A 130,139-nucleotide genomic window follows, 5' to 3' on the forward strand; every position below is an offset into this window, starting at 1 on the left:
ACAGAGAGAGAGGAGAGTGCTGTAGTCACCTGCTCCTGGAGGGCCGGCAACGACCAGGAGCCCACCTAGGACAGGTGGAGGAGGAAGCCTGTGGCCTTAGCCTAGAAGCAGGTCACTTACCGCCTTACGGTCCCAATGGGCTGGAGGGGTCAACACCGGGCTGCTAGTGGTGGACGGGGCTGGGCTGGGAGAGGCGAGCAGAGGAGATCTCTGTCTCCAGGGTGTCGAGCAGGAAAGGACGGCTGGTGCTGAGAGGATAGGGAAGCAAGGAGGGGCCACCCTTACGTCCAGTAACCCAGTGTCTGCAGTCCTCCCATGGCGGGCGGGAGACCCATTTGGCCTGGTCTGGAGCAGGGACTGGACTCCCACGGGAGCGCCCAAGACACGGGGATAGTGGAGACAAGGGGGAAGGGGACACAACCTCCCCTGGCTGGCTCTGTGTGTGTTAGGCATGCTCAGAGCACGCCTACTGGATTGGGCCCCGCAGGCAAGACAGGTGGGGGAACACCGCCTTTGCGAATCTGCTGGGGCTCAGGCATGAGCTTGGTGATGTCAAGCAATGTAACTGCCTGGGGGGCTTGACTGAGGGAAACGAGGGCACCTGCCGGGCTGAGCAGCAGCTCAGCACCGATTCTGTGAATGTCACTGGTGCCTAAATGTTGGAGTTAGGCGCCTAAGTCCCGCTTGCGACTCTAGCCCTGGGTGCCTTTGATTTCAGCCGGCGAGAGGCGCCGGCAGCCATCTGGGGTGCTCTGAAGTGAGCCAGGAAGGGGAGAGGGGAGCAGACCGGTGGCCAGGGCAAGGAGACAACTGGAGCTGATGCCGGGATGGCAAATCTCCATACTCCTCAGTAGCTGCAGAGCCCGGCTGGGTCTGTTCTGGGTGGGGTGACCAGATGTCCCGATTTTATCCGGACAGTCCTGATTTTGGGGTCTTTTTCTTACATAGGCTCCTATTACCCCCACCCCCGTCCCGATTTTTTCACATTGCTGTCTGGTCACCCTAGTTCAGGGGGCGAGGGATGAGCAAGGAGGCACTTCCTGCATCCACCGGACCTTCCGGTGCACATGGCAGGATATTCTCAAGAGCAGCGGGGCTGGGGGTCAGGATTGAGAGGCGTGGAGAGAGCTGTATGCGTGGGGAGTCCAGGACTGGACTAGCAGGGGGCCGAGGGTCTGGATTGAGGACCACGGGCAGGGAAGAGTGTGGGAAGCTGGCACTGAATCTCCCTGCATGGTGCCCTGCTCTAGCCAGCACTTGTAACCGTTCGCTTTCATGAACACTAAATTCAGGCAAGAGCAAAAAGGGCCTGGGGGTTCCCAGCTGCGCAGTTGGGGAGGGTTCTCGCAGCGTCTAGACTTTGTCACTTTCACCCCAGCGGCAGCGCCCGTCCCACTCCTCTCTGTGTGGCACAGACAATGCAGCGGGCTGGGGCAGTAATGCAGCGTGAAGCCCCCGGGAGGGGCGCTCAGAAAGAGCCCAGCCCCGGGAAAACAAAGAGCCCCTGAAAGGGAACGAGAGAGCCTGTCCTGCGAAGCCGGAGCACTTTCCTCCAGGGGCCGGCTGGCCCGGCGCAGACACGACGGGGGAAAAACCTGCCTGGCCAGGTGCCCGTGATGAGGTTACTGCTCCCTGGGCAGCAGAGATCTCAGAGGAGCCCAGGCGACCAGCCGGGCTGAACGTCAATGAAACCAGCACGAGCCAGACGCAGGCCCTGCCGGGTGCTCGCAGTCACACAGGGGGTGCTCTGCTCGCCCGGCCCCGGCCCCTCGAGAGGCTGCCTGGCAGGCTCAGCAGAACGCTCCAGGCCACCCTGTTCTCGGGCAAGGGCCTGGCTTTGTGTGCGGGAGGCTGCCCTCTAGTGGCGAGCCCGTTGGGATGGCGCGGGACCCACGGCCGCTCCTCTGAGCCCCAGTGGCAGAGGCCTGTCCGTGTGGAGCTGACGGATGAGGGTCCCCCCCTCCCTGCCTCGTGACGTGCTTGTGTCTGTGACGGTGACACACCCGGGCCCCGCTCCTGCTCCCACCCCCACCCTGATCGGCCCAGGGTTGTTGGGCGGTGGATGAATCAGGTAGCTCCACACACGGACCTGTCACCCCTCCCCTGCGCGCGGTCCCTGGGCCCTGTGGATGAGGTCTGTCCTCAGTTGCTCTGCTGCGGCCACAATCTGGGTAGCACCTGGAAGAAGATCCAGGCTTCGGAGCGTGTTTCAGCTGCCTCTGCTCTTTCCAGGCCTTCCCCCACCTGAGACTGTCCGCAGCCCCCAGCATCTCTGCAGGATGGGGACGCTGTTCAGTGCATCAGAGAGGATGGGGCCGGGCTGCTGGGGAGGAGATGCAGGGGAGCAGATGGGGCCAGGGAGGAGGTGTGGGGTGGGAAGAGGCAATGGAGCACAGGTCTGACCCCAGCTTGTGCCACGCATCATTAATCTCCCGTAGAATCTGTTCCCATGTGTGCCGGGGAAGATAGCAGCTGACGGGGAAAATCCTCCGCTCAGCAGTTATTGTGTAAGTTGCAACACAGAGTCAGGGAAATACTGAGTTATAGCAAGGCCCGAGAGAGGCAGAAGCAGACAGGCCAGGAGGACGGAGCTACATGGCAGTGAGGCTCACAGGTCCACCCCTTGATGTCCATCTCCTTCACACAGGGCCTGATGTACAGGAGCAGATCATTAGTCAGTGAAGCTGCAGCTCCACGGACTGTATCTGGCCCAGCAGCGTGTGATGCTGCAAGTGAAGAAAAATCCCTTCCTGACCCCTGCAGTGAGCAGCCAGCACCTTGGAGCATGAGGGTGGAGCTCACTATTGCTAGCAGTGCACAGCAACTACAGACACTGCATCCCACAGTGATGGGTCTGGGATGACAGACAGCAGTGGGGGTGGGAGGTACAGCCCCATGCTTTGAACACAGGGAGCCAGGAACACCAGAGTTCTGACGCCAACGCACTGGGAGACCTTGCACAAGTTGCTCCCCCGCTGTGTGCCTCAGTTCCCCTCCCCCCCATCCCCATGGAGTAGAGTTAATGATCCTGAGCCCAGTGTGTTGTGGGGATCAGTCACTCAGTGTTTGCAACGTGTAATTAATTCACGAAATATTATAGCCAATCCTCGTCCTCTTCCTCCTGCCTCATTGTGGCTTCTTCTCTGAGCCTTGCTGGGTTGGGCAAGGAAAGGTCCAAGCAGTACAGGCCAAAGCAGCCTCCCTAGCATGCACCACGCTGGGCCGTTTTACTGCCTTTTACTGCCAGTCGCTTTAGAGGATCCAATGTGTACAACTGTCAAGTGCTGTCCTGCCGCGGGGCTGCTAACCCAGCTGTCTGGGGCCACCTGAAACCGGACATCTCCACCCAGCAGGGATCCCACCAACACACACATAAACACACCCCACCACAATCCACACATACACCCCCACCATACACACACACGCCACAATGCACCATGCTCCTCATATACACACACCCCCCCCATGATACATATGATCCACCCACACACCACAGTACACCATGATCCTCCTCATACACAGCCAGACATACATACACTCCAGGATGCATCTGATCCATGCACACACCCCCTTGCTACACACTGTTTGTACACCGTGGGAGAAGGATGTGCACTTCGGGGTGTTACAGAATTTTACAGCTCTGAGCCCAGAACCACCACATTACTCATCGGTCTGTTTTTAGTGTGCGTGTGTGTTTTTCCCCCCTCCATCTCAAGTACATTAGCTACTATGGAAACAGTGATGTCATCCCTATGGGCGGAGCTTAGCAACATCCACAAATGCAGTATATAAAGTCCTGTGGCCACATTCAGATCTCAGTTCGCCCGGCTTCAATCTGCAGCGACTACTTTGGAGGCAACGGAGTGACTCTGGATTGACTCTGGAGCAGAGTTTGGCGCCTGGTTTGCAGTGCTGGCCAGGGCTTGTGGTTGGCTGGAGGGCCAGGGGTGATCCGATTATCCCATATGTGGTATAAATAGAGAGTATGGTGTGGATCTACTGAACACATGAAATAGATCTCATATGTCTGTCCAGGGTGGCTGGGTTATTTGTCACCAGCAGGAGATGAGGGCTCCCCAGTTGGTGAGCCGATAAATGGCCGGTCCACAGTGCACTTGATCACTCCTGGCTATTTAGACTGTGTTTGAAAGTGTCCTGGGAGCCGAAACCCAGAGGCTGCTGCTGCCTGCTCAGTGATTTATCTGTAAAAGTCAGAGGAGGGTGGAAGTCGCACAAAGGGCTCGAAGCTGTAGCCGCAGCCAAGGGCATCTGCTGAAAGGCTGAGCGAATATTGGGCCAGATCCACGGTGCGTGTAGCAATACCCATCTGCTACTCCAAGGGTGAATTTTGGCCAGGAAATCAAACCCCGGAGAAAGAGGCAATGTTCATTCCCAGGAGTTATTAAACCTGTGAGGCCAGAGTATCCAATGCTAAGTACCCACAATCGGGGCTGGATTCCCCAGGGCTCAGCACCCACAATCGGGGCTGGATTCCCCTGGGCTCAGCACCCGCAATCGGGGCTGGATTCCCCAGGGCTCAGCTCCCGCAATCAGGGCTGGATTCCCCTGGGCTCAGCTCCCGCAGTCGGGGCTGGATTCCCCAGGGCTCAGCATGCGCAATCAGGGCTGGGTTCTCCAGGGCTCAGCTCCCACAATCAGGGCTAGATTCCCCTGGGCTCAGCACCCACAATCGGGGCTGGGTTCTCCAGGGCTCAGCACCCGCACTTGGCACCAGGTTCCCCGGGGCTCAGCACCCACAATCAGGGCTGGATTCCCCAGGGCTCAGCTTCCGCAATGAGGGGCCAGATTTTCAGACGATACCAGCACCCAGGGGAGGCCCCTTAATAAGTTCTGACTTTTCGAAGTGCTCAGCCCCTAGAAGCTCGCACCGTGACCCCTCTAGCCAGCTTTTCGGATGGGCGCAGCACCCAAAATGTTGAGATCTCTGGAAAATCTGGCCCCCGATAGTGAGTGCTGAGCCCCTTGGAAGAGCTGGCTCTGAGAAGCAGTGAACAGGGAAGGCGCATTGGGAGGAGGGAGAGAGGAAAGTTCACAGCCTACAGAGGAGGCTGGTCTGGACTAGGAATTAAAGGTGTGTCGCTAGCATGTGTTAGCTGACACATTTTAATGCTAGTGTAGACGAGGCAGTGTGTTCACATGTGTTAGTTAGCTTGTGTGGGCCAATGTGGGCTAAGAGCACAATTTAAATCCCAGCCTAGGCAAGGCCTCAGTCAGTGATTGCAGCCTCCAGGCCTTTGTGGAGTGGGCTTGAGTGGGAGAAAAGAGAAAAAAAGATCTGGAAAGAAGAGAAGTGATACGTGCAGGTGAACAGGGGTCATGGGAAAGTTGCTAGCTGCACTGCGCTTCTATAGTTCTAGGGGCACAGACAACCAAAACCAATGTCACTGTAGATAGAGCGATTCACACAGGAGCTGCCTCACTGTAAAGTCAACCTTTGGAACTCACTGCTGCAAGAGGTCTCAAAAACAGATTTTCTGGAGCGATTTTGAAATGGGGGTGGATGGTCTGACTTCTAATAACATTTTCAGCCACATGTGTTAAAAGGATGGTCTCTCTTGTTTATATAGTGTCTTGCATTTCTCTAGTGCTTGTCCTCTTGAAAGATCCTAGTTATTACTATGCTGCACGATGGGGCCAGTGAGAAGCTTATAGAGGCAGCTGGATTAGAATTCGGATATTCCTCTTCAAAACCACAGGTCCCATCCACTTGAGCTAAAGGAGAATCTCCATTAATAGTTAGCAGTATGGGACCCATGACACACAGTTGAACAGTTCTGATTCTCTCCGATAGAGGGCCATGGTGCACATACATAGTAGCCAGTTCATTACACTCTATATAGAGGTCACTTCATCAGTGAGATGCAGCCACCTCTGAAATGTGAAATGTGGCAGCTGTCAAACAGTACAGAGCAAGCTACAAAACAGCTTAGCACATGGGTATAAAAAAACAACCCCTCACCACTTCAGGCGTTTATACTGATCACCTGTGGGGCTGAGGAAGGAATCCTGCTTTCTCCCCTAACCCTACCCTACCACATATAGTATGGGGCAATGGGCTTGGTGCATTATGGGTTCCCCACCACCACCTTCGTCTGTATCATCGGGTGCTAGCTACTTCCAGAGGCAGGATGCAGGACTAGGTGAATAAGTGGTTTGTTCTATTGCGGTGAAGCCTTTTAAGAACTGATCGGTTGATGCTTTTTTACAGGGAGAAGAGGGGTTCTGCTCACTGATCTTACAGCCAGAAGGGACTGTTACGACAATCTGTTCTGGCTTCCTGCTTAACACAGGCCAGGGGACCTCAGCCAGTGATCCCTGCCTCCAGCCCAACTCCTTGTGGTTGAGCACGAGTGTGTCTTTTAGAAAGAGGCGTCCAATCTGGATCTAAAGTCACCAAGCGATGGAAGAAACCACCATGTCCCTCACTAGGTTTTCCCAATGCTTAGTTTCCCTCCAAGCACCGGAGAAGCTCCCACGCCCCATGGTAACTTGTCCCAATGGTTAGTTCCCCTTGCTGTTAAAAATGTGCATCTTACTTGCTGCCAGCCACTGGATCTTAGTCGGCTTTTGTCTGCTAGGTTAGAGAGCAGAGCGGGGATGCCAGTGTGCACAGCTGATTGTCTGGGGAAATGATCAGTACCACGGTTTCTTACAGAGATACTAAAAACTGGGCTGGCAGTTAACTGATGGGGTTACCTGCCTAGGGCTCCTCAGCACTGGAGGGCTGCAAAAGTGAACCTGGCTCCACCGCAGATCATAGCCATACGAAGCGAATGATTACTTGAGTGTCTCGTTTCACAGAGGGATTCGAAGTGACTGCACCACTGTTCACCAAAGCTGGATACCAGATAAACTCCCTACCCACTCAGCTTTCAGTTGGATCCTTCCCTTTGCAAGGTGGGATTAAGGATTATTAATGAATTACTTGTTGTTATTTTTGTATCTGTATTACACCAGTCCCTGGAATTTTAGACCCAGATCCAAAGCCTACCACAGTCAATACAAGTCTTTCCAGTGACTCTTGGGCTTTGGATCAGGCTTGGTTGTACAGTTCTTTGTATTTCATTATTATTGTGCGTTAGCTGGAGGGTTCCCACCATGTTTCTCTTCCTGTTCTTGGGTGGGTGAGAATCAAACCATTTTTATTTCCAATAAAGCCCGAACTTGCTCTCCATTCCCACCCCCCGGTGCATTAACCCAAGAGGGCCCTGTCGAGATGGCGGCTGGCCGAGAAGCGAGCAGAGGTGGCAGCGGTGCTTTAGGGCACCGTCTGCAGCCTCAGTGAGACTTGCTGCAGGGTGGTGAAACTGTCCCCTGTGCAAAGGCCCGTGCACCGGTTATGTCCCACCAGGGCCATGCCTGTAAGTCTACACTGGGGTGTAATGGAGCATAAGCCTTGAGTCAGACCTTTGCACTAGAGTCAGTTTCATCCTGGAGGATTCATGACCCTGAGAGTTCAGGGTGGTTTGACTGAGCTCAATTTCACTGCAAATTGTGTCAGTGACGAGGTGTTAAGCTCTGTATTCAGGGTCCCCGTCACTCCCTCGTGCTCTCTGTTGTTACCGTTCCATCTCTGCTCATTGCATGCACATGCCTACATGCCCCCTGCCCTTTTGGCTGCTTCTGGAATTCTTCCCTGCTGTGTGTGGGTGCTGGGTTCTGGTAAACAGCCACTGTGCTCCACCCCAGAGGTAGCTGCAATTTCAGTGATTCCCTATGCACCCCTAACCTGCTTCCTGGGGATGTCACAGGGGTTACTTAGATAATGAGAGTGGAATGCACTATAGCAGCACACAGTGCAGAGATTGTGACCCTATGAGGGAGCCCCCCTAGATACTACCAGAGTGGGAGGTACCTCTCGGCTTTGGCCTCCTGCAGGGCTGAGGAATGAAGGACCAGTCATGCACTCAGACTAGCAATTGTTGCACTAGCTCCTGTATGGGATGGGGGGGAAAGAGCTGGAACCAGCCCCCCCCCTCGGCCCCCAACAACAGGGAGCAGCCCAGCAGCCAATAAACTTGCCTCCCAGCAGCTGTGCAAGTCCCATCTCTGTCATGCATTCAGACATTGTGCTGCTTTCCCTGAGCCCTGGACTGTGCCATCCAGATGCCTGGGGAAACTGGCAGCCCCAGCTAAGATGTACCAGCATCACAGTAGAGTGTGAAATGGAGACAGGGAATATTTCTTCTGGGAATGCTTGTTTCAGGCACGTATTATTAGGGAGTAGATGTTTATTGAACTCTTTAACATACCGGGATTAATCTCCTGAAGCTGATCTAGGCTATGATGATCCCTTCAACAGCATCTCTTACAACCCTAATTAATAGAGCTTTTGGGAAAGAACTTATTGGAAAACCGAAGAGCTACAAATCCACTAGCCTGGGCGCTTTGCACTCTGCAGGGCTGGGGCCCCGATCCAGTAAGGCATGTCAACATGTGCTTAACGTCAGCCATGAGAACAGTCCCATTGACTTCCGTGGAGCTACTCACATTAAAGTCGAGCACATGACATGCTGAAGAGCTTTGTCGGGGCAGGGACTAGGGGAGTTAACGCATGAAAGTGACAGTCATTTCTGAAAAATCATGCTTGATTGCATGGCGGGAAGAGATCAAAGGGAAGCAAATGTGGTACCAGCTTTCAAGCAAGCCAAGCAAAGTGATCCTGGTAATTACTGTCTTATAAATCTGAATTCTGATCCTGATAAATAATGGAGGAAATACCACGAGAGAAAAATTGCCAGACATCTAGAGAATAATAGAAACATGCAATGAATGGCCAGGGTTTTATAAATCTGGCGAGATGGTTATTTTTTGGTTTGCTTTTTTTGTATAGAATTTTTAAAATATGAGAGGGTAGTATATTTGGAGCCTCGTAAAGAATTTGATACAGTGTTTCATACAACCTTACTCTGACAATTAATTCAGACCAGCTTAGGTGTAAATATTGGGGCATGGACGGAACACTGGCTCAAAGGATGTAAATTCAAGGTAGTAAGAAACAGCAAAGCACTGAGTTGTGGAGGGAAGGGCTTGGTGTCACAGGGACTGGTGTTAAGTCAGGACAGCTTGTTTATTACCTTCTTAAATGAAAAAATGACAAAGTGAACTAGCTTGGAAAAGCACAGCTAATACATTCAGCACTCTTACAACCTTGCTATTTACCGATATAACTGCTTAAATGTTGTTTGTGATGGTTCTCTATTCTGTGTACCAAACTGCACCATAGGGTCTCTATGGATAGAAATTCCAGGCTTGAATAATAGGAATATAGTGGTAGGAATATGCTACTGACCACCTGGCCAAGACGGTGACAGTGACTGTGAAATATTCAAGCTGATTAGAGAGGCTACGAAACCGAAACACTACCTCTTTATTGACTGGGTACATGTCACCTCAGGATGGGACGCAGAGATAAAATTTCTAGACACCATTAATGACTGCTTCTTGGAGCAGCTAGTCCTGGAACCCACAAGGGGAGAGGCAATTCTTGATTTAGTCCTAGGTGACGCACAGGATCTGGTCCAAGAATGAACCGCTTGGTAATAGCAACCATAATGTAACTAAATTTAACATCGTTGTAGGGGGAAAATACCAAAGAAACCCACCACTGTAGCATTTAACTTCAAAAAAGGAAACTACACAAAAATGAGGAGGCAAGTTAAACAGAAATTAAAAGAAACAGTCACAAGAGTGAAATGCCTGCAAGCTGCATGAAAATTCTTTTTAAAACATCATAAGAGAGGCTCAATTTAAATGTATACCCCAAATAAAAATAAGCAGCAAGAGGACCAAAAATATGCCACCATGGCTAAACAACGAAATAAGAGAGGCAGTTAGAGACAAAGAGACATCCTTTACAAATTGGAAGTCAAATCCTACTGAGGAAAATAGAAAGGAGCATAAACTCTGGCAAATCAAGCGTAAAAGTATAATTAGGATGCCCAAAAAAGAATCTGAAGAGGAACTAGCAAAAGATACAAAAACTAACAGCAAAAAGTTTTTTATGTACATCAGAAGCAGGAAGCCGGCCAAACAAACAGTGGGGTTACTGGACGATTGAGGTACTAAATCAAGTCAAGGAAGACAAGGCCTTTATGGAGAAACTAAATGAATTCTTTGCATCAGTTATCACTGCAGAGGATGTGAGGGAGATTCCCACACCTGAGCCATTCTTTTTAGGTGATACATCTGAGAAACTGCCCCAGACTGAGATGTCACTAGAGGAGATTTTGGAACAAACTGATAAACAATAATAAGTCCCCAAGCCCAGATGGGATTCACCCAAGAGTTCTGAAGGAAATCAACTATGAAATTGCAAAACTACTAACTGCAGTATGCAACCTACTGCTTAAATGAACTTCAGTACCAGGTGACTGGAGGGTAGATAATGTAACGCTGATTTTTTTAAAAACGGCTCCAGAGGTGATCCTGGCAATTACAGGCCAATAAGCAAAACTTCAGTACCAGGCAAACTGATTAGAACTACAGTAAAGAACAGAATTATCAGACACAGAGATGAACATGATATATTGGGGAAGAGTCAACACGGCTTTTGTAAAGGTAAATCAGGCCTCACTACTCTATTAGAATTCTTTGAGGGGGTCAACAAATGTGGACAAGGGGGATCCAGTGGATATAGTGTATTTAGATTTTCAGAAAGCCTTTGACAAGGTCCCTCATCAAAGGCTCTTAAGAAAAGTAGGCAGTCATGGGATAAAAGGGAAGGTCCTCTCATGGATTAAAGTTAAAAGATAGGAAACAAAGGGTAAGACTACATAGTTTTCACAATGGAGAGAGGTAAATAGTAGGGTTCCCCAGGGATCTGTACTGGGACCAGTGCCGTTCAACATATTCATAAGAAAGGGGTAAACAGTGAGGTGGCAAAATTTCCAGACAATACAAAATTACTCAAAATAGTTAAGTCCTAAACTGACTGCAGAGAATTACAAAGGGATCTTACAAAACTGGGTGACTGGGCAACAACATGGCAGATGAAATTCAGTGTTGATAAATGCAAAGTAATGCACATGGGAAAACATAATCCCAACTGTACATACAAAATGAAGGGGTCTAAATTAGCTGTTACCACTCAAGAAAGAGATCTGGGAGTCACTGTGGATAGTTCTCTGAAAATATCTGCTCGATGCACAGCAGCAGGCAAAAATGCTAACAGAATGTTAGGAACCATTCGGAAAGGAATGATAAGCTAGAAAACATCATGGTGCCACTGTATAAACTAATGGTACATCCACACCTTGAATATTGCATGCAGTTCTGGTCACCCCATCTCAAACAAGATAAATTAGAATTGGAAACAGTACAGAGAAGGGCAAGAAAGATGATTATGGCTATGGAACAGCCTCCATACAAGGAGAGATTAAAAAGACTGGAACTCTTTACCTTAGGAAAGAGACGACTAATGGCGGATATGATAGAGGCCTGTGAAATCATGAACGATGTGGAGAAAGTGAATAGAGAAGAGTTATTTACCCCCTTCATATAACACAAGAACTAGGAGTCATCCAATGAAATTAATAGGTAGCGAGCTTAACACAAACATAAGGGACTACTTTGTCACACAATGCCCAGTCAGCCTGTGGAACTCGTTGCCTGGGGAGGTTGTGAAGGCCAAAAGCATAACTAGATCCAAAAAAGAACTAGATAAGTTCCTGGAGGATAGGTCCATCGACATGTATTAGCCAAGATGGTCAGGAACACAGCCCCATAGTCTGGGTGTCCTTAAGCCTCTGACTGCCAGAAGCTGGAACTGGATGGTAAGGGATGGATCACTCAATAAATTGCCCTGTTCTATTCATTCCCTCTGAAGCATCTAGCACAGGCCGTTGTCGGAAGACAGGATACTGAGCTAGATGGACCATTGGTCTGACCCTGTCTGGCCATTCTTATGTGGTCAGGAATTATGGTAAGTGTCAGAAATAACAGTCGAAGTGGTAAATGGTAGGTCTGCATCTTCACCAGTAATCAGCTGAAATGTGGTGGGCTGAAGGGTCCTGGAAAGCAGCAATGGCTGAAAGGGACCCATGGGTGACCATGGACAGCAAATGCAACGTGCGCCTGCAGTGGGAGGAGGCAGCTGCACTGAAGCACCATGTCATGGAACAGGCAGGTGATGCAGCTCTCTCTTGGCTTAACACTGTTGTCAGTCGGATTGCATCTAGCACACTGTATGCAGCCTGGAGAAAAGCTGGGGCAAACTGCAGCCAGAGAAGCCATTTGCACAAGTTTTATGGTGTTACAACCCCAGGATCTATGCTGCATATTCTTCAGCGCCATCTACTGGCACTTTATCTACTAACTACCTATCTCCAGAAAGAGAGGGAGCACTCCTGGACCAGGGCCTCCTTAGCAGAGGGATATTGACAAATCAGAGGGGCTGATTAAGAGAAGAATGACAGTAACGATCAAGGAGCTGGAGAGACTGAATTATGAGATGAGACTAAGGATTTTCAAATAAGTCTAAAGGAGCTAGGTGCCCAGCTTCTGCTGAATTTCAAACGCCCTCCGTTGAAGCCCCAATCCTGCAAAGGCTTATGCACATTCTTAATTTTAAGCATGCAGGTAAATATTTGCAGGACCAGGGCCTACCAGAGCTTGGCCAAGTGACCAGCTGATGACAAGGTGAGGACATGATAGTACTCTGCAAGTACTCAAAGCATGTTAACAGCAAGGAAGGGGATGAATTGTTTCGGGTGTAAAGTATAACTACAAGTGGTGGGAAGAAATCAAGAAAGGGAAAAGTTTAGGCTGATTATTGGCTGCGGGCAGAGGTGACGCGAGGGGGCGGGTGTCATGTGGGGTCACGTGCCTCCCCTCCCCCCCCCCCCGATTTCTGCCAGGGTTTATATGCCCTGCCCTGAACGCTGCTGCATACCACCAGAACCTTTAAATTGTGCCTCCCCACTGTCAACAGTCAGGCATTATCCCTGGCTGTGGGGAGAGAAGGGACAGCTTCTTAGAAGATTTGAAGCAGTGAAATGATATAAGCCATATTAGTTGAAAATGCACTGGGCCAAACAGTGGGGGGAAATTGTGCCGGACTCAAGAACAATCCTGCCCCCAGAGACTGGACTAGAAGCTGGATTCCCCTCTTATGTCTCTGCAAATCCAGAATATCTCCACTGAAGTCTTGCCAGCATAAAATAGGTATGAGTAGAAGGAGAACCCAGCCTGCTTGTTTCTGTTCATCTCTCACATCTGTGGTAATTACTGGAGCTGGCCAAACAGAACCAACAAAGTGCCACAAATCTGAGTTTGCATTTGGTATTTGCTGTGGTCACTGCTGGGCTCCTTTCGCCTCTGCTTTGCGCGGGCGTTTGTGAGGTTGAGTTTCACTGGCAGCAGCATCTGCAGGGAGTATGTTGCAAGATCACCAATGGAAGTGTTGTGTTTGCACAAAATGAATCTTACATGGGAGGCCCCGAGCATTTGCCAGCTCTTCCAGTGAAGGGAAGCGGTCCAACCTGCATATTATAGCTGTGCAAAATCCCATGTTTGGTGAGGAAAGCAGGCACGAGTTCTCTGTTTGCTTGAAGCTACGGGGAGGTTTGGAATGCTAGAAATAGGGCCAGCAGAGACGAATTGATGGGCAGAGTGCAGGTGAGGCAGTCAAAGGTGCATGCTAAACTATTAATCATCATTCTTTGTATTGCTTTCTCGACACTGGCCCCAAACACGATGTTACAATCCCTGGCCTGAACAGCTTGTGCAGTTTATCAGCTGGATATCCACACCACGTGAGTGTCTGGTGTGTATTATTTATTATTCATTATTATTATTGTTACTGGATGTTCTCCATCTGTCTATTAACAAGCTCTGTGTTGTGTTGATCACTAAACATGGACCCAGGGTGAGAAATTTTCCAAATTATATTTTCATGACCTCCGTCGCTGGAAAGGCTTTTCTCCCCAGCCTCAAACACTTTCAAATGTTTGATCTAGAGCAGGTTGGAGGAAAATGAAAAAAATAGTTTTCTAAAAAATGTTAAATTTTTTTTTGTCATTTCAGAGGCTCCAAACTGAGCCAGTTTTTTTGCAGTTTTTTAAAATAAATATTGTGGGAACTATTGATGCTTATCGAAATTACTCATTTGCTGGAATTGCAGGTTTTGGGAGATTAAAAATGTCAATAATACAAATAAACAGTAATAAACATCTGCCTTTATTTGCAGACAGCAAGAATTGTTGACAAAATCAACAATTTTTCATTCTTTTTTAAAGTGTATTTTTCATCGCTGAAAACTTTTTCTTAAAAAAAAAAAAAAAGTCAACCAGCTGTAGTTTAATCCAGGTGAAGTGGAATAAAATATTTACTCTATTTTAGGCAACAATATAAAAGGCAGATTAAATACTGAAAAGAAAAACATGTCTAATGTGGGAAGACGCACTATAGTGCAGCCTTAAAAAGTGATTGGGCTGGAATATCTCTTCCTCAACACTCTTTCTCTCGTTGGCCTCCTCCCTCCACCAATCATGTCTCCTAGTGGCCCTGCCTCCTGGTGGATGTCCTTCACGCACCATGTTCTTAATGTCCCACATGGAGCTCTGAAGACCATTCTCTTCCCCCTTAATGCTCTGTGCAGGCCCCTAGGAAGTCCCATGTCACATCCCCAGCCATGAAAGAGTGGGTGGGACTCATATCTGCACTGCTCCTTTAACTTGGATGTGGATCACTTGGTGAGGTCCAGTTTGCTTTCAAGGTCTACTGCTGGCATTTCAAAATTTGCATGGGCGCCAGTGCATCACACTTGGGTTAACTTATCACTGCATATGATATGCCTTCTGGTGGATGGCTGAATCGTACAGGAGTCCTCCAGTATGTCACAGAAGCCAGATCACACCCGGTAGAACCCCTGTGCTAGGGTGATGCCAAGTGTGTTCGGTTATTCAGGGGAGAGGTGAGACGTGCTGGTAGCACATCAGAAAAATGTGTTTATTTGTGCATTTGGGGTTCTCGAGTGGTCCTCGTGGCAATTCTGTAGGACTTTGGGGCCCTCAATTACTGAACTGCCTACAGCCACATGGCGTTCAGTCCTGAGTGCTATCCTTGCATATGACCTTCTGCTCCAAACGTGTGGTCCCTTACTGCTAGAGCTAACAGGCATGTGTAGATATCTTCTATTGGTTGCAGCCAGTAGAGGGTGACATAAAATACACATTTGAACACGTGGCACTCCAGTAGTGGGCAGTGCTCCTGCTCACACGCTCCCTACAATCATTGCAACTTCCACCACCGAGAGATACCCGGCGTAAGGTGGTGTAATGCTGGTGGCTTTGGGATGACAGCATTGAACCAAGAGAGGTGGCTTCTATTTCTGTCTCTGCAATACACTTCCTGTGTGACCATGGGCAAGTCGTGTAACCCCCTTTGTGCCTCAGTTTCCCCATCTGCGAAATGGAGCCAACTGCTTCAGAGGGGCGTGAGGAGGATGATTTCATCAGTCTGTGAGGTGCCCAAACACCATGGTGATGGGAGCCACAGAAAAACCAGATATGGCATTAAACAGGTACCTTGTAGAGAGGGAGCTCCTAGCTACACTAGGTGTTTCTGTGCACATTGAATGTATATCAAATGATCATTGTTAAAATTAACGAAGGCTATTTGGGCCCTTTTCTTACTCCTTGTGCCCAATCTTGCCACCCTCTGCACTTCCAAGCTAAAGCCATGAGGCACGATGGGACACGCACTATGTTGTAATAATGACACGCTGAAGCAAGTTGTGAAGCAGGAGGCTGGAGCATTGCGGGTGTGTCATTGTTACACAATAAACAACACATGCCCTAGAGCATCCCATTGTAATTATATGGGGCCCTGGTTGTGTGCAAAGGGAAAAGGAAAGGAAAACTTCTTTCAAATGAGGCACCGTTTCGCAGGAAAACAGTTCAGGGAAGAACGGATCCATATCTTTCCAATGACGGTGTTTGAACTGCTGCCCCAGGCCTGGAGTTCCCACAAGTTCTAAAAGACTGTCAAGTGTGAATATTAATTAAATAATTAAATGTCTTAGATAATTAGTCAGACTCGTTTTCCCGCTCGTGGGCATATTGATATGGCATGCGGAGACATAGGTGCCGACTCCGTGGGTGCTCCAGGACTGGAGCTCCTATGGGGAAAATAGTGAGTGCTCAGCACCCACCAGCAGGCCCCACCAATCAGCTCCCCCCTCCCGCCCCCCGCCAGCGTCTCTTGCCCACCATGGATCAGCTGTTCAGTGGCATGCAGGAGGCGCTGGGGGAAGGAGGCGGAGCGAGGGTGGGCACACTCGGGGGAAGGGGCGGGCAGGGGCAGGAAAGGGCGGGGCAGGAGTGGGGCCTTGGGTGGATCAGGGGTCGAGAACTTCCGGGGAAATGGGAAAGCCGGTGCTGGTGTGCGGAGATGTGATTAAAGAGTTCCAAGCCCTGGCCCTATCACCCAGTAAGAACACTGCTCATTACGTTCATCAGTCAATCAGCTAGGTCAAATGGAAACAGCTTGAGACCTAAGGCTCAGGAGACCTGGGCCTGATTCCCAGCACTGCCATTTACTTGCTGTGTCACCTTCCGTACATCACTGCCCTGTTGTGTGCCTCAGTTTCCCCATCGCTTACATTGGAATGTAGAAGCTACGAGCTGATCACCTAGTTGTCCACACCAGGGTAGGTGTTTGGGCATGTTCTGCTGGCACGTTTGGAGCCCCTGCTGCATCGGAAGGGTTGCCCACAACGGTCGGGCTTTATGAGGAACAGATCCACGTTAAAAGAAAAGGAGTACTTGTGGCACCTTAGAGACTAACCAATTTATTTGAGCATAAATGGGTTAGTCTCTAAGGTGCCAGAAGTACTCCTTTTCTTTTTGCGAATACAGACTAACACGGCTGTTACTCTGAAACAGGTCCACGTTAGATGCCATTTTGGCCCTCCGCTCGTTTTCGGAGATACACCGCGCGTTCAAGAAGCCCCTGCACGGGGTGCATGTCAATCGCAAGGCTGCGTTTGATTCCGTTGACCGAGTCGCGCTATGAAAGGCCTTAAAAGGATGTAGGTGTCCCAGCCATTCTGCTGGACTTGATTAGCAAGCTGCGTAATGGAACCACTGCCCGTGTACCTCTTGGGAATCAGATGTTGGCACCTTTTAAATCAGTATCTGGTGTCAGGAAGGGCTGGGGCTGGGCCCCTGCGCTCTTGGGTCGGGCAGTGGATTTCACAATGCAGCATTCCGTCAGGTCCATGGGCATTAAGACCAGTGATCTCTCGCTCTCAGACCTTGACTATGCTGATGACATTGTTCTTCTAGTACAGAGCCCTGACAGGTTTCCCAAGGCATTCTAGCAAATGGAGGAGGAGTCGGCCAAGGTCAGCCTCCATATTTGGTGGTCAAAGACAAAGCCGCAAAACCTAGAACCAGGCCCCCCGCCATAGGCGCCAACTTCTGCTAGCGCCAGTGCGTGCTCGACCTCCCCCCCGCCCCGACTCCACCCCTGCCCCGCCCCGTCTTGCCCCTGCCTCGCCCCCATTCCAACCCCTTCCCCAACTCCACCCCCCTCCCTGCCCCAATTGCAGCGGCGTATTAATGCCTAGGCCGACAAGGCCTGGGCCAACAAATTTGCAGGGGCATCAAATTTATAATAGCAGCCAGAGGCTGCTTCCCTCGGTGTCGGTTCGCACCCTCCGCCCCTGGCCCCGCCCCAACTCCACCCCTTCTCTGCCCCCATTCTCTGCCCCCTCCCTGCCCCTATTGGTCCCCTTCCCCAAATCCCCACCCCGGCCCCGCCTCCTCTCCTGAGCATGCCGCGTTCCCCCCTCTTCCCACCTCCTTCGCGAAGCTGTTTCACGCACAAGGACTGGCAGGGAGCAGGGAGAAGCAGGACCCGGCGGAGGCAGAGTAGAGGTGAGCTGGGGCGGAGGGGGGTGGGCGGCAATTATTTTAGGGCCTAGGGGCGGCAAAATCTTTAATCCGCCACTGCCCTATTAGATTCCTTCCCCAAATCCCGGCCCCAGCCCCGCCTCTTCCCCACCTCCTCCCCTGAGTGCGCCACGTTCCCGCTTCTCCCACCTCCCTCCTGGAGCTTGTTATGTCACAAAACAGCTGTTTTGTGGCGGCAGGTGCTGGGAGGTTGGCAGAGGAGCGGGGACGCGGTGCACGCAGGGGAGGAGGCGGAGGTGAGGTGAGGCAGGGGGGCGGGGAGGGGAGCTTGGATGCCAGTGGGTGCAGAGCACCCACTAATTTTTCCTCGTGGGTGCTCCAGCCCCAGCGCACCCATGGAGTTGGTGCCTATGCCACCCGCAACTCCAATCTCCAGTCTCCAGCTTGTGCTATTTGGGTTCTATACTCGCCAGTCCCTCCAGCTCTCACACGGGGATTCGTCACCAGATTGGCATCGCAGCCATGGGTCATTTACAACGAATATGGAATCCACCTTGTCTCGGCACGACAACCCAGTTCAGGATCTGTACGGTTGTGAACACGGACACTCAAACGGGGCAAAGCTGGAGGCTTTCCACACAAAATGCCAACCTCGAATAATGGGGCATAAAATGGAACAACTTCAATCGTAATGCAGGCGTTTATGGTCGCTCTGACCTACTGGCTCCTGGGGCCACTGTCCGCAGAGGGCATCTTATGCTTTTTGGACATGTCACCAGACTGCCGCAAGATGGGTGACTTGTAAAATCTGCGAGGGTGTTGTGACGGCTGATGTGTGAGAGCCTGGGAGGAGAGAGACTGTAACCTCCCATCCTTTAATATTTTTGTTGAGCGTGTGTGTCATTTTAGTCCTGGTGAAAGGTACTGGAACGACAGCCCTGGGAAATAAAACCACCTCTCCAGCCGCAGAACAGGCATAGCAGAGGGAATAATGGCTCTTCAAGTGTAATCCACTGGCCGCTGTGTATTGCGCCCTCCCACCCCATGCAGATCCACAGGGGATGTGACTCTGTTACAGCTCTTGCGCTGTAGAGATTCATGCCTGTGGCTCTGGAGGTCCTCGGTTCAGTGCCTGGTGTGTCAGTCAAGATGGTGGCCAGCGTTCAAACGTCCCCCTTCCAGCTCCTCCTAGAGGGCAGCTCAGTCTCGATGGCATCTCTGCTAAGACTGCCATCCCAGGAGGCCAGTTCTGAGCGGTGGCTTTCCAGATGCTGACTTCTGTCCACTGGAGGTAAATGCTTTGGAGCCCCTGACCCAGTGACTGAGCCAAGCAGATAGTTTTCTCTGGATAAAGTTCTTCTCACAGTGCTTCTGTTTTGAGAGCTCTCAGGCAGTTGAGATTGGGGAATGTTAGTAGAAGAGGGCCGTGTGCTGATTTGGGCATCACAGGGCTTTCTGCAAAGCAGGAGGCTAGCAGCGTGTCTGTGACGTCGCTGGGAAGAGGAGAGCATCTCTGGTATCTGCACACTGATGCAAGTATTAATTTTAATACCGACAAGCTGGATTTCCACTGGGCTGAGACGTTTCAGGGACTCATAATGACGCCTTTGTAACCCGGCGGATAGTACTACCTAGAGCAGTGGTTTTCAAACTGCAGGTCACAACCCAGTACCGGGTCGCAGAAGGTAAGGCACTGTGTCACGGCAGCTCTGGTCAGCACCGGCTACCGGGCCGTTAAAAGTCCCGTCGGTGGTGTGCCTGGCTAAGGCAGGCTAGTCACTAGCTGATCTGACAGCGCACTGTGCCCCAGAAGTGGCCAGCAGCAGGTCCATCTCCTAGGCGGTGGGGCCATGGGGCTCTGCGTGCTGCCCCTGCCCCGAGCACCAGCTCCACACTCCCGTTGGCTGGTTCCCAACCAATGGGAGCTGGGGGGGGGCCGGTGCCTGTGGGCAAGAGCCACATGGAGCCGCTTGCACGCCTTCGCCTAGGAGCCAGACCTGCTGCTGGCCGCTTCTGGGGTGCAGCGCAGTCTGCCTTAGCACCCCTGCTGCACCGCTGCCTGGGAGCTGCCTGAGGTAAGTCCGCGCCCCAACCCTGTGCCCCAATCCCCTGCCCCAGCCCTGAGTCCCCCCGAAACCTGGAGCCCCTTCCTGTACCTCAAACCCCTCATTCCCAGCCCCACCCAAGAGCCTGCACCCCCAGCCCAGGACCTGACCCCCTCCCGCACCCCAACTCCCTGCCCTAGCCCAGAGCCCCCTCCCACACCCTGAACCCCTCATTCCCGGCCCCACCCCACAGCCCTCACCCCTCTGCCCCAGCCCTGAGCCCCTCTCACACCCCAAACCCCTCATCCCCAGCTCTGTCAGGTCGCGAGCATCAATAATTTTCTTCAACTGGGTCCCCAGAAAAAAAATGTTTGAAAACCACTGACCTAGAGTGCGTGTAGGTACACGGCTGGTGACTGGAGAATGCAGAGCCCCTTCTTGGGGCTTGCAGTACTTATAGGGAATTGACAGTTGCCTGCCCATCACCCTTGGTTTCTGTTTACACTGTGAGCGCTGGTGGAAGGAGCCAGACTGAGATCCTCAAGGAATGAGAGCTTCTCTCTGCCTGCAGGATGGGGAGCAGGCCACCAGCACATCTCAGAGTTGCCCTGGAGGGGATGCCGCCTGGGGCCAGAAACATGGGCCAGGGTGGATAAAATTCAATGATTTTTTAAAAAATTGTTTAAAAAAAATCAGATTTTTTGATAAAAAGGTTTTTTTTCCTCAAAAAGCAATCTAAACATAGTTTTAATTAAGATACATTATAGCTCAAAGATATCTCATCATGGAATAGGGATTTTAAATTCTAATTCTATAGTATGAGACAATATATTCATGTAATGTTTAAGAAAAGTTTGTAAATGAGTTCCAATAGTTCATGGATTAGGACCTAATCTTATGAGGTTCCAGGGGCTTCTGTACAGATTATTAGGTTAATCTTTCTATCTACTCAGTGCTAAATCTAGAAGATACCATCAGAGATGCTTAGTTTTGCAGTTCTCAAAATGTGGATTTGTGTCTCCAGAGATAACATGCTTGTTAACAGAATAAAATAAATAAATAGAGGCAAGAAATAACAGACCTCAACCCTATTGTCCCTCTGCAAAGTTGTGTACACAGAGTCAATCCCTTACATCTCTCTAAAAGTGCAAAGTTTCAAAAAGTTCAATGGATAGAAGATTGTTGGGGGCGGAATAGATCTGGACAAGGAGAAGAAGTCTGGAGATAGAAGTGAGAAGGAAGGGACAGGCAGTAGAAACAAAAGTGAAACTGTTTGAGCAGCATATTCCAGAAGTCTTGAGGTCTTTCTGAGTGTAGCCTTCATTGATCTGAGATCTACCATACCATTCTCTCACTAGAAGGGAAAACCTATAATGGCAGCAGGCCGTAAAAGAGACCCAGTTTGGGTCTCATCTATCTTTGAGTTGTGAAGAATATTTATTAAGGTTATAACAACCAACAAGAATGCACTTTTATGTAGAAATCCATGATTAAATCGAGTCTTCCTGACTTGTGATTTAAATCAAATCCACCCTGACAGGGGCCCACCGTTCCTTCACCCCTCTGCTGAGGCTGCGCCATGTAGCCGTGGGAAGTGGACACCAGGCTGGAAGCCATCCATTCGTTTCAGAGGTCATCCTTACTGGGTGTGAGAGATGGCCCCTCCTAACCTGGCCTGGATGCGAACTGGTGATCTAGAGGTGAAAGGCTCCATCCCCCATTGCCAGCCAGTCATTCTCCACCATTATCAGACTAGTCGTTCTAGAGCCATTAGCCATTCAAGAATTGAAACAAAGAATGCGGGTGGATTACTCCATAGCTCCGTTACCTTTGCTAGGCTATTTTTAAACACCTGGGTTTGCTTCCCCCCCTCCCCATCACCATGGAAATAATTCCATTGTTTTACATGTTCCGTTCAGCACATTCAGGGCAATGGAATCAGTTCAATGCGTGTTCCAGATTGATTTTTGCATTGAACCTCCCACCCATAACCCACCCCCCGCCGGCTCCCTTTTACAACCCGGGCCAACACTCCGAAGAGAAGCAAAGCAGAGCCCGGACACCCATAGGACGCCCCTCCCGCATGGCCAGAATGTCACCTCTGCTGGCTTCGAGTCCTACCCCACGGGGCTGACCTAGAAACGGTAACGGGAGCCCGGGGATGCTCAAGGCTCATCCCTCTGTTTTCCAGAGCCGCTGAGTGACAGTCGCCCCGCCCCGGCTGCTCCAAAGAGCGCAATGAGAATTTCCTACTAGAAGCAGCTCATTGCCATGGAATAAATCGCTCTAGCAGCAGGATCTTTGCAGAGGATTAGAGAGAGGCCAACTTGCTGAGCTAGTGAAACGCTCCCCCCTCCCCCTACACACACACACACCACCCTTTGCTGAAGAGGAGGTGAAACTCCTACTGCCTCTTTTGCCTCCTTAATTAATTTGCCAAATTTATCGCCTACCACGGAAGAGCAGCCCAGCCGTCGCTCAGCAGTTCCAAGCAAAGTTCAACCCTATAAACTTCGGTTTTGAAGCTCCCCCTCCTTTGCACACACTCCTACCCCCTCTCACTAGCATCCTCATTCCTCTCTGTCACTCGTCTCTCCTGGCGCAGGCTAGATAGAGGGGTGGGGAAGCAGTAAAAGAGCAGCTGCCTTTTACAGGCAACAGTTTTGTTGTTGTTGTTCCTCTTTGGACTGCTGAGGCATAAAATGTCAAGCTCCGTCTGTTTCTCTCTGACACACATGGGTCAGGTCATCCCACTGAGTTGGACGACTGTAACTAACCGACGTGAAACACAGGTGGGTTTCTCGCTTGGCTTGTTCTAAGGTGGCCTTCGTTTTAGTCATCAGTCCCACGCGGGGTTATTTTAAAAGTGTCCTGGTGGGAATGTCATTTGCAATTTCATATTTTTCTTTCCCAAATATTCAAAGTTTCGATTTTAATCTCTCCTCTCTCTCTCTCTATATATATATGTATCAAAGTGTTCTACAGACATAGATGTCTCACCCTGAAAGAGCCTCCCCTGCCGGAGAAGGAGACACGCATGAAATATTAACGTGAAGTTCAGCAAAGGAGCGTTACTTTCCTCAGAGTATTTGGAGAATCCCCAGAGGCAATCTCCGGGCTTTGCTACTGCGCTCAAAATTCCAGCTGCACTGACCACCCGCTACAACCCCAAAACCACAGTCACTGCCATGATCGGAACCGACCACTCCTCTTGGAACGTAAGAGGGGCAGCCTGCGGAGACCACAGATCCTTGTATGCGCTGTGCCATCTAAATCCAATGTGTAGAGATAACTACACCTGCTCTGCAGTGCCCCCGGTCCGAGTGGTCACACTTTGCACCATCCTCTGCTCAGATCAATAGGGAGCATCACGTTCCGGGATCTGTTGTCTGAGCAGGCTACTCATAATTAACTGTTTGTATGACAGTCACCCCTCGAGGCTGAGAGCACGGTGCCATTGGGTGAGACAGCGTACGTACACACAGCGACAGAGTCCCTGCCTCGGAGCGCACAGACAAGGTGCGAGTGGGGAAACCGAGCAGAGGCACAGAGAGGTGACATATACACTAGGGCAGGGGGTCCTCAACCTTTTCCTTTCTGAGACCCCCCCAACAGGCTATAAAAACTCCACAGCCCCCCCCTGTGCCATCACAACTGGTTTTCTGCATATAAAAGTAAAAACTGGCATTAGGGGGTAACAAGCAGGGCAATTGCCTATGGCCCCACGCCACAGGGGGCCCCGCAAAGCTGAGTTGCTCAGGCTTCATCTTCAGGCCCAGGTGGCAGGGCTCAGGGCTCCAGTCTTCAGCCCCATGTGGTGGGGCTTCGGCCTTCTGTCCTGGGCCCCATTAAATCTAATGCCAGCCCTGTTTGGCAGCCCCCCTGAAACCTGATTGCACCCCCCCAGGGCCTCAGACCCCTGATTGAGAACCACTGCACTAGGTCACACAGCAGTAATGGAGCTTAAAAGAGAATCCAGGTCTCCTGACCCCTAGTCCAGTGCCCTGCCCACTAGACCGTGCTGCCTTCTCTAAGGCCACCTCCTTATTCAAGGTGAGACAACCATGCTGTTGTGGGCTGAACACCACAGGGGGTCATTTGCCCACCCTATTTTAACAGTCTGTCACACCTAACCCCAATGTTGAACATTCAAGTCCCATGGGCACAATAAGGCAAAGTGGAGATGAGCACAACATTTCCAGCTAGAGGCGAAGATGCTGGGAATCTGGGGCATGTTTGCATCTTGTTGTGAACCTGCAGTCAGGACTCAGGTCATCAACAGAGCTACTGCATTTGGGGAATGTTCCCCTGAAACAGAAGCTCTTTTCCAGCCCAAAATTCAAAGTGAGTTGTTGAAATATTTAAACTTAAAACATAGTTTTGAAGTTGGCTGTTGTGTGGGATGGGTATATCGGAAAGCCTAAAATCCATGTTAAAATAGCTTCTTTGGCAAATTTAACAGAGACAAGGAAACTGGGGGAGCAAAAAAATGCCAGACGTAAAAAGTGCTAAAAAATTCCATACCATTTTTTCTCTTCTTGAACAGCTTTGCTGAAGTTTGGGCAGAGATGAATGTCAGGGTCTAATCGCAGCAAATCAGAATGAATAACCATCCAAAAATAAACACAGCAGGAATCATAGAAATGCAGGGCCGGATGGGACCTCGAAAAGTCAGCAAGCCCGGCCCCCTGCGCTGAACGATTCATACTTTGTAACGGGCTAGCAGCAAAAAACTCCATTAACAGGGCTGCCTGGTTCCTTTCCCCTCTTCTCTGTACAGCCCAGTAGCCGCTGAGTCCATTCCACACTGCTACTGCGATCTTGTATCCGGGTTTTCGCAACCACTCTATCGAAGACGGACAGGAGCGTCGCCCAATAAGGGGCCGCAAAGCGTCAACACAGCGTTCGCTCGGGGCTGCTAGCCAATCCGCGTCGCCTGGGTCCTATATCCCGCCTTCCGAGGACAGGCACTGCTCCGGCCCAACGGCCATGTTGAGTGTGGCAGAAGCGCTGCTCCGCCCGGGGCTGCTCGTCCGCCCGCTCCCATCGCCCCATTCCTGCGACGGGCACCGGGAATTGCCTTATGAAGGTGCTGCGGTGGCGGCTCGGCCAGATCCGGCCTTCTAGAGCCCCTGGCTGGGAGGGAAAGCCGAATGCTTGCCCCATGAAGGGCTCCGGGCGCCATCTTGAGTGTGGCACTTTCCTTCCCCCCCCCCAGTTTCCATGCCCAGCTGCCTCCATTGAACTCAATTGCAGCTTGAAACGGGACTTTCTGCCGGTCCGACTGTACCCGGCCCAGCTTGTGACACAGACGTAGCTTCGTGCAAAACGTGGGGAATTGCGCAAAAAAAAAAGAAAGAGAAAAAAAAGGGGGGGTGGTTTTCAAACAAAAATTGCAATGTGGCTTTTAAAAAAAATGCAAAAAATCCTATTTTGATTTATTCCATTGTATGATATTAAGGCGGGGGGGGTCTCTCTCTCTCTCTCCCCTTTGCACCCCATTTGCAAAGTTACGGGGGGGGAATGGTAGGGCTCTAGCAAAAGGGGGAAAAATCCTCGATGCAGGTGGGTTGGGGTTTTTTTTTGTTTTTTTAATTATTCTTCACCGATTAATTTGTGCAAATTTCTTGCTTTTGGGAAAACTGAGTTTTGGGCTTAAAATGAGATTTACAAGGCTAAGGCGGGATGAGAGCGTTGATACCCAGGTGGGAAAGATGCTGGATCCTCCCCTTCCCCACCCCCCCAAAAAGTGTGAAATTTGGGGGAAATCGGATCTGGTTTTTTAAACTGTAATTTCCTGGGTTTTTTTAGGAGGGGGGGAGGTTTTGTGAATGGTGGGGCTGGATCGTAAAAGGTTCAATCAGCACTGAGAGAAAGGGAGCGTGTGGAGTGGGGAGGGATCGCTTATTCGATCGTGGATTGAAACCCCGACCTCCTCTCCCGTGAGTTGGAAAGTCCCAGCCCCGTGCGAGGTTTTTCATAGGGACGAACGCGGCTCTTGGGTTTTAATCAGCGAAAGGCGGAATAACTCCCCCCCCCTCCCCCGCCGCTTGCACGCGTGTAAAACGCGCAGCGGCTTTTTGCAAAGGGGGGGGGGCGATTAATGTAGAAGCGGATTTCTTTTGCATCAACTTTTAAAATCCCCCCTCCCCTTACAGAGTGTGGGTCCCTTCTCTAATGGCAGCGGAGACTTGCTGAAGTCGGCGGCGGCACCGTGGCTGCAGGAGAGAGACGCAGGCAGAGACTGGGGCGGGGGTGGGAGGTGGGGGGGGGGTCGGTTTCTCCTCCGGCTTAGTGCCTCTGTTCCCTTCCAGCCTCGGCTCAGCGCTAACAATGCAACCCAGGGCTCTGCGTTTTGCACGCGGCATGCGGGGCGACTTCCCTGCGGAGGGAGGGAGGGAAAGGAGCAGCCATGCCGTTGCCGCGCTTTGCTGCCTCTCGCAGCGCTCCGCATGCTGAGGCCGGGCGCAAACTCATTGCACCCATGGGGGGGCTCTGCCGCTTTAAGCAGCCTTGCCCATTGTTCGCCCCCCGACCAATGACCGGGCCCATCTCCCCTCCGCCTGGCCAATGGGGATCGCGCAGGGGAGTGAGCGCGCCGCCCACTAATCTATATTAAAGCTAGTGGCGCCGCGTGAGTTCTCCACTGGCTCTGTCCAAAGCCATCTTTGCATTGTTCCTGCCCTGCTCCGCTCCTCCGGCCGCCGGACCTGCACTTTGCTTATTTTTATAGCAGAAATATTTTCTATACCCCGCTCCCCGCGCACCATGTCAGACACAGCCGTGGACACCAGTTCTGAGATCTCCACCAAGGTGAGGCTCCAGACCCAGCTCTCCTCCGCGCCCCCCCCCCGCGTTTTTTCCGCTGTATGTATTTTTTTTTTTTACTTTGAGTGCCCCCCAAGTACCGTTTTGTCTTGCGGGGAGGGGGAACCTGCTGTGGTTTGTTTGTTTTTCTCTACGAGGGGTGGGGGAAGGGAGAGTGATTTGTCTCGTAAATGTTGCAAACCTAGAGTGGCTTTTTTGGGGGGGGGGCGAGTTTTGTAAAGTCTTACGCTGGAGGGGTTTTGCTGTGTGTGTTTCAAGGAGGCATTGGGCTGATGTTGCCTGTCTAGGAATCTCTCTCTCCATTCAAATCGCCTCGCAGCTTGACAGCCCCCCCCCCCATCAAACTTGGATCCCACTTTAGTCCCCCTGCCCTAAAGAGGGGAAATAACCTGCTTGGAAAGCGGTGGGAACGGATCCGGCACGAAACACCTACTTTTTAAGGGGGATTGATCGCAGCCCCCTTGCTTTTGAAATGAAGCGTTTGTTGGTGGGTTCGGCTGGGTTGGGCATTTAAAAAAAACAAACCATCACCCAAACAAACAAACAGCCCGATCACTTTAATTGCACGGAAATAACTTTACAACTTGGCGGAGGCGAATAATCGGAAGCGATTTCGTTGGATGGCCGGCGGGGGGGCGAGCCTTGACTTTGATGGGAAACGCTTGGATTTGACTGCGAATGTTTGTGGTGATCTGCGCGGGTTCTTTGTTTAATGATGCCAGGAAGCGAGCACGCCGGGCCGGCGAAATAGCATGGCTTTCCCTCTCGGGGATCGCAGCCCCAGATACCTGCCCGGATCTCCCCCCTTCCCCAAGCCCCGCCACTTTCAGTGTCAGCCTGGCTCCCCAGCTGAGGACGGAGCCCGGTTTCTCCCCCCCCCCCCTTTTTTTTTTCTTTTTCTTTTTAAGCGGGTTAAGATCCCCATCAGGCTGCAGGATTTTTAACTCCAGTTAAAGACCGATTAACCTTGTGGGGCAAAAGGAGGGAGGCGAAGGGAGGGACCCCGCACTGTTTTAATCGGAAGCTTAATATCGCTTGCGCTTTGTCCCCCTTTCCCCGCTGGCGTTTGCCCTCTGAGCTGGGCTCCCCCGTGGCGGGGGGAGCTGGCGAGCAGCGGGTATCCCATCCCGGGAGGTGAAGCCTCAGGACAGAACACGGCTCGAGCGAGGGGAGATTGTCAGGGAGCCCACGCGTGCGAGTGGGTGGGAGTCCCGGGGGGGGGGGTGAAACTTCCAGCCACAGCTTGGGGGGCGGGGGGGGGGAGAGAACCTCCGGCCCCGCCTGGCAGCGTCCGAAGTGGCCGGGCTTGGATACAGCGTAGCGAGCGGTGGATACAATGTAGCGAGGGTCACCCCACGCGGTACCAGCCCCGCTTTCCTTGCGGGGTCGCGGCTTCTCCCCGCGCTCCGGGCCGATCACTGCGGGGGGGGGGGGGAGTTGCGGCCATAATCCTCCAGCCCCAGCGGGCGCGGGGGGGTTTCCTCTGCCCCCCCGGTAGGGACGCCGCTCTGCTCTGGGCATTGGTCTGGGTTTCAAGGTGTTCCGCCCGCCGCCCTACCCCCACCGACGCTGGGGAGTAGGTCAGCGCCCCCCGCCCCCGACAGGCGCTACAGCCGGTTTCGGGCTGCGGGGTCAGCGCCGAGCCGCCACCGGGCTCAGCGGCCCAGAATCCGGCTTGCAAATTTCGTTTTCACTTCTGTTTTCCCGCTTCTGCGATTCGAGAGTCCCAGGACCCCAGCCCCCGGTCTGCGGGGGCTCTTCCCGCTTCCCTTCTGCCCCCTCCCCCCCCCTTGCTGAACTTTGGCTCGCTCGGGTCCCAGCCGCGGGCCAGGGGGTCCCGCCCAGCGGATGCAGGGGGGGTGGCTTTGCTCCCTCGCTCGCCCTCCCCCTCCAGCAGCCTGTTTCGGAGGGATCTGGGGGCGGGGGGGGTGAGAATCTAATTAACCTTCCCCTGCCCTTTGGGGGCGGGGGATCTTTCCCCGCTGCGCCCCCCCCCCCGGATTTGTGTAGCAGCCCCCTACGCTTCCCCCACAGGAGTGCACTTGTGCGCGGGGGGGGGGGGGTAGACCGGTGTCGCCCCCGCTGTGCGAGCTGCCCCTAGTGCCCGGGGGAGGAAGGTTCGGGCGATGCACCCCCAAACCTTGCAGGGAGCCGGCTCTGGAGCGGGCGGCGGCGCTTTGCACCTTTCCCAGTCCGGGTGGGGCGTTGAGTCCACCTCCCTCCCGCCCCCGTGGTGACTGCGGCCCTGGCCAGCAGGACCCCGCCCCCATCCCCGTGGGGGTCCGGCGGGGGAGCACACGAAGGGCGCGGGTCCCGCCCGCTTCACGTCGGGACACTGAAATAAACAAGACACTGAAGATTTATTCCGCCGGGTGGGGGGAGGGGTCCCAGAGCTGCCGCCTCGGCTCCCGGGCGGTGGCTCCTCCTGCGCGGCTCGGCACCGCCCAGCTTCGCAACAGCTCGCTCATCACCACGTGCTGCTGCCTCTGCGCGCACCGCCCGCGCGGGGCCCCATGGGAGTTAGAGTTCTCTCCCCGCGGGCGGCCTTGCGCCGGAGGGCCCCGCGGAGACTACAGTTCCCGGCAAGACGCGGAGGGCGGGGCCGGCGCGCCGGCGCTGGGCCAATCAGAAGGCGCGGAGAGTGGCGCGCGGTTTGAAATAGGGCAGGGCGCGTGGCGCTGAGGAGCCGGCGCCCCCTGCTGGCGGGAGGGTTGCTGCAGCCCACAGCCTGGCCCTTTGAAGCCAGAGTGAGCTCCATTGACTGACTCGGAGCACTGGGGGGTTGCAGGTGGGATTTGGGGGTCGCAGCAGACTGGCAATAAATAAAATAAATGCAGCTGCCAGTTCCCTGAGAATCCTGGGAGCGTTCAACTTTCTTTTGCAAACTGCTGATTTTACCGAAAATTGCGGCCCCTTAAAATGCATCGCACCTTGGAGTCCATGCAAACTGAGTGACTGAATGGTGTGGCTAGAACTAAGGGGGCAGGGGAGTCCCATGCAGCAGGGCAATAAATCACATAAATAGTCCAGAAGTACCTGGGACTGGACCAATCCTCACAGTTTGTGGAGCATATTTTTTACCCCACTTTTAAATTATCAGTCCTGATTGTTTTATTTGATCTGTCTGTACCGTGGTCTAGCTATGACATGACCTATGAATGCAGTTGGTTTTGATGGTTTCTAGTATCTGTTACTACTATGTCAAATGGAATATTCGAGTTCACTTTTTGGGAGTAGGAGAAGGTGGAGGCTAGGGCTTCCCTATGACTAAACATCACTGCTGTTTTATGGACAAACAGCCCTGCCACACCTATAACTGAAGGCTCCATCAAAGCATTAAAACTAAAGTAATACTGCTACCTTGACTCCTCATCTGAAGGCTGGTACAAATTTGTCTATTTGCATTGGATTCGTTCTTAGGAATGGAAAAAATAGTAGTATTTCTAGCAGAGCACTGTCTCTATGCAAATAAGCATGGCCTGGTAAGTCAATTATAATCGAACTGAAAGTATCTTAAATGGAACACTGATGACTGGTGCCTCAGATTTATTAAACTAAACTTAGTCATAACATTACTGCTCCTCTTTAGCCATAAGAACCACTTGTGTTTTACGCATAACTTCTCAAAAAGGATTATGAACATAATAACTGGTGACTTGGAAATTTTGACTATTTTTCATTTCTTCTGTGTTAAACTTGGGGTATCTTAGAATTTCCTTGTAGATCAGTTCAAAACTGTGTGCTGGCTCTAACTAGTTATGGCATGGCAGCGAATAAGAGTGAGGTTAAAGGCGAGCATCTCACTCATCCAGTAATGAGTCGGAGATAGTGTAAAAACTGATGGAGTGGGTCAGTTCAGAGAAACTGCAATTTGCATGGGATTCAAATGTTAGTGGAAGGAGGAAGTAGATCTGCACTTCTGTGAGCCATGAACAGAATATTTACTTGACTAGGTGATGTCTCAGTAACAGGTGTAGTAAACCCCAGTGCTTTCAAGCTGTTCAGGGCTAGGTCGTAGGCTTGGTGCCTTGGGATAATGCAGTCAGACTTTATTAATCCTTGCTTGGTTTATCCAGATGCCTGGGTATCTGAAAGGCTTAAGTAGTCCACTGTTCTAATACGCCAGTGCTGTTGACCGAATAATCCAAAGGTTATTTTAATCCAAATAAAAAGAGAGAGGTGGCCACAGTAATCAGGGCTGGCCATGCTGTGACACTGACTTGGGTGACACGAGGAAGTGACACCAACTCTGAGAGTGAAAGTGACACGCTTCCCTCCAGGCTGGGGGGCTTGCGGAGATGCCAACAAAAAAAAACAGGTTTGCTGCTGCAGCAGAGGGAGGAAGCTGCCAAAAAGTTTCCAACACCTCATGGTCTTTGTTCAAGGCAGACTGCGTGGCTGCCCTGCATCCCTGGTGAAAGGCCTCTTAACTTTCCTTGGCAGGGGTAATAACTTCTCTTGTGGCGAGCAGGATCTAGCTGCAGCTGATGCAGTCACATAAAGGGAGGATGATGCAGATTCGGGTGCCAGAGCGTTCTTTTTAGCCATGTGCAGGAACAAAAAGTTGGATCCATTCAGCCTGTTTGCCGAGTGACTTGGCATGACATCTTGACAGTGATCAACAGCAAAAACATATGGGCGCTTGCTCTCTCCTGCCTGTGCTTGCGGTTCGGATTTGAACTGATCTAGCAGTGTTGAACCTAACGGCGCCATGTTCCTTGGAGTAATGTGGAAAAAATCGCTGTCTCCCTGCTGTTTGACTAAGAGTCTTGAGATTTATCCTGGATTTCCACTCTGTGACTACAAGTAAGAGCAAGCCGGTTGGGAGAGACACCACAGGCTCTGCTAATAACAATTTGGGCTCAGTTCTCTACCCTTCCCTGTTGTGAAGGCAAGTGGCTGTGTGAGTCTGCAGACCCTGGGGTGACTGATTCTGTAATTCAGCACACTGATAGCCAAAGGGCTATCAGTGGGAATGCAGCCGTTTCCCCTGAACACGATAAGGTGGGAAATGAGCCAATGCTTTGGCTGCAAAGCCGATGCAGGGGACCAGCTCTTTATGTTTGGAAGATCCTGGGAGTTCCTAAGTTAAATGTAGCCACCTTTTGCTTTAATAAAGTGTAGTAATACACACTTAAAATCTCTCTCTCTCTTCCACCGGTTCCAACCCCTGCAACAACTGCCCAGAACAAGTTGCTTGTGCAAGGGATGTGAAGGGGAATTGTCTCCCAGACCTTTCTCCCCCGCCCGCCCCTTTTAACTTTCCTACCGTGAGGACTGTAGGCTGGAATCCTGGTGACTCATTGGTTATTTTTGTTCCTTTAAGGATCTAAAAGAGAAGAAGGAAGTTGTGGAAGAGACAGAAAATGGCAGAGATGCACCAGCCAACGGCAATGCTGTAAGTATCGCTAAACCAGCCTTGGGAGATGGCCCTTTGCTTGCTGATGTTCCTGCGGACTCCTTCTTTGACGTCCTCTGGGAGGAGGAAACGTTCCATACAGCAGCACTTGGCTGTGTAACCCCATTGTGAAAGCAACACGCTGGTGCAGTTTCAGAGTCAGTGAAAGCCTCCAGCCCGCAGGCGATTTCCAGGTGTACGGGAGGGGGAGGAGAGGTGTGGTGGGAGCTCTTGGGCTGACTCTTACATCCCTCAGAGAATGCTTGTCTTCAGTGCCGCCTCCTTCTAGAAGCCGTCATTTGGGTTGAAAATGTGGCAAACAGATGGGTGGGAAAAGCCTTGTACACAAGGAAATGTGGGGTTTGCTTGTTTGGTTTTTTTTTGTTTTTCTAAAAACTGCCAGAGGGAAACTGACAATGCTGCCTTTTAATCTGACACGATGTCACAATAGACTTTAGATTCCTGTCTGAGGCTTAAGATGCAGCCGCCACATTACCATAAAATTTAAGTCCTTCATCTTTGTTTCTGCGTGAAGCGTAGACGGAATGGGGAACAGCCTTGAAGTGAAAACACATGTAGCTTGCATGTCAGCCAGTGGGCACCTGCTACGAGAGCTAAGGGAGGGAGCCAGGCAGGGGCCTGTCTCCTCAACTTGCACTTGCTGGATGGGTTCCTAGATTGCTTGATCTCAGGCTGCTGCTCTGTATGTGTGTGGGGGGTGGGTGGGAATGGGAATGGGATGGGGAGGCGAGCCATTTCCCTCCATGCATTTTTTTTTTTTAAGTGAGTGTCTTGTCTTGACAAGGAGAACGAGGAAAATGGAGAGCAGGAGGCTGACAACGAAGTAGACGAAGAGGAAGAAGAAGGTGGCGAAGAAGAGGACGAGGAGGAAGAGGGTGATGGTAATTTTTCACCCTGCTTTCTCACCTTAGAGTAGCCAAATCCGGCCCTTAAACGGAGCCCTTTAGCAAGAGGCTTGAGTTACCGCACGTGGACGGCGAGTGCCAGGAGCAGCATCTCCCCCTTGTGGCTGCTCTGGGGCAGTTCTCTGCCTGCTGCCACTGAGGGTCTAGCCAGCCTTGTATTGTCCCTCCCCTTCCTCCTAGCGGCCCCGATCCGCCAGCCCGGGTTTGGATTGGTTTCCAGTGAAATCAGCCCCGGAGTTGGTTCTAACAGGCTGAGGACCGATCGCTCCCCATTCTGGCCGTGCTGCGTAGCGCAGAGGCCCTGAGGAGATGCTCTAGCTCATAGCGCGTAGTTGAAAAACCTGCCCTCAATCCCAGGAGCTGTGCAGGTACCAGCGAAATGGCACACCGACGGGCGAAGGCGCAGTCTGACTGGCCTGACCTGGCCGGGGAATGAGCCGGGTCTCCCTTTGCAAGGCAGGCGAAGAGCAGAGTGCATAGGAGGTCGATGCCACTCTCGTGCAGTCCGCACAATCATACTCCCTTCCCAGGCTAATGATTCATGCTAAGCAATTGGTTCCAGTTAAGCAGATGCATGAGCCTTTAGCTCTTTCCTGCAGTGCGTCTTATCTGCAGCTAGAACAGGAGCAAATGGCTCATTTAAACTTTTTCAAAATGTCTCCCCTTGCAGCTCCTGCCTCCCTCTGGTGTCCTAGCGTAACCCAGCCTGCAGGCAGGCGTCAGTGGACCACCAGTCACTTCCCTACCTGCTTCCCTTTTCAGCCTCCCCGCTCCTTGTCCAAGACCCACTTGGCTGAAAAACACCATCTATTTTTATACCCCATTAAGGCTGGGAGGAGGTTGCGAACCATTATTAGCAAGCCATGCCCCTTGAGCTCAACCTGAAAAAAGTCCTTTGATTAGCTATTCCTGGTTAATCCCCTGCAATCTTGGGCAGCAACACTTGGGTTGTGCTGGGCGTGGGGTTTTGAGGCCAGGAATTGAAGGCCTTTAAGCAAGCCCCTGTTTGAATAGAGGAAAGTCTGGGCTCCTGGCAGCAGCCCCAGGAGGATAAGGGGGACACGGCGCTCTCAGTATAGGAACTGGTTCTTGGATAGCTCACTGGAGATACACGGGCAGCCTCGGCCTTGCGGGATGGAGGTTTAACCCTTGAAGTTGAATTTCACCCCAGCCTCGTGGGAGCCTGGGCCATCTGCCTTTTCCATGAAACCCATGAAGGGCTGCCTGCTACTTCTGGGTGGTTTGCAGAACTGGGCTTCGCTGCGGGTGTGGGGCGTTGATTAGATACCTTGGTGGTGAGCATGATGCAGCCCCCTCTGCCGTCACCCCCACCCCTCAAAGAAGAGCATGGATACGATGCGGAGCACTGAGCCATCTGCGCCCTGCTCCATGGTTAACGCCTGGCATGGGCAGGGGAGGGGGAAGAGGGAGGCGCTCTTCGAGGAGGGGTTAAATCATGTCTTTCCAGCCTAACCCCGGGTAATCTCTGCGTGGAGGAAGTTCCTAAGGGCTGGTCTGAGCAGTCTAGGCATTGCATAGGAGAGAGAAAAGCCAGTAAGGGCTGCCAGTGACCCTCTTGCCTCCTGCTGGTTTGAAACATTGGGAACTAAACTTCAGCCCAAAGTCATCAAATCTGTTTTTAAAGACCCCTTCCATCCTCTTTAGCCCCCTCCCCCCCATCCCATCATTTGCTTTGCTGAAAGAAGCTCAGGCAGCTAAGTGTGCCCCCAATCAGCTTGACTGCAGTCACGTGATCCATCCAAGTAACCCAGTGCGTGAGCTTGCGGGCGAAGTGTTGAGCCATCACTTGAGGCTAATCTGGCAGCTCAAGAAGCTCGGGCAATACTGGGTCTGAGCGTCTGCTGGCAGGGGGCAGGCGGGTGGCTGTGCCAGGTGGATGACCCTAATCCCCAGCTGTCTATACGTGCAGCTCGTGGGGACATTTAAAGCCAGCTTACTGGCCTGAACGCTGTCAGTTTAGCTGGGCCTCCCGTTATGCAAAGGACTTAGGTTGGTCTGCAACCAGGCTTTCCTCTCCCAAGTCTCACACCCCTCCCGGTTGGACTCGGGCGCCGTAGACAACATTGTTCTGATCCACTGGCCTATTTGAGCTCAAAGTGGGTCACGTCTGACTCTCTCCCTAGAAGGCTGTGGCCTGTCAGCAGAATTTGTTGGCCGCTCTGATAATTAGAATGTGTTCTGACTCAGAACTAATGCGTTCTGGCGCTCTTAACTCATTAAAGATGGACTAATAGCTGCAAAGAGAAGCAGAAGTAATCTGGAGTAGTTAGAGCAGCCGCTAGGAAAGGCTTTTCTTTTTTTTTTTTTTTTTTTTTTTTTTTTTTAAAGCGAATTTGGTGCTGGTCGCTCTATTTATCCACCCAAGGAGTGGGGGGAGAGGTGGCCAAGCCTGGGGCTCCCGCCCGTGCCAATGCGCCCCACTCCAGATGCGGAGGGGACCATCTCTAGTGTCCAGGTGGCCCACTCAGCTCTTGGCCCCTCTGCTGAGGCCCCCCTACCCCCAGAAAAGGGCCGCGTGGTGACGATTTTGCAGCCCAGGAACCTGCAGCGATGGGCATCAGGGCCCCAAGCGGCTGTCAGGCGGTAACTGCTCAGCTAGGATGCAGCTGGCTTTGAACTAGTCGGATAGCGGCCCCGTCTCCTATTCCCAGCTGCCATCTTTTGTAATCATCCCCACCCTTCTCGTCCCACCCCTGCACGGCGGGCGTGTTGATCTGGTGTCTGGCTGCACAAGGCAGAGCCCGAGGGTGTCTGGTGGCAGCCGAGTGCGGCGTATGCCAGACCTTGCAGCGGGGGCAGGAGGGCTGTGCTGGGCGTTGCAGGGGAGCTGAGCCGCTGGCTGTCTGGAGGGGGGTCCCGCGCAGCCCGGCGCTGGGCAACGTTCACGAAGAGCTGGCGCTGCCCTTGAAGGTCTGAGGAGCAGAAGGACAAGCCCTGAGCTTGTCCCCGTAAGGGTCGGGTTCCCGTTCCAGCGGGTCTCTGCCTAGTCGGGCGCTTTGCTCGACCGCCTGCCCGCCTGGTGTCCTTTCCACGTCAGGCTGGACCAGCGTGAAGCTGCCACCAAAGGCTCACGTTCCTTGTTCTCCCTGCCTCTCCCAGGTGAGGAAGAGGACGGCGATGAAGATGAGGAAGGCGACGCACCCACAGGCAAACGGGCAGCTGAGGATGACGAGGTAGGTGGGCTGCCTCAGGCTGTGAACCAAGGAGAACAACCGGCGCTGCTGTGCCTGGACTCTCTAGCTAGCCGGGAGCCCTCACAGCTACTCGAGGGCTGGGAGAGGAGGGGGATTGGCAACAGTGCTGGGTGCTCGGGGAAACCCTGGGGTGGATTAGAGAGGGCTGGGCAGCCAGCTCCCCGCATTGTCCTCCATTTGTCGAGTCCTGATGAGCGTGGGAGCTGTAGTGCTCTGCTAGAGAGGAGTTTGGGGGTGGGTGTCCCCCAGTGCGCGCTTGGCTCTGCACACAGCCAGGCTGCGCATGGGGGAGGCGGGCGCTTGCCTGAACTCTGGGTCCCTTTCCACGCTGCACCCGCTCCCCTCGCGCTTGGCTCCGGCGTCTGCACTGACTATTCGGCGCGCACTTGGTTTCCAGCCACACACCAGAAGGAAGAAAATGCTGGGAGCCTGTGGGGGGGGGGGGTGTGAATAGGTACTTCCTGGCAAGGGGGGGGTCTCACTTGGTATCCAGGGGTATGTCTACACCGCATGTTAAGCCTGGGTTCTGATTCAGATTTGAGCCTAAGCCCCTCTTCCGTTACACACAAGTCAGTTCAACTCTCGGCAAGCAGCCAGGTCCTAGCACCCTGCTGTGGGGCGGAGAGGGGGTGGGTGGGTCAGAGCCTGATTCCCACTCACTGGGGGCCAAGCCCTGTCATTTTGCAGTGTGGACGCCGCTCGAGCCGCAGACCCGAGTCAGGAGGTCCGCAGGGGGCAGGCTTGTGTTTCAAAGGGACCTGGTCACTGGTGGGGGACGTGGGATGGAGAGGCACAGGCAGGCAAGGAAGATAATTGGGCTATTAACTCCTTATCCCTGGGGGGAGAGGAGACCTAAATGCCAAATCCCTTATTGCTGGCCCCAGCTCCACGGGGCATGTGCAGGGGAGTTTAGCTTCCAAGAGTCCTAATGGTGCCCATAAGGGCCCTCCAAAACACACACACCTATTGCTGAGAAGCCCTGATTCACTACACAAACGTCCTAGTGCTTCTTCCCACGCTGGCCCGAGCTGGGCCGATCCAGCCAGCGATGTGTTGGTGGCCCTGCAGGTCTCAAGCTCCCTAGCAATGCCAGCAGGAGCTGCTGGGTGAAAGAGAAGCCAGGCTGGCAGGGATGAGCCCCCTGCCTGAAACAAGGCTAGGCTGCAAATCGTGGCTTTGCCGGTCTACCCATGCAGTTGCCGGGCTGACCCCAAGTATAGCCACGCCCGAAGGGATGAGCGCTCCTTACGTGCTTCAAGGGGCTCTGGCAGGATTTCCCCGGGGCAGCGCCCGGCAGACCGTGGAATCCGCACCTCCCCTGGGCCGCCTGGCCAGGCTTGTCGCCGGCACCCACCCAGCCCCCTAACGCCTCTGCTCTTCCCCAGGACGAGGACGTCGATCCCAAGAAGCAGAAAACCGACGAAGATGACTAGGCAGCACATATGTATAATTTTTTTTTTTTTTTAAATAAGGAGAAAAACAAAACAAACAAAAGGCCAGCGCGACCTGTTCACTTTCAACGTCCCGTCGCAACCCCCCGCCACGGTCACCCTCCCCAAGTAGAGCGAACCTGCCTGCAATGCCGACGCCACTCGGAACGAATGCCCGAAAAGATTCCCCCCCGCCCCCCGTCAGTGGGGCGAGAACCCCTCTTTCCCCAGCACCAAAACTTCAAGGCCCTGCTTTCTTTCTTAAAAATACTTTAAAGGAGAATTTGTTTGTATTTTTTATTTACATTTTATATTTTTGTACATATTGTTAGGAGGTCAGCCATTTTTAAGTGATCTCGGATTGACCAAATGGGGGGGCTTTGAAGTGTGTCTCTCTCTCGTTACCCATCTCTGACTTTACTTGTGGTGTGACCGCGTCCCAACAAACCATTCTCCCGAAGGAGGAAAAACGACCTTGTAAAAAAACAAAAACGCAAAAAAAAAAAAAAAAAATTTACAATCTTATTCCGAGCATTCCAGTAACTTTTTTTGTGTATGTCCTTTAGCTGTACTATAAGTCGTGGGTTTGTATGAGATGGCAAGGCCAAAGATAAAAGGTTTTTTTTTTCTCTGTCTATGAAGTTGCTGTTTGTTTTTTATTTTATTTTATTTTATTTTTTTTTTTTGGCCTGTTTGATGTATGTGTGAAACAATGTTGTCCAACAATAAACCGGAATTTTATTTTGCTGAGTTGTTCTAACGAAGCTGGCTCCCAATCGCTGGTTTGTTTTTTGGTTTTATTTTTTTTTAAGTTGATTTGATTTGTCTGATCAGAAGCTGGGCCAGGCCGGAGAGGGAATTTGATGTTGGGATTTTGCTGGGCGCTCCAGGCCTTCCCTGTATGCAGTAGGCCTCCTAGATTCCAAGACCAGATGGTGGTCTAGTCTGAGCTGTATAATGCAGGTCCAGAGAACCTCCCAAATTCCTAGAGCAGATCTTAGCGAAACATCCAATCTTAAATTAAAAATGGCCAGTGAGGAGAATCCACCACCTTGGAAAATTGTTTCAGTGGTTAGTTATCCTTCTTGTTAAACATTTATGCCTTATTGCCTGTCTGAGTTTGTCTGGTTACAACCTCCAGCCTTTAGATCATGTCAGATACCTTTCCCTGCTAGCATGAAGAGCCCATTATGAAATATTTGTTCCCCAGGTAGGTACTTACAGGCTGACCAAGTCACCCCTTAAACATCTCTATACGAGCCCTTCCCTTCTGCGAGTGTCTCCCGGCTGAGGATCCTAGCATCTAAACGCTAGCCACTCCCTGGGAGGGAGAAACCCTGGAATGGCTGTGGAGGCTAAATACCCTCTTGATGGGAAAGAGACATGATTTCAGAGGTACTCCTCTGCGGACTTAGGCCTAGCTCCTCAAAGCTATTTAACTCCCAGGGGAATTAGATCCTGAAGTACCTTTCAGGAACTGCTCCTCAGCTGCCCCAAAGGATGAGCAAGTATATGCACTGCAAGGGCTCTGGTCTTTCAGCCGAGCAGCCTGCTTGTTTATGCCTCTTCCAGCTGGTTTCTGGGTTAGTAGGACAGCGAGTCATCAGGGGACTCACCAGGAGCGGTGCTAGAAGAACGTCTGGGTGAGTGTTTAGAGCAGGGGGTCTCCTGCAGAGGTTGTTAAGCAATTTCCGGCCACGGGAGCTGGTAGCTCCGAGAGCGGGAAGGCTCCGCAGGCTGGCCATTACGGACATGTGAATCCCAGCAAAGCTGCCATTTTCTCCAGGGTAGTTTCTTCGGCAATTGCAAGAGGCCTGGCTGTGGGCGAGAGCATATTTAAAGGTATGGACACCATCCATCCACCTAACCCTGCCTGTGGTTTGCACTCGGTTTAATCTGCCTGTCGCTGCAGAGTGTTGGACTCCCCAGCGGCATCTGGCTAGGGTTATTTCTCCTTTAAGGTCCCGGTGTTTCTATAGGGCACAGTGGCTGGGGGTGGGAATAGCACTCAGCCCATCCTGGGAGGGGCACAGAGCTGTATGTGGTAGGGGAGAAGCAGCTGGAGTGTGATGGGGAGGCAGAATCGGCCGCAACAGGTCTTTGAGCACTTTCATGGGCTCATGTCCTAGAGTGGATTTCTGAATGACTTTGTAGGACAAGGGAGGAGTTTTAAAAAACCCCCAGCAATCCCTAACCTGCGGCCTATCTCTGCTGCTTTGCTCTGACTTCCCTCCTCCGGGGTTTTACAGCTCGGAATCACTCAGCCTCCATCACCAGCTGAGCTTAACCAGATGGGCCGAGCGTTCGTGAGAACTCTCCCCAACGGGGAAACACTGTTCTCCGTCTGAACTGGGCCGAGACAAAACTGGGAGGTGTCCCCCCTGCTGTGTAGTCTTAGTTCCTGGCCTTGTATTGCATCCCCAAGAGTCAGTGAAAAAGCCCATGTAGGATGGAGCATGCTGCAGCGGTTTTAGCTGGTTGCAAGGGTCACTACCTCCTGTTAGTTTGAAGGCATCCAGCCCACCAATGCTCTGCACCTGAGTCGCTCTACACTTACACTGATGTTACTGAGCTCAAAGTCTGGACCATTGTCCTGAATCACCTGCCTAATTGCACTAGCAGCTGGTATGCAGCATTGTGGCCGTGTCCATTCCAAGATAAGAGACAAAGTGGGGAAGGACTGACTTTATTGGACTGACTTCTGTGGGTGAGAGGCAAGCTTTTGAGCTTACGCAAAGCTGGTCTTCAGGCCTGTCTTTCTTACTCAGCGGGATTTGCAATAGCTGGTTTTCATACCAGCTTTGCAGGCTTCTTCCTCTCAGGCTGCGCTGGCTGTGTCCAGCCACATTAGACTCTAAGGTGTCACAAGGACTGGTTTTTTTACTTACTACCCTGGCTCTTTGAAGGATGATTAGCAGGAATGAAGGGTGATTGATCGATTGGTGGGTTTTCCACTCTCCACCTGAATGGCTGCTTTGACCTGATTGTGGCTTGCATCAGCAATCGGGGCAGGGGGACAAAACTATGCACCAAAATGGACCTGGCAAACAAGGAGCGTAGGGACCACCGCTTTGTCCCTTGAAGTAGCTGGGAGCTTACTTCAAAGACTTGGGCTGGGGAAGATGTGTTGGAGGTGGAAGTGCTAAACAGAGGCAGGAATAGTAGATGGTGGAAGTGAGCAACAGAGAGCGCATCCCGTGCACAGCAGAGCGTCCCCACAGCACGATCAGCCAGCCAATGGCTCCTCCTGATGCCCCGCTGAAGGCTCTGACTTTTGGTGGGTGACCAGCCTAGCCCAGATCTTCTGTTTCCTGGTAGAGCCAGGGGAGAGACTAACCATCTTAACCCTTTGGAGACTGCAGACAGGGAGCAGCTGGTGGAGACCTGGCTCAAGGCTGGGCTAGCTCTAGCCTTGTCTGTCAGGGCCTTGGCCATCCTGCCTCTGACAAAAAGCGAGTCTTACCTTTGAGGGCCATGGCTGTGTGCACAAGAGGAATAAAAGATGGGGGCAGGGCTCCTGAACCCAGCCCTGACGCTAGGCTGGCAGCAGCGGGCCCCAGACCAGTTTAAGGCAAAGTGTGAGCTGCCCAAAGGATCTTGCCCGTCACTACGCCTTTAAACGCTGCAGGGAAAGAGAATGCAAAGTCAGACCATGGGGCAGCTTTCAGGCAACGACCCTGGTTTCTAATGCTTCAGCCCCCTCAAGCTCAGGGACTGCTGGGGCTTCCATCACTGGCAGCTGAGCTCCACCCAAGCTGCAACGGGTTTCGCCTCATCGCACCCTGGAGAAGGGGCCTTATCTCCATTTTACCGATGGGGAACTAAGGCCCAGATCTTCAAAGGGGCCTAACTTCTGCTGACCTCAGTGACTAGCCAAGGGTTGGCCAGGGTGGGAACTCAACAGAGGTCTCCCATGCCCATGGCTGGTGCTCTAACCACTGAACTGTCCTCCCCCTGCCATTTGCACAAGGATCTCTCTTTACAAGTGTGGGTGAGTTTAACCCCCGGCAGTACGTCGGTACCATCCACCCCAAGAACAGAGGCAGAGTGAGGGGCTCAAGGCCACACCATGACAGAGGCAGGAATGGAACCCAGGAGACCTGCTCCCCAGTCCTGTGCTTTTAGGGACCGTGCTTCTCTAGGGGGGGGATTCCCGCTAGGGCTGCGTGGACGGTGTTTACAGCGAGGCCAGTCCTGGCCCCGCAGGAGGTTTGAACTCATGGCTCTGTGCACGGAGCAGGCACAGCCAGTGTTTATGGATGTGCAAGGTAAAATATGCCCATAAGCTCCCGGCGCTATAGCGCGTGGGCGGAGTGAAGCGCTGGTGCCCCTCAGAGCCCCCATGGTCCTGCCGCTTCCCTGCAGTCTGAGCTGCTCGCTTCATGTTAACAAGGGGTTAAATGGGGGCTGGGAACCTGAGCTGGCATAGAGCCCGCGCCCGGCCAGGTTACTGTCCAAGGTCGCCCTTGCGAAAGGGAGGCTTTGTCTGCATGGTGAATTTGCTCAGATCCCATCGATCCATGACCAGCCCCCCATGCAGCTGCCCTCCTGTAAACCCGCATTGTGGAGAAAAGAAGTGGTATTTACCCCAGGGGAGCGCCGCAGGCATAAATCCTGGCTTGGCCGGCCTGCAAAGGGGTTTGCCCCAGTGTAGCTACCCCAAGGGCTGGAATCAGGGCAAATCCTCCGTGCAGCCAAGGCACAAGACATGGTCCTAGGGCGTCAACAACTGGGGAGGGAGGGGAACCGGTTATGGGGGGAGGAATGAGAGACTGTAGCGGCTGCGACGAAACCGCTGAGTTTATGAACCTCTGGGAGAAAGGGGGAGTGAAACAGTCCTGTGAGAGTGAGAGCGGGAACGTCTGCTCGAGCCCAGCCTGCAGGCCAGCTGCCCCTGGTCCACCGCTTTCGCCCAGCCCGCCCACTGTCCCCAGCTCATCGCCCTGCCAGCCAGCTGCCCTCGGCCCACCACCCTCGCCCTGCCAGCCCACCAGCCTCATCCAGCCAACCAGCTGCCCACCACCTTTGCCCTGCCCCCCCAGCCCCCACTGCTGTCCCCTCCCAGGCTCACAGTCAGGCTCTTTTGGCCACAGCTGCCTTGTATGCGAGGGGCTAACGGCCCCCGGGGGGTGCGTACTGCAGGGCAGACTTGATGTTGCTCATTGCCATGAGGGGGGAGCTCTACTCCCTCAGCCCTTCCCCTCAGTCCTGCCCCACCCCACCCAGGACCAGCAGGAGGTAATCGGGGGGGACCTCTTGACACCCCCACACCAAGCCCCCTGGCAGTACTTCCAAGGCAGCTGGGCCAAGCTGTAACCGTAACAGCTTGTGCCTCTTTCCCAGCCAAGCGCAATGGCCGGGCAGCTTGGGAAGGCTCCTCTCCCCACATGTGTGTCCCTCATGGGGGGTCGGGGGATACATGCAGACCAGCCCTTTGCACGCCACGGGCAGGGAGAAGCCCTGAGATGAAAGGGCCCAGAGGAAGCCTCCGTTAAATTGGTGGCAGGGGACTCGCCTTCTGCTCTGCCCCTCCTGCCACGGATCTCCAGGTGCTTCACTGAGCCTCACGGCCCCGTGGGAGGGAAGCAAGTGTTTGAATTGCCATCCTACTGATGGGGAAACTGAGGCACACCTCAGCGAGGTGACTCGCCCAAGCTCACAAAAGAAAAAAAAGGGGCAGAGTCGGGAATAGAACCCAGGTGTCCTGACTGCCCCTCCCCCACCCCGTTTCAATCACAGGAGCCTGCCCAGCTGGCCACGGGCAGTGGCCCTTGCCACAATCCTGGGCTTTTCCAATGAGGCTGGGTGCAGTGATAACAACAGCCACAAGGGGGCATAGGGGGCCTGACCAAGGCTCTGAGTCTAAGGTCTCAAGGGGGGCGTGAGGAGGGCACCGTGCCCCTGCCAGGTTAGCAGAACATTACGTAGCCACAGCTTCTGTACGCAGAGCTCAGTGCACGCACAGCAAGCTCCCAGCATCCCTCCAGGCCCCGCTCCGGGCCACCCTCCCATCCCCCCCTCTTTCAGGGACTCCTTACAACCCCCTGCACCCACCCCAACCCTCATACCAGGGGTTCTGTGTGTCCCCCATGCCCCCTCCCCCAGTGCCATTCACCCCTCTCCCCCCCAGGGCAGAGTGTCCCATTGTCCCCTTCACCCCATGCCCAGGGCCCTGTATGCCCCCCCTCATGCCCTTTCCCCATCTTCATTCCAGCCCTCCTTCCAGGTCCCTGTTTTCCCCTCCCTGTCTACCCTGCCTCCCCAGGGCCCTGCATCCCTACGCATTCACCAAGTCCCCCCAACCCAATCCCTGTTCCCGTATCACCGCGACGCCCCATCCCCCCAGTCCCATTGGATCCCTGCAGGCTGTCGAGTTGAGTTCAGACCTCTTTTTGTTCAGCCAATAAATCTCCCCGGGGGGGGGGCGGGGAATTTCCACCCCAAAAACACAGGAGAGCCAGGGGAATGGATGGAGTTCCTGGAGGATAAAGGGTGAGACCTGCAGGCCCAGCAGTGACGGTCTGGCTTTCCCCACTGGCATGTCAGTGAGCAATATTGATAAAGCACCTTCCATCCAAAGTATCCAACCAATTGATTGCAAACTCTAGACACAGAATGAGGTGACTTAACCCACCCCTGAAATGCAGCCACCTCTGGGGTGGAATACAACAGCTGTTTAACAACCACACGGCGATGCTCCACAGCAGAATTTAGTGCACTACATCCAATGAGAGCTGCAGGGGAGAAATAGGTCAGCAGAATAGAACCACCTTCTTCTCCGTTTCCATCCTATCTGGCCCCCTTGCCAGTTTCATTCCCACCTGTTCTGTTTTTCCACTTGCCTGGGGGCCGTGTTCCCGACGGATCTCCTGTAGTTTGTCGTCTGTCTCAGAGCAGCAGACAATCTAGACAACCCCGGTGCTGGGCTGGGAGGAGTGGCTAATGTTACTGACATGAGTTAGTATCCCTTTGCCGTAGCCTCTTTCTCCGCCAGGAGACTGGTGTCCCATTCCCTTTCAGTCTCCAGCTCTGTCTTCGTGAGCAGTCAATCTGGACAAGGCCCTCCCTCGCCTTCCCCACCATTAAACAGACACGGGGTGCTCAGACTCTCCATCCACGGGCTGCACGGCCTCCTTGCCACAAACCAAAGGGCTGCATCAAGTGGAAAACCTCCCCACCAATGGCGCATACCCTCCTGGTCCGTACAAGGGTGCAGGCCACAGAGACTACATGTCCCAGCATGCAATGCTCCTCGAGCCAAGCCACCTCGCCACCTTGCATTCCAAGACCTGTTGCTTCCATGGGCCAGGCCTCTGTATTAAAGGTGTGGGCCTCCGCCGGATCGAAGGGAGGCCTCCGTAGGACGAGGACAGGCTACACTGTGCAGAGCAGTGGGGGATAGATTATGGTCCCTGTGCCAGCCCCACACATAGGGGACACGGCCTTCCTTGAAAACCCTGGCATCGGGGGCAGAGATGGAAACATCTTGGGTGGGCCGGTAGCGGGGGCATAAAGCCGCCTTTGCCCCCATTGCCCTGGGCTGTGCTTCCAGGACGGGCAGCAGAGAATCACACCTTTGCTGTACATTGGGGCTGCTCATTACTTGGCCGGGGGGGTCCCTTTGTGAAGGGCCCTGCAATCAGAAACGCTTACAAGTACAAATTAGGCTTTGCAGCAGCGCTTCGCCCGACAAGCCCAGAGACAGGGACCTGGTCTAGCGAGCTGCCCACGGCCAGGGGGGTCTGCTCAGCTGCTGAGGAAAGGCAGCAGTTTTCCCCTTTGGAGTGGAGTGAGAGACATGCTCCTGAGATCCGCCAATGCCCAACATGGATCAGCCGGCGGCCTGGGTATGTTATGCAGAGGCCCCAGATGTCGGAGAACAACAAAGAGCAAGGAGACCACCCAGCCTGAGACTCGAGCCTTCCTAGTCACATTAGCCCATAGAATAAAGCGATACAAGTGCTTGCAATTAAACACCCTGGGCTGGAGCCCCCGCAGTGCCGCTTGCAATGGAGTGGGTGGAGCTGGGCTGGTTTACATCAGCAGAGGGCCTGGCCCTAAGGAAGTAGCAACAGGCAGAGCTTGGGTTGGAGTGAAGAGTGGAAGCGGGGTGATAGCCTGGCTCCAAAACAGGGGAACCTGGGCCACCCTGGCTCTGCCTGGAGATGGTGTAAAGATGGCTCCTGTGCTGGAGAGGGACCCAGCTGCTTTCACCAATACTGGCCTCTTCAGAGAGGCTGATCCTGGGCAGACGTTCGGTGGGGCCGTGATCTGCGCTCCAGGAGCTCCAGCTGGGTTCTAATCCCGCCGCAGGCCCCGATTCCCTCTGCAGACTTGGGCGAGTCACTTATCCACTGTACCACTCAGTTTCCTGCTCTAGGAAATGGGGGACAATGGCAGTTAATTACCCCCCTCCGGGGAGGATTTGGGAGGTGCTCTGAAGACAGAGTGAGGAGGCTGCACTAAAGAGGAGCGGGGAAAACAGAGGGGAAAGGCAGGAGGCTACCGGGCACCGTGATTGCATCGGAGGAAATACACAAGACAGCACCAATAGCCCCAGCACCTGCAGCGCGATTTGTGGAAGCTGAAGTATAATAGCTGCTCAGAGGCCACGGTGATGGGCAGGGTGTGAGTACCTAGAACAGAACGATCCAGAGCACTGAAATCTGCCAGGCTTTGGAGTGTCACGGGGCGGTCAAGTGGGGGAAGGGACGGGATGAGGAATCTGGCAAGCTGGGTTCTGTTCCTGACGCCGACATGGGCTTCTTGGCTGTGTCTCGAATTCTCTGTGCCCCATTTGCCCCCGTCTGTGTAACAGGGCTACCAGTGACTTACCTGGGAGGGACGTGGCAATACTCAGCCGCTACGAGGCACTTAATGTCGTACACGGCTGTGACGCTGTTGCAAATGCATCTACACAGCAGCAAGGTCCTGGCACTGACCCCGGGAAGCATCGTCTCTTTGCTCCACCCCACCGGTCCTTGACTGCAGCAGCCACGGCCCCAGGTGGTGCTGGCAAGCCAGGGCTCGCTGGGTGGGGTTGTAGCAGGCACCTTCAGTCGTGTGTGGATTGGCACAGCAGGGCCGTCACACACTCCCCAGGGCGACACCGTTGCTCTTTGGCTGCGCTGTCAGGGGCCTGGGGCAGGGGAACCTGTCCCTACTCTGAGGTGCTCCGGGGAAGAGAAGGCCGAGCCCCTGGGCATGTCCAGGGAGATGTCTAGGGTGAGGGAGGTACCACTCTGTTTCAGGGCCCATCAGCACCATCGTCACAAGCCCCCCTGTGCACACTCATCCTGGTGCTTTGGATCTAACCCCTCCTCCCCTTTCTGGGGGCAAAAGACATATCTGGCTTCAAGACTAAGCTTGATAAGTTTATGGAGGGGATGGTATGATGGGATAGCCTAATTTTGGCAATTAATTGATCTTTGACTATTAGCGGTAGATATGCCCAATGGCCTGTGATGGGACGTTACATGGGGTGGGATCTGAGTTACTATAGAGAATTCTTTCCTGGGTGTCTGGCTGATGAGTCTTGCCCACATGCTCAGGGTTTAGCTGATCGCCATATTTGGGGTCGGGAAGGAATTTTCCTCCAGGGCAGATTGGCAGAGGCCCTGGGGGTTTTCGCCTTCCTCTGCAGCGTGGGGCACGGGCCACTTGCTGGAGGATTCTCTGCCCCTAGAAGTCTTTAAACCACGATTTGAGGACTTCAAGAGCTCCGACATAAGTTAGGGGTTTGTTACAGGAGTGGGTGGGCGAGATTCCATGGCCTGCGTTGTGCAGGAGGTCAGACGAGATGATCATAATGGTCCCTTCTGACCTTAAAGCCTGTGAGTCTATGATTCTGGGTGGAAGCCAGCAAGGAAAAGCCTTCGCATCCCTGGTGACAGTGACACAGAGCAGAGAGGAGCACAGGCATCAGAAGCCTCCCCTCTCCGGGATTAGCAGCCAGTGCCGGATGGAAATTCCTTTGACTGTGCCGAGACACCCTGGGGACCGGAGCAGCAGGAGCACAGCAGCTAAATTAGGGCGTGCCAGGAGCTGGATATGCCTTTACCAGGGGAGACATGGGCCCCAAGCCTCCTTCCTCCTGAGCTGCCAGCCCCTCCACCCTGGAGCCTCTGGCTTCAAGTCCTGTGAGTTTCTCAGCCTGTTGGGCCCAGTAGGAGCGAGATCAGAGCCAGGCCCCCAGGCTTGTCTAGGTGGGGATCATCAGCTGCAAGGCGGCACGTGCTGTATCCGTGCCGAGCGGGTGCCCCTCACACCTCGTTCGTGGGATCGTGGAGCCCGTCTGCTCGGGGCTGCCTGTGTTAGCGCCGTAACTGGGGGAGCGGGGAAGCGCCCCCTGTGTTTATCGAGCCCCAGTGGGATGGGCTGGGGGGCCAGTGCATGGCTTTGCTAGCTGTGAGCCAGCGGGCAGTGCCACGCTGGGGGGTGATGCTCTGAGGCCTCTCCCTCTTGGACTGCAGACCTCCCGTCTCGCCAGGGCAATAAGCGATGTGAGCAGGTGGGATCCAAACTTGCCCACAGTCATGGACTGGGACCCCACTGCGCTAGGTCCCGTACAAACCCAGAACACAACCATGGTCCCTGCCCCAAGGAGCTTCCCATCTATGTACAAGACAAGAGACAACAGATGGATACAGGCAGACCAACGGGGCAGTACCAGGAAGCAGTGAGACACTATTGGTGAGCGGCCGTGGTCACAGCACAGACACAGCTTCCCTGGTGTCCATTTGTTTGGCAGCTTTCCCAGCAAAGGACAGTTCTGAAGAACGATTTGAAGGTGGCTAACAAGGTGGCTTTGCAGATGTTTATGGGGAGCTTCTTCCCAGCATGAGGGGCAGCCCTGGAGAAAGTGCAAAGGGGGTTGTTTGAACATTTAACAAACGGGCAGTAGTGGCTGAGATCATGGGCCGACCGGAGCCGGGAGCCCACATCTCGATAGTGAAGGCGAGATGCTCCGTGGTTTGAGCCTTGGCCTGCTAAACCCAGGGTTGTGAGTTCAATCCTTGAGGGGGCTATTTAGGGATCTGGGGAAAAAAATTGGAGATTGGTCCTGCTTTGAGCAGGGGGTTGGACTAGATGACCTCCTGAGGTCCCGTCCAACCCTGAGATTCTATGATGGGTCGGGTGGGAATTTGCCTGGACAGCTTCGGTTGGATGCGACAGAGAAGGAGGGATGAAACAAGAGGGGTGACGGGCAAGGAGAAGTGACGAGTGATCCTGGGGATCTTAAACACAAGGAAGGGCCCTGAATGTTAGAAGATGGGTGCTTAGCACTTTCTGAAAACCAGGTCCCTTTAAGGCATCTCATGCCGGGAAGCCAAACATCGAGGCCAGGGCCAGGTCACTGGTCACTACTGAAAATGTAGGTCTTAGTGACTGTGTAATGCCTGTAACGTGGGGCTGGATCTCCTGCTGGCTGGTCCCCAGAGGAGATAAGAGCCTACACACCATGTCCATGCTGTTCTGCTGACCTCCACGGGTCAGTGCGTTGCCTGAGGACAGCACTTTACCAAGAGACCTGACTGCAACCTGAAACGCAGCCCCGGGGCAGGGCGAGCTGGATTTCTGAAGAAAGGGAGATCTCTGGTGGAAAGCAGGAGAGTTGCAAGAGGACTGCAAAACGGCAGATTTTCGAACGCTGCCTCTGCTAGCCCAGGGGGCACAGGCAGGGAAGCGGCTGGCAGGGAGCTGCCCCTCTCCTGTGTGCCCTCAGCTGGGGTGGTCTGAAGGAGGAAGGTTGCCAGTGGAGACCAGACCCCCTTGCCTTGCAGGGACACAGGTGTGAGCATGTAATGTACAAGCCCCAAACAGCTTGTAGCTTCCTCCCAAAGATTGGTTTGCTACCAGACAAGCTGCCCTAAAAGGATGCAGGGGCACCAGATGCTCGGGACTAAGTTTTCCAAGGGACACTGTTTCAAACAGCAGCCGCTCCAGTGGGCCAGCTGCTCTGCCAGCAGTCTGCATGGCCAGGTACCGCGGTGGTGGTTTCTGATCACGTGTTACTAAGTGTCTGGCTAGTTCCTCTTGGGCGGCCAAGCCAGGGGACAATGGGTGAAGTAACTCGCAATGAGCCTCCTTCTGCTGCTGGGCCTTCTTCTTGCCCCTTAGGTAGCCTAGCCTTGCTACAGTGGGGCCGGGGGGAGGGGAGGTTTACTTGACTGGTGGGGCTGGGGAAGGATTCTGACCCCTCTGGGCACAGGCTGTATTTGACACAAGCAGGAGAGAGATGGGACCAGAGGCTGGAGTTGGCTCCCCCAGGCAAGGTCAGCTGGAGACCTCTAGCCATTGATCTCTGATGTGCGAGTCTGTGTAGCTAGGCCCACAGCCTCCTACTGCAGGGGGACAGACCTGACCTTCAGCTCATTTTCATTGTTCTTCTGAGATTCCAGTGTGAGGATCCTTCCTCCGTAGGTCTGCCAGCACCCCTCAGTCCCAGCCCGCAGCCCCCCGGTACCAGCCTCGGGCTCCCCACACCCAGCTCTGCCAGCGCCCCTCAGTCCCAGCCCACAGCCCCCCAGTAGCAGCCCCAGGCTCCCCACACCCAGCTCTGCCAGCGCCCCTCAGTCCCAACCCACAGCCCCCTGCTGTTCCATCACAGCCCTCTTCCAATGGCATGTCATCATTGTATGCCCCCCCCAGGGCCGGCTCTGCCAATGGGACGATTCCATCCAGCCCCCCGAATGCACAAACAATATGGTGGCGGCCGCACAGCGTGACCTCACACACACCATCCAGGCCAGGTCACACTGCCTGGAGGATGCCCGTTTGTAGAAGACATTGGTGTCCTCCACACGGGGTGACCTCGGACAGTCGGTGTGCGTGAGGCCACGCTAGGCGGGGGACACCCTTGTGCATGAAGGGGTACGGCTGTGAGCACACCCCTGCCATCTTCTAAGCAGCCCTTGCCTATTGTGTTGTGCTAGATGGTCCAAAGGTTTAAGGAATGCCCCTCGGCTGTGCTGGGAGAGGCCTTCCCAGATGTATGCCCCTCTGGTTAGAGGCCAACTACCTTCCTTCCCTGGAAGGAGAAATGTATGAAGAGCTGTAACTGGGTGGGATGTCAGGCCTCCCTCCTCGTCCAGCAGGGCCTTGGGTTCAACCTCAGGACAGGCGTGGGGGTCAGGAGCTGGGTTAGTGTCTCTTCCTGCCTCTGCCGTGGAGCCACTGCATGGCTGTGGGCCAGCATGTCCCCTCCCAGTGCCTCAGTTGTACCATCATCCTCACTTCATAGGCACTTCAGGGACTGGATCTGCTGTTTATTCGGTGTGTTGAGAAGGCTCTGCAGGGATGGACCTGGGGAAATACAGGCTTGTTGATAACAGGTGACCGGGCTTTCTGCCCAGTTCCACAGCCCTGGGTTGGATCAGCCAAACAGCACCGAATCAACAGAGTGCAATGCAATGGCTCCTGGCACACACAGGCCAGGCGGCCTTAGCCTGTGGCTCTGTCCGAGAGCACGCAGGGTGGCGCCCACCATGAGGGACAGCCCAAGCTGAATCAAGGCCAATAGCCACTCTGAGCCCATGAGACTGAGGCCATCTGACAAGCCAGGGGCCCAGTCCACTGCTCTGGGACAGCCCACCAGCAGCTGATAAGGGGAGCAGGGGGAGCACGGCCTGCAGCACACACAAGGACACAGTGCAGAGCAGTAGGTGGATCCCCAAGACCAAGACGGAAAGTGGTGGGGAGAGGCCAGTGGGGCCGTCGCTGCGGGGGATGGGGATGGGTTGCCTTGCTGGTGCGTGTGGTGTAGCCAGGGGCAGGTGACTTTCCCCCGCTGATCCACAGTGCTGAGCTCCTCGGGGAGGCAAGGGATGGAACTGGGCTGGCAGCTCTCTGGGCCGCTTGCAGGTGAAAGGCGCTGACTCAGACAGGGCGCGTTTGTAAAAGGATGTAAGACAATGGCATGCAAACCAAGCCCTCCATCCCCTCCAGCTCGGTCACTGCTCCCGGGGGGGTATGCAAAGAGCCATGTGTGACTGGCCCTGGGGCCAGCGCCGAGAAGAGCCAGCTAGCGCCCTTAGCTCAGTGCACCCTGCTCCTTTTGTCCAGAAGATTCAGGAATTGCATTTCAGCCAGGATCTGCCATTGGGTTTATTGGCCTTTCACCCCGGCCACTGCTCCCACTGCCAGTCTCATGCTGAGGGGCAAGGACGCATGGCTGGCAGCTGGAGCCGAAGATTTACAAGCTGGCCAGCAAGCCGAGGGCATTCAGCTGGGAATCCCAGCCGGGCCTGGCAACTTGAGTCTTCTCTTCCTCACTCAGAAATCTAGCGGAGCCCGGAGTTCTCTCCTCCATCTCCTGGTTTGACTTTTTTGGCCAAAGATTTCTGGAGCTGATTAGAACCCTGGGGCCCACTCCAGCCCTGCTGTCACAGCACGGCCAGGCGTTCGTACCAAAATCTGTGAACTGTCCGAGGTGTCCGCCGGCCTCTAAATATCCGAACGGATCTCGCTGTCTAGTCGGGAGGTGGCTCTGCTTGGCGGCTTATCAGCTGCGTTTCCTGGCTGGTTGACCCACTGGGCGAAGGATCATGTCCTCTCCGGGAAGGGACGAGCCCGTTTCTGTCTCCTGGGTGGTTTGGGTACGGAGCTCTCTCTCGCAGCTGTTGGTAGCTGGGCAGGCGGCTGATTCTTTGCTCTGCGCGCTCGCAGGATCCCACGCGGCTTGCTCATCCTCAGACCTCCCACATGGGGACTTGCAGGGGCGTGAGACTGAAGGCTGGTATCTAAGCCTCCCTTCCGTCCCGCTCTGGACTGGGCTCCCAAGGGGTTGGAAGCATTGTTGTGGTACAGCGCCATCTGGTGCCCCCGCAGGAGAAGTGGCGAAGCTAAGGATGAAAGGCCAGCCCTAAAGTTACTGTCATAAATCGGAGGCCACCCCCAATTCCACAGCTGTTCTGGGTGCACACTAGGACAGCAGCGGGGAAAGAGTCCCAGCCTCCCGCTCCGTCAACACAGGCTGGGCGAGGCTGTGTCGCCCAGTGGAAAGAGCACTGCCCGGAGACTCAGGAGCGGGCGATGGTGTGCGCACACCGGTATGACAATATTCCGGCCACTGCATCCAACTGCAAATTCACAAAGAGTAAATCACTAAAAAAAAAAAAAAAAAAAAAGGGGTGTCTTAGAATAAAGATGAATGCAAAATAAAACAGGGAGCTTCCGTTTTGACAGAGCGGGGCACAGAAAGCAGATCCAGTTAATATGGGAAGAAGCTGGGGGTCTCAGCTCCCTTTTCAGGCCCATAGCCTGGGGCTCTTACACTCTGGGAGTGTACAGACAGCTCCTTCTGGGTGACCATGGGCCAGCAGGGACGGTTACGCCCATTCCTGTTGCTCCTGGATCTGTCGCGTTCCCCTGCTGACGCGATATCAATTCGTCCTGATTTTTTAAAAGATCATCGCCCTTTAGCGGGCATTGGAAAGTTCCCGCTCTCTTGTGCATTCCCATGGATGCTCCAGGCTTCGTGCCCCTACCCTTCATGACCCATCCGGGCCGCGATCTCTGACAGACGCACCATCATGGCTCGCAGCTGTGGGGACAGGGAAGCAAGCGCTTGTGTTAGAATACCTCCTGGCTGGAGATTGCCACCTGGGAATTCTGCTCTTGGCATCGGGTCACGCTTTCCCCCTGCTTTCCGTGAGATCACAGAGCCTGAACGAGGGAAATGTCCTGGACAGGGTGAAAGGGAGGTGCTGGGAGTGTAATCCCAACCAGCTCCTGCACTCCTCGGCCACACCAGAGTCCCCTGAAGAGGGAGACAAACTGTAAAAGGCTAGGCCCTGGTGCTGGTTTATGGGTCATCACCTCCAGCTGGAGAGCCAAAATGAGCTCAGTGGTGAAGCTAAAGTCTCCCGCTACAGTGAAAAATATTCAGGGTTTGAGGCTTTCTAGAGAGGAGGGATGTTAGTAGGAGAAGGCAGCTGGCTGGGATTCTGGAGACTGGGGTTCAGGTCCTACCTCTTTGTAAAGCAGGGCTGGGGAACCGTTTTTCTGTCATGGGCCATTGACCCACAGAAAAAAATCAATCGCGGGCCACTCACCCTTCCAGGGTTGCACGGGGGCTCGGGGCTTCCCCCACAGGGGGGAGAGCCGACGCTTACAGCTCCAGCCCCGCAGGGGATGCCCTGGGCCAGATTAAATTAACCAATGGCCTGATCTGGTCTGTGGGCTGTAGGTTCCCCACCCCTGGTGTAAAGGGATTCATGCACTGCAGGAGAACTGCCTTGTGGCCAGGCATGGCATAGCAGCTCTTGCCCCATATGGCACCCCTTACCGACAGTTACACCATGACTGCGCTGGTCTCTTTTCCTCACAACTTGGCCCTCAGGCCAGGTCACACTTTAGTCCACCCCTTCCAGGGTGACAGAGCATCCGACACAGCTGTGGTCCAATGACCTACAGCAGGTCTTGCCCCGGTCTTTGGGCTGCGTGGTCCTCACACCCCTTACCTCCGTGGGATTCATCCCCCCATCCTCGGTGGCTGGAAGAGGAACCCAGCCTCCCTCTGCTCTGGGGTCCAGCCCAGGGACCCTGTGGCTGGCAGCCAAGGTCTGCTCCCTCAGACTGCTTCCTGCCTCCCTGGACGGCTTCCTCCCTCTTCTACCGCCCAGAGAGTGGCTGCCCTGTCTCTTGCTGCAGCCACTTTCTGCTACAAACTCCCTGGCTTTCTAATTACCATCCAGCCCCTCCCCAGCTGGGCTTCATTATCAGTGCAGCCTGGCTTCTTTTTCTTCGGCAGATGCTGCCAGGTATCTCAGGCCCACATTCACCCCCCCACCCCCCACCCCCGGGCCTGTGTGTGGTACACACCCCGGCACCCTCTGCCTTGCACTCACTTAGGCAAGTCACTTAACCTCTCAGTGGCTCAGCCCCGCAATCTGTAAAGCGGGGACGATCCTTCCTTTGACTTGTCTATTTGGATGGTAAGCTCTGTGAGGCAGGGGCTTTCTCTTGCTTTGTGTCTGGGCAGCGCCCAGCAAATGGGGCCCCGGTCCCAAATTTGGCTTGGAGCCGGAGATACTATGTAAAACTACTGATAAGGAGTGATAGAGACGTCACTCAGAGATCTCCGCTCTTTGTGGGATTGGCTTTTGGACACCGCGCTCTCTAGCCCTTCTTCATGACTAGAGCTGGTCGGGAACTTGCCGAAGAAGCTTTTTGTGGTGGAAAATGCGGAGTCATCGAACCCGAACCCATTCAGGGGAAAGTGTCGGGGTTAAGGCCTTTGGTTTTTTAACTGATTGAAAAATTTTTGAGAACAGTAACTGTGAAATGTTTTGTCTTGACATTATTGGAACAAAAAAACTCCATTTTGCCGATTCCAAACGGGTTTTGGGTTAGAAAGTTAAGATAATTATAGTAAAAAAAAGTCAAAAAATTAATCAGTGGCCAGACTGAAAATAAAACATTGTGTTTGACCTGAACTGATGTGTGATGCTGATTGTTGTTGTTTTGCAAAAAAAAATTGAGATGTAAACTTTTTGTTCCAATTTGGGATGGGAAATTTTTTAGATATCTCAAAACCCATTGTGGGATGAGAAACCTGTTTCCCACCCTGCTCTAATCCTGAATCCAAACAATTCGACTGCCCTCCCTGGACTTGCTCCAGCTTGTCTCACAAACAAGCTCGTTGCTCTTTCCCCTAGTTCATCTAGCCCCACCTCTCTCTGGGCCCATTCCCATTCACTGCAGCAGGGCAAAACTCCATCTCCGCCCTGCCTCCTGGTCCCTGGCATTCATAGATTCATAATGTTTAAGGCCAGAAGGGACCATTAGATCATTTAGTCTGACTTTCTGTGTAACATCGACCATTACATTGCACCCAGGTAGCCCTGTATTGAGCCCAATAACTTGCGTTTGGCTAAAACATCTTCCAGAAAGAGGGAGAGACTCCACCACTTCCCTTGGTAGCTTGTTCCAAATGTTAATCACCCTCACTGGTAAAAATTGGTGCCTTATTTCTAATCTGAGTTTGTCTGGCTTCAGCTTCCAGCCATTGCTTCTCGTTGTGCCTTTCTCCGCTAGCTTAAAGAGCCCTCGGCTTCCTGGAGGTCTTCGTGCCTTGACCATCACTGGTAAGAACGCTGGGACTTGACTTGACCGGGTGGCACATGCCAAATAAATAAATAGTATCCAGTGTTTTCTCCCTGTGTACACACTTCTATACTGTGATCAAGCCACCTCTCAATCTTCTTTCTGTAGACTAAATGGATTGAGTTCTCTACGTCTCTCCTTGCGTGGCATTTTCTCCAGCGTTGGAATAATTTTTGGGGCTCTTTCCTGCCCCCTCGAGTCACCATGTGGACAGCAGAACCGGAGGCAGTGTTCCAGTATCGGTCTCACCCATGCCCTGTACAGAAGTAAACTCACCTCCCTGCTCACTACTCCCCTGTTTATACATCCCAGGGTCACAGCTCCCCTTTTTTGCTGCCGCATCCCACTGGTGCCAGAGAGCCTTCTGCGCAGCTGCTGGCCTCTGGACCCGCCAGCCTCTGTGCCTGGCCTCATGGATTCTCCATCTCATCTCAGAGCATGGTCCCTCAGCTGGGTGTTAGAGATTTCCCCTTTCCCTCTCCTGTGATTGGATACGAAGCTCCATAGAGTGTTTGGAGGATGGAAGATGCTGTTCACATGGCACTGGGCAGCGGGGGACATCGCCCTTCACTCATTTCCGGGGTTATTTTTCTACAAACACCCATAAAAATAAAAATCCCTGATCCCCAGCCGGCCTCTGCTTCTGTACCTGCTTCTGCCGGTAGCCAGCGAGTCTCCAGCAGGAGGCCAAGATCGGCCGAGCACCGCCTGTGGGAGTAGCTCAATATGGCTTGCTCTCCAAACCATCCTCTCCCAGCACCGCCTCTCCCCACCAGGCCAGGAGTAGGGTTGTGGTGACAAGGTGGAGGGGGTTGCCATGGGCGGTCAGTGCCCCGTTGGCGGGCAAGGAGCAGGATGCAGCAGTGGCAGAGGAGCAGGACACTGGCCTATGATTCCTCCCCCGAGAAATTTGCCTTAGTAAAATGTTTGGAAACTATAATCATGTGACATCGATACATGGTTGCAATTCATGTTCTAGTCTGCAGCTGCTGTCAGGCATGGACATGAATGGCTTAGGTTTAGGGCTTCTGATGTTTTGTTTTAACCAATAAAACTCCCATAGGGCACCCCACAACAGAGCCTTTTAAAAAAAAGCCGTTTATCCAATAAACCCCAGAAACGGTTGCTTGGATCTAAGGGCTTGTCTGCGTGGAGCAGTAGGGCAGACCAAGGGGGTGTGATTTCTAAAGCGCACTAACATGTTTCGAATAAATTGGTCCATGTAGACCCTGCTGGTGTGTACTAATGGTTCCCTAGCGCACTTCCGCACAGCGTGGTTTGAAACAGTTTTACGTTAAAAACACATGAGGGAAAGTTACCAAGAGATGACTCATTCCGTTATGTACTACTGCAATGAATAACAGACATAAATCACAGCAATACATACAAAGAGAAAGCCTCGAAGGACCCCGACTTTTGGACAACTACATAAAACTCAAAAATTGATAAAAATAAACTCCAAAACCTGAAACAAAGAAACCCTGAAAAGCCAAAGCCCTAATTATGTTCCAGCTTTACAAAGAACAGTTTCTGTGTTGGGCAGGCATCTTACCTGAGGATCTCCAGACCCACAGGGTATTTTGTAAATGGGGAAGGAGAGGTTTAGGGGTTCCCCTGAGAAAAGGCTAGTAACAATGGGATTGTGCCCGTGGGCTGCCTTCACAGATGCTTAAACCCCCTTACGCTCCATGGCAGGCTTCCCTCTGTCTAATCTCCAGCTTCCACTTCCTGTGTTCATCTAATACAACCCTCTTCTTCATCTCACTTTGGGTGCAAGAGTCTTCTCCTTTTGCAGCTCTGGAAATAACTTCTCCTATCATTCACCCACGTTGACCTCTCCAGCTTGTTTCAAATCTCAGTGGAAAATAGCACAGGAAACATACAGAGAGCTCAGAAGACAGTTACATTTTCCGTAACTGGTGTTCTTCGAGATGTGTTGCTCATGTCCATTCCATATTAGGTGTCTGGGCTTGCCACATGTACCAGTGCTGGAAGTTTTTCCCTCAGCAGTATCCGTAGAGGACCAGCTCTGGCACCCTCTGGAGTGGTGCCCACATGGCGCGGTATAAGGGACACCGCCGGCTCCCCCCAACCCTCAGTCCCTTCATGCCGGAAACTCCAACCTTAGGGAAGGAGGGGGGGTCGTGGAATGGACATGAGCAACACCTCTCGAAGAACACCAGCTACGGAACAGGTAACTCTCTTTTCTTCTTCGAGTGCTTACTCATGTCCATTCCAGATTAGGTGACTCCCAAGCAGAACCATGGCAAATGTTTTGTGGACAGAACCCCCGCCAAGCCGTAACAGGTCCTTATGCATGAGGTGATCCAACTGGAAATCCTCTGCGAGGACACCGGAAGTCCCTTCATCCCATCTGCTGTAGTGATGAAGAGCTGAGTTAATTTAATGAAAGGCTTGGTACATTCTAAGTAGAAAGCCAAGGCCTTCCGGATGTCCAGCACGTGGAGACACCTCTCTTCAGTGGTCTTGTGCGGTTTGGGACAGAATACCAGGAGGAAGATGTCCTGGTTCATATGGAAGGTGGAGACCACCTTTGGCAGGAAGACCGGGTAGGGCCGCAGCTGAACCTTGTCTTTGTAGAAGACCGAGTACGGTGGTTCTGAGGTCAAGGCTTTAAGTTCAGAGACCTGTCTCGCCAATGTCACTGCCACCAGGAATGCGACCTTCCATGACAGGTGGGAAAAGGAGCAGGAACCAGCGGCTCAAAGGGTGGGCCGGTGAGCCTAGAGAGGACCAAGTTAAAATCCCACTGCGGGACAGGAGCCCACTGCGGGAAGAGTCTCTCGAGCCCTCTCAAGAATCCGACCATCAAGTCATGGGAAAACACTGTCTGTCCTTGGATCGGCGGGTGAAAAGCGGAGATGGCTGTGAGATGCACTCTAATGGAAGAGTGTGCCAGGCCCTGGTTCCTCAAATGGAGCAGATAGTCCAGGACAGCCTGTATAGAGGAACACGAGGGAGAGATGCCCAGCCCGAGCAATTCAGATGCTTCCTGACCGGCTTCCTGGCACTGCATTATTTCTGGCCACCCAGCAAGTATGAATGATACATCCCCTCCATCTCCCAGCTCCAATCGCTGCAATGGCTTCGCCTCCCTCCAGATCAGGCGGTCCCAGGGGGAGCTGGGCCTTTGAGGGGTTCAGGTGCCATTTCCCCTGCCATGACAGAGCAGGTGACGGAAAGCCAGGCTGCTGGGGATACATGAGGCTGCAGGATGTGCAGGAGCTAGCCAAGAGCCAGAGCAGAGGTGACCAAAGGCCCTGGGGAGCCAGAGGAGATGCCTGCCCGGAAGTAGGCACCATAGGGGGTGGCCTAGTGGAGCAGGGTGGGCTTGGGGCTAGGGCAGGGCTGCTGCCCAGGTTGTGGAGCACCAGGGCTGGGGTCCATTGCAGAGAGAAGGCAGAGGTCCCTCCTGTGATGCCATCTGCAGAGGGGAGCCGTGATGGGCATCTTGCCTTTTACTGGACTCTCCTTTTGCCCCGGATTGGGGGGCAAATCACCAGCAATTCCCAAATCCTCTGTCCAGCCAGAGGAGACATGGAGGCAGCAGGTGTACCCTGCTACCAGCCCAGGTACGCCCATGGTGGGCCAGGCATTTCCACAGGGCTGCATTTCACCCCAGCTCCAGCCTCCTCTCCATGCCAGTGCAGCGTGAGCAATTGGAGGGGAGGCAAGAGTTGCAACGCAGGCACTGAATGTAACGTGCCCTCAGGCCACCTGTGCACCATTTGTTTGCCTGAGACAGATAATTAACTTCTTTAAGAGGGCTCAATTGAACCAGCTGAGCGTTAGCAGACAGAACAGATCCAGGGCACCCGGCCAGGAGGAAGGCCGATTTCGCTTTTCAGGGAGTTGAATGAGCTCCCGACTTTCCCAGCGGTCAGGGATAGAAGGTCCAGCCAGAAACATGGCCAGCCATGCGAGATACAGCGTGAGTGGCATGCTTGCAGCGCCTGGCTGGCTAGATAGACAGTGCAGGAGAGGGGAGGGAGAGCTGGGGTGGATCTAGCTATTCTCCGCTTTGCTAGTGCCAGGGGAATGGTTTGACTTCCTTCCCCTCCGAGCCAGCTGGAGCCCTCCTCCCCCATTCATCAGTATGGGAAGGACAAGGTGACTGCGATGGCTGATGAATCTCAAACCACCACCTCTCCCCCCAGTTGAAAACCTCTGGCCTAAAGGACCTGGAAGCAGGAGCTCTGCACAGCCCCAGGCTCTGTGACTCGACTCCAATCCGAGGGTGCTTAATCTTCATCCATTCAGCCCACAGCACCTGGGCTAGATTCCCCACCAGTGGTGCCTCTTCCTGCTTATGGCTTTGACGTTAGGAATGCCGGTCTTTCCTGGAAAACTCACCTGGGGATCCAGCGGGTCTCTTGCATCACAAGTACCAAGCAAAGGATTCTTAGCCCAGCTGCTTAAGAAAACGGTGTTAGCCCTTAGGTAACTTGAAGGCTCAATGTACTGTTCGGAGAAAAGGCCTTTCTGTTAAAGACCCGACCATTTTCCTTTGATTGCTCCCAATGCCCACTTCAAGGAGGCTTCAGGAAATAGATAAGGAGGATGAGGCATGATATGTATAAACAAACACACAAACCCACATTTAGGAGGGGGAAAAGAAAGCTTTTAGGCCTCATCTTTAAGAGAAAAGAAGCACAGAGATTTGCAGGTAGGGTTGCCGGGCATCCAGTTTTCGGCCGGAATGCCCAGTAGAAAAGGGACCCTGGTGGCTCCGGTCAGGTCCGCTCACCAGGCCATTAAAAGTCCAGTCAGCGGCGCGGGGTGGGGGGTGGGGGTATGCCCTGGTACGGCGTACCGGTAAGAGCCGGCGCGCCGTACCGGGACCGGCTTTCCCAGACGGCAATTTAAAGCCCTGGGGTACCGGCGGCAGGGCTGCAGTGGGGATTTAAAGGGCCCCGGAGCTCCAGCCTCTGCTACCACCCCAGCCCTTTAAATCCCCGCCGTCGCCCTGCTGCCGAAGCCCTGGGGTAGGGGCGGGGGGGCTCTGGCGGGGATTTAAAGGGCCGGGGCAGTAGCGGCGGCTGGAGCCCCGGAGACCTTTAAATCCCCGACAGAGCCCGGCCGCCACTACCCCAGGGCTTTAAGGCCCTGCCTCTTCCGGTTGAGGCCACGCCCCCTGCTCAGGACTCCGGTAAGTCCTCTAACTTACTTTCACCCCTGCCCACGCCCCAACCCAGAGCCCCCTCCCGCACCCAGACTCCCTCCCAGAGCCCACACCACTCAACCCCATGAAGCCCCAACCCTCTGCTCCAGCCCAGAGCCCCCGCCTGCACCCCAAACACCTCATCCCTGGCCCCACCCCAGAGCCCGCACCCCCAGCCAGAGCCCTCACACACCCCTCCTGCACCCCAACCCCCTACCCCAGCCTGGAGCCCTCTCCTGCACCCTTGACCCCTCATTTCTGGCCCCACCCAGAGCCTGCACCCCCAGCCCAGAGCCCATACCACCCCCGCATCCCAAACCCCTCATCCCCGGCCCCACCCTAGAGCCCACACCCCCAGCCGGAGCCCTCACCCCCCCTGCACCCCAACCTCCTGCCCCAGCCCGGTGAAAGTGAGTGAGGATGGGGGAGAGCGAGCAATGGAAGGAGGGGGGATGGAGCGAGCAAGGGGTGGGGCCTCAGAGAAGGGGCGGGGCAGGACTGGGGTGTTCGGTTTTAGTGCGCTTAGAAAGTTGGCAACCCTACTTGCTGGTCACTGTCCCACCTGCCTCACCAGCCCTCAACCCCTCGTCAGGGCTCAGAGCCACTGCCAGGTTTGGGCAGGAGCCCTTCCCCTTTGGAGGAACCCTTCTGGCCCCTCAGGTACATTTGAGCCCCAACTCCCAGCCCTCGGCTGCCTCTCCCTCCCTCCCCCGCATCCTGTTTTGACTCTGCAGCCTTTGGTTTGCTTTCCGTGCCCAGCACTGGCTGCTTGGCATAACAAGTTCACCAGCCAGCAATTGCTGTCAGGAGCAGCTCCAAGCCCCCAGCCCTCGCTAACCAGTGACCCTCCAGGCGCGTCCCAGCAGGTCGGCTAAGCCCATGGTTGGCACCCTGGGCTTCTGAAGAAAGGAGGGCTCCTAGCAGCTGGCCTGTGGGAAGGGAATCGCCTCCCCGGCAGAAATGTAAGGGCCAGCATCTGATTGGGAGCAATTAGCAGGAGAGTCATTTACTGTCCGCTGGGATTCTTCAGAGCAGCTGCTGCTGACCCAGGGCGAAGCCCTCCCACACCCACAGCTCCTGGACAGGCTGGGCCCTGGCCTGAGCGTATCCGGACACCAGCTGTACCAGCCAGTGCAGGGACACGCCCGCTCTCAGCATCTCCAAATCAGCCCATTACCTGGAGAGTAATATTTGCTGGTTGTGGGGAATGGGCCACATGGGATGGGCAGGTCCCAGTAGGATGGAGGCATGGCTGGGGTGCAGGCAGGGGGAGGCTCCGACCCACACATTAGCCAGTCTCTCTGAATCAGGGCTGGCCCTTCCCTTCTGGGAAGCAAAGCCTTCAGCCCCAGCCTGTGGTGCTAGGCTCCTTCCCGTGGCCATGGTCACCCCAGGAGGAGCTGGTGCCCAAAGCATGGTGCCTAGGTCTGGCTGGGGAGCACAGACTGTGACCCACCCCTGGCTCCATCGTTGGGCTTTGGTCCTGCACCCACATGTCCGTTAGAGGCGCTGTGTGAGCTGGGGCTAGAGTGGAAAGCTGCTTCGCTCCACCAAACACAGGGGGAACTTGGTGTTCTCTGGGGCTCAGTCTTGCGCAATGCGCTCACCCTTCCCCATTGGTCCACAAGTCCCTGCCCTGCGCCCCTCCCCGTGGGCTGGTCTGCTCTGGTTCATGCAGGTCCATGCCTGCTGGCCCATCACACAAGCCACCTGCTATATATGTCTGTATCTGGTGACCCCTGGCAGCAATAGCAACCTACCAGCAGTGGGGCTTCCTCCCCAAACCAGCAGCCAGGCCTGCTCTCTGCATGGTGTTCCCCTCGGTCCATGAATCCACAGACTCGGCGGATGGGTTTCTGCTCCCATGTGGCTGGGTCAGATCTGGGTTCCCTGGCCTGCAGAAGGGTGCTCCTCCATCTGTGATGGGGCAGAAACTTTCAACAGGTCCTCAGGGAGAGGTCTCCATCTTGCTGAGCCACCTCAGCCCTGTGTCTTCTTCTAAAACTCACCACGCGAGTTCATCAGACCCCAGCACGGGGACGTACCCAGCACGTAACTCAGAACTCTGAAGCCAGCTGTCAGTGGAAGGTTATAAAAACCTTACCTGGGCAAGGCAGCAGGGCTTTGCAGAGCATTTAAGTCCACTCAGGGGGCAGGTGTGGCAATCAAGGCCAGCCACAGGCAGGAGAGGGAACGCTTACTCCTGGCAAGTTGGCCTCACTTGGCTTGTGCAGGAAATCCAGCAGCAGAGTCACTTGGGCAGCAAGATGGTAGAAAGTGCTTGTGGGTGGGCTTCACAAATCATTGGGAGTTAGGTGCCTAAATACCTTTGTCAATTGCACCCTGTCTGTCTATAGCACCTTCCACCCAAGAATCTCCAAAGTACTTCACAAACGTCTCTCAAATATGCTGCCCGAGCATTGTTCTCACTGTGCAGGGACCTGCTCCAAGTGCTTCCGTGAAGCCCATCAACAAAGCAAGGGATTTCTTCCTCTTCTTTGCAGCCACGAAGAAATGTCTGCAACCATGTGTCATCCTCAATGTCTCCTGCCAACCGGTACAAGAGAACCTCAGAGTTACGAACACCTCGGGAATGGGTTGTTTGTAACTCTGAACAAGACACGATGGCTGTTCTTTCATAAGGTTACAGCTCAACATTGACTGAACACAGCTTTGAAACTTTACTATGCAGAAGAAAAATGCTGCTTTCCCTTGATTTGTAGTAGTTTATTTAACACAGCACTGTACTGTAAAAAGGACAGGAGGACTTGTGGCACCTTAGAGACGAACAAATTTATTAGAGCATAAGCTTTCGGTCTCTGCTGCTGCCTGATTGTGTACTTGCGGTTCCAAATGAGGTGCGTGGTTGACTGGTCAGTTTGTAACTCTGGTGTTTGTAACTCTGAGGTTCTACTGTATTTGAATTTAGCCATATAGCACGGCCAGGTCTCAGTCTGTCCAGGAAAGGAGAGATCCAAACACCCTGGATGAAATCCTGGCCCTCTTGAAGTCATGGTCAAAGCTCCCACTTTAGTGGGGCCAAGAGTTCACTCTGTCAGTGGTTGGTGCACAGGCTGGCTCTGCGTTCCCATCAGCCCTTTGCTACGTTCTCACAGCCAGTGACGCAAGCTGGCAGCAGGCAGAGGATCACCCAGTTCAACAGCAAGAGACCACAATGAGCAAATGGTGGGGGAGGGAACTTATTTGGCCTGGCTTCACCTTTGTCGTGCAGGAACCTGGTAACCAGAGAACTACAAATCTCGTTGTCTTGGGGGAAGGAGCTGAACAGCCCTGTTCGGGACAAGACAGGTTCTGTGGGAACGGACCAGGACATGCATGAACACAGTTATATCTTCCACAGGACTGGATACACCGAGGGTTGTTACTACAAACGGAGCTCACAGCAGTTAATCCGAGATGCACCCACAGCCCTGACCTTGCTAGTCAAGACCTCCCCCTTTCCTCTAGCAGCTCTGCCAATGCACCTTGATCCTGAGCTTCTGCATTCTCTGCTATTCCAGTCACAGGCCGCCCACACAGACAGCTCCTCAACGCTGACCCGTACCCTGGAAGAGAAGGGGAGGGCTTCTCTGAGTCCTGGTCCGAAGCACCAGCTGCTATTCTAGTCTTGAGGGCTTGCCGGGCAGCTCTGCTGCGTTGGTTGGGGCGGGGTGAAGATGACCACCCCAGGAAAGTCCATCCCCAACCCTTCCATCTCTGTCCTCAGACCGTGTTTGAATCCAGCTGTCCAGAAACTAAAGGCCAAGGGAATTCCCATTACACAGTGGTTAGCTCCGATCTCTGGCCCGCTGAGTTTCTGCCCAGCTCTGCAGAGTTTTTCTTAAAGGCTTTCAGTTGGGTCTCCCCCCTGTACTGTTTGCGTGCTGAAGAGGAAGCCAAAAGCAGCGTGCTTTGATCAAGGTGTGGCTAGTCGTGGGTCCCTCCGATAGTATAAATAGACACTGTGGTGACAGGTGCTTCAGAAATGCAGCTAGAAGGAGAGATTAAAATCAAAGTGTGACACCAGGGAAGAGAGCAACGCTGGCAAATGGCCTGAAGGGACAGACCGGTCAGCGCTAGCCTGTTGGTCCACGTACTGGGGGCTGTTCTACGCTCCATCCGTCTCGCTCCACCTCAGGGTCAAAGGCACTTAAGAGCTGCAATGAGGCTGGTGACGCACCTGCCATCAGGGCCTTGCGGAGCTCGGCTGCTAGCCTCCCATGGGCAGAAACTATTCCTGGTCTTGAAGCTCCTTTGGCAGAAAGCGAAGGCTGACCCCACTCAGGCTGACCCCACTCAGGAGACCTTTGGTCACAGTCAGCGTGGGGTAGCACTGAGCAAGCCTTTCGCAGCCATTGGTGACCGTCGGGAGACCTAGGACCCCACCAAGCAACTTAAAACAATGCAGCAGCATCCCTCTAATTGGGGTGTGTGTGACAGATCAGTTATCAAAGCATCTCACTCACAGTCCTTGGTAAAGAACCAGCAGGCGTCTCTCTCTGGTGGCTTGTCCCACCCATGTCAAATGCATTCTGACTAGGGCTGTCAAGCAATTAAAAAAATTAATCGTGATTAATCGCACGGTTAAACAATAATAGCATATCATTTATTTAAATAATTGTGGATGTTTTCTACATTTTCAAAGATATTGATTTCAATTACAACACAGAATACACAGTGTACAGTGCTCACTTTCTATTTATTTTTATGACAAATATTTGCACTGTAAAAAACAAAACAAATCGTATATTTCAATTCACCTCATGCAAGTACTGTAGGGCAATCGCTTTATCATGAAAGTTGAACTTACAAATGTAGAGTTATGTACAAAAAATAACTGCATTCAAAAATAAAACAATGTAAAACTTTAGAACCTACAAGACCACTCAGTCCTACTTCAGCCAATCACTCAGACAAACAAGTTTGGTTACAATTTGCAGGAGATAATGCTGCCCTCTTCTTATTTACAATGTCACCTGAAAGTGAGAAGAGGTGTTCACATGACACTGTTGTAGTCCGTGTAGCAAGATATTTATGTGCCAGATGCGCTAAAGATTCATATGTCCCTTCATGCTTTAACCACCATTCCAGAATATATGCGTCCATGCTGATGACGGGTTCTGCTCGATAACAATCGAAAGCAGTGCAGACAGACACATGTTCATTTTCATTATCTGAGTCAGATGCCACCAGCAGAAGGTTGGTTTTCTTTTTTCTATATTCTTATTTGGGTTCTGTAGTTTCCGCATTGGAGTGTTGCTTTTTAAAGACATCTGAAAGCCTGCTCCACATCTCGTCCCTTCAGATTTTGGACAGCACTTCAGATTCTTAAACCTGGGGTCGAGTGCTGTAACTATCCTTAGAAATCTCACATTGGTACCTTCTTTGTGTTTTGTCAAATCTGCAGTGAAAGTGTTCTTAAAACAAACGTGATGGGTCATCACCCGAGATTGCTGTAACATGAAATATATGGCAGAATGCAGGTAAAACAGAGCAGGGGACATACAATTCTCCCCCAAGGAGTTCAGTCACAAATTTAATGATCGCGTTATTTTTTTAATGAGCATTATCAGCATGGAAGCATGTCCTCTGGAATGCTGGCCGAAGCACAAAGGGGCATATGAAGGTTTAGCATATCTGGCACATAAATACCTTGCAATGCTGGCTACAAAAGTGCCCTGCGAATGCCTGTTCTCACTTTCAGGTGACATTGTAAATAAGAAGCTCACAGCATTATCTCCTGTAAATGTAAACAAACTTGTTTGTCTTAGCGATTGGCTGAACAAGAAGTAGGACTGAGTGGACTTGTGGGCGCTAAGGTTTTACATTGTTTTGTTTTTGAGTGCAGTTATGTAACCAAAAAAATCTGCATTTGTAAGTTACACTTTCACGATAAAGAGATTGCACTACAATACGTGTACAAGGTGAATTGAAATATACTATTTCTTTTATCATTTTTACAGCGCAAATATTTGTAATAAAAATAATATAAAGTGAGCACTGTACACTTTGTATTCTGTGTTGTAATTGAAATCAATATATTTGAAAATGTAGAAAAACCATCCAAAAATATTTACTAAATTTCTATTGGTATTCTAGTGTTTAACAGTGCGATTAATCGTGATTCATTTTTTTAATCGCAGTTAATTTTTTTGAGCTAATCGCGTGAGTTAACTGTGATTAACCAACAGCCCTGATTCTGACCCGAGTCCATGTGGGTTGGAAGCAGGATGTGGTATTGTTGATTTCATCTATATTCTTGCCATCTCCAGAAAGACTTGTGAGCACCGCCCTCCAGGATGTGTCACTTACTGGCCTAACAAGAATCTTTGATGATAATGCTCAGTTGAGAGACTTCCTGGCAGCTGGTCCAGTGGCTGCAGAACCAAAGTTAGGAAAGGGGTGACCATCCCAGACTGAACAAGACTAGTCTGGGTGGGAGAAGCATAGGACTGGGTGTTATGATCTTTGCTCTCTACCAATCACCACCACAGAAGTGCCATGTGATCAATTTCTCTTGCTGGAAAATGGGCCCATGCATGGGGGTGGGTTGTGAGGCTCCATCAGTTAACATTTCTCTAAACTCCTGCCAGCTGTTCCCGCCCCAGAGTGCCCGCCCTACTGCTACAATTGCTTGGATTCAGACCAAGGTGAGTCACATCTGCAAGAGCAGATCCTGCCAGAGGCGAGAAGGGAGACAAGCCTAGCTGATCTACTTGGATCTGGGTCAGCGTTCCACCCCGAAGTTCTGAAAGTGTCTGGCACATTTGCACCCATCCCCTGAGCAGCTAAGATCTTGAGGGGAGACACTGGTATACAAAGGTGCCTAAAGATGCAGCTAGGGACCTAGCGGGGTTTACGAAAGCACCTAAACAGGTTAGGCAGATAGGTATTTAGGTGCCCCATGCCCACTGATTTCAAGGCACCTGAGGATCTGGATCGTAACTCCTGTTGAGACTGTCTGGCTACAGTTCTCTGTGCTGCCCTGGTCTCAGCGCCTGATTGGATTAGGATTGTGCTCACCTTGCGGCTACTCCCAAACCAGACTCAAACATCAGGGGGTGTCAGATGCAGCTGCTGGTGATCGTTCCATCACCGTGCACATCATGCTGTGCTCTAGAGACCATGTGGCCTTTTCTTGGTGGATTACAGCATACTGGTATTTGACACACAAAACCCTGTCTGCTCTGAGGCTTGCAGAGGCTCGACACCTCCTTCCCCCCCCCCCCCCCATTGGGCTCAAGTGTGAGCCTCATGCTTAGGTCTGTATGGCTCAGGAAAGAGTCATTGAATCCTACTTGCTGCCAGACCTCGCATTGGACGTACTGAAAGGCTCGGCTCTTGGCTTGGGTTTTTGCAGCTGGGTGAGAGGAGGAGTTTGGTTGGACACTTTTTTTTTTTTTATTGGTCACTGAAAAATATTTGTTAAAAAAACCCAACACCTTGCTGTAAGTGCCCCCACAAGGCTCCCTAGTGGGCACTGTTTCCAGCAGAATACACAAATGGGGGTTTACCCTCACTGATCGTTGTAGTACAGAGTACTAGGAAAGAAAGTGCCCTTGTGAGCTATTTTCCATGGTACCACAAGAGGGCAGCAGTAACACACAACACAAAAAGAGGGGGCTTTCAGTCCTTGCAAGGACACTGTTAATTGTCTTTTTCATGCCAAGGCCGGACTGAAGGCAGAAGCAGCACGGGGTGTGCAGTTCAACGAGAATGCACCAGAACACGGGGCCTGCCAACACACGCACTTTCCTGAGAAGCCTGGCTCGCAGCAGGCATGCCACACTGGACTGGAAAGGGGTGAAGAAGATTCCAGGCTGAAGCCTTTTTGAGCTCAGAAAGGGGGGCCCTGATAATGTGATAGAACCTCCCCCCAGCCTGGCATGACAGCCGCCTCTCTGACTAGGAGGAGTTTAAGCCCAGGCTCGTGCTTAGTGGCCATTTACTGATGGACAGCCCTCCCCATCGCATCAACCCTCCAGGACAACTGGCCTGCTTGTGAGCAGTCACAGACAGCTGTGATTCCAAAGCTGAAGATCCCCGTAAGGCAGGGATCTAGCTTCCGCCCAAAGCTAGCAAATGACCCAGCACCAAAATTCCTAATGACGCCAGTGGGACCTTTCCCTTTAACTAGGATGCTCCTAGGCTAAACCAGCCAGCCAGTTTTGCAGTATGAGTTGAAGGTCAAACTCAGCCTTTAGTGCAGAGGGAGTAGGCGATCTGACTCCCCGAGAAGCGCTGCCCCTGGAACGCGGGTAGGCTTGAGGTAGTGTGGTATGCAGCGGGCTTGGACCACCACCGCCTCTAGGTAGCTAAAGCAGAGGTTTCAATCGTGCGGCTCACAACCGTCCCCTTCCCATAATGCTAAGTAGGAGGTGTCCTGGCTAGATGGACAAGGGGAAGAGGATGAGAACCCCTGGGCTATAAGCTTGTCTCCAGGGCTGTCAATGAAGCATCATTCACCAGCATTCCACTCACCTAGAAACCATGCCCTGCACGCTGCCAGTGCAATTACATTACTCTGGTACCCTGAGGCCCCAGCCGAGATTGGGGCCCCATCGTGTTGGGTGCCACCTACTTGCCCCAATGAGCTTCACCAGGATGGGCAGGAAAACGGGGGCACAGGGCAGTACAGTGGCGTAATCACTGCCTCCGGCAGGTGACAAAACATCACCTTGGTTAAGATGGATAAGCTGAAGGCCTTTTGGAATACATCCTGGGCCAGCTCCTCCTCGGCGATTGCACCGCCCAGTACGCTGTATTAGGAGCAGTGCAGGTGTAGAGGGCGCCAGGCTTGCTGTGCCCTGTGCTGCTGGAGCCTAGTCTAATCAGCCTCTATTTCACACCTAATGAAACACACCTCAGTTACAGAGAAACAAAGTCAAAACCTCAGGCCTACCTCCCCACCCCCTTGTCTTGCTGCATTTCCAACATGGGCATCGCAGAACCCTCGACCACAGGGACAGCTCACATTCAAGAGCATGCTAGCACCTGATGCCAGTGGGACGCTACCTAAAAGCTGCCATCATAGCAACAGGTTGGAACAGGTGCAATTCTCCAAGGAGGTAATCACAAATGAAGACCGGTTCAACAGGAGCAAGCATAGGCTCAAGTGTGTGAAAATTAATATCCCAGGTATTACAGGCCCCCACAAACTGAGAGGCTTTTTTAAAAATCATGCATTCCTTTTTTATTAATCTGAAAAACGCTCCCTGCTACTAGGTTGTAGCTTTTCTTGTTGACAAGAAGCCGCCTCTGCAGCGTGTCACTGGCTAACTCTGCCTGAACTGCCAGTTGGAGGCATAGTGGTAAACATCAGAATGTAGCTCCATGTAAACACTGAAATGGGCTAAAACTGTTTACCAGGACAGTCGAGAGCAGCCCTGTGCTGTAACTTTACCTGGCGTATGTAGGTTATTTTGGGTTTGAAAAGCAGTTTGAAAATAGGAGGCTATGCTATAAAGCTGGGTAATTTACATGCGACTTACCTGGCGCATTCGGACTGTGCTGGCTTTGGGGCATGTGCGCCTGAACTTTGACCCGGCCCCCGGCCGCGAGCCCGCTTGACACAGGGTTTACATTTCATGGGTTAAAGTGACTCTCCTTCCAGTTTGCCAACTGCTTCCAAATGGAGATTCTCACCCCCAACCACACACATAGCCCCACCTCTCCTCTCCCGGTCGCCCACTGTATGATTCTCGGGACTTGTCTACCCGGTGATTTAGTGTACAGCAAGCCAAAGTGTGAATCTACAGCGCAGCAGCATGTGGGCCATGTGGACCCAACTACCGCACTCTGGAAGTTTCATAGTGTGCTTTGACGTACTAGTGTTTCAAACAGTCGTGGGCCCCACCTAAGAGATTGCCTAGTTGGGGCATGATGCTGGGAATGCTCTGCCCCATATATCCATTAGGCGCAGACACATTAGGAGGAAGCTGCTGCTGGGGATAATGCACTTTCTTCTCCCAGATCAACAATCCAGCATCAATTCAGGCACTGAAATGATGCATTTCCCTTATTCCCTATCATTTTCTTTTGAATCAGTCCCCATTCACAGGACGGTTTGATCTCACAATCCTCCTAGTTAAGTTCATCAATGTCCACTAATCATAAAATTGTCAGTGATGTCTGAGAGCAGAAACTGAAGGCACGGTCTGTGCAAGATTTAAGTTTACTAAGGGAATGAAGATTGCTAATGATAAGAAATGTAACAGGAGCTGTGAATGAGTTTGTGTGTGTTTGGAAAAGCCCTTTGCAGCAGAAGCGCCCTGTGAGACAGTAGATAGGCCCACACTGAGGAAGAAGGCCCCAGACAGGAACAGTGTGTGGGGCTAGCCCTGCCCCTATCAATCATGTATGGTAGAGAAGAGGTCTTTAAAAAGAAGGAAATGGCTGCAGTCAGCTATGGGGAAGATCACCCTGGGTAGTAAATGGGTGGAGTGATTCCTTAAGCCACAGGCGGAGCTCCCAGCCAGAAGATCTCCACCCAGACTCTACAGGGAGTGCAGCAGACTCCCAGGGTAAGCCCCACAGAGAAAGCCCCATTCAACCACCCAGCCAGAAGGACTCCTTGAAAACAGCTACACAGACAGCCCTGAAGTATGAAAGTACTGTTGGCCTCTTTCCCTTTCAGTTGGCTCTGGGAAGTTATTCTTGGGTGTGCTGGGACATTTAACTTCCTTTGGATCCCCATCAAAAGAGACTTAAGAAGGCCCACAAGGGCAGGGTCCCCCTTGCAAGAAATAAAAAAAGTGAGGCCTGTGTATGAGCCACCTAGTGGAAATAACTGGCTGTGGCCAGGGTCTCCTGTGGCCTGGGAGAAAAGCTTAAGGTCACTCTCTTACACTTGATGTTAGCCACTGTAGCCCAAACAGAGCCCCGAATACAGCATTTTAGTCTCTAGTAAACTCAAGAAAGAGACATCTTTAGTGATCATAGCTAATGCCTCTCTTCCTGGAGTTTGTGAACACGGTGGACTATGTTAAGTGCTAGTCTATTCAGTATAACTCCCATTTTCCAGAGGGTTTTGGACATACCCAGTGGAGTCTGGATAAACTAACGTCTGTGCATTGCTACCCAGGGAAATGAGTAAGCTTAGGTTAACCACTGGTTGAATGAACAGAGACAATCCTAGTGTGGAGGGGGGAATCTGAAGGAAGACCTGGTCATCAGCTATAGTTTTCACCTTATTTGGAGGAAGCCTTGAGGATCGAAGAGTCCAGAGAGAATTTAGTATGGCAGTGCTGACGAGACCTTTGTTCTGCTGCCGTTGGCTTGCTGGCAATGGGCTTTTACACTGCAGTCTGTCACTTGCTCACATTTTTAAAATAAGAGGGGAAAAATACAGCTGAAAGCGTTTCCATTCTTTGGACGGTACGAATGTTTTAATTCAGAAATTTGCTTTAATTACATTATGTAATATCAGACTATTTTACAAGTTTAGGATATGAGAATGTATAGACCACTACACAGAAATCCAGAGAAAGCATAAAAACTAAACATGGGAAAGGAAAAAGTTAACTTAATCCAAAACAAAGTGCCGAGAGAAGGTGCAAGTGGAAATGAGTGATTACTTACCAAGATCCAGAGAAGTACAAAGGATGAAACTAACATAATTTACAGTATTGGTTCTGCACAACCATTTTTTGCCCATTTTTACAGAGTCTTTATTTCCCCCCATCACTGAGCTGATGGTTGCGTCTCTCAGGGTTGGGTTTGGTCGTAGGGGAAAACCAAATAACTGATGGGCAAACGTCACAACCCCCGGTGAGCTGGTCCCCAGGCTCACACCTACAGGAAGTGTCTTCCACTGGATAGGCAAGGGGTTCTGCACCAAGAACTGTACGGAGGAAAACTAAAAACAGCCCCCAAAAGCCCCCTTATCTCAAACGTAGAAAAGTCTCACTCTGGAAGTGCTTACAAGGAGGTCATCATCGAAGAACTTGGTTTCTATAATAACGTTACCACTGTGGAGGGAAATTGAAAGGAAAGCAAGGAGATATTAGACAAAAGCAATTACAGAATACTACAGCTAACACTGCTCTTGCTGGCTTGAGCTAACTCCCTGTCCCCACAATACCCGCTGCCTTTTATTTAAGAATATTTATTGCACGCATTGAATAATGCAAACGGTAGCAGCACTGTAACCCGACGCCATCAGCAATGGACTAGAAGGGAGGGCTGTTCTTTACAAAGTGCTATCAGCCTTATTTTCCACAGACAATGAGACTTGCCCATTGCATTCCTATAGGGAGCTGCTCCCCCATGTCAAGATGAACCGTTTCTGTTCACTGGGTTGAATGGCACACTGGCTGTGTCACAGGGCAGAGCAGGGAGGGGATGTATATGATACCCATGAATGGTTAACTTCTGCACAATGTTTTTGAAGCCATAGGTAAAGTTGTAGCGTGGCTGGTCACCTTGTATTACTCATTCTCTACTGGGAGACATGAAAAGCAGCACCACACTTCCTACGCTGTTATTCCTCTCCATGTCCCCATATGCCCTCTAGCAGTCGATGTGATTCTCCCAAGAAATGCTTAAAAGCAAGTGTCTTGTCTGAACCGCAGTGGAAAGATCTAGTGTCCCACATGGAATATAGACTTTGGGTATGACTGCACACTCTGCTGGTCCAAGTTGGTTTTATGTGTTCTGTATACTAAAGCAGAAGCATAGTATACTAATGCTGGGTGTGCTGCAGAGTGAGAGATGCTGCTACTCATCAGCGTATCCAATGCAGCGAGGCGGTGGTGGTCGGCAAGAGCTGGGATGCAGCTGCTCTGCCAGCCCCACTGGCAGGAGGAGGTGATAGTCTACTCACCCCACCCCAGAGAGGGCTGGGTTGTTTTCAGACCTGACCTGACACTTGAAGTTGGGTCCAGCTGGGTTTGGCTCAGGTTTCAAGGCTCTAATTTTAGGAAGCCTTTGGAGAGTGGAATGGAGAACTGAGAGGCCTAGTAAGATTGGTGAATCTGGAACCTACAGAGAACTGGGGGGGTGGAAAATGCTCGTGTACCCTTGCCACCATCAGTAGGGCTCAGTCCTGAAAACTTTCTGCTTCCTGAGGTGGGGAGAATTGTGTCTCATCCAGTGAGCTTTTGTCTTTATTCTGGATTTTGCAGTCTGGCTTCCCCGGTGCTCACTGGGAGCTGGGTTTGCTTGCAGTGCCCACAAAAAGGGCTCCCAGGTAGCACTGCTCTAACCACTTCACTTATTGTTCCCTCTTCATAGTCTTTCCTCTTTCTCAAAAGTGCTGTCAAAGACTTTTGTGACATCAAAGATGGCGGCTGCAACCAAAGCTCCCTCACTGTATGTCTAGTTTCCATCAGGGCAGGGAGGGAGCAAAGGGAAGTTTGACAAGAAGGATCTTCTAGGAGCACACCAATCTTGGTGTGACCAGGTTCCCGCTATCTGCCTAAACTCCTCCTGTCTCTGCTGGTGACAGACAGAGAGAAATGTTTTGCCAGCACATATCTAGCCTGGGGACAGCTCCTATAGGGATGCTGGCCTTTTTTAGGGATTACTGCTTGCCAAGGGTCTGCCTCTAGGCTTCTCTTCCATCAAACCTCCCATTCAAAGTGACGCCCTGGTACTCACTAGCCTGATCTAAGTCCATAAATTGCTGATTTCCTCTGACATCAACGTGTAAGGAGTCAATTAGAGGGCTTTTATTTTGTTCACATGCTATTTTGCATAACTACGCTATTTTATATCCAAAAGAGGGTAACATATTTGAAGCCTGGCAAAAGAGTATAGTGTTAAACGAGCACCAGAAGCCAACTTCAGGTCACAGAGGTCCCCTGCGTGACACCACCTGAATAAGGTCTGCAGGGATCTCAGAGCAAGAGCCAGTCAGTAACAGCTGGCTTTATGGGAATGCACTGAGTAGCTGCTTAGCCTGGATGTTGAGGGCATTAGAACAGAATTTTTAAAACTCCTTCATAGTCACCTTTAAAGGCAGGTCCAGTATTTAACATAGAATCAATTCCAGTTTCTCAAAAGTCTTAGCAGCTCTATTAAAGCAAATTAGACCTATGGGAAGGAGGGAAATGGGGAAGTCCCTCAAGAGCTGGCAGTATGGAACGTGACAAAGTCAATATCAACTCCCCTCCCTCTTTCACATTTTGAACAATCCTCCAATTTTACTCTTCTGCACCCATGGAAATGCCAAGACCTGCTTCCCCCTTCCCTGTTCCTCCCCCAACCCCCTGCCCCCGAGTGCTCAGATTCTCTAACCCTAAGCAACTCACGTTAAAACATTAGCTGGCATCATCTGTGATTCTGGTGCTGCCTCTATCAAGGACTGCCAAGTGTTTGTGGAGTTAGGGATCACAAAGCCAAATTCAAAGAACCATTCTGTGAAGTGAAAAAGAGATCCAAAAGCTTTTTATGAAAACCACATTGGTCCTATTGCTCTTTACCTGACTGCACACCCAACTCCTAAAGCGGTCAGTAACTGACACACCTTATGCTCTGTCAGCAGGTTGTATGTAAACTCAGAAGAAGGGAAATGCTATGTAAAAACTAGGATTGTACAACTCAACCCGCACTAAACACCCTCCCTGCCTCCACTATGCCCTTGAGGAACAGATCGGAAGAGCAATGGCACAGTCATGCCACTTTTCTTGTGATTAACTCAGCAGAAATTGGGCCAAGTTAGATTTCATTGTTTCTAACCAATCTTTAGAGTGTTCTAAATCCTCCCCCTCTTCAAAAAACTTCCCCGTGTAAGAAAGCTCAAGGTAGGGGCCTAATGAATAAAACAAGGCAGCGAGGTTCTGAACTCTTATACCCCCTAGATTAAGTGTAATATTACAACAAGGCATTCTAGATCATGCTGTCACAGGTACAAGTCATGCTTGCGTAAGCGTTAATACGCTTCTGAAATGGTCTCTTTAATGCTCTGGCCCATTAGGTCCGACTAACACTCCACCTCCACGTTACTCTTAAAAATTAAAAAAATGGTCAGCCCATCTCATTACCCACAATCCCAGCATTTTACAAAGTTTCAGTTCACCACATTCTAGTACAGACTGTGTCCAGAGAATGGAGCGATACCTTCTAGACACTGCCCTTTGAAATAAACTTTCTGTTCCAGTCGGAATTTTTCCATTTGTTCTGCTGAGGAGAAGTTTAGCTCCCGAGACACGGCTTTGCATTTCAGAATTTTCTTAGGAACTCGAGCTGTGGAAGTAAATCAGACAACCATTACTCTGACGAATAATAAAACAAACCCTGCGCTATTCTGGCATGCTCTGAAATGCTAACCCAATGCAGAGGCTCTGAGCACAGTTCAGGCCAAAAAAGCAACTAAAAATGTGAGTTCCATTTTACAGAAGTGAACACTAAGGCACAGATAGCTTTAACCTAATCCCTTGCCCAGAATCTCAAAGCAAGACTGTGGCACAGCCAGAAAAATACCCAGGTCTCTTGACTCCTCATTCCTGGTAATGTACTACTGAAGCCCTGTTACCTCAGGCTAAAATGTGACCTGCAACATTACAAATTACTTAAGAAAATGTGCTAAACATGGCAAATAGGCAGAGGGATACTCTGCCCATTAAATAGTACCCTTTCCTCCTTCGGCTCCCCTTTTCAGGCTTTGTGTCATGATCAAACCCCAAACTCCCATTTCCCAACCCAGCAGGTGCAATTCGGGTGATTTCACATGGACCCTGGGAGCCATTCTGTAAGTGCACAGGAAGTGTCTGGTTCACAAAATACCTATCCCAATAAGGGCAATACAACTGTACATTTTTAGAGACAAAATGGATTTGGCATGCTCATGTGGCTGGGCTCTCATGGTGGGTATGACACCACCAGCAAATGGAAAACTGTAGCTGATTTTGTAAGATCTTTAGGGGAAGAGGAGGTAGTCTGGGAGCATCAGTTATTGTGCTGAAATGTCCCAGTAACAAGGATAAAAGGGCATATTCAGTACACTAACACGCTACCAAGCCCTTCACTCTTAAGTGGTGTGATTATATATCCTTACAGTGTACTAGAAAGTGTTTTCATGTAAATTTCTATTTTATGAGCAGAACTGCTCCTAAACAGAAAGCCTATCAAAATGTCCATGAGCAGACAGCAAGTTGCTGTTTAATAACAGGAAAAGCCCATCAAACCCCAGGTAAATCCATCTAATGAGCGATAGCTTAATGGACTGGGACTTTGATATGATGCTGATCTAGAGAGCTACAGGGGACCATGATGTAAGCTACCACTTTGTCCCAGGGAGGAGCACCGATCCCATGATTTAAAAAACAGAACCACAATGGAGCTGCTTGAAGTTTTACCCCCCTAATCCACTAATAGTTTTAAGCTATTTTCACCGCATAACACCAACATCCACCTCTGTTCCTTGCAAGTACAGACTGCAGCCTATTGTGAATATGGCCTGCCCATTTAATGATATAGTACTTCATTAAATCATTGTGCATTGTATTTATTTGGGCCTTAAGACATAGGGTGTTTTTCTGTTAATGACTGTAAATGTCTTAAAATTACTCAATAGTCTGTATTTTGCACAGCTGACCTTTGGAATCTTTTGCTATATATCTGACTCTATGGTCATCATGACCAGGCTGTGACTTGCTGTGAAGTGCCAAGACAAAATAATAGCTGTAATGATATTAGTACTATACACTTCTGACGCAGGATAGTCTGAAAGACATCGGAGACTCTGTTTTAATTAAGTCCCAGTTTACCTGTGAAGTAGGCAAATATTATTGCGGTTTTATACAGCAGGGAAATCTAAGGTGCAGAAAGGCAATAGGACTTGCCCAAGTGATAGAGCGGGGAATAGAACTCATGAGTCCCAATCTTCTCTTCTATCCACAAGAAAAAACACTCCACCCTGTAGTCTACAGAAGGTACATAGAGCCAGGGAAGCGTAACAGTCTGTCTATATACAATGAAGGAAGAAGACTCAAAAGCTACCAGTGCCTCTAGGGAGAAGTTGTAAGAGGAAGTCAGAGAACAATGGGAACAAATGCCTCAGGGTTTACATTTTCTGCTTCCTGCAGCCCAGTGTCTTACTTCTCCCTGGGCTGCTATTAGCTACTCTCCTCTCTTTCGTGCTCCTTTCTTGCCTTCACACCCAATATTACACAGTGGCTAAAAAGCGGGCAAAGCAGCACTACCCCATAGTTTAAGCAACAAAGCACCAGGCTGCAGAATTACCTTGTTTTATTTAAAGCTGTGTTTCAATTATTTTACTACAGTTGTATTTAAAATTGCTGGAAACTTTCCCTTCACAGCAGGCATCTGAATAAACCCTGTTCTACAGAGTTCTGATGTATTGTTAAATATTTCCTTGGTTTCAGAACCAGACCCGTATATGTTCAGTTGTGTTTGTAATAATGGCATTTCCAGTTTTTTCCTAGGTGTGCAATCCTAGCAGAGTATGTCAGTAGGTATGTTAACAGGACTGCAGCTATTTGCTGCTAAAAAGCACTGGAGTGAGACCAGGAGAGACTTGTCAGGCCCAAGTGGATGAGCTCAGAAGAGGCCAGATTAATGTTTTAACACAGTGCTTCTCTTATCTAACTCTGCATTTCAATTCAGACTCTCAACATTCCCATTACAGCATCAGGCCTCTCTTGAGCAGAGACTGTCATGCCCCACTGTGCACTGTTTGTGTGAAGTGGAAGAGTGTCCATGAGGGACCTGATTAGGAGTAGCACGTCCATTTCATTTGTGACCCAAACTAGCTTTGAAACCAAATCTCTGTAGCTGAAAGACAAGAAGTTATCCTGTGTCCTCCCCAGCCCTGAACTGTATTAAACAGCTCCAATTCCCATCCTCTCTACCCTGACAGCATTACTACTTAAAAAAAAACAAAAACAAAAAAAACCCCACTTTACAAAGGAATAATGTAAGAGTTGGATCCTGCTGCCACTCTCTGGTGCCATGTACCTGCTGCCCTTGCATGGTAGGAGATTTTATAATTCACAGAAAGATGAATGCCCTCGTATCCCCAAGCAGGATTCGGCCCTTGTCGTTTAAGCAAAAATTCATAAGTAACACTGACATAAACGGATGACCAAGGTCACGCCACTCTTCAAGGTCATGCCACTCTTCATAGACCATTTGCATGGTGCTCACATTATCAGAAAAGCCTTTTGAGTGAATTCGCTGAGGCCATGCTGTTCTATGCATAGCCAGTGTGACAAACAGTCTATATTGCGGTAAGCTTGCTTTCAATTACTATCCCTTTCCGACATGTTTCCACACTAGCATGGGATATTAGATATCAAAGCAGAGTAATGGACAATGGAATACTTTGCTAGGCCTCTAGGTACAGATACCAAAGGCAGAAAGGGAAGAGAAGCCACAGACAGAAGTGGAGAGCACAGAAGGGTCCCATTTACCATTTCAGCACTAAATTCTCCCAATGCTTTGCAGAAAGTAATAGGACTGGTCAAGCTGGCAGAGGGCCAACAGTGTGCACATTTCCCCATGTAGCTCTCCCACTGTGCCTCAACTGTGATCAATACAACTACTAGCCCAGTCCTAGTCACACTATGTGATAAGGCTTTCCCCCCCCACAAAGGATTAAGAGGAAAAGTTTGACAATCAGGTGTGCAGAAGTAAATTAACCCACTGAGCTCCTTGTATTCAGTCTTAACATCTCTCCTTTGTCTGCAGCTGACCCACCTGCTCCTTGTGCTGTAGAATCAAAGTCCAAGCAAACGGTCTATCCTTCAAAAGCAGTGCCATGCTGACTGCAGTCATGCCCTGTAGATACTGTATTACCCAACCCAACAGTGAGGCCACACTTTACCTTCATGCTCCACCCCAGGTACAGACAGATCTTCTGTTCCTTGCCAGAGGATTTTCCCCGTCTCTGCATCCCGAAGGTTCATCCAATTTCTGATTGGAGGTGATTAAGGAAACGAACTGTGCTTTTAGACGCTGTGCCCATTAGTCTTTGCCTAGCACTGAAACAGGCTACTCAGAATTAAGCAGGAGTTATACTAAAACCTTAGTTTGACACGCCATGTATTTGGACCTACAGCACCAACGAGGGGAGATGTCCTGCTCATGGTTTAAGAACAAACCAACATTAGACCAGAGTCAACGCAACAAGCGAAGGGCATCCACTCTAAGTTTTTCCTTAAAACTGACGCTCTTGGGCCTTGTGCACTATATTCTACTGGATCAGGTAAACATCACTGTATTGCAGGGAAGCAAGCAGCAGCATTAGCTTCTATAGCAGATAATTCTATAATACGATTCCTCATCACCATTCCCCCAGCTCTCAAGAGGAATGGGGAAAGGAGAAACATAAGAGAAACACACCCCGTGTGTCACTAGAGAAAGAATGTTGGATCAATTTTCCTGATCTGCACAGTGTGGTAAAGAACTTTGTTCTGACATTTTTGGCACACGTAACTCTCATATTAACTGGAATTCTCTAAGAACAGCACACCCCTGGTGGAGTTTCCCCAAGGCACAAGAGCTAAACACACCAGTAAGAGGGAGTAGGGAGTAAGTTTGTAAGTGTTATGTACCAGACTTCTAATGGTATGGATTGATGTAATACTCATGGAAGTTATATAGGAGTGTGGAATACAGACACTTTCAAAGGCACAAATAGCAATTAGCCTAAGTGTTATTTGTGCTGTTGAAAAGCTTTCCCATTGTCAATGCTGTGCACACACCCATACTCTGGAATTGGGAATCTGCAAAACTATTTTGGATCGTCAATATTGTATATCCTGATGAATAGAGTTATAGCTTTCAAAAAGGCTGAAGCAGACTTGCCATACTCCCAAAACCACACTCCCTGCTTCCACAGCTGATCATAGGGGCACTCATGAAGTCACCAGCATTTACATGCTGAAGTATTGGAGCATAGCAGGACCTCTGCCCTTTAGAAGATAGCTGCAGTGTGAACCTATGGAAAAACAGCAGAAAATGCCATTAAGACTTTTGCAGCATCCTCTCTAGGTACTGGTTAATTTGTCAGTGTCCACTATGTGCTTGGCACTTTCCAGGCATTCAAGAAGGGACATCCCCTGTCATGCAAAGCGTGCATTCTAAGACAGCGGTTTGAGGGAAGAATAATAATTAATCAGGTTATTTATACAAGTCAAAGCTATTCACTGAAGCAGCACAGCAGAGGTGGGTCTTTAGGAGTGAGCCAGAGGAGGCCTTGTGGATGAACTCAGAGGTTATGCTAGGTACAAAGGGCTGCCTGGAGGAAGGTGATTTTGCGAGAAGCTGACAAACAGGCAGATGAGGGTGGGAAAAACTGGAGGAGAGTTGGGCTGGGGGGCAACATGAAGCTTGACATGGGAGGATAAGCAGAATTATATGCATGTGTTTATTTTAGTTTCTAATGTACTTAATCTCTGGGCAGACTCACAAAACTCTTAATCTCTCTATTGCTCAGTGACAGTACTGGAAGTACTCAAGGTGTTTCTGGAGCCCGGGGAAGAAAACACATGCTTTAGCAGCTTTTATTTTACTTAGTTATGTATGTTTGTTTGAAAATTGTGTATGTGGAGGAGGGAGGAAATTGAGTTAAGATTTCTAACAATTTTTAAATATAAAATTTCCAACAGACAACCATAAACAGGGCTAGAAATGAGATATTTGCTTAGATAGCTGTGTGCAATCCAGACACCTATAAACCAGAGGATCACCATGAATGACACCATACTCCTCTATTTTAAGGTACTTCTATGACCCAATTACCACAGTATCTGAGCATCTCACAAGCTTTAACATAGTTATCTTTACAACGCACTCGTGAGGTAGGGAGGTGCAGATTTTAAAAGGTATTTAGCCGTTGCTCCACTCAGCATTGCAAAGCCTACGTGACTTAGGAGCCTAATTTTATTTTCAAAACAGAGTTACGCACTTGAAAGAAAATTCTGAGTGGAACAACTATAGCCTCATAACTCGATTACTGGCGTGAACACAACAGATGGATGAATGTGACATTATTACTTTAAGCACAGGGCTATGGGACTCTACTGACCTTCTATTTTTGGTCAGTAAAAATACTGTGTAGGCATAAAGGACAGAAATTGACAGTCTAAAAAAGATTTCTCTCTAGTTGAAATCCAAAGTAACTGGTCATTTAAATTATGCCTGCATATTGGACACTGCAATTTATTTTGACGTTAAAGGTGTTAGACTTCCAGGCAGTCTCCTTGTCAAATTTCATTCTATATTGATGTTCCAGTGTAATGATAAAGCCATGTGTGACTGTCTCCTCTGTGCTTTGTATTCTGTCAACCTAAAGATCAATTAGAAGTAAAAAGCTTAACACTAGATCCCGGCTGTCCTGAGTTTGTAGGTCAGCAATTCATGCAATAATTCCTGGCAGATACCTTGTATTTCAACAATCTAGGCTTGAATTGCAGTACCAAATGAATGTGGCTACAGAACTCCTAGCCATGATGGATTTATGTGTAAACTCAGCACAAGCTCTTGTACACGTCTATGAATGAAAAAATAAATTTAAAAATCAACCTGGCCATAGTTACGAATGCAAAACAGGGTTTAAAAAAACCCATAAACAAACGAATGGCACCAACTACCCTTTATACACTCAAGCATACTTTAACAGACCACTAGCCACTACACTAGCCATTTTAGAAAGTTTTCCCCCCCAAGAAGCTAAGCATTATGAAAAAGGAAAAATAATCTATCCCCACATACATACAAAAGATCATCTTGAACTGGACAAAGTCCCTCACATTCAGATTTTTAATTAAAATTTTGTATTTTTCTTCAACAATCACCAGAGAAATGGGAAAACTATTTCCTAACTCTAAATTTTAGTTCATTTACAGAGATTACTATATTGGGCTAAAAGGCACTGGTTAGGGAATACCTAGCAAAGCAGCAGCTACATTGATGACCTAGTTAGGAGCTTATTGTACTATTTCTGTCATCTTGCATGGAAAGCTTGGTACGAGGACATGCCCCATGGTGAAGAAAATGGAGGCCTTGAACCAAACCCACATGTGCTGTTATCTCCTAATGTGTTTAATTGGTTTAAGATTCTTTCATCCCAGCAGGAGAGATATTGTTACTAAAAATAAAAACCCTCCATCTTCTGAACAGCAGTGGGGACCTGCAGGCAGGATCAGGAGGGCATTTGATGTATCATTAAGCAGAAAAAGCACATTAATATGGGTTTAACACAATCATTCTTCTTGAAGAAAGCCTGTCTCAGAAGTTTGAGAAGGAAACTTGAAGGTGCAAGTTAAAGAGAAGATACAGCCCAGTGAATTATGGCCTCATGAAGATTAGACAACAAGGAGTAACAATAGTGTTATCTGTAATCTGGCTTCTACATGCAACATCAAAAAGCATAATATCCCTTACCAACACAGAGTTTTCATGCTTCTGTTATTTCCTATAGGATTTAAGACCCAATATGTCAAATCACCTTCAATCCTGGAGGCAGGGAACGATTAGGCAGAACAGCAGAAGGGAGAACTGTTGATCTATTTATATGCCACCACCTGACCAGGTCAGCAAAGTCTTATATAAAAGCTGGAATTTAACTTGCTTTATATACACTTGACAAATTAGCTTCCTCACACACATACTTTGCTCAGCCTGATAAAGAGAAATAAGACGTTCATTTCCAAACGCAAGTTACATTGTCTTGAACATCTCTGATCTATGTAGAGGAATGTTTCTTTTTATTTTTGTATCTGCCAAAGACAATTTTTTTTCACAAAGTCAGGATGTACTGATTCCTATTTAGACTTGGCATGACAAAAGGCTGCTAATTACGGATGGCATTGAAGGAGGAGGCATTCAGGAGGAATGATTCCTTTATAGTAGGATATGGCAAAAGAAACTATGCCTATCTACGTTGCTATTGTTTGTACTCTATGATATTTTCCTCCAGTGCACCTCAAACTCTATTTTGACTACCTCAAAGGCTGTGGCAGCCAAACTGCTGTCATGTCTTCCATGAATACCTAGATCTTTTAGTTTCAGCTTATGCCATCTTGACTGTTCTTCACCCTCTAGGAATTTTTGTACCCTTCTTTATCTTTCATAATGAAAGAACCTAGTTTTTGTAACCATTTTTTGCATACAGTCTTTCATCCTCTTCCCCAGCTTCTCGTTATCAATACGATACAGCATGCAAAAAGCTGTGCACAACACATCTGGTGTGATCAGGGTGTCAACAAGTATGCAGGAATGAGTATCCTCGAGAATAACTGATGAAATAGAGTGTGACGCCAAAAAGCTTCTACATTAGATTTGTGTAAGCAAACCCTTCCCCAAAGACAAGCTTGTGTTCTAAACCACCCGACTCGATTTTATAATGTTGCCTACAGTGGGAAAGTATAAACAACCAGGTATTCATGGCATGGATCAGCATATTAGATTAGAGGACAACCGTTCAGTTGAGTAGTAAATAAGAATGTTTAGTAGCCTATTTATATCAGATATAGATTTACCAGGTAGAACATTTTTATATTAGATTTTTCCTTTACAGCATTTGATTTTTAAGTAGGTAGCCCTTTGGGGCTTAGAAACACAGGAGATGGTCAGAAGGCTATTGGATTAAAGATTAGTGCACCCAAATGGCCTGTGGCTTCCCCTCCATTCCAGTCACTCACCCTGTAACCTCTCCAATGCACCTGCTGTTACAGCCCCTAGGCCGCAGTTCAGCAAAGTACTTAAGGTACGTCCTACACTGCAACAGGAGATGTGACTGCAGCATGTCTAGATATACCCAAAGTATTTTTGATCTAACTAGCCTGAATAACAACAGCAGTGAAGCCACAGCAGCATGGGTGTACAAGCCCGTCCAGGACCCTGGTTATGTATCCTAGTGGCTAGCCCACGCTGGTGCTGCCATGGCTTTGCTGTTATTGCTGTTTGAGCTAGCCAAATTAAAGCCAATTCGGGCATCTCCACACATGCTGTGGTTACACCTCCAACTGCACTGCAGACATACCCTTAAGCTGTATCACGGCCGTAAAGTCCACTCTGCTTGTACATAAAAACACTGATGTCTTGAAGGTTTTATAAGCAGTAGCTATAGGCTCTGGCAGTGTGCGTATGGAACATGACCTTCTTCCTAGTTAAAGACTAAAATTCAGTATAAAACCATATTTGAAGGAACTAGAAGAATATGAATTCTTTGTCCATATAGTTTGTCCAGTAATAAGTGCTGCAATAGATACACAAACTGATAGCTATTGCTCACGTGTTATCATAACCTTTGGGTATTTTAAGGAATCCACAGACCACTGTCACCTCCACCTACTACCAGGCAACATCATGCTCTCTGGGCTCCAGATTAACAAAAAAGGATGTTTGTATGTACATTACAAGTGCACATAGCATTTTAAACTCCACTGTTATAAAACCAGTTTTTGTAGGGGGTGAAGGACAAGCAGTAAATCCTTAAGACAACAATCACTGCACACATCCAAGAATGACTCAAGATACTACGAACCATAGAGGTGATCTATTAAATCCCTAAATGGGAAGAAACCAATTAGGCCTTCACAGCACCTCTGACGTACTCTGGTACTAGCTGTGAAGGAAGCTGCTCTTAAGCTTCCTGTACAGACCAAATCAATTGTGCCACTGCAGTCAGAGAGATCCAAAAATATTAACATGAACCATAAGATAGGATACAGCAGAAATCCTCCCCCAACCTACAGTCGTTTCACAGTAACTAGGTAATCAGGGGGATATATTTAACAGCTCACGGCAATGACACAAAATCCTAGAGTGTTTGTCACATTTTAACCAATACCAACTGCTTAGTATCCTTCCTACTATTTTTCTTGTCTTTGTTTTTACAATTCCCCTTATATCATTACCAACAGTTGCTGACTATATGATCCCATGTTCGCCACAACGTGCTTTCATCTTATGTCATACAGTCCTCAATTCAGCTGGAGAGTTCTTGGATTGCACTTGGTAAAACATCAACTGATATTACTGAAATAACAAGTCAACACTACATAGGTTCATTTTAATAGAATACTGTGTTAAGAGTAACCACTTAAAAGTAATATAGAAGTTAATACAGCTGCTTTATCTGTACTGTAATGCAAAATCCAGGTCAGATTTTACCACCTCTACTATGCAGGAAGTCTGGTCTTGTAGTTAAAGCACAGGACTAGGACACAGGTGCTGTAAATTATATTCATGGCTCTGCTGCACATTTCCTGTGTGACCTCAGACAAGTCACTTATACCTTGTGTCAGATCATCATGTGTAGAGCCTCGATGAGCTACTTCCCCACCAAGGGAATGTCGCAAGGATAAATCCATCAATATTTTTGTGCTGCTTGGGTATTATGGAGACCATGGAAAACTAAAAGCCAGCACAGGGTAACTTGTAATCAGTTTAGTTGCAAAGTGCTGCTAACCACACAAGCTGTAAAAAAAATACAGAAGCCATCTACTTGGCATATTTTGTTAATGCAGTAAAATCACGTCTAGCTTCTGCCAGTAAGGAATTAGAGTGCAAGGGCTTAGCTGGTGTAACAGCTGTGTCCAACATATAACCTAGGATTCCAGCAAAGGAGTCCAACTATCATTCACCATTTTTACAGCTAAAATGACAGAATCAGCAATCCTGTTAATGTCAACTAATGGAATTTGGGCATGGAGCCTACTTTTAGTTAGTTTCCCCTAATTTTCCTTCTAGTCAGTTCTAATGTCTGAAAATATTCATAGTTAAATCTTCCCAAGTTACAGGGAAACAGTAAATATTTAATATTTGGTCAGAATTTGGGACACCTGCAGTATCCTTAACAATACCACATTTATACTGCAGACTAAGAACTCTTAAGCCATAAAAAGGGGATGGACATTTAAAGGTTGGGGGGAAATCACTTTTAAGCCACTTCCAGTTATACTGTAAAATAGGCCAAACTTTAGTTTCACTAGCTTTCTCTCTTCTCCACAAGCTGAATGGGGAACTATTGGAAGGATTGGGCTTTTGAGGCAAGAGTTACATACCTAATGAGGAGACGCTAAAGGTCATCAAGTTATTGTGTTCTATGGGGCACTAAGCAAAGAGAATAAATTTGGTGGCTCAGTATCACAGCTTGAAAAACTTAGGTAAAGGAGAAACAAGATGACATTGTTTTAATATATTTATTTACATGTCTAAATTAAAGTAAGCTGGCATCTCAGAGGTTAACCCTTTTGAATTTTTATTATTTTGTGGAAATTTTTAAACAAATTCCAGGCCTCAGCAATTTTAGTCCCTACTAAGCAGCAGAAAATAATCTTGGCATCTGCAAACAGCCTTTGATTTCTTCAGACAAAAGCAACAATTTGTGACATCCCCCAGTAGCTCTTCTCTGCAGCCGATGAGAAGGCTTTCTTGTTATCAGTATGTACCAGCAAAAGTCCAGCCAACTAACAGTCCCAACAGAGCAAGAGGTGCTGTGCACTTCTGCTGTAAACACTTCTAAGCCCAATCTAAAAAGTCTCCAAAGCTGCAAAGTTGAGCATTTGAGTTGCCATGCAAGGAAAACAAAAATGAAAAAATACAATACACTTGTGGTTTATGGATATAACTACTGTTTAAAGGGACAATAAATTATCATACCAAACTCCCACAAAAATCTTTCGCTTACAGCAGGTGCTAGTGACAGATGGAGCCAGTTGCCTTTTACAGCAGCTCTGAAGAAATGGTTTGTTCGCTACTATTAGGAATTTGTTTTGTTCCCATGAGAAACAGACATAGTAAAAGTGGTTCATGGAACCAGACTACAGTGCCAGGGAATAAAAACAAGATGAAACAATACAGTGCTTTTGTGTTGGCTTTCCAGTGCCTATGTTTGTTAGGTTTCTTTCTTTGGCTCTTGTGAACTGATGTGCCAGAATTTTTTTGTGCCAGTCCCCTAGCAGGAAAAGTTGCAAGTGATCACATCCGGACATCACTGTACTCTAGCCAGTAAAACAATTATTAGTTTAGAAAAACCCAACATTGTTTACAGGACCATTACAGAAGTACAAATTGCATGAACAAAATGACTCTCTTTTTAATTTGACAACATGCAATTCCTGCCCATCCTGCCTACATTTAAATTGATCTTTATAATTAGCATGTCAGAAAAGCTTCAACTCATGCTAAGAAACCTTTGAATATTACCACAATTAATGTAGTTAATAATGCTCTGAAGTTTGCAGAAACAGCAGGGGACTCAATGGGAGTGATGTGTGCATCCAAGGGAAGAACTTGGCCTTTAAAATCCAGAGGATTTATCAGAACATAATTGTAAGGTGTAGGAACAACTATAGGAACAGAAGTGAATGCCGCTACAGAGCAAACTAATGGACAGTAAGTATACACGAGTAATTGAAAAGCCTACTGAAGCACAAAACACTGGGATTGCCTCAGAATAAAAAGACAAATGGAAGATCTTCCTTCACATGAAAAAGATTCCAGAGACCCTCCCCATAGATTTAGTGGATGAGCCCTATCTATATGTGCCAGAGTATTTTGAGAAATCATTCCCATTCCAACAGATATCATGGTGAAGGGCTTGATGTAAGAACCTCATTAGAAGAGAGACCCCTGGCAAGTCCAATCATGTTCAGATGGAAAATTATTTTAAATAGATGTTTAAAAGTCCCAAGAAGTTCTGAGACAAACTGTGTGTTAGATTCTGCATCTCTGCTCCTTCATGTAAGTATACCTATCTGTCTCCTGAAATCTAGCACAGTTATTCCATGCAATGCAACAATAAAATTATTCTGAGAAGTTGTGACCAGTCAGGTTTTGTATTTGCCTCCGTTACCAGATCAACTGCCACATACATTCAGTGATGGCCTATCAGTCCAAAATCCTGTTTGATATTTACACCAGCGACCTTCCCCAAATATCATAAAAATTTGTCTATGCTGATGACATTGCTCTGACTACACATATGTGGATTTACCTGTCATAGAACAAAGGACCTTAAAAAGAATCTCTCTTATATTAGCAGCTAAAACCAAACCCCACCAAGATTGCAATCTAAAAAGCTAGGACAGAACTGCCCGGGTCTTCTGTGGCCAGCAGATAAGAAATGATCCCACTCAGAGATATCTTGGTGTGACATTAGACCAAAGCCTCACAAATGACCAACACCTAAAATATCCACAAAAAAATTAAGATGCATTTAAATCTCATCCAGAAACAGGCAGGAACGATCAAGGGAGCTGATGCAAAAATTATACCGATCTCTTCACTGGTCCTTGTATACTTTACTGATAAATAGTGCTCACCCGTCTGGGCACGTAACTCCCACACATACCTTGTGGGTTCTCAACACCCCTATGCAAATCATTACAGGCACAGTAAAATCAATACCACAACTATGGCTTCACACACTGGCACACATCCACCTAGCCTACGTTTGCTGCAACATAAGAATTCTTCAGAAGTCCCATCGTATTTGAGGGAACAAGGATCTTCCAATATATGAAGACCTAAATAACATACTGAAATTCCAACTCAACTCCAGAAAACCTTTTTGGCTTGCAGTGCAAGAGCTCAGAGGCTCGTGGTATTCCCCCACCCCGAAGATCAAGGTGGAAGGATATCCATGTCCTGAACAAATACCTCATTAAGGATCCAACCGAAGAACCCCGTGTCTTTTCACTCCTGCGGAAAATTATGTTCCACTTTGAATGGTATCTGCATATCACCTGCCTACCTTCTCAATAAATGCGGACTGAGACAAGGAGTTCAAATTATGAACTACCTCGTTAACCACTATCCCAAATGCTTGTGCCCTGGTGGTAATTCTGCAGCCCACTCTATCACCTGAAGCAATTATCTTAGACTTGAACATTTAACATTGATATTTTTAAGCCATACAAAAGAATTAGTAGTACACCAACCCATTTTTCTCTTTGCAAGTCAGCTTTAAAAATGATTCAGCAACTTCACTCAGTCCCAACTCCTTTAGAACTTTAATTTCCAACATAGCAGAACTATGATCATATTTCAAGACTCTCAGCAATAGGTGAGCGATAGGAAGTTGCGCTGAAATAATCAATCAAGGGTTCTGGTGAATAATTTCATTTTCACAGAGTCAGGTTGTTACCAAAAGCCCACAAGGGAATCTGCCCCCCAACCCCCTAAATTCATTATGGCCTATTGTTCTTCGAACAGATCAAATGTGGGACATTATGATATTCATGCAAAGAAATTTAGCCTAACCGGAACGAGGTATTTTGAAGCCTGATGTACTCTTGGTTTTACAATTCATGTTATTTTCGTTTGCTTATAAAGGAAGACTTGGTTTGATTTCATTTTGGTTTTTGAAATAGTAGGGGAAAGTGATTTCACTAACATATCTAAAGTGATTCCTCACACTTCACCTACTAGCAGAGGATAGACTTGGAGGGGATAAACTATTCTTAACAGAATATCTGAACAAGGTAAACATGGCTGCTTTACCTGGTGTTTTTACACAGTCTCACTTAAGGGACCAGCACCCTTGTGTGAAACAAGAAAACAATTAAAAAGCTTTTAAAAGAGCACTGTTTCTCATAGCACCGTTTGTAGCCAGACCATTTTTGTTCCTTGAAGCCCTCAAATACTTCACTCAATAGAAAAATTGATATTTATTGAAAATGGCAGAGCTGAACAGCAGCAGGCTTCCACTGAACTCCACGCAACATCTCAGTCTGAATGTGTTCCTCTGGTAAAATAAACACCTGGCAGCAAGAAAACTCCAGATGTCTTCCAAATGCCAATATTTATGGGGAGGGATAGCTCAGTGGTTTGAGCTTTGGCCTGCTAAACCCAGGGTTGTGAGTTCAATCCTTGAGGGGGCCATTTAGGGATATGGAGCAAAATTGGGGATTGGACTAGATGACCTCCTGAGGTCCCTTCCCACCCTGATATTCTATGACTACATGCTTTTTTGTTCCATTCATCTTTCATTTCTTTCTTATCTCAGTAACCATTCCCCCTCTTTAACTAGTCTCTACTCAGGAGAGAGCACATGTAGCACGCTAATCCACTGGGCTTCCACTACTTTTGATAGTCCACAGATTTATGAGAGGATTTTTTTTTTTTAAAGAATGTGTAGTTTACAGCATTTCTTTATACATCTAATTCAAAATCAGAACAGACAGGCAGTCTAGAACCTTATGAAGAGATGGACTCCAGCACAAACTCAGTATGATGTATGCTACCAACCTGTACAATTCCAAACCCGAATTGCAATCTAAGGCGGGCAGGAGAGAAATGCTCTCTTCACCATTTTACTTTGCCAGAAGTGGTAGTGGCAGTCAGCCTATGCTAGACAAGCTACTTATACACTAGCTATGTCGCCTAATACTTAGCGCTTATGCTGTGCTTTACAAACATTAAATCAGGGGAGGCCAACCTGGGGCTCTGGAGGCACATGCGGCTCTTCAGAAGTTAATATGTGGCACCGACCCTGGGCCTGGAGCTACAGGCGCCAACTTTCCAATGTGCCAGGGGTGCTCTCTGCTCAACCCCTGGCTCTGCCATGGGCTCTGCCCCCACGCCACCCCTTCCCTTGAACCTGCCATGCCCTCGCTCCTCCCACCTCCCCCTCCAGAGCCTCCTGCATGCCACGAAACAGCTGATCGGGAGGTGTGGGGAGGGAGGGGGAGGTGCTGATCAGCTGGGCTGCCATTGGGCGGGAGGCACTCGAAGCGGGATGGGGGGGAGCGAATGTATTACTGTGGCTCTTTGGCAATGTACATTGGTAAATTCTGGCTCCTTCTCACGCTGGCCACCCCTGCTTTAAAAAATCCTCAAGACAACCTTATGAGACAGGCAATTATTATTTCCCAGTCTGTAAAATGGCAATAAGAGACTTGCCCACTGCCACTGAGTGAATCAAAGACAACAGGAATTAGAATCCAGGAAGCTCTTAGCCCCTAGTCTCATGTTTCACTGGACAATGCAGCCTCTCCCCCTAGACACCCAGTAATTGTGGTCCCTGGGCTAATGGAAACTCTAACTGTAACTAGAAAGTTTGGTGCAATAGCACAGATTGCTGCTATCATGCTACAGAGTTGGTGCCAGTGGCTTTCCTCACATCATGTTTCTCTTGCTTTTGGTGGATTCCATTCACTAATTTTTATTTTTAAAGGGGGATGGTGGATTTTTGATTCATTGCCAAGTATCACTAGTGAAAGAGTGGAGAGCACAAAGGGAAAGAAATAGGATGAGTGGTTTCCAGAATGTGACATTATCAGATTAAAATATGACTATGCAAATCATTGTTGCTACCACTGTTATATAATTGCAACGAATATTATACAAAGTGGTCAAGAAAGGGGTCAATAGAAGCTTGCAGACTAAATGACTCAGATTCAACCTTTAGGGACATATTGATAGATAACGTTTGTGGTTTTGTGTGTTTACATACATATTGTTAGAGATTAACAATGTAATCGAGCAGTCCCTGTCTATGCTGTATTCTGTTAATTCAGAGATCAAAAGGAAATATTAACATTTAAACGAACTGTAAACAGTGATATCACTGTATTCATCTCTTTGAAATGTATAGCAAATCACCTTTGAATGGTGGAAAACAGGCAACTGCCTTATGTTAATCACTGTAGCTAATTACCCATGATGCTTAGGAAATAGGTCTACTTCAAAGTCTCCATGATTGCCTATTGTTCACCTAAGGACTCCGAGCTATCAAAAGAAGGCCCGGAACTATATAAAAACCCTTGGGTCCTGATCCTTTTTATCTCAGATCTGCTTGATGCTTCATGCAGGGGAAACTTAAGTCCTAAGAGTGAAATTTCCAGCTCTATCTGGATCACCCTGAATATGAACATTGGACTATAACCTATGGACTAATTCTGAAAGAACTCTTTGCAGCTACAAAGCTCACCATCTCTATTATGAATCTGATCTCAGAACTGTATTCGTGTCTGTATGTATATTGATCTTTTAACCAAATACTCTTTTCTTTTTTAAGAAATTTTAGTTTAGTTAATAAAGAATTGGCTGTAAACGTGTATTTGGGTAAAATCTGGAATATTCATTAACCTGGGAGATAATGTGTCCAATCCTTTGGATTGGTAGAACTTTCTTATATGATGAATAAGATTTTCAGTAATTCTCATCATATTTGACTTGGGTGTCTGGGTGGAGGCCTAAGCCTGGGTTGCTTTAAGGGAACTGTGTTGTTGGTTTCTGGGTAACGAGTGAAGTATTATAGAAGCTTCTTTTGTGCTGGTTTGGTAAATTTAAGTTTGGGAATATCCACCAGCTTTGAGGATTGTCTGCCCCATTCTTTGCCGTTTACCCTAACTGAGTAACTATAGCATGGGTCCCTGGGACCCCAGTCACATAGAATAAGAATTATTTTTCACTTGGTCTAACGTGGCACATAAGCAGAACAAAATGTGACTTGTCAGCACCAACAGCAGCAAAATGTTTCTAACTAGAAAAGTGAGCAAACCCTACGAAGCACATCCATAACCTACTATTCTTGTATTCACACAGCCCTTACCTAAAAGGTCATACAAAAACATGATATTGTTTGTTCCTCAACTCAGTTTGTTAATCAAAATGGATTTGTCCTACTAAAGTATTTAGTTTCTCTTTTAAGGGTTTTTCTTTTAAAGTTTGTGACATACACACATTTTACTAAACCCAGATTTAGTCAGACTCTTCAATAAAATCTATAAATTGGCCATGTTTCACATCTTTTTTAGGGGTTTTTGTTTATTTGCAACAAGTGTCCGCAGGCAAATGGAAATAAGATTCCCCTCAAAAGGAGACGCCCTTGCAGCTCAGTTATCAATATATAAATTTTAAAAACACACAATAGCTCCCTTCCACTTAAGGCATACATCGTAAGTGGTAAAAGGGAATGCATTCTGAACGAGTGAGGTCACAACACCTTTCCAAAAATACTCCTTAGACTAGCTGCCTTCAACACTGTAGGCTCCAGAAACAGTAGTACTAGCTTTGCAAAATGTGGTTAGCTGTTAGCCTTTCTCCTTCTAAATTTAGGACAGATAACTACGACAAATCACTTTCTGAATGATCATTCAGGGCCTGTTGCAGAGACCCACCTAGAGTCCATTCAGTACAGAATAACTGAAGCCCTTTTCAGAGATTAAACTTCTAAAAAGAACTCAAGAGCTGACCCAACATAAATATCACCGATATAAATATGTCCAAATAGTCTCATATTATCTTCACTTCCTCAGCACTTGCAAACATATGAATCTTTCAGCTCTGGGGATCAAGATTTATACCACCATCTTGACACTAAACACCAGTGCTCCAGCACTATTAGTCTATGGTAGTATAAATGAATATGCCAACTCCTGAACGTATTTGGTTAAAATACTAAAAATAGTTCATTTCTTCTAACCATGATGATGCCTCCAAGAGGAATGCCGAATGACCAAAACAGGACTATACAAATGGAGCTGTAACTCAGAGACATTCCATTACAAAATTAACACTTCAGGAGTAGGTGCTTCCACATCAAGTTGATTCGGGAAATCCTGAGTTCTGGGGTCAGAGTGTTTATAGACAGAGAGCAAGAAGAACTTGGAGAGAAACCAGGCTCCATTTGCTTTTTACTGCTGTCATCCAAGTTTATGTCTTGCCCCTTATTTCATTGATCTGTACTTTACAGTCAGAACCTATTGATATCAGTCTAGAACAGACAAATGCTCTGATTTAGCACCGCTTTGGGACAGTGTGTGTTCATTGCTGGAGAAAAAGGAAGCAGTCCCTCTAGCAAACCGTTTCTGTGAGGGGTTTACATCTGCTAAGAATTACTGGATGTATAGTTGTAGGAAGTTACAAAGGTTTAGAAGAAAATGGGAAGTGACTGACAGAAACATCAGAGCATCTAAACACCCTTGAAGTAAAAACCTGCTGTTCCTTTTTCCTGCCGTTCCTGCAGAACAAACAAAATGGATCAAGGAAAGCTGGTTTATATCCAGAGCATTTTAGTTTAACCAATGTAGACCTCTTGGCTTTTGCCAATAACTTGTTCTATTTAGTTTTCCAGTTTTACAGTCTCAATGGGACCTCTTTAATGAAGAAACCAGGTGTTCCAACCCCAGTGTTCTCTAACTGGCCAGGAAGAATATACAACATACATACATACATACACACACACACACACACATATATATATATGAAAGCAAGTGTCTTTAAAGTCTAATTCTAAATCCAAGTCTCCTGGCAGAAGAATTCCAATGATGTGCAATTAAGACCTCTATTCTAATAAGAAATTTAAATGAATGAATCATGTAAACCCTCCCTTGATAGTACTCTTGTAATACCTACACATGAAAGGATAAAGAACAAACTCTTTCCTTGCTTAAAAACAAAAACAAAACAAAAAACACAAAAACCTTGATTTCCTTGATTTTATGTTAGACCATGCACAGAAGCATGTACACCACAGAAGTGTTCTTTGCCTTAGTGAACAGTTTTTTATAGATTTCAATAAATATTGCCCTCTGGCAAGGATGATGAAATTGACACATAAGTAATCTACGGTTTGGTCTATTTTTAAACATACTGTTACCAGATTTGATGGTATCGCTGTAAAAAAATACATTGATAAAGTCTGAGAAATAGGATGACGAGAATACATTTGATGTCAGTAACTCTCACTTTCATATTTGTGGGGGTTTAAAAACATTTGAGAAATATAGTCCTGCCATGAGTGCAGGGGACTGGACTAGATGACCTCTCGAGGTCACTTCCAGCCCTAGGATTCTATAGTAGGGACAAAGGGGAAAGCTTACTTCTGGCCAACAATCTTGCAAGCTCAATTTCCACACTGCAGAGCAACTTTATGAAGCAGTTATAAACCAATTTTTTTAAAATAGAAAAAACAACACTCAATTAGAATTGTATTACTGAAATGCTGTGACAGATTCCAGATAGAACCAGAACAACCCTATGTTTATTACTATGCTTTAATTGCTTATTTTCGATCAATTCCCACTATAGGACAAACAAGGACACCATGGGGGATGCAACTCCCCTGATAATGCCATCAGAACATGACCATGCAATGACAACAGTACTTTGAATAATGGCTTCCTTATGTTTGATTTATAAATCCAAAAGAGCCATAATCTCCACAAGTACTATTTTAGTATGCTGCCATACTCAGAGCAAGAACTCTTCTGGATTCAGTGCATTTGTAATCAAAACTTCTAAGCAATTACCATACCTTTAGAGGAAGGCTAGTAATTCTACTCCCAGGAAAAAAAAAACAGCAATATGGTGCATCTCAGAATGCCTACTGGTTCTTCATATTACCCTTTCTTTTGATTGTCCCCCCGTGCCAAAGATCAGCTCAAAGTAGATCACATACATCAGATACAAGTAGATCACATACATCAGATACAAGTAGATCACATATATCAGATACAAGATACAGACATCCCTGTTTATGAAGCATCATGTAGATTTATGGTGGTTTATAAATAATTAAAATTAAAGAGATTATTAAATTAGACAACAGTCCAACCACCCAGGTTACCACTTTCAACTGGATATTGAATGTTTAATAACTTTACTGTACCCCATCAGTTAGCAAAAGACTATACATTCTAATCCTCAGCACAGAGACACATATTCCTTCTTTCAGCAGTGCCACAAAGTGGTCTTTTTATTAGCTATCTGGCAAAATCTCATAGCTGCAGTTGCAAAAAAGGCTAATGTTGTCTGAGATGTTTTAACTGGAGTGTTGTGTGTTAGACACAGGAGGTAAGTGTCTTGCTCTGCAGTACTGTGTTCAATTCTGGGCACCACACTTGAGGAAAGATGTGGACGAATAAGAGAGAGTCCAGAGGACAGCAACAGACACTGTTAATAAAAGGTTTAGAAAGCCTGACCTATGAGGAAAGGTTAAACAAACTGGGCATGGTTAGTCTTGAGAAAAGAAGTGGGGAACTGGTAAGTTGTCAAATATGTTAAGGGCTCTTATAAGGAGGATGGGGATCAAGTGTTCTCCCTATTCACTGAAGGTAGGACAAGACATAATGGGCCTAATCTGAGATCTAGATTAGATAAAAGGAAAAACTAACTCTAAAGGGAGTTAGGCTCTGCGACAGATTTCCAGAGGAGGTTGCAGAATCCCCATCACTGGAGGTTTTTAAGAGCAGGTTGGACAAACACCTGTCATGGATGGTCTAGGTTTACTTGGTCCTGCCTCAGTACAGGGGCTGGATTTGATAACCTCTCAACCTGATGACCCTTCCAACCTGACATTTCTATTATTCTATGACCTACAAGCACCATAAAAAGCAAGAAGAAGGAACATACAAGTAGTCTTTCTAGAAGACTGCATTGTAAGCCTCTTAAATATCCCTCAGAGAGACACCGTTAAGAAAGCTTCCCTCCATGACAATGTGTATACTGAGGGAATAGAGAAGAGGAAGGGAAATGGTTACTCACTATAGCCACAGTCTCTTTTTCCCTTGAGGAAAATTCCCCCTAGCAACACATAATACATAGAGGAAGATATTACTTTGTCAGTGAAACAGTGGAATCCAGGCAGGAAGATCAGTAAGTAGTTTTCTGCAGATGCTTGACCCCAATATTGTTCACAACTGAACAAAACAAGTTTCTTGGCCATCCAGATTCTAAACCTTTAAATGTCAGCTTCAAAACCTAATCTCTTTGCAATCCTGCTTTAGTGCAATGACAAAATCAGGTTTCAAGAGTGACAAATGATATGTAATAATTCATGCTCCTCACTCCACTTTTTGCTTTTACTTACACACTGAACATATTCTAAGGGGGCTGATCTTGAAACTAGAACATTATTTCTTTTTTACCCTAGCTGATCTTAATATTATTAAGATCAATTTCCTCTTAATTTCCAGGGTTCTTGTCATCCTATGTTACCTATAAGTTTTTGATGGAGAATTTTATACCTAACCTTTACCTGAGAAATCAGTCTGATAGACTGAAACTCCAGAAGGAGAAATTAATATGGTAATGTGATTCATCTACTTAAACAAGTAAATGATTCTACATGTGAGGCATTGATCAAAGTGCTAAAGCCTTAACACATAGCAGTGCTTCCATCAGAGGATTTTTTGATTATTAATTATTATTATACTAAAACAGTCTAAAAGTTTTCCTCTGGGTTGCAAACGGCAAGTTCTCCATAGTTCCTTAACACAGAAACAGATGATGGAATGTTCAGTAGTTTGTATGGAAAGCTTGTTCATTACAGTGGTTGGACCTGGACTACAATGAAAGCACCTGCACTGATCTACAAGAAACGTTAGCTTGTATGTTCTCATATTCTTGGTTTTATTTTCTGCAGTAAGCATAGCAGTGCTTCCATCAGAGGATTTTTTGATTATTAATTATTATTATACTAAAACAGTCTAAAAGTTTTCCTCTGGGTTGCAAACGGCAAGTTCTCCATAGTTCCTTAACACAGAAACAGATGATGGAATGTTCAGTAGTTTGTATGGAAAGCTTGTTCATTACAGTGGTTGGACCTGGACTACAATGAAAGCACCTGCACTGATCTACAAGAAACGTTAGCTTGTATGTTCTCATATTCTTGGTTTTATTTTCTGCAGTAAGCCAACCTCTATAGCTTAGTTTGTGGACTAATGTTTGTTCAGCTGGTGTAAAGAACCATACACAAGCTATTACTAATTCATTGGGAAAACAATCTCAATCACTGTTGCCGAACATTAATTTCTCCATTCGTAGCAAGCAGCACATCCACAAACTTGCCTTCTACCTTCATGTTATGTATAGGACTCCATTAAAAAGAGGTTACTTGTTCAAGAGTCATCTCTGTGTCTATCACAAATGTGAAGATGGCATCCCTGGCTGAGCAGCAGAACTGCTTTGAAAAGTCACGTCTGTTGGGTTGTGCATGAGAAATCTTGTGCAAAGGTGACATAATTGTGCAACGGAGTCCACCCTGCCCCCAACCACCTCAGCCCCTTCTCCCTAAGGAAAGTCCTGATGTTACACAGAACTCGGAAGAAGAGGGGAAGGTGGGTGGGCGAATGTGACTGCACAGAAGCAACTTCTGAAAAACAACAATTACAGGAAAGTAACCTCTCCTTCGAGGGCCTCTGTGTATTCCCACTTGTGAGAGACTGGCAAGCAGTGCTCCATCAGGACGGTGGGTGCACATTTCTTAGCTAAATCTGGATTGTCGCATGGCTCTCTCAAACTGGGCAACAGAGCATGATGTTAAATCTGGAGAGTAGTTACTGGTGAAAGTGTGCACCAAACTCCAAGATGCTGCTTTGCATGGCTCTACCAGGGGAGCCTGCCTAAAGCATGCCACTGATGCTGTGGTGGCTGTTGTGGAATGGGCTTTTAAAACCAGAAGATACTAGTTTCCTAGACAAGATGTACAAATGTTCTATATCTATCTATCTCATAAGCCAGTGAGACTTCATTTGGTAATGGATTTACCTTAGCATCTCTTCCCATATACTATAAATAACCTACTGTTTTTTCTAAAGGGCTTGATCTTTTTCCAGGTAAAACACACTCTTTTTACAGACAGGGTATGGAGAAGAGTTTTCCCTAGGTGGGAATGGGGTCTGGGGAAGAACACAGGGAGGGAAGTTCAATGAGACAAGTAAAAATCTGAGACCACTTTAGGCATGAAGCTGGAATGATGTCTCATGGTGACCTTCTCCTTATGGACCACAGTATAGCGTGGAATGGCCATCAACAACTTAAGCAAAAAGTTGTTTTGATCAATAAAGTCATGAGAGGCTTGTGCCAGAAGCTCATATGGATAAGTTTTAGGTCCCTAAGGCTCCCTTGAGGGGGGGGCAGAGGAACATAGTTCCCAGGCCTTTAAGGAATATGGAGACTGTAGGTTGAGAGAAGATGGGTTTGCCCTTAATGTAATTGTGATGAGCAGATATTGCAGCTATGTGGACCTTTAAGGAGGTTAAGACTTAAGCCCCAAGCCGTTAGGTGTAGAAAGTATTCTAGGACTGCAAATACCCCCCAAGCTCAAAATGGAATTAGTCCTTTACCAGTGGCCCACACAGTAAACAATTTCCATTTTTGTTTATAACACTTAAGGGTGGATCCCTTCCTGGAGTGTAAGAGGATGACTTGAGTCCTCTGAGAACAGAACAGTCCACTTTAGTCAGCAAGTTATCTTCCACTATGTAAGGTGGAATGTCTTTGCACTGGGATGCAGAATCCTACCTTGCTGTTGAGACAGGAGGTCTGAGAATAAAGGCAATGGATACAGTGGCTACCTGGCCAGCTGCAGGAGTTCTGGTACCATTGTTGACAAGAGCACACTGGGGCTACTGGAATGTTTGTTCTGTACAACCTGATCTTCCTTACGGCTACCAGGGAATGGGAGTAAAGACAGTTGTTCCAGTCCAGAGGAACTGTATCAGAGAGAGTTTTTTGTCTGTGTGATCTTGTGCAACAATATGCTTGGCACTTACAGTTTCATTTGGATGTGAAGAGATCTACTACTGTATGGCCCCATCTATGAAACAGTGTGCTGGCTATACTGATTTCAAGGACCACCTGTGCGCTGATCCTGAGCCTTCCTGCTAAGAGAATCTGCCCCAGCAAGGTAACGAGCTACTGGTTGGATTTGTTTTCAGGTGCATCACACACAGTTTTCTTGCCTCCACTAATAAGAACTGGGAACATGCTTCTCCCAGCTTGTTGATATAGTTCATGGCCATGGTATGGCCATAAGCTCCTGTACTTCATGAGGCTGCAAGGATAGGTGAAAGGTCCTGAGGGCTCACTGCACTGCCCTGAGATCCAGCATGCTGATATGCTGTCTGGACTCCCAGGTGTTCTACAGGCCATGTACTTGGAGGTCTAGACAATGCACATCCCGGGCCTAGATTGGTGGAACAGGTGGCAACTGTGATGGGAAGGGAGAGCACAGGGTACCGCCTGGAGGACATTGTCTCAAATCCTCCCACTAGCAAAACTAGTGGAGCAGTCGAGGGGAGATGGTCCATCTCCTTCGAAGGCTGTGTACATTAAAAAGCAAGATGATCTATGCAACCTCTAAAGATGACATCAAAAAGAAACTTACAGGTATTAAACATGATTTAGTTTGGATTATTAAGGACAGTTCAACACTTGGAGAAAAACTGGGAGGCAATGTGGTAGTTTTACTTGAAGGAAAATCCTTATAAAAAGACTGACAAGTGCCATCTAGATCTAAGGAGCTTCCATTTCTGCAGCTCATTCTGATGGCACAGCGTTAGTCTTTCCTACCACAACCCCCCCTCATCTTCCTCTCTCACACCTAAAGGAGAGGTCATTAAGTTAAGCAGTCTAGCAGTGCTTGCCATTAGAATATCTAATCCTGACAGTTTTATGTAGAACCAAGAAATGCCTTTATGTCATACTTAGTCATAACTGACACTGGATGTATTCCTTGCAACACATACAATGAATGAGACACTTACTGTGAATAGTCTAGCAAACACCAAAGGCTAAACTAACTGAAGGCTCAAAAGCATTGTGCACTAGTCAGATGGTTGACTCTTTTTTCAGTATTTACGGTTGCCCTTGATTGCAGTTCCATGAGACTCCTGTACATACACACATCTCACCTGCCTTGACAAGCCTATTTTTTGTGAAATGGCAGACAGAGAGATAAGCATCTCCTTGCGATAAATTACTTCCTGTTTAAGAGGAATGTGTCTGAGGTATGTCACCTCTTAGTGACCTGCTTAACTCCCAGATCTTGAGAACATATGGTTTAGTATAAGTACATAATTCCTTACATATTATCTTTTACTGACCTTTACTCAGGACCTGTCCCACAGGGTCCTAACCTACTCTCTTTGGATCCTCCTACCAGGCTTCCTGCCTGTTTAAGCCCTATCCCAGAGTTCTCCGTGGAGGATCTGCTCCCTATAGGTTTCTCTTCTTATCCCCCCTATACTCTCCTCCCTACTGAGTTCTCTCCAGTTCTGTATAAGACCCATGTGCCTAATGACCCTTACCTAACTCTGGCCCCCGGCCAGGAGGCAATCAATCACAGGTGCACTAATTGGCATTTACTCCCATCACCTGTTGGACATGGAGTTAAGCCCCATCACACAGCTGTTCTGAGGCCTTTCATCTCCCATTGAATATATGCTACTGAACAGGAGTAGGAGTCACCTGTTTATCATGTGAGTCTTACAACACTGAACTTGTTTTTGTAAAACACCAGCCATTATACCAATTTCTTTGTAAAAAGAGCCTTACATGGAACAAGGTTTTTGAAATCAAGAAAACTGGCCATATTGCAATATAACCTGTGGCTTAAGATACTTCTTGGGTCTTGTGTCCATAACCATGGCACAGAAGCTGTTCTCAGGACACTAAATGGGCCTGCTGGAGTATCAGGCTATGGGCACTGAGAGGCCAGATGAGCCTAGAACCTTAAGGATATCTCCCTTCTAGTACAAAGAGTAAAGTACAGCAAATTGCATACTGGCTTACGTCCTGGGTATTGCGCGAACACACAAGGTACTGGATGTAGGCACCAGTCTCAAATGTGATTGCCAGGCAGGAGGCACACTTATTGAAGCCGTTGCAGGACTTGAGGCACCACATGGTTCTGGTGAGGGTCCGAAGGCTCCAGGACCAGGGCAGCAATGTACGCTAAATTCTCCTACCCAACGCTACACAATTATAAGAAAATAAGAATAAGCTAAACTAAGGGAAGATCTAGCTTGAGGACACAAGGCAAGTTCCATTCACTACCACCCCAAACAGCAAAGACACTGGAGGGAGGCACGCACTCTTACACAGAGCAGGGCAATTGACATCCCCCTCCAAAGGGCATGGCAGCTCTGCAGTTCAATATCAGTGGCACCAAGTCCCACAAGTGCGAATACACAGATGCCTTCAAAGAAGAAGAAAATGATTTGTGAAAAGGAATACAGTGACTCAGATAGATTTTCACTTGGCTATGGAACCTTCCATCTTCAAATCCAGACCAGGTCAGTAATAATCTCAAGTCATTGCCATCTGAAGACCATTGGCTTGAAAGAAAGGAGTTGCTAAGTCTTAATCCAGTTCTTAGTAGACAGGTGTTCACATCACAGAAGTCTCCTCTAAAATTGGCATTAACTGCAATCTTTGTTATCGGTCTCAGCAGAGAGGGAAAGGAATGAAATATCAAAAACTGAACTCCTCTTGCATACCTTGATACAGTAACTTGGTCTATACTCTCCCTGTTCTGTGGATTGAGGACTTCAGTCTCCCAGAACTTCTTATCAGCACGGCATTCACTTTTAAGAACATTTCCCCCTCAATACTGAATTAAGTAAGGGCTTAGCTACATTAGGGATTTTTGCACTGATGTAGTTATTGCTTGTTTGAACTTTGGGCAAAATGCACCAATGCAAGCCCCACTTTACATCAGTGCAGAATATCTACATTGGAACTCTGCAGCAGTATGGCTATATCTGTGCAAAAATCCCTAGTGTAGGCAAGCCCCATGCCTCCAATTCAAGTTTTCTAACCTGGCACGAAGACAGGCATGAAGATACCCCAATGGCAGGATTACAATTCTACATGCTAGTTGGGAAAGTATGCCAAATGATCAGAGCCACATTTTTTCCAGGTGTGTGTGGTTTCAACAGTAAGTAATATGAACAAGTTACAGATTGAAATGAAATGCTAAAAAGTACTCTAAGAACTCAGGATCTCTCTTGCTTTCACAGCAAAGGCCAGTTGCAGCCTTCAAGGAAAGGGTGTTGCTACATACAGTTGTTAATTAGTCCATAAGGACTTGTTTATAACAGGAGTGAAATCTAACTACACCATGAGAAATCATATTGGCTGAGCAAAGCTCTACTGTCTTTTCCAAGACTACAGCAATGGTTAAATATCTATTCTATTTGTAATAAATGGTTACCACGTGAGCAGATATTTGGTTTTGCTAAAGACAGTTTACTACAGGACTTCTAGCTTCCTTGAATTTATGCACATTTGTTTGCCCACCCATTCACCTTGAACTTCACCACACCCAGCATGTCCCCCACTGTTTCAATCAGATATGTTATTTTGTGAACAGGAACAAGACTAGAGAATGCAGGAGGTTCTGGAGAATGGGACTCAGTATCCTTGAAATATAATTAAAGAGTCATAAGTGGATTTAATCTTATTGAGATTTTACAGTAAAAGTACCTAGCCCTGACAGTAACACTGTGCATTTAACAAAATAAAAATTCAAATCAACCAGAGAAACTGCTAAGGCAAGCACTTTTATAAAGTCTACCTTGACAAACAGTCATATGCTTGCTGATACAGCACAGCAGAGACATAAACCACCCTTTTTTAGCATTAATGAATTATTCCTCTGATGTACTATCTATGCGGACAGTATTTGCCCATTTTTCACTGCAGCTGTGGATGCTCAGCATCTCTAAAAGTTAGGTCAGGCGTATAGGAGGGAGAAGTGTACCTCAGACATACAGAGAACAACCATAAGAACCCTTGTGACTAAACATGTAGGCCAACAGCATCTTCATTTCAACTACCATATTTACGACTCATAAGCCTATTCTTCATGAAGAGTGCCACCACCAACCTAGAGTCCTTCTGACTAAGGACACAACAGCGTATGCTACAGCTAGAGACCCCCTTAACTCAAAGGGCCACCCTCCAATTTAGAGTTTGAGGTTCTCAGTGTGACAGTATCCAGAATGTTTGGCTCCAGATTTGAACTTCTTTAAACAAAAAAAAAAAAGAAGGCCCTGAAAGCACTCTTACTCTTGTGGGATCTACAAAAAGCATGACATTTTCTTCCTCTGCTGACATGGCACAATTAGTTAATTCTCAAAGTTATGAGCAATTTTGCTGGCATTATATGATACTACATGAACAAGAAGCAAAAGTCACTCTGGTATCTGAGGTATTAGAAAAAACAGGAAATAAAATCAGCTGCTGGAAAATGAGAGACAGACAAGTTATTTAACATTAAAGCAATAGGGTAGGCTAATGAAAGGGCTCCCCACTGCAACATAAATGACTGATTCAATTCGCACTCTCACTGGACAGCCTGACAAGCCTGAGAGCATCAAGGAAAGCCAGGACACCATTCTGCCTGTGGTGGTGAGGTGAAGAAGAGTCCAGGGGCCTGGTCTACACTTAAGTCTTAGGCTGACATAGCTATGGGACTCATGGTGGAAAAATGCACACCCTGGAGCATCATAGCTATGCTGACCTAACTCCTGGTGTAGACACAGCTACGTTGATGGACGAATGTGTCAGTTGACCTAGCTACCAAGCAGGAGGTGGAGTTCTTACAGCTACAGAAAAAAGACACAGCCATGCTGCAATACACACGGCCTTGTTGTATGAGGTCTACGTGGGGAATAAAGCCAGATTTGGCAATATACTAGGGAGGGATATAACTGGCAATTGCATAAAGAAACTAACACTGCATATGGGAAGGGCACAACCAGAGAGTTCAAAGTACAGGAGGTCCATTTTACATTTATTGTACTTTTAGAATTAAAGTGATAAAGTACAAGAAAGAAACACCTACATTTGCAGCTTTCTATTAGTAACTTTACAAGTTAATCACAATAAGATTTTACTGAGTCTATTATAGATGGGGAAGGTGGTTGCAGAAGAGAGTAAGTAGTTAGGGAAACAGCTTCAGCAAAACACAAATTGTGAGTAAATCTAATTTTCAGGTTGACTGTTTTAGAGTTTAACAACAAGGATTTGCATTTGGTTCCTGCCTGATGTTATTTATTAACATCTAAGTCCCCAATCCCACAGTGAGCTCTTTACAGGTGGACCCTTGTACCTATATGAAGCCCTGTTGACTTTAATAAGGATCTGCCTGTGATGAGGTCATTGCAGGATCAGGGCCCAAATGAATACCACCTATTGGGAATTCACACTCAAAAATTTAGCCTTAGGAGTCACTAGCTTCCAAGCCAAAATAAGTAAGCCAGGGGCACTGAAAAGCTGAAATGCAAAAAAGGCATTCAAAAGTTTATTTACAAGCAGCAATTACAGCTTTCCTTGTTAAAGAAATCTGCAGTTAAGACTGTATTAATGTTTACATTATAGCTCCTTCCTTTCACATGCCTGCAACCTTCTGTAAAATTCTCTTATCTGGCTGAAGTTCTACACGCTAGATAGCAATCTAGCATGCAGTATGAAATTCCAACCAAAATGAATTAAAATACTATTTGAGACAACAAAACAATAAAAATATGTTTTAAAAACTGACGTTAAGGCATTATGTTTGTAAAGTCAAGCACTCAAAAGTTAGGAAATATCAAAATGAAGGTTGCCCATACAAACAATTCAGCCCTCTTTTGCATATGCATTATGGTACTATCCTTAATTATGGGATCACATACTATTTTTTCTATAGGATGCCTGACTCATTCAATGTATTCAATGTAAGGGCAAAATTGGGTCCTGTGTGTGCAATAATGTTGTCAAGTAATGGTTAGCAGGAGTGTAATGGGACATGCACAGCTCACGTGCCCACGTTGCATCAGGGAAATCAGAGGTAATTCCCGGCAAGGGAAGCCAGGCAGTTTCTTCCCCTAAGTGGAAAGTATCACCTGGCCACAGGCAAGCACGTATTTCAAAGAGGAAGAGGAAGTTGATAAGAGCTCTCTTAGAAGGAAATGAGGTTAGAATGTGACTGGGAGTCTGCTAGGAGAAAGTGAAGGAGGACTCGACTAACTTGCCTGCCAGAGAACAGCATCTAGGCTGCAGATAAGACTACTTAAATCCTTGGTTTTGCTTTGTTTATGGTAAAGACTAAAAAGGACCCTGGCAGGGGACCTGCTGCAATAATGGGGGTGCTTGAACCTCTTCCCTGGGAAATGGGCCAGAGCCTTAAACAGATGGGGCTTCAGTTTTCCTCTTTGGCTTTTTATTTTATTTCGGGGACTAATACTACAGCCACAGGCCTAGCTTGCGCAATGAGACTCTTGCATTTCCTCACTCGAATGTTTCAGAACCAGTGCTGGAGCTAATGCATCATATAGGTAGACGGAGATACACTCAATAATTGTGAGCTAGTTCCTTTTTCACTTCTGAGCAAACCAATCAAGATTCAGTGTTTCTTCTACAAAGCTCAGTTTAAAGTCATTACAATAATGCAACAGAGCTCAATTCAAAAGTGTTTAACGAATTAGAAGAAGTCTGTATGGAAGAAAGAAAGCAGATAAAATCATTCCTTTCTGGAGATGCTAAAAGTCTATTTCCCCTCCCTTGAATTAGCAGTGTAAGTAACTATTCACATGTGTCCAATGAGAATAGTACACTATAGCTGGGAGTGCTTTTGTAGCATAAACTAGAGTCAGAGACTGTCCTTTTTTGAAAAAGGAAATCTGCCCCTCTTCTAGAATGAATGAAATTTATTCTTCAAAAGGCCACAGACAACTTTCAGATAGTAAAAAAAGCTAAAAATATATGAACGCTAGGAGAGAGAGTTGTGGAAGAACCAGGTCTTTCGCTCTAAGAGTTCACCAGTGCCTGCTGCTAATTCCCCCACATGGTGTCAGAAACCTGTTTATGACATCACAACTGATTGCTGGGGGAATGACTGTCCCCACAGAGACATGTGGGAAATAAGCAACAGCAACAGATGAGCACTTAAATATTTCTTTGAGACCTTGGTAACTATGAAAAACCTCATGACCACCAGTTTAGAGATTTAATAGTAGCACGCTGAGCTCCCATACAGGAAACTCCAATTCTCCTAGTTCAGGAGGAAAGGAACACACTTGACCAGAACTGCAGAGGCAAACAAACTCATTTCTAGGAGGAGAGAACTCCTTCAGGGGAGCGAGCAGTACTGTTGTTAGGTTCCAGAAGAAGCAGCATATCTCATGATGGTTAAGAACATTAGCCTGACATGAGATGTCAAGAAGAAAACTAGGGCAATATAGGATCATCTGCAATAAAAAGTCACGTCCAGACGTGCTTTAGAATTTCATTTTTAAAATGCTGATCTCCTTCCCCACTACTGTATGTTCAGTGAAAACAACATGAATTACAATGGAAGAATTCCCTAAATGTCACAAGGAAAATAACTACCTTACTGTCTTGGCTTGCAAACTATTCAGTCTGCTCCTGTACCCGTTTATACAAACTCCTTTCCACTTCGATTAGATGCGTTTTGGAAAGTGTGTGGCATTACTGAGTCCCATGCTTATGAGGAAATATCAACAGTCCATGCAAATGCGTTAACAGAAACATTCCTCTTAGTAAAAACCAGGGAAGTAACTAACTTGACATGATTTTCCACCCACAGAATGAATCTTCCCCCCCCTCAATATTTGCACGCATTATATATATATAAATTTGTTTTTGACTGTTGTCCAACCTAATGTGTTTCTTTTTTAAACTTCAATGCTTCATCCAAAAGAAGTACCTGAAGCTGACTGTCCGTTCAATAGTTTGTCTTTAACTAGAAATTTCTGACACTAATGTGGGATGGGTTTCTTAAATCTGTGCACATGTATCCTTAAGCCAGGCAAGGCTTAAATCAAGTTTTCTGAAGTGAAGAAGAGGCAGGCAGGCAATCTAGTTGAGCCCTGTACACCTTAATTTGTGATTAAGGTGTAAGGACCTCCTGCAGTCTTGCTGCAGTACATAAAAAAATTCACAGTACTAGATACTCTGAGCCTGAATGAACAAACATCCACACTATTGTAAATTAGGTGGGTTTCATGAAGAACACCATTCACAGAAGCTGCCAGTGATACCCTCAGATGGGTGGGGCAAAAGGAGCAGGTTGTCCAGGCCCCACCCTGTTTGAGAGGCCTCAAACCAAATGATGTTGCAACACTATTAATTGAAATTTGGCTAGGTAGCTGCTCTGTCATGACAGAGGGGCACCTGGCCAAATATGAGTGACTTCATGCTAAATTAGAGAGAGAGTGGTTCAGGTGTGCATACCTTATGAAAACTGTCTGGAGGTACCCCTGAAAGCTGCCCTACTTACTACTACTATAGCTATGGAACCAACAACATAAGTGTATTATCCACTGCACCATCATGATCTTTAATGGGCGACACTGTCTTGCTCAAAGTTATCTTTGCTATCCTTCAATACATGGGTGTCACAAAATTGCATGCTTGAATAATTCAATAGCTTTGCATTATGCCATGTAACATTTTAACAGCTTTCAGGTAGAGTAAAATTAAGCAAAATTTCACTTATTCTTGCATATTACTCTGTCCTGCCCTCCTCCTGGCATAATCATCCCTTCTGATGTCTCATGCATGTAGTCAACTCATATGTTCCCCTAAGGCTGAATTAATCTGATGCTATCAATGAATTCTTTCTACATCTCAGTATTCAGCCACAGCACAAAACGCTTTTATTAGAGCTTTCCTACACTGAATTCTATCACTGTCATAGTGAAAATCCTTGTCTGTCAACGACGGTTTTAAAAGTCCTGTAGTTGGAACATTCAGCTTTGGCTCCTGATGTCATTCTCTAGAACCTCAGTTGCTGTACATCATTTCCAAGAGAGACTGGGCATAATGTAGCCTGCCTTAAGACAATAACAAATGGTTGAGGATATTGTTTACCTGACTTACAGAGGTTCCTTGAATCATTTAAGAGAACAGATTTCTGTTTTATTCCTAACCTGCTTCACGGTGGCTTTTCCATAAACAGGTAGCTAAGTTTATGTAGTCATCACAAAGAATATAAAAGGTAGTTAATTTGTGCAAAGTCATTGTATTCAGTGTCAAGCATTGTAGGTGCATATGCATCACAAATGCAAACACAAGCTGCTATTTTAGTGGGATCACCTATTTAAATATTTAAAAGTGATTGTAAGTGTTTGAACAACTGACAGGTGGTGAGGATTTGAGGAATCAATTCTGCTCTCAAACCGCTCATGGAACTAATTTTTTATACTAACCTTAGATGGAGGAAAGTGCAGAAAACTACAAAGTTTAGCTTTTAAAAAAAAAACTAAGTACCAGTCTTCAAGTTCTCCTTTTTTGCCTCTACAGGAGCCCAGAAATAAGCCTTTCTATGCTAGATGTGTGTGTACGTCCATTTATACAAGGTATTTCTAAGGTGTCTTGGTGCATCTGGGTTCAAACATTTCACTCTTTTCTATCTCCTTCTATTGGAGGATCTTCACTCTTTATGAATATGAACTAAGCCGCAACTCCCATAAAGATATTATCCTCACTTTCCAGATGGAGGGGGAGAAAGGAGGAAGAAGTTAAATAACATTTCCAAAATTCACACAAAGTTAAAGCAAGAGCAGAGAACAGAATGCAAATCTCCTGACTTCATTATCTTCCACACGGCTAACTTGAGAAGTCAGTTTTCAGAAACAGTTAACATTCTTCCTTAAACAATTCCCATTCAGAGATGTCCACATGTAAATATAAGTCAAATCAGTCACCCGCTATAAACAAGCATCACTGCAGTTAATACCTGGACGTGCAATTATTCAAGTAGAATAACTAGAGTGGCCAAAAACACATGGCCTAGATCACCAGGTTATCCAGGCATTTACTACATAAATTAGTCTTGTAAGGAGGACTTACTCAGACTTCCTAAAGCCTTTCTCTACACTTACTTACACATACTACAGGTATTTAATAAGAGAGTTTTGCTACCCCATCTGAGGTACTAAAAACATAAGTAGGATAAGATGAAGTTTAATCGTTTACTCATTCAGTCAGACAAGTAACTTGCATGCAACTATAAAATGTTACAGGCTCCTGTTTTTTACAAGTTTGCAGCATCAGGGATTATCAAGTTTACAGAAGATCTCCGCTCCGCTAGATGCGACTCACTATATCAATATAGAAGTGTATGTACACAGAAATAATGCTGCTAATCTGTTAGTATATGGGAAAAGGAGTGTTTAATGCCAACAGGAACTGACTTTCTACTTCAGTGATACCTTCTAGTAAGGCCAACACTTGGCAAATTAACAATAAAATAATTTGTATTTGAAAACATAAAATTAGATTCCCTAAAGTAGACATAGTAGTTATTTTTCAAACACACATCTCCTAGGAAAACAAAACAGCAGTTCATTAAAACAATAAGCAAAACCTCAGCCTTATCTTAAAACAATTGTGGACTGCTAATTCAAACATTGTATGACAAGTGGCAGTCTCTCCATAGTTAAGGATGCAACCAGGTTCCTTTATTTTACTATTGTATTACCATAGTACCTAGGAGTCCTACTCATGGACCAGGGCCCCACTATGCTAAGCTCTATACAAAAACAGGACAAAAAGATGGTCCTTACCATAAATCCCTCACCTAGTTCTCTATACATTTTTCCTTTTTTTTTTTTTTTTTGGCTTTGAAAGCTTATTTAATCTGAAATTTTGAATTTAACCTGAAATCCAGGCTTTTGCAAAGTCTGAAGAAAATTCAGTCTTAGCTTTTAAGTTACAGGTCACTAACTTGAAATTTTAACTAACTCCTCCCATATCCCTCTAGCTCTGAAACAGCTTGTTACTTACCCTTTGTTTCCCATTGAGTTAAGCGTTCTTAATCTCATGCATCAGCTATGTGAAGAAAACTGGCTGTAGTTAAAGTTATGAGCTATTCTGGTCTTAGGCACTTCAGTGGGGGAAGAAACTGGTGTTATGTAGGCTGAGTGCATCTTAAACAATAATTTCTATAAGAGGCAGATAACAGAGCTCTGTTGCAGATGGAAGAATTAGGGTTTCCTGTCTCTGCTTCACATGTTTCCTATTATGGAAAGGTAGTAGCCATTATAGTTACGGTTGCAATCAATTGCTTGTAATGCTCTCCCCACCCACCCACCATCTCAGAAGCCCCTCAAGTTCCAGTGTTTAGGGTTAGTGCCATTAACCAGACGTTTTCTGAACACCTTAAACAGAGCACTTTGACTTTAAAACAGACTGCTTAAGTTTCAAAAGGAAACTTTACAGTTCATCAAATGAAACTGCATCCCATCAAATTTGAAATAGACCACAACTGGCCCATTCAAGAGACCATTTCCAAGGGGCAGAACAGTAAATGTTAATGAAATTGCTATTAGATGGACACTAGACAACATTATGACAATTAAACTTTTGGGGGGTGGACACTGTTTCCTCTGAGCTAGCCAGGGCTAACTTTCAAAAGTGAAAGGATACCCTAGAATCTAGTAAAATTGCTGTTCCTGCATTCCTCATCAATATGCCTCTTAATCAATAATTTGCAAAATGTGGACAGGTCTGTTTTCTGTGTGAGCTGAGTAACAGATTATTGACAAACACTGCACAAGAAACTTTATATAAGTCTTCTAGTTCCAGCTCTGCCTAAAGTTGTAGATTTTGTACCTTTTCAATCATAGTGCTTATATAAATGGACTTAAAATTTCTTGGTCAAATCCTGGCCTCTTTGAAATCTACAGGAGTTTTTCCATTGACTTGAATGGAGCAGGATTTGATCCTCTGCATTTATTTAGGCAAAACACAAAGGTGAGCAAGTTATACTCATTATACAAAGTACTTTGAGACTTGCATACCACTTTGTCGTCTGTAAGTGCAAAAAGCAGCACTAGTGTCCAAAAGTTTCACTTGGAATAAATAAGACAGAAGATCTGTAAGTAGGCTGGGAGGTACTGTGGCCTAGTAGGTCAGACATGAGTGGTGGATGCCTGCTACTCAAGATGCACACAGACTACTTCGCTACGGGTTTTACCACTTTTTAAAATCAATGTATGTAGTAAAGTGAGTAACACAGCTTTGGCTATTTATAGAATGTGCTTATCTTGTTGGGATGCATTTAATGGGGCAGAGCACCACAGAAGCCATAATGAGCTTGGCCAGCACCCCTCTCTTTCCTTTAAACTTTAGAAATTTTCTTCACTTATCTACTCAAGGTGTTTTTTACACCACTGGGAACTTCCAGACCACAATCTAACTTTCAAAACTCAGCTAAGGTTGCACTGTCACTTATCTCCACTTACAAAGCACAAGCAAGCACTTAAAGGCAAGCAAACATAGTTAAAGACTTATGAGCCTTTGTCATACACTCAACTAGATGGCATTTCTACGTTTGGGTGTAACAACTTTTGAATACTGCATGAGATTAATTCCAAAACTTCAGGAAACATTCTAGGCATCAGGGGACAGATCCCTATTAACGTTGGTGAAAATCTGAAAACCAGAAGGGGGAAATAGAGGTCTGTAATTGTCTACAGATCAAAGAGCCATTAACACCTTTTAGCACAACCCCTCCACCTTAGCTCTGCCCATCCTCCCAATACATTTGAACATGCTTATACCTTGAATGACTCTTTTTCCAAGGAAGAAGAAATGATAAGCAAAGGGTCTCTCTGTCTCCACTTCCCCTGACATGGGGTGAAAATAGCGAACAATGATATAGGGGGAACTCTCAGTCTCTGGCATGGGGGAGGAGAGAATGAGCAGGCCTTGATATTGGGAATGGAGGCACACAAAACCCAGGGCATGGGAAAAATGGGGACCCAGGAATAGGGAGAAGGGGAACACATAGGGGAGTATGGAGGACAGCGCCCCCAAGCATGTGGTGGAGGGAAGAATGGGGAGAGGGGGCATGCAAAGGCCTTGCATGAGGCAGGGATTACGGGGTTTGCATGGAGTCCCTGAAATCAAATGAAATAAAACAAGCATTGGTTCCATAAGGCTTGTGGAGTGCCTGTCTACCCCCTAACAAACTGAACAGCCTCAAATGCAAACCCACATACGTAACTTTACCCTACCCTGATAACTGTTTGTTAGCACTTACCACAAGTAAATTTTTAAAAAGTACTGCTATACGTGGACAAAGTAAGGTTTAGAGTATCTTTGGCAGTATTTGCTTGCTATTAAGTGTCTTGGGTAGTTACATTTAGGAACCTTAACTAGGCCATGAAACAAAGGTAGGGTTTTTACTGTTTTGGATTAAGACGTTACTAAGAGCAGCTTCTGAGAAGCTGAACTGTGGTCCCTTAAGACAGTGGTTACCAAACTCCTTACCAAGATGACCCACCCAACTGCATTTTGTCTGTCTTTGTGGGGGGGAACTGTGATGAGGTGCCTGCCCCACACTGGGCTTTAAGGGGTTAATAGAGCCCTTGGGAGGCTGTGCAGGAGACAGCCAATCAGGGCTGGGCTGGCCCATATAAGAAGGGCTGCAGAGCAGCTTCAGTCACCCCCTGGAGCTTGAGGACTAGCTACCTTGTAGGCTGAAGACAGCAAGCATCTGTGAGAGAATAGTGCTGCAGACAGAGATCTGGGGAGTTAAAGGCAGCTCCTGGTAGGCTGCAGGGATCTGTAGGCTGAGGCTTTGAGGCAAGGGCAAAGAGGGTGCTAGGGTCACGAGGAAGTGGCCTGGGGTGACCTACAGAGGAGTTGGAGGGGATGCAGCAAGTGGTGGCCATCTACAAGGTCCCTGGGCTGGGACCTGGAGTAGTGGGTGGGCCCATGTGTCCCCCACCCCTACTAGCGCCTGAGGAAGTGGCTTGACTAAGACACTGTGACATTCCCTGGAAGGGGGGACCACAGAGTGTAGCACAGCTGGAGGGCTGTCACTGAAGAGGATGCTGTGGTCCTGGGAGCGATGTGGGTCCCAGAGCAGAAGTGATGGCAGTGAAGCACCACCAGAAGAAGAGGGCACACTGGTGAGAAGAGCTAATTCCCATGACTGCTGGCAGACGGCACCAGAGTGGTGAGCTCTACCCAGTCACAGAGACCTACCACTACCTCATCTCCCCACCCAACCCCTTGCTCTTGCTTTCCAGCCCTGCCCCCTCCTACAGTCCTAGCTGGCTCCCCTCTCTCCAGGGCCAGGCCACAATCTCTACCAGGTTGCTGACTGCTCTCTGGCTCCAGCTACTTCCTCTGTTTGCTACTGGTACTGCCTATCTTTCCCTGCTCTCTTTTTCCTTGGGAAGCAGGCAGTGGCAAGGGGAGTAGGATCTGGACAGCAGCAGCAATCTGAAGGCAGAAGCAGCCTGTCCCCATCCCCTATGTGCCCCAGAAGCACTTTCTCTGCTGCTGCTGCCTGGATCCTGCATGCTGCTGCCCAGGAGAAGTGAGAGCATAGGCAGGAGGTAGGTAGCTCACCTGGCGAATGTGGGACCCATTAGTGGGCTGGGATCCACCATTTGAGAAATGCTGCCTTAAGAGTCAAACATATATCATCCAATACAACCTATGACCAAACGTAACTGATTAACAATACAGATGCTGCCACTAAATGGAAGGATAAACAAAAATAGGTCTACTGCACTTAAGCAGAATTTGGTTATAATCTACCTGTTCTTAATTTTCCCATTCAATTCTTTATTACTTGGGTATTTTACATTAGACAGAAGAGATGTAGAGGGAACCCAACAGAGAGATTCCAAATTACCAAGGGGTTTGATGAAAGCCGATTTAAAGAAACTGTTCCATCACCAGGACATAAGTCACAGAAAACAGAGGCTTGCTTCAGCTCTCTATTCTTGTATGGGAAAGGCTGCTAAATAGAGACATTGAAATTAAGGGTATAAACCAGTTCCAAAGATAAAATGGCAGAACAAATATTGTAGGCTATTCTGTGACAAAGGTAAATGAGGTTCAGATAACCATTAAGGGGGCACTCAAGTTGGCCCATAAGGTGCTTTCCTCTCCAGAAATCCTAGTGCCTTCAGAATCTGTTCTGTAGCTTGATAAGATATTAGGCACTGATCCTGCAAATACTTAAGCACAGTCTTAACTTTATGCACGTGAGTCAATGTAACTACTTCTGCATACACACTTGCAGAACTGGGGTCTTGGCTAGTATTACCAAGAGGAATATATCCTCAGTTACGTATAGAACTAACATCCTGTTTAGAGTGAGGCAACTAAACTGCTTTCCAAAGCAAGGACTAGCTTGTAGACACACTTTATAAAGCATAAAAGGATTGCTGCCTACAGAAAAGTGCCTTCAAAGAATTTATGAACAGACTAAGCTGTTAAGTGGACTAGTTTAATTTACAAGAGAGACAATAAGCTATCAAATTGCTTGCTGGTTCTAGCTTTTCCATCTGTTCCTAGATACCAAACCCACAAGTTATACATGTCATACCCAGATAATGTGGATTGGTGCCATATAAATACCTAAGACACAAAGGTGAGATTACCCATGTCTACCCTAAATTTACCTGAAAGCCTTAAATACTCAATGTTTGTTTTGTTTTGGTTTTTTAAATGGCAAATATAGGCCTGCAAGAGACTGGAGCAGATGCTTCTGGCTTGAGTTTTTGTGGACTCGACCCACAGCATGTTTCTGTGCTACCGTCATACAGGAAGGAAATCATGCCTCAGCCATGCGAGTCAGGGTAGATTTCTACAACAATTTAACTTCCACAGAATCCTATTATAATCAGTTCGAAAACTTGCCTTTGGCTTTTCTCAAGAACCACAGGTAAACAGTATCTGAGGAAACTAACTATCCAGGGTGAACTAGACTTCTCGTAAACATGTCTGTTCTATGTTACAGTAAGCAATAATTTAACAAGCCTGCTTTACCAATGAAATTCTCTACCCTATAAACTCATCTCATGACACAGGCCTCTTCATGCCAGTTTCCTTAAGACATGAATATTCTCGTTATCTTCAAGCTAGACTTGCTTTTGGCATGTGAAACAAGTCCTTTAATGTTCCATTAAGTTGAAGAAATTGAACATTTCCCTCCCCAATGCCAACAGGGGAGATGCTGCCATCTCTCCTAGCACACAAACTTTCAGGACTCCCTCTTTCTATTAAGGAAACTAGCTTCCCATAAAGAGCTTCAGCATCAGCAACAACTTAATATTTCTTTTAAATGTTTTCTAGAATATATGACCACTTTTTAAAGAGGAAATCCTAAATTTTAGCTGATCAAATGTTTTATTTGGCTACTCTACAGAACGTCACCACATTCTGTGCATGAGTAGCTTCCTGTGTGAAGGATGCAATGCTTCAATGTTTTCCTCAGGGATGATGAATGTCTGTTCATCCACATGCATTTTTTATTGATGACTTGTCAAGACAGTTCTTCAATTAATGATTTAAAAGAATTGCTTTAACTCTCCCTTTTTATAAAAAGTTCCACTTCTGAAATCTTTGCAGAAGGTCCTCCTTTTTCCTCAGGCCTAATGAACTTTATTCCCTGCTAGCTAGCTATTAGGTCAGACAGCAGCCTTTCAAATGAAGAATAGATAGAGCTTCTTTACATACCTGAATGCTGTTTTCTAATGCGCCAAAAAGATCACTTTCCATGTGATACTTGCTATTTGTCTATTCATCCATCAGGGCTGAACTTCTATAATGCTCTGAGATCCTGTCACTTCCAGGGAGCAAACAACAAAAAAATTGAATTTGTGTTGCTCCCACATGACCGCGCTGAGCACCATCATTAGTCTACCAGGCTGGGCCATAATCTATGGTAAAAATAATTACATTAGTCCTACACTGTCTATTGGAGACAGACTATATAATTTTACATTTGCAGATGCAGTGATAGTGTAGCAGTGTCAGTCCCAGGACATTAGAGAGAAGGTACGTGGAGTAGTATTTTATTGGACCAACTTCTGTTGGGGAGAGAAAAGTTGGTCCAATAAAAGATATTACCTCGCCCACCTTGCCTCTTACATTTGCATGGCATCTTCCCTTCCTAAAACTGAAAAAAGCTTGTTACTATTTTAATCAACTCTATGCAGAGATTATTTAATCCATCACTGACATACAGCTGTTTAAATTTCCTAGCCTGCAGAACCTGGAGGGCCAAATAAAAACTGGAGGCTAGAGTTATGCCCAGGGCACTTCTTAGGTCTCCAGCTAATGGGAAATAACCAAGAGTCTAACTTATTAGCTTGAACTTGTCAAAAGTTTAATCTTCTCTAATAGCCTGAACTTCTCAGCCTTTTGTTAACGATCTTCTTGACAACTGAAACATCACAGCTGCATATACAAGGAAGAACTTCCAATGCTGCTACTCTGGAAAGAATTTTTTAAAAAGCCTGACTGGGCATAAGGAATCACTACTTAGAAGAGGGGGAAAAGTACCATAGTTCCCCAGGGAGAAACATCTGCTTGCACTCTGATGGTAGCTATTTGACTGACTAAATCCACATATAGCAGCTCAGAACATCATGCCACAGCTGAGAGAGATTATACACAAATTGATGCAGCAAAAGTCTGAACAAGCGAAGTGTCCAAATATACTACAGTATCACAAGGTGCTTCTTCTGCTTTTGCGCTCTTGAATTTGAGCAGTAACTAGGGTTTCCCCTAGTGCCCAAAGGTGGGGCACAGACCAGCCCACTTCCACTTTACATTAATTATACTAAAAAATGAAAGGTTGGTGTTTTTTAAATAAACTTACCCTATTTCTCCTACTCCTTTCACACACATGCACTCCCCCTTTGATGGAATCTGTCCACCCTTTTACTAAAATACTGGGTAGGTGAGGAATCCAGAAGCTCATTTCTCCTTCTTGTCCAGGTTTACTCTACAATGTGTTCATAGTTAGATAGCGCAAAGTCAAATTTTAAGATGATCTTCAGTGAGTCCCACAGAAGGGCAACATATACCATATTAGTGACTACACACAACTAGCCCCCTAGAAATAGCAAGACATCCCCTATCCCGCTACCAGTTAGGCAAGAGAAAAGAAGGGAGCTTTTTGGTCAATAAAAGGAATAAGGCACTTATCTAAATTGCTTTTGGACTTTGAAATTAGAGGTTTTCTTTCCAAGCAGACATGGATCCTTAAGTGGCAGCAGCTATTTAGAACTTGAGGCTGGGAAAGAAAGGCTATGACCGAGTGAAATGATTGTTAAGAGGAAAGGATCACCCTATTCCCGAGACTCTGCCCGCATGAATACACCAGCCTACACTTCTTTTCCTCTTCCACGGTCTGCTTTCACAGCAAGAGCCAACAACCAAATCACAGCGCTGAAGCACCGCAAGCCCCCGCCCCGGTAGCAACTGCTCCCTTTCAGCCCAGCAGCAGCAGCCGCCCCGTGGACCGCTCCATGCAGCTACTCAACTCGCCAGGGAAACGCTGGGGCAGGGGGAGCGTGACAAGGGGACCTGAGGGCATCGCCGCGAAGCCTGACAAGCGGCAGCGAGCAGCGGCTCTCGGAGAAAGCCCGAAGCTCCCGCCCTCCAGGGCAACACCAACGGCACGACCCAGCAAAGCGCAAGGACCAAGGCGGGGCAGAGCCCGGGGCGGGGGCGCGCACACCCCTGAGCCCTGCGATGGCTCTGAGGGGCTTCCCCCACCCCACAGCCGGCCGGGGCCCCGCGGGGTGGCAGGGCAGCCGGATCCGCCACCCGCTCCTCGGTCCTTCCCGAGCGCTGCGGCGGGCGGGGGGGCGGGCAGGGTGCCAGCCCGGGCGAGGGGCGCTCAGCGCGCGGTGACAGACCCTAGGGGCCCTCCCGCTCCCCCCCCCCCACGCGAGGGGCCCCCGGAACCGGCCCCCAGCCCAGGCCCGTCCCCGGCGGATACAGCTTGAATCCCCTCAGAATCTCCTTGGCCCGCTCGTCCTTGGCCGACATGGTCCCGCTGCGGCTCCGCTCCGCGCCCCGGAGCCGGGGGGGGGAGGGGGGCTGGGCTCGCTCACGGGGCTCGCCGGGACAGCGACCGCGGAGGAGGAGGAGGAGACAGCGGCGCCCGGGACGCTGCGCCCGCCACTGTCCGGCGCAACCAACCCGAGCGGACCGGAGCCGCCCGGCCCGTGGGAGCGCCGGCCAATCGCCGCGCCCCGCGCCACCTCCCACCCGCCTCCTCTCTTCGGATCGACAGCGTCTGCAGCCAATCAGACAGCGCTCTCCATGGCACCCAGCAAGAGAGGCTGCGCGGCGGTCGCTAAGGCGTACGCCCCAGCAAACTGACGTCGCCGAGGGACTGGGAGGCCAGGTCGGGAGTGGAGCTGCAGGTGCGGGTATCGGCCACAAGGGGCGCTGCCGGGCAACTCCCCATGCGCCGCTGAGGCTGCTTCACTGCGACCCCTGGCGGCTGCAGCGTTGGCCGCAGGATCACTGGTGGGGTCTGACTTCCAGCCCTGGCGCCAGGCACACACGGGCAAGCCCCATCCCCGCAGCCATGGGGGTAATATAGCTGGCTGTGACCCCCCGCCAGCACCCTGCACTCCTTACCCTGGGCCCCTTGCTGCAATGGCCCAGCGCCTCCCACCTGCACGCTCCAACCTAGGCATGCTCCAGCCAAGGGCTGGCCATCCCCCACCCTAACACGAGCCAGAGGGCAACTCACGGAGAGCCTGCACCCCATAATGTTCCCTACAGGGGTGCTGGCAGCCCCTGCACAGTCAGGCCCTGTGCCCGGGGATGGACATGCCTCTGACTGCTCCCTTGCTGCTACGCTACATGGGGATGGCCAGACTGCATCCAGCTAGTCCAGTAGCCTGTCACCAATAGTGGCCAGTATCAGATGCCTCAAAGAAAGGTAGTAGAATCCATGAGCGGGTAGCTTAGCGTAACCTGCCTCCAGGGAAAGGTTTGTTCTAACCACCACGAGCTGGGAAATTGGATCATGGAAGCCTGAGTGTTTATAGTTCTCCCAAACCTGTATCAGCTCAGGAAAAGGACTTGGGTGTCGTTTGCAGATCAGCGAGGACTGCTGTTCAATATGCAGCTGGCGTCAGAAAAACAAACAAGATGTTAGGATACAAAAGGAATGGGATGGAGAATAATATGGAAAATATGCAGAAGCCGTTATATAGATCAGTGGGGCAGCCTCAGTGGAGTACTGTGTGCAGTACTGGTCACCCCATCTCCAAAAAGATTTTGGAGGATCAGAAGGGTTCAGAGTAAGAAAGTGAAAATGATCAAGGGTCTGGGAAAATTCTCATCTGAAGAGAGGTTGAAAAATCTGGAATTGTTTACCATAAGAGGGATTCATGATAACAGTATATAAAATTATGACTGGTTAAGAGATGGTGGATTGGGAGCAAATTCAAAACAAAATAATACTTCTCCATTCAATGCATAATTAGACTGCGGAATTCACTGCTACATGATGTTGTTGAAGCTTAGTAAGATTCAAAGAGGGACTGGATACTTACATGGATAACAAGAATAGCCCGAGTTATAATTGTTAATGCAAACAAAGAATTTTGGAATGGCTAAAATCTTCATTTTTCAGGGCCTAAACCAATCTCTAGTAGAGATTAGGATGAAATTTTCCTGAGGTCAAACTCTCCCTTATCTGCCTACTGTGCGGTTCTTGCAATCTTCCTTTGAAGCACCTAGTGCTGGCCACTGTCAGAGACAAGCTAGAGGACTAGGTGGACCGTGGGTCTGATCCAGTCTGGCAATTTTAAAATTTTTTTTTTTTGCATTTTCATTTATAACATTGGATATTCTTGTTATCTATGTACATGTCTAATCCTGTTTTGAATCCTAATAAGCATTTGTCCTCAATAATGTCTTGTGACTATGAGTTCCACTGGCTAATTGTGCATTGTGCGGAAAATGTATTTCCTTTTATCAGTTCTGAATTTGCCACCTTTCAATTTTTGCAATGATTATCCCCTTATTCTTGTATGTGAGAGAGGATGAAGAGAAAAAGGTCATGACGTAGAGTCCCACATCTCCTATGTAGCCAGTGTGAGTGCTCAGATGTAATATGCTGTGACATTGGTCCCTCACCATCCAGTTCCCTACTGGGAGACTTTCCCAGCTGTTCTGACTCCACTCAAATCCACTGAGGACTGTTATAATTTCTCCTCATAACATGTGCAGCCCTTAGGCCAGATTCATCCTTTGGATAGCTGGGATTGAACTCAAGTGATGAATTTGGTCTCTGGTGTTGTGGGCCTAGCTTGCTTTCTGCAAGATGTGGTCCTAGCTGGCTTAGTTTGTGCATGCAGGTTAACTTCTGTGCTGCATGTATCCTGGCTAGGCTTGAAAGGGCCAGCAGGGCAGGAAAAGTTTTAAATTAACAATTCATTTGCTCTGGAACAAAAGCAGCCTGGTCTGCACTAGAGAAATTTGGCCTCTGTGTTTGTATAATAAAGTAGATTCTGGTGAAAAGTCTCTGTGTAATTTGCACATTCCATGAGCCAGACTGGTTTTTAAGTACAAAAATTAACTCTTCTAATTAGCACCCTCAATATAACATAGAAATCATTAATAAATCACAAGAAAAGTAAATTCATCAGAGGACTGAAAGCAGAATCCAGCCCTTGTCAAAGTGCCTGATAACAGCAATGGCTAGTAATCACTGACCCACAGCTCTGCTCCACATCCACATCTACCCACATCCACAGCTCTGCTCTCTATAAGATCATTCCTCATCTAAATGAAAAGAATGGGATCATTAATAAAGGTCATATTTAATACATAAGGACAAGCCCACCATCAGCACAAAGGTGACCAGATGTCCCAATTTTATAGGGACAGTCCTGATATTTGGGGTTTTGTCTTATATAGGCGCCTATTATCCCCCACCCCCATCCTGATTTTTCACACTTCCTGTCTGGTCACCCTAGCACAACCCATAAACCTAGGTTAGATATTAAGAAAAATTTTCTAACTATAATGGTAGTTAAGCTCTGGAATAGGCTTCCAAGGAGGTTCTGGAGTCCCCATCACTGGAAACTTTTAAGAACAAGTTGGACAAACACCTATCAGGGATGGTCTAGGTTTACTTGGTCCTTCCACAGCCCAGGGGGCTGGACTGGATGACTTCTCAGGGTCCCTTCCAGCCCTACATTTCTATGAGTTTATGATAAACAATCTTAATAATAAAAATATATAACATTTATTTCACCAATATGTATGATGCATGCCCAATTCTACACCATGGGTTTGAAAGTGTGTGAACAGACCATTTTGAATCTGGGCAACAAGCCAAGTGCACGTTGTGCTAATATACATATTTTTGTTGAGCTTTTATTAAATTTTAGGTAGCATATAAGTATACAATCAATCCAAGGAAGAGGGGATGCAGCTTGCCAGAAGGAAAGAACTGATAGTGAGAAAAGAGGAGAAGGGAAGAAAGGCAAAAGTGAAGGAGAAGATGAATGGTCCAGCCCATGTGTGTTCAGTGAATGAAGATCATGTCAAGTGGAAGAGCGATACAGAGGTTTACAGTGTACAACAATGAATTATAAATGTCAAGGGATAATACCATGGCCTTGATTCTTGGCTGCATTCAGGCTCTTGTGAGATACAGTGACCATAAAACAGCTGGATCCCCACACCTGGGATTCCTCTAGGGTAGGGGAGATTCCCCAAGCTTTATAAGGCTGGCAGAGTGACTCTGTGCTTCTCACCCTTACAACACTGGCATAGGGATGTGCTGGGGGGAGACCTAGGGGAAAGAAAGGGCATATTGGGAGCAGGAGGAGTAGGACCAGAGCTCAGAATTGGGGCCCATATATTTTCCAGCCAAATCCCAAAGTTCACAGGTCGAGTCCTTTATGTGCAGGGATGCTGAGGCTGTCCTAGCCTTTTAGCCACAATGGAAGCACGAAAGAATCATTGTCCTTGACAGTGAAGTCTAGAGACCTTGTGGTCACTTCTGGCATAAAGAACTGTGGCATGCACGGAGGAGTCCTGCGGCACCTCTCCTCTCAAAATCCCTTGGTTGCACTAGCATAAATAACAGCATTGGGTGCAACAGCTTGTCTGTCCAGCTGCATATAGGTTGTTGGAAGCCCCACTGTCTTCTCAATCTACTTTGCATTGAAAGACTTCATCTTTGCTTTTGCGAATATTAAGCAAAATACAGCAGGCACATATTATTGCTACACAGCCACCTTTATGGCAGGTCAGCAGAGGGTTCCAGCTTCCTTTCAGTCTCCCAAAAGCACCCTCTACCGCAATCCTGCATCTCTTGAGGGTATAGCTGAATTGGTGTTTCTCCAGGTTTGTGTAATCAGGGAATGGTTACATGAGTTATGGGAAAAGTGGGTGTGCAGGGGGTCACCCAGCAACGCAGTGGAGATGGAGACACCATTAATGGCCATTTTGTTTGGTAGAAAAAGAGCCCCCCCTCCCCCCCCCCAGTGACTGCTCTTGGAAGGTCCAGAGTTCTGGTAAATACTTGGCTGGGGCACTCTATATGGATAGCCAGGGACTTGCTTCACTACTGAGTAATACATCTTTCTGTAAATGAATTGCTGGGCTTACCGGAGTGTGAACAGAGAATGGTCACATGAGTTCCATTGAAACCTGCTGGAATCTCAATTGTCTAATCACTCAGTTATCTCTGGCACATTAGTACTGATTGGAGTAAAACCACCCCTGACTCCTCCTCAACATCAACATCCACCATGTGCTTCCCAAATGCAGACTGGCACCAAAGTAACCAGAAATTACTTGGGGTAGCCAGCTTCCACTGGGCAATTGCTATTCTCTTTTCTATGGTGATTGGAGCTCTTATGATCCTGGCTTAGTGCTGCCAGTGTTGGGGCTAGCCTGCCACAACAGAAAAGCCTCTTTCCTCCTTCTGAAGTAATACTGTCTTTGCTGCTCATCCCAACTGCGAAGAGCCACTCAGTTCCACTAGTGTCTGGTCACTGTCTTCACCCAAAAGTGCTGTACCATGGGTAGAAAATGATCTGCAAATACTACATAGATCTGGCTACTCCAGGACGGGTGGATGGATGACCATTGTCATGACAAGTGTGAGGGCCCTAGTCAGGGTCTCTGGATCTCCCCAAATAATGCTGGAGCACCCTCAAGTGCCTCACCTCGTCTGCCTCAGCCACCTCTTGACTGCTCTTTGAAAGCGCCATCAGAAACCTTTCTTTCCACACAAGAAGTGAGAGCTGCGTGTCCCACCTGGCCACCATTTTTTTAAAAAAGGCTTGGAATTGAGGTTCATCCCTGGAAAATTATGGAAGCTTCCCAAGAAATTTTGGGAGTCTGACCTCTTTCTCCACAATGCTATGAGGCTCCCAGAAGGCCATTAAAAATCTTCCATAAGGCACTGTGTCAGGGAGGAATGCTGGGAACTGTGGGATGAGTACCCTGAAAGTAGAGCCCTGCAGTGGGACTGGAATCCCGCAGGTCCCACAGGACCCGCTGCCATAAAAGCAGGAATGGGTAAAATGTACTTTATAGCAGGAGGGATTGGGTAGGCAAAAAAACCAGACTTCGGGAAAACCCTAAGTCTCTCATCTGTTTGTCATGAATAGAATTTCAGCAATGTAAAACAAGTTTGTCTTTTTTTTTTAAATAAAGCTTTTATACTTAAATTTAAGTGAGGGATAGAAAGAGATTTGATGTCTATTATAACAGGAGTTAAAGTATTTTTACAAGGTTTAAGCAAGATTTGTTTTATTCTTTTAGTGGTAAAAATTGTGTCTGAATTCTGTTCATACATTTTTGTGGTGGGAGGGGTTAGTAGCATGTGAGAATCTGTCTCTCGCGGGATTTGTGGGATCTACGGTTTTTGCAGGTGAGAGCGGGATACAAATGCAAGAAACAATGCAGGAGTGGGAGCGGGTATTGCGGGGTGGGATGGGAGCGGGATTAAAAAAAATAGTCCCATGCAGGGCTCTACCTCAGAGCAGTGCAAGCGTGGACATAGAACAAAACTGCAACCGAAACAGCACAATTAGTGTGGCCCCAATGCACCATTAGTACTTACCTGATGCTATCTGCCTGGTTCAATTACCAACCATTCTGTTCTTTAGAGCAGACACAGTCCAAGGCCCCAACTAGACTACAGAAATAACCATGTTGAAACAATTGCAAAAACAGTTGGCCCCAGCATGACACGACAATTTTTTTTCTTGCCTTTATGGACTATAAAAACTTGTTACAGCCATGTTAGGGAATCATGTTTTCACCCTTGTGGATTTACAAAGCCTAAACCATGACTCCATATTATTATTTATTATTTGGATGATCGTAGTGGCCCACTATGTTCTAGGCCCTATCCACACATTTAATACGTCACAGGTTCTGCCCCAAGAGCTCTCAATCTCAGAAGTTGAGCAAATTACAAAAGGTGGAGGGAAATAGGTCTTAAGGAGGAAAAGGGACCAGCTCAATAAGTGTGTTCCATGTATAAAGGGGAAGCAGGGAATAAGAGGCAAAGATGGTGGCAGGAGAAGCATACAAATGAGGGGCTGAAGCTGGGTTCATTGGCTTAGCAGACAGGATACGGGCATGACACAACCAGAGACAAGGGCAGATGAGCAGCGAAAGGCAGTGTGGTGAAGATCCTTGAATGTGAGGCCTAGAAGCTTGAACTTGATGCAGTGGAAACTGGGCAGCCAGTAGAGAGGTTCAAAGAGAAGCGTGTCTTGTCATTGATTTTAATAGGCTTTAGATCAGGCCCTCACACAGTTTGGTGTGATGGCTCCACGACCTGGTTAACGGGCTGCTGACTGAGCAACTGTCCAACTGCCGTACACGTTCTAGAACTTTTCCCCCAGGTCTCTGTGGCCCCATTGCCCAACTGACTGGTGACATTACTACAGATTTACAAACAGGCTCTTTGCCAGGCATTGATGGGAAACAAGGTGAATTATCCACTGTCTAAAGAGGACCCCAGCTGCAGCGCTGCGAGGGGAGGAGATGATGTGAGTTAAAGGATAATGCTGACATTAAAAGATGAATGGATTAAAAGAGTAAACTCGTGATTTGCTGGATGCAGACAGCAGCATGGGCGGAGGCAAAGGGCTGTAATAGCAGAGTCGGTTTAAAAGGGGAAAGAGACAGCTGGACATTTTTGTATATTTTTTTTAAATTGGAGCTTTGCTAAGCTATTTCTCCACATTCAGATTCATCCAGCCACGTTGATTTGAAGCTGAGGCAGGAGATGTCAGGACTCAAGTCCAGTCAAGAGGCCATCCGGACTGATCTGTATAGGGTCAGCTTGGGAGGAAGTGATGCTATCCTATTCAGCCTTTGTCCTAAGGCTCCGCCCACAATCCCAGAGTAGGTGCCATGTGTTTACAAAAATAATCCATGGCAAATAACTAGGAATTAATGTTACCATGTATATTTCCAGCATTAGGTTTCCGAATCAATACCCTTAAGACAAAGAGGGCTGTTCACTCCTCTCCTAGTGCTATTGTTTCAGTCTGTCTGCAGACTCAGTACAGTGAAAAATAAATTGTGTTGTGGGACCTACTTATGATATGGTTAAAAGGTGGCTGTATCTCATGGTGCAGATGAGACATAACCATATTTTCCTTGTGGCCCTACACCATTTGTTACAGCCCTGGCTGGTTCCCCGTTGTGGACAGTCACCAGGCTTCTGTACTGGACCCAACCTTTGGATCTTGTGTGCTTCCAAGCCAATTGGGTCTGAGCAGCATCCATACACTGTCCATAAATCTGGCCTCTCAGGCACACCCCTGAGGTGCAGACTCCCGCTCTGGTACCTCTTCTCTGGGATGTGGGACCCTGTGGTTCAGTTGCCTTAGGCCCCAAAACCAGTGCTGAACCCCCTCCAGTCTCTGCAGTAGTTTATGCTAGCTGTCTCCAGAGCTATGCCCTTGTGGGCACTCCAATTTACAGTTTAACCCTTCAGGGACCACATGACAGCTAAAGCAAGGAACCCCCATGCTTTACAAAGGAACTTCTTAAACATGCACACTTAACTCATAGAAAAGTACAAGCGAGTTACAGACTTATGAAAAACAATAGATATGTTCATGTAAGTCCTCCCTCAATTTCCTCATTGCTCCTGAGAGCCCTTTGGATCGTGGTCAGTGTCCTTCAGGGGTCCAAACTCCTTCTGCTACCACACCTCCTGCTCGGTCTTTTAGTTCTGCAATGGTGCACCCCCGTTTGCTAGACAGTATTTCTTTTTAAAACCAATTTCCAACACTTTGTGCTCCTTCTATCCTACCTTTGGGGTTTTTCCATTCTCCCACCTTCTGTGAGATTGCTGGCCATTAACAGTCAGTAGCTTGGCTAATAGCCTCCACTGTCCTGCCCAGGAAACACTAGTCAATCGTTGATGGCCCTGTTTCAGTTCCTCAGACATTGTTTTCTGCCATAAAACAGAAGAGACAAGGTGGGTGAAGTAATATCTTTAATTGGACCAAGATATTGCCTCACCACCCTTCTCTCTCTAAGGTACAATACTGCAAACATCAAATGGAAGAATCAATCCACACAGAAAATTATAGTTAGACATAGAGTCCATAATATCAAATGGGATTCATATGTTGCATAGACAAGTTCCCCAAACTATCACACCACTGTATTAGGGAACAAACAAAACACAGCTAGGTTCCTCTAAAATGGAATCCCTTGATAAAGTTCATTTTGCAGTGCAGAGACCCTGAGATGGTGCCACGCTGTTTCACATTCCCAAGATTTTCTTTGCAACTACAAGGGTTAGAAACATCATTTGTTTTTAATGAGACCTCACGTTCTGTGGTGTGCTGGGGCCTCAGAGAATTGCTGGTCTGAGGTACTACTACGTCCTGGCTCCATCCTGCTTAGTTTATAAGAACACAGCAGGTAGAACATTCTATGTATTATTTGCAACTCTGTACTGTAAATCCTCATCTGGGGTTTGCTGACTCCCCACATGATTAGTCAGTTTGTTTCATTAGTCCTGCCTTCCCACCATCCACTCCCCATCTCCTCCTACTCCCATCCTGGGACCAGAGCATAAACTCAAACTTGTCAGTGTCCAGTTGTCTACAAAAAAGGGCTTGAGAACAAAAGAGCTGCTTGAGTTGCAAAGAGGAAAGTGTCAGGGGAAGGACAATTGGCTAAAAGCATGATCTTGAAATTCAATTGGTGTCTGGTTCTTGGAAATTTATTCCCAATCCCTCAGGCAGACCAGTGAAATTAAACAGGCTGGTATCACACTTTCCCCTCTTTACTATCACCTAGCTCCACACATTCATCATTGATCCCACTGCTATAACCCTTGTCCACACTTTAGTGATCTGTCATCTTAATTATTGTAACCTTCTCTTCTCTTGCTTCAACATCCTTATTCTGTCCAAAACACTGCTGCTAAAGAACACTCAAATAAGAGGGTGTTTGGGGTCATATAAGCACAGAATTTCACTCATCGGAGATATTCCAAGGCTAAGATATATTAAGTCCTTTGCCTCCCCTCGAGCATCTTTCATCTGAGGATCTCAAAGTGTGTTACAAACATGTATTAGTTAAGCTTTGTAATACCTTTAGGGGCCTTATTTTCCAACCAGAGGGTATGAGTAATTCCCACTGACTTCAGTGAAAATTACTCATTTCCTGAGGTAGGAGACCCAGATTTTTGTGAAGTATGAAATTGTTACTATCTCCATTTTACAGATCAGGAAACAAGCACAGAGAAGTGAAATGACTCTCCTATTGTCACACAGTGAGTCTTTGGCAGATGAGGAAAACAAACCTAGGAGTTCAGATTCTCCATCTCTTATTCTGACCATTGTTGTTCCTGCCTCTCCTCCACATCAACCAGTGCAGTTACTTTAGGAAAAAATAAGGACACAATTTTCAGAAGTTTTCATTAGTTCTGTGTGCCTCAATTTCTGGATGCCCATTTCTGAGATACCTTGGTTTAAAGATAATAAAGCACCTAATTCCCATTTGATTGGGCCCTTGTGTCTGATTTTCATAGGTTCTCAGGATTTCAGTAGAAGCTGTGAGTCCTGAACACCCCTGAACATTAGGCACAATATGCCTCAGGTCTGCCACACAGAAACTGAGGTACACAAAATTAGTGAAAACTGAATATTTAATTTCCCATCACTGTCGTGCCATGATGCAGGAGATGGACTGGATGACTGTCAGTTCTCTTCTAGTACTAGTGATTTGGTGAATTAAGGGATGGTGCTAGTCTGGTAGCCTAAAAATAGTCCTGTACCAAAATTTTGATTTGACAAGTGCTTTTTCTTTGTACCGTGACTTGGCTCTGCCTGTCCGCTCAACCCTGGACAAGGTTATTGAAAAATGCAAGAATCCTACTCTGGGAGAGTGACAGAGAATATTTCAATGACCTGTCATAAATGCAGAGACAGGCTCGTGTAATATGAAGTCGTGTGCCAGAAAAGATATGCAGCAACTTGAATTTTCATTGGCACGCTGTCCAGCAGAGTAGCTGCTATTTTATCCATCCCACAGTTTGGTTAACTGAGAGATTATCTGAAATGAGAACAGGGTAAGTTTTATAATTTTTAGGGCCCCAAGCTGCCAGAGCAGGGATTGGGCTATGAGTTAACTTCCCTCTGCAGTCTTACAGTGCAGAAACTAAACTGGCC

At 48.3% G+C, this 130,139-nt stretch overlaps 2 protein-coding genes across 5 annotated transcripts; one reads left to right on the forward strand and one right to left on the reverse strand.

The window, feature by feature from the left end:
* The first annotated feature begins 26,534 nt into the window (after positions 1-26,534).
* Positions 26,535-38,485, forward strand: PTMA (prothymosin alpha). Of its 4 annotated transcripts, none has more exons than XM_077826082.1 (5): positions 26,535-26,737; positions 32,079-32,150; positions 32,956-33,046; positions 36,197-36,270; positions 37,677-38,485. In XM_077826082.1, the coding sequence occupies exons 1-5, from the start codon at positions 26,693-26,695 to the stop codon at positions 37,722-37,724; spliced, it is 330 nt and encodes a 109-aa protein (XP_077682208.1). In that variant the 5' UTR covers positions 26,535-26,692; the 3' UTR covers positions 37,725-38,485. The 4 variants fall into 4 exon arrangements, with proteins under 4 accessions (XP_077682208.1, XP_077682209.1, XP_077682206.1 ...); XM_077826083.1 differs by having other exon boundaries at positions 26,537-26,737; positions 32,959-33,046; XM_077826080.1 differs by having other exon boundaries at positions 26,547-26,737; positions 32,956-33,052.
* Positions 38,486-72,376: 33,891 nt separating this feature from the next.
* PDE6D (phosphodiesterase 6D) lies at positions 72,377-119,630 on the reverse strand. The gene is made up of 5 exons (XM_077826722.1): positions 119,432-119,630; positions 79,799-79,887; positions 76,072-76,197; positions 75,264-75,369; positions 72,377-72,980 (listed from the first exon to the last, which is right to left on the reverse strand). The coding sequence occupies exons 1-5, from the start codon at positions 119,479-119,481 to the stop codon at positions 72,899-72,901; spliced, it is 453 nt and encodes a 150-aa protein (XP_077682848.1). The 5' UTR covers positions 119,482-119,630; the 3' UTR covers positions 72,377-72,898.
* Positions 119,631-130,139: the final 10,509 nt, after the last annotated feature.

Source organism: Eretmochelys imbricata, chromosome 9, assembly GCF_965152235.1.
Source record: "Eretmochelys imbricata isolate rEreImb1 chromosome 9, rEreImb1.hap1, whole genome shotgun sequence".
NCBI classification, from domain to species: domain Eukaryota; kingdom Metazoa; phylum Chordata; order Testudines; family Cheloniidae; genus Eretmochelys; species Eretmochelys imbricata.

What these genes read in the sequence shown, in the direction of transcription:
- PTMA (XM_077826080.1), top strand. Translation starts at nt 26,693, where the DNA reads ATGTCAGACACAGCCGTGGACACCAGTTCTGAGATCTCCACCAAG. An exon ending in GTTCTGAGATCTCCACCAAG is followed by an intron (nt 26,738 to 32,078) that starts GTGAGGCTCCAG and finishes TGTTCCTTTAAG; the next exon opens with GATCTAAAAGAGAAGAAGGA. An exon ending in GGGCAGCTGAGGATGACGAG is followed by an intron (nt 36,271 to 37,676) that starts GTAGGTGGGCTG and finishes GCTCTTCCCCAG; the next exon opens with GACGAGGACGTCGATCCCAA.
- PDE6D (XM_077826722.1), bottom strand. Translation starts at nt 119,481, where the DNA reads ATGTCGGCCAAGGACGAGCGGGCCAAGGAGATTCTGAGGGGATTCAAG. An exon ending in ATTCTGAGGGGATTCAAGCT is followed by an intron (nt 79,888 to 119,431) that starts GTATCCGCCGGG and finishes ACCTCCAATCAG; the next exon opens with AAATTGGATGAACCTTCGGG. An exon ending in ACCTGGGGTGGAGCATGAAG is followed by an intron (nt 76,198 to 79,798) that starts GTAAAGTGTGGC and finishes TTACTTCCACAG; the next exon opens with CTCGAGTTCCTAAGAAAATT.